Below are 144,179 nucleotides of genomic sequence, written 5' to 3'. Positions count from 1 at the left end.
TCCTACTTTCTGAAGAAGAATTGAATGCTTTGGTTTCCAACAAGGACTCGATACGGACAAAAACTATAATAATCAACGATTTTGGAAAAACTTTTTCTTACTGAACCACTTCAACATATACATCGTAGGCCTACATGCGACAAGTTTTGTGTATAGTACGTTCTTATGCATGGCTACGGATGAGGTGTGTTACAAAACACATATTGACTGGCCATGCGGGCAACAGCATACGTCTTTAACCCCTCGGGCCTGTGAGTCACCCAAAAAAACAGACTGTTTCCCTCGGCCTACGGCCTCGGGAAACAGTCTGTTTTTGGGGGTGACTCACAGTCCCTCGGGGTACAGACGTATGCTGTTGCCCTCATGGCCAGTCAATATGTGTATACTTTTACATTTCACGTGAGTCATGTTTAACCAATGGCAGTCAACGCTGAATGAGTGAGGTGTAATAAAATGATATAAAAGATATCTGCTTGTTCTGTGAAGCGTACTTCTATTGATGAACCTGGTATAAAACACGTGTGCATATTCAGTTCACCCTAATTCCATCTGTTTACCGCAGCATGTTTAAACTTAATCTCAAAAATTTTGAATTCGCACACTGGAATGTAAATCAGGAAGACAAAGCCTGAACCTTTGTGTAGCTTCGCTGCAATGATATTAAAATGTTTCTTCTTTTCTTATATATGAGGCCAATACTCCAGCATTTATCTTTTATATTTTATCATTTGCAGGTCAACAAATATGATAAAAATAGCCTACCATTTAATGTCTTTGGTAAATTGCTTAAGTCTAAATTATGAACCTAAGAAACAGCTGTAACAACTACTTAAAGACCTATCTTACACGGGTCAAGGTAGCTTCGTACGCTATCGTGTACCATTTTTAAAGATGTAAACATACCAATTATTATAATTGAATACATAAACCTTTTACCTTGGTAATAAAGATTTGCCAGTTTAAATAGTCAGCAGCGTGAGCAAAAAATGCTGAAACTCAGAATAGTACTACTGTTAAATTAAAACAGAGTGTTGCCTTTAATCAATAAATACAAACATTGTTCTTACAGCAACACTTGGAGCAGCAGAAATCACGAACATCTCAACAACAAGTCGATCTATTTCTCTTCGTTGGCTGTCACCTCTCACACCCCGCTATTTTTCTAATGGTACTCAAAAGCGCATGTCATTCTTCTACAGTATTTTGTATAGTATAACATACTGCATTCCGTTCGAGCCAAGTTCATGTGTAAGTATTCATATGGGTTCGCAACATACTGTAATATGATGGTATCACACTTAATCGTAATCCCTCGCTTTCCAACATGTGTATGACAATGTAATCGTAAGGCGGGTAAATAATTTATGTATGCCAATCTACGTCTGTCGCAGGTTTAAGTCCCGCTGATATCCCAAAATGACTGAAAAACAGCGCTTTGTTTGATGATATCCACAAGGGAGGTCTCGTTTTAGACACTTAACCTCCCGTGGAATATTTTTTGTAATGGACGCCCTGAGAGTGCAACAAATAATAGTCATACCTGACATTGACTATGCTGTTGACAGCTACAAATGCAATGGTTGCGTGGCATTCAACACACTATTGCATATACAACGCAAGCCGACAGAGGAACACTTTGTTAAACGTTACTTTTATTTTTACCGATACCTGACTCAGGTGTTTCACGCCACCCTGTAATCGAATAATCGATCGGGGTATAGCAATTTGATTATGCAACAGCTCTTAAAATTTCTTTAACATTAGGTTGCGTTCACAAATTACAATGGGGGGTTGGGTTGGAGGAATCGCGATTGAAATCTTTTTTATTCAGATCCTCCTTCAATACGCTAAAAAATTTCAAATGACCCCCCACTCTATATGATCAACATTTTTCAAGTCCCCCCAACTATCACAACGCATATTTGTAAGTGATGTACGCGTGGACAAAATAAAGACTTATTGCTCCATTCCGCTCGCAGATGTTCAACATTACTTTGTAAAGTCATATTCCTAAGGCAAGTTCTTAAATTGATTCATTTTTAAACGCATCAGTGAACTTTTTGAATTTACAGTATCAGTCTAAGCCAACTTGAGTTAATCCAAATCTGGCCAGGTCAATTGCTCCTGCCGAAGAGCACACAAAATGACGATCATGAGAGAGTATGCAAATTGTGAATTCTGGCTAATTGCCTTATTGTAAAAAAACTGAGCACAGTGACACACCAAAAATGTGTTTCAAAGTACAAGACATATATGAATTAGATGCTACTCAAAATTGGGAATATTGGAAGGTTGAAATATTCCATCAAATAAATGTTTTAAATTTGGGTGTAATAATGGCAAATTTGGTTAATAAATAAATAATTCCATTTATTCGCACATTTTTTCATTTAGTCTTTACTGTTCAAACTATTACTTTTGTATTATTTCAAGACGTGAATATGAAAATTAGAAAATTGAACATGGTGACCCAATCTTTTTTCTTTAATATTATTCTCATATGCCAGAAAGTCTCCTGGTCTTCCATGTGTTGCTCTCTGGCCTAATCTTGTGTACAAGTATGTTTCACTGTCATGAGCGTCATTTGACACAAACTCTTCTTCAACTACCATGTACATCAGAGTCAGAGCTATCTCTATCACTGCTCAGGTATGCAGTGACAGTGACACTGCAGTAGCAGGGCAGTATCTGATAGTGACACTGCCCGTAGGCAGTAGCTGTATTAACTTTGATAATTTTGACAATATTTTTGTTCAGTTTATACAACTGCGTTCTTGTTCTACTCCCTTCGGCATGTTGAATTGTCCATTATTCATCTTGCTATCATTGTCTTTGTATGCATACCATGCATTTGTATCACTGACAATTGACTGTCACTGATTATTTGTATATACAGGCTTTGTCGACAAACTAACATTGTGTGTTTGATTATGCTATAGGGAGATAGCAAGAAACTGTAGTTGATATATTGCATAGAAATATTGCAAAAATCATCAACAGTTGCAGCTTCTGCCCTGTTACTAAGCTCGTATGTTTTTTTATGACAAATCACACGTTTAGATTTATTCGAGATAAAAGTCGTGAAATGGGACGAAATGCTTCTAGATTTTGATAAATGATTACTAACATTGCGATAATAGGATGACACGAAATGGTGAATTACCTAAAAAACTTGGATGTATTATGCTTGGAAGCTTACATGTAACCATCGTTACTTCACTAATGTTTCCGTACATTCATTCAGTTGCTATTCACTGAGCTAATAATAATAATAATAATAATGATAATGATAATGATCAGTCAATCAGCGCAGCAGAGCTAAACGCACTCATTACAACCACTGTCCTACCAGGTACCCATTACCCCTGGGTGGGGAAAAGCATTCAGGATTAAAGTGCATTGCTCAAGGAAACAACACCATAGCTATGCCGGAGCTCGAACTCACCATCCTGTGATCGTGCGTCCACTGCTCTAGCCACTGGCCCATGGTGCTTCCAGCTATCGTATGCGCCTGGCAGTAAATTGTGCTGTCGACAACAGACAATAGTTACCCTCGAGCAAGGATGCATGTGGTATAGCCACAAAGTGATGACGTCAAAATGGCCGTACGCTTAACACACACGCTTAGCAATTACGGCATTGAATAACTAATTACCTTAAAATAAAACAAATTTCCGATTTCTTCCAATCAGTTTTACAATTTTCGACTGCTTCGTTTTTGTTTCGGGTGAAGCACAGTGAGGGCCAAGAATAGGGGTTAGCTGACCACATTCTCGTAACAGAGCGAGGTTCCGATAATTTGGTCGGCTAACCCTAATTCATGGCCCCATCGGTGCTTCACCCGTCACAATATCAAACAAATGAAGACCAACACATACATTCTAGGATTAGTAGGTTGGGTTAGTTAATTCATCGCGGCAAGAATTCCGTCTCATTCCGGCAACAATGCCATCTATCTTACATTTTATTCATCAAATTTGTTGTCATTTATAAACTGACCACGGCATGACCATATTGACCCATTTACAAGACATGCAGTAGCCAAAGACAGAACAATCTTACGTAACAGAAGGTAGGGTATATTCAAACGCAAATATTCTGACGGTTAAATAAACTTTGTATGTTTTCATTTGTAATACTTTTTTCCAGACCAAAAATCAAACCTGTACATTAGTTTAAACTTTGTTATTGATTGGTTTAATTTTTGTCCAGAAATTTGTTTCCTTTATCTTCCCGATCATGACTCCCAAGAGATTGGTGGCCCTGCTGTTTTGTGGGAATTTATGAATCCATAGATGTAATAAAACATAAATGATGAAACCAAGTTCGGAAAGTTCAAATATAATAAGGGTCGACACCGTGACAGACATTGAGTAGCCGAAGTCATCAATCGCAATATTTCTTCTCATTTTTGATATCTGTCGACCGGCGTAATGCCATTTGAATAATCGATTTGTTCGTCCAGGTTCCACTATTATTGCTGATGAATGGATGGCTTAATATTTGTCAAAGTCTCACCAGTTCTCTCATTCGACAGTCAATCAAAGTGCTCTTTTCATTATGTTGATCCGTAAAACTTTGCCTACATGAACAGCATGGATGGTATGTGGATGCATGCCAAGCGAATCTTAAAGGTATACTGTCACTAGTTCAAATTTTGCCATAGTTACCATGGAAAGACAAAATCTAACCAATCACAGATTTTAATCGAGGGCCCCCTTTAAAAACAGCGCCTTCACATGGGCATACTGAATACCAAGGAACGCCCCTTTGACAATATATTGACATATTTAGATTACAAGTGACTGTATACCTTTAAGATTTATTAGCCAGTTATCTTTAATAGTTCATGTGGCGGAGCCCCTTCATAGGCATAATAACATATAGTGCCAAATGTTTGGGACGGTCTGACAACTAATAACACTCATATGTCTACTGCTCAGGGGGCCGCCGCCGCGCATGTGTGACACTTGAAATGCGTAAACCAGACGAAAAAAGCTGCTTCGTGCCAACAACAATATATGGACCCTATATAAGATATTGGTAGCAGGATTGAAGTGTGCTTCATATTTAATTCAATGCATCAATTGGTGGAATTTGAATGATGTAATTTTTGTGACATCATCCACGATTGTTGTTAGCATTTTCATTTTCAATAGCACAAAAATGTTTCCTTTTATACGTATTGAGTAACGGACAACTTTCATATAAGCTGTATTAGACGGTGCACAGTGCCGGCGCCGTGCGAACGGCAGAATTTTTCCTAGAACTTGACCAAAAAAATACCATGGGAAAACATTTCAAGACTCAACCTATTTCTGTATTTTGCAACCAGAAATACCCGTGTTCCTCGAAGCCCTTCAAGTTTTTACGTCGGCGACATCGCATCGCAGGCGGGGAGCGGCAGCCATTTTGTTGTTTGCGTTGTTTGCCAGCAAACTGCTAATGTATTTCGGGAAAACTCTAAAACTGGTGACGTTCATCGTGTATATCTCGAGGTTTACCGTGAAATATCATGGCTGATATTTTACGGTGAACGTCACTGGGATGTAGCAATATGGGCATGGGTATATAATAATACTTGTAAAATATTGTTGGGTATAAGACACCGATTGAGTATTTCAGAAACTTTTGTCAGTCATTGCATCATGACATTTAAAGTAAACAACGGATGGCCTGTTCTAATTTTTACGCTCGTTTGATGGAAAGCGAAAATCATCTCACCGCAAAAGCTTTATCTTATGATATAATTCGACACAGCAACTTTTGGCGCTCGATTTTCTCAGACTGTTTTTAAACTTTATGTACTTGTGTTCCAAGTGAAGAGTATGTCTAATTTTTTTGAGTAAGTTTTTTTGTTTTTTCCTCTAGTTTTATGAGCACGTTCTCGAATTAAAGAATACATACATAAAAAATTACCAAAGCCTGAGACATGATACTCAGTCAATAGCTGGCATGTGATTTTACATCACTTTCGAGTAATAAATGCATAACCCTGCTAAAACTCGTTGTCATGGTAACTACCAAAATTTGCACAAAGCTTCTAAGTAAAAAAATATTGAGTGTCACTGTTTTCCATGAGGGTATAGCGTGGCCGGTTTCCATTGGTCAATATATTAATGTCAGGTGACCAGAAAATTCACTTCATAAGAATCATGGACAATAGGACTTTCTTGTCTGGTTTATGAAAGATATCCCTAAACAAATAAATGCTTTGAATACACCAGCCGTTGTCATTGGACTACGAACTTAAGACCAGATGCTAACTGAATGTGCTCACGTGTTTTACAACAGGTTTATTAGTAGTAGTACGTTCGCTTCACAGAACATTCAGATATATATCATTATATGTAGCAGGTTTCATCACCTTTCGCACAGTACATTCGGAGTTAAATCACTAAAAACAAAACTTTATTTAATATGCAAATGAGCTCTTTATTAACTTGACACTGCTCAATGCTTCATGGGAAAATTAGATATCCATAGGATGAACATCTGTAGCACGTGTCATCAAATTGAATGCTGTAATTTCGGAGTAATATCACTAATGACAAAGTTCATTCAATATGCAAATGGACCCTTAATTAACTTGACACTACTCAATGCTTCATAGGACAATATATATCATATCAATATCTGTAGCAGGTTTTACCTAATTTGGTGCCGTAATTTCAGAGTTATATCACTAATTACAAAGTTCATTTAATATGTAAATGAACCCTTAATAACTTCACTCTGCTACATGCTTTATGACACAGTCAGATATCTGTCGGATCAGTATCTGCAGCTGATTTCATCAAATTTGGTGCAGTTATTTCGGAGTTATATTACTAAATACAAAACTTCATTAAATATGCAAATGAGCTATTTATTGACTTGTCACTGCCCTTTGCTTCTCAGTACAATTAGATGTTTATCAGATCAATATTTGTAACCGGCTTCACCAACTTTGGTTCCATAATTTCAGAATAATATGCCTAATTACAAAGTTCATTAAATACGTAAATGAACCATTGATTAAATTCACATCACTAAATGCTTTATAACACAGTCAGATAGCTGTCGGATCAGTATCTGCAGGAGATTTCATAAAATGTGGTGCAATTATTTCAGAGTTATATAAGTAAGTACAAAACTTCATACAATATGCAAATGAGTTATTTATTAACTTGACACTGCCCAATTCTTCTCAGTACAATTAGATATTTATCAGATCAAATCTGTAGCAGGTTTCACCGAATTGTGTGCCATAATTTCAGTGTTACACACCTAATTACAAAGTTCATTCAATATGCAAATGAGCAGACAATCGACATGACACTCACAGTATCAACATAATGTTCTGAGATTGTCATCGGTGAAAAGTTTCATGAAATGTTGTGCAGTATTTATTGATATATGCCGACACTGTCATGACTGTCTCCATAGGAAACCATTATATGAAGAAAGACATTTCATAACTGCGTTAATATGCAAGCCACACTTACCAAAATCTGATCGGTTCTTGCAATTAGCATATGTACCTGTCCACCAAATCTGACTTGCGTCCGTTCAGGCGTTTTTGAGTGATCGTGTAAACAGACAGACAGACAGACAGACAGACAGACAGACAGACAGAAAGACATGCAGACAGACAGACAGACAGACAGACACACGGGCAAACAGACAGACATCGCAATGACATTATGTTACGTGTGAGAACACGTGAGCTAAAAATTGGAGGCCAATAGACTACCGTGGAAAAACGTTAATTTTTATCCTGATTTTACAATAATTGATGTTGGTTAGAATTGTTGCTTTGGCAACGATAATGATAGAGTAGTACGTTCCTTTCATAGCAAATGGTGGGTTATTATCATTGCACAAAAATTGCAATTTATGTCCACCTTTTTGACAAATTAAATCTATACCTGTCCATGACAAAATATATGTAAACTGTGCGCACCATTTATCAGTTTGCGACCTAGTAAATTCAACTGGATGATATAATTTATTGTTTATGCAATGCGTTTAGGTACTACTATGTATACAGCAAGTAACAATTATTTCAGTTTTATTCTTTTGTGTAAGAATCAATACTATAATTGACCGTGTAAGTATCGATTGTGCATCTCCACAGGGAAATGAAATTTCTAATTATAACCTCTGGCGTGACGCCAAGGGCTGAGCCGTATGGGATGGTTTTTGAACCATGTCTTAATTTTAGAATTTAATATAGTCGTGCGTAATATTTGCAGTCACAAATGTTGGGGCATTTTGTTGTTAAACTGCTGTTGACAAAATCCAAAAGATAGCTGAACAGATTAATGCTGCTTTCCCATTTCCCATTATATTTTAATTTTGTTTTAGGAGCTCGACAGTTACTAATCTTTGCTGTTGCTACTTTATAATGATACACATTGGAATAAGAGACATTTTCTTTCTCCGTATAGGTTTATGTTGATACAGGCCCTGCAGAATTTGTGACTCTCAGTGAGAGAATATTCCCATGGACTGAGTATGAAATAACGTTGAAAGGAAAGATTCGTTTCCGTGATGATGGAGATTCTGTAACAGTGACAGTAACAACGGATAAGGAAGGTGAGGAAACAAAATATGAGCTTGGTATGGCATTTACTAGAAGTTTGAAAACATCATTTATAGGTATATTTTATGCTGAATTGAGAAAAAGCTGAATTGTAGGACGATTTTGAATGCATACATATTCAGTTCACAATGAAAGAAACATAATTGTGGTTCTGACAACTTCTCTGTAGTGTTTAATGAACTATTCATTTGAAAACTTTCCATATCACTTCAAAGTTTCGTGCGAAGGTTCCTTGCAACGGCTGTTGCGGATTTCGCAAATTATTAGCAAACAAGAAAAAGTTAATAAAACTGTTTTATCGTTCTTCTATGTTAACGTTTAGTACAGGGGATAGTGATTTTAGAAGCATTGGATTCCACATCCCCCTTACCGTCCGTTGTTAAGTTAAAATTATTTAAAAACAATTGTCAGGGTCTCGTCTACCTTCAAAAACGTTTGCTATATAATTTTCATTCACTGCCCTCTTGGCTTGATATTTAGACGTAAATAGGCCCAGGTTCCTGACGATTCCAAATTAGTGAAGCCGTACACTGTCTGAAAGTAATTTAATTGTACTGAAGTGCATAGAAGATGAATTTGGTGAAGAGATAGAAAATATTACATTTGTCTTTTGGAACAGAACCCTAAAATAAAATATCGGTGCAAAAATGTTTTGCCTTCAAGATTCGTATAGAACTGGCCTCTGTACCGGTTTCGATTGTGTAACTCATTAATAATACAATTCCATTAAACTACCAGTAGTTTGTTTTACCAAAATTTATCAGTTAAAGACCACCATGTATTTTACTTAAACAAAGTTGGTACCAAAGGTCTAACAAACAACTTTATCATTTTAGTTGAAAATTAGCAACTTTCTATTCCTGAAAATCAAATTTGCTTTGAAACCGTTTCGTAAAAAGAAAAAAAAGTACTTATGGCCTTTAAAAGCGATATGCACGGTTCCTAGGACACTATGATGTGCATTTTATCTAAATTATAACAAAGTTGTGTGTACAGGTTGACTGTGCTTTCACAGTTGTTCAAAGCTTTCGAAATAGTATTATACAGGTTGTTTCAATACAGACCCGTATTAGATTTATACAATTGCCACTTTTATATCAATCGATTCTGATCAAACATGAGCAAATTGTCATAGGAACCATTTTACGCCGGTAAAATTTGTTGTTCTATGTGATATTAAAGGTCTTCAAAAATCTATGCGCGTTCAACGTAACTAAATGATGTTCTACACGCTGAATCCTGGTCGCAGGTTAAACACAGCATGTTTTAAAGACAGTACATTAAAAACATACGACTTCAGAGATTATTTAGAAACCGTGATTATATTCCCAGTGCTATAATAATTTTTTTCACTTCCTTTAATAGGAGTGACGCTGAATGAAGATTGGCAAGTCCATGACTGTGATTATTCTCCCAATAAAAGGAACATTAGTATATCATGGGAGGTGAGTTTACCGACCAAGATAGACAATTCTATGACTGTAATTAATTTCCTAATAAAAGGAATGTAAGGATATCATGGGAGGTGAGTTTACCAACCAACCCAAGTTCAAGTCCTACTTCTCCCCACTTGCAGACGACAAACCTAGGGTCAGTGTTGAAGTAAGCCTGTGAATGTGTTTGTCCATGCCTCTCTAAATGGACGAACATTATGGACAAATTTGCAGTCACACTGTCAGTTTTCGGTATAGGGTAAGCAAAATCTCAAGGAACTAAATTTTAAGTATATCATAACTTCTTCCATGACTTGATTGGTAAATCCATAAAAACATTTCCTATAACACTTCAAAATAAGATAATATTTGTAGAGTTTTCATGCAGGTATTTATCAATCTTTAATCGGGAATGTATGAATTATCGACACTGTTTATTTACAAAATGTCAATCTACAACAATTATATTTCAAATGATCATCCTCATTCAAACAGGGTCCAGAGAAACATCGCTTTTATGGTAAACTACAAAGATATGAAATTCATTTCTGGGTCCAAGAAACTAAAAGCGATTTGACAATTATTGAAAGAAATCTTAGTTATACCAATATTGTGCTAGAGGATATGTCGAGATGGAAGTCCCTCAACATTGATGTGTACACATGCGATTCTGTTGGCTGTACAGGGAGCGCAAAACCAATCCGACTAAATGCCGCCAAAGTTGGTATGTATTACAATTTTATAGTAATTATTTATATATTGAGTTAATATAAATGCTAAATAAAAATATGTTTACCCTGTCTTTTCCATTAACAGCGAGGAATAGATTCAGTGCAAGAGCGTAATATACGAGTTAAGCTGATATTTAACAGATATGAAGAACAATAGGAAAATATAAATATATATTTTTACGTGAAATTTGGTATTTTGTCCAATTTATCTTCGTAATTGAAATTTTGTGTCCGACAGATTTCACAATTAGTATGTTGAACTGACTTCAGTTCTTATCATATGGCAGCTCATTTTTCTCGCACATAATATGAAAGATACGCCATGTTCAGAAATTAATTAATCCAGAATTCATGCTACCAATATAACATGCATTGTCTAAAATCTATGCATGTTATCCATATAATATGCATTGTCTATAATCCATATCTCTGCGGCAAACTGTGACAAAAGTTTACCAATATTAATAAGAATCCAAACACATATTTTAATGCTAGGCCATGGGGATGCCAGAAACTGTGAACGTTCAAAGGCTATGTATCTTGCGAGAATGTGAAAACGTCACTTCTTGTACCTATTTTCAGTTCTCGTCACTGTTTCTAACATGGCCCAAGTCTTCATGTAATTTGTTACCATAGCTCAGACAAGGGTGGCATATACGTATGGTTAGATTATTGTTCATATTATCGATAAATGTTTATTTTCTATTCTTTGCATGTCCGCATGATTTAAGAAATCACTTGTAATCCCAACTACTCAAACGAAACATGAATTGGAAGGGTTGTGGAGTGATCTATATTCTTAATATTATGCAAACAAATTGTCTGGTGACCCTAATTTTATTTTTCAATATATTACACAACCTACATATTGTATCTAAATATGAAAAAAACGTAGGTCGAGAAATATGGAGATGTTCAGAATAAGAATCGACGAACTTTAAAGCAAAATCAAAAATCCTAAATTATTTAAAGTATTTCAGTTTTTCAGAACTATCAAATATAGATGACAGAGCATGATTGGTTGATTAATAATGTATAAGGGCGTACAAATAAATTGCTTTTATAAACAAATGCAGTGTTAATGAAATAATTAGATCTTTGGTTCTTTTTTATAGAGTATTGGACTATATTGTGTTAACCCGAATTCTATATAAAGCCGGAAAATATTGCTATTGTTAACAGCATGTCAGAATACTTGTCTCATGACTCTGTCTCCTTTTTCTTTGCACTTATATATCTATCGATCGCAAAAATATTGAAGACATTTTTTGATGAACATATAGCAGCACTTCTCCGCACTTCCAAAATCATGTCACCTTTTTGCTTTCAGAACAAGTCTACGATACACTCTAACAGTGCATCACTGTGCAGTTTAGATGAGACAACAACTATTAATCAAACCACATTTATTTTATGTACATATGTTTTTTTGTTACAGTCGGGGATGCACCACCCAATGTTTCAGCATTTGAGACTTCTTCTTCATCCTTTAGCGTCACGTGGTTAAGACCTGAAAATAATGAATGTATTAAAAGTTACAATGTCAGGTATGCCAGCGAGTTCTACCAAGGTGAAAAAGAGGTGACTGACCATTATGCCCACATAACTAATGTACCTAGTGGCACTGAATACACAGTTTCAGTTTCTGCGAACGTTTATAAAGGATACAATAGCATAGACGAAAGTGAACCAAGGTCAACAACAGTTAGACTCCTGGGTAAGTTGTTTGAAAGTTACCGTGAAAAGAGATGTAGTTTGATATAAATGTTAACCTCTCCTTTGCCTTTTTTAGAGGATACGAAATAGAAAATTATTATTAATTTTTATCAGTGTTGATTGTATTCTAATGATTTTACATTAACAGGTTTAAAAATTGAGTAATTGATAATGTTGTCAGATTTTCTGTGCAAGTACTGTTTTCGATAGCAGTTTTAATCTGCCTATAGCACAGCTTTTTCAAGTTTGCGATTCAGAACTATTAGTTACAACACAGGGGTAATTTTCCTCAACTTTCCAAGCAGACAACACATAATTTTTCTTACATATGATTTTTTTTCTGCAGAGTATAATCCTGCCCCTACAATCTCCTTGAAACTGTGAAAGACAAAAACAACTGCTGTGCTCGCCACTCCTCTTCCTATAATGAACATTCTTCCTTGTCCAGCTGTCTTTGAAAAGTCTAGTGAATCATAAAATTTCAATCGAAGAAACACAGTGATCAACGTACATACTGCAACATGTTACTCTAGTTAACGGCCTTAGCTAGAGGGGTCAGGTGCCCCTCCCATTGAATTAGCCACATTGTCAATATTTCAGTGTTTTGGCAGCAAAGCGTTCATTAATTAATGATTTTTATTCAATCCAACACATACTTGTAGAGTAAAATTGTAACATATAATGCAAGAGTTCACTGTCTTAGATCATCAATTACAGCTTTCATTGTAGAATTTTGTTCACAAACTCTAAAGTATCTATTTGATGTTACTATTTCCTTTTGAGATCTGGAGGTGACGTGTTAGATTGGATCCCTGGAGTGCTGCGAAGAAACATCCCTTTGATGTTGATTTTGCCGTTTCCACTCATGCTTAGTATAAAATAAGATGTTCAACAATTGTTTGAAAGAAACAAATCCCTTAGACTGTTAAACTGTTGTATTATTTTCACGATAAATTTCAGCTATGCTATTAGAAAATGACCGATGTCAAGTACGGATATCTCGAGTATTATGAGCCAAAACTATGGATGATACATATACACAGTTCCAGCCTAGAGGGTTCCCGTTTTAATGATTTGCGTATATTCTGGTCGGAACCAATATTTTATGATTTCTTTTCCCAGCGATTTGCATCAATTCTACGACAATTGCACATTAAGTGTGTATCCTACAAATTGATATCCCGTTTGAAGAAAGTTTCTCATTTTTTTTCCGCAGATGAGAACCGGACTACTATCAAAGTGACCGCAATACTGGTCACTTTGATTATATTGTGTTTCTGCACTGTGTTTTACTGTCGTAAACATCGAGTCATTATCTATGAGCATTGCTTTAAGTCAATAAGGAGGAAGGATTTCAGAGAACACATGGTGAGTAAAAGGCTATACTCTATAGTTAGCGCACGAGAGAAACACTGTAAGAACTTACGACGGATAGCTTGTAATTGAATCAGAATTCATCCAAATGAACCCCTTCTTGTAAAATTGTGTTCCTGCTGTCATATTGTACATTTCACAGGCCAGCGCCTCCTGTACGTCAAATGTTAACACCATAAAACTGACACTGTATTACTCCTGTTTTATTAGCTATCGCTGGAAACTATCAATCTTGGCTTGACTATACAGTGGTGATAATAAAGAAGAACTTTGGTTTTTGTTTGGAATAGCCAAATACTTAAGTTGTCAGGGCAACACCCGCTTTGTAGAAGCGCTAACTTATACTTGTTATTGTGATAAACGTGCTCTACTCACTTGCATCCGTTGCATTCTTGCACTCTAAGCTTCAGAAAGTCTTTGTAGTCCATCCAACGGAGTAGTAAAATAATTATGCAGATGTTTAAGAACGTGCATTATTTCATAGGCTGTGCCTTGAATTTCGATTGTACTAGAGAAACAAATTCGAGTACTGCTTGCTGCTGCGCATAAACTACAGAGTCGAAATGAGTTGATCGACAGTCGGGCCTATCCAAGAGTATAACCGAACATAGAGTGGTCCTTGTTAGTCCCTGAAAAGCTTATAAATTAATTGAGTTCGATCGGATCTCATCCGGATTCTGCAGCATGCGTTGAAATATTTTAATCATGTCTTCACCGCTTTCGTTGAACTCGGCACAATTAAAATGATGTTATTTCAATTGTTTCTATGCCCCAGCTTTGCTTTAAAACATACCTTTTTATTGAAACGTCACAAAGACAAAACATAACAACTGAATTTTCGAATTAGAAGTCAACTCACTGTTAACACACGTGGGCCTTTTTCGTATCGATGTCTGTCTGTCTGTCTGTTTCAGGATATAATTTCTCAAGAACCACGTAGAAGTTAGACCAAAATCTACCACATAATTTTCTACGACATGGAAAGAATTTGTAATTTTGTTTTGGTTGTGGTGCGCTAATTTTATGGTATTTTGCATAATGATTTCAGACGAATAGATATAAATGAAGGGCAACAGCGCAAAATTTGATGAAACTTGCTGCTGATGTTTATCATACCACGATATAATAGTGATGAAAGAGATGAAGCGGTGACAAAAATGTTATCTGCTAATTTGCATTATAGAGCTTTAAATTGAGAACAGCACAATGGATAGGAATAATATCAGGCATAGGGATTTTGTATGTAAATTACAAGAAATTATTTGATATATGTGGATTTCGTTTACATAATTAATGTTTTTAAAAGACATATCAGTGAAAGACATACAGCAGTACTTTGTCGGGCAGTAGACAATGATGTCTCACTAAAGCTGTATATCAAAATTTTGCTTTCCAAATTTGATAAGCATTGATGCAGTCAATCGGTGAATTGAAAAACTTATTGGAGTTTAATGTCGATCGATTTGTGCATATATCACAAACTTTAAAAAATATGCGTTAAAAGTCTGGACGAAATCAACCAAAGCTTATGATACGTTCTCCGTAAATTGAAAGTACTGTGGTATATCAATTGAAAAGGTCATTTCGCATTTTCATATCAGATATAGGAGTGTTCAGAATTTACTTCCAGGGGAGCCTGGAGGATTTTCAGGAGGGGAGGCACCCATTTTTCCCAAGAAAAATAAGGGGGCCAGACAAAAATACCACAGTCATTTAGGGGGCTAAGGTAAAAACATATCAATGAAATTTTTGCCCAGAAGTTCTGATCTATAAAATTATGCTTGGCTGGCAAAAATATCTGCTGAAAAAATTATAAATTTGCTAGTTCCTACGTGGAAAAATGGTTGATTTTCCAATAATTCTGTATGTGCATCCAGAGATCAATTGCACCAATACTATAGTGCCAGATTGTTGAAATATTGACCATAGCAACCTGTGTACACAAGAACTTTGCTGTAGTTCAAGAAGTGATCTCAAAGAAAATTTTTTTACATAGTAATTCTCTAGAATCGCATTTGTTCTGATTTGTATGATTAAAGATTTCTTAGTGACGGCTGGCAGAGAAGGCCAAAAATCAATTATTATGTTTTGTTTTCTGTCATCTGAAAACATGTACATCATGACTATTTTAGGGTTTGTAAGAAAACGTGAAATATGCATGCTCTGTCAACTTTGATAAAAAAGTACTGCTGAAAAACTGTGAACTTTGACATATCCAGGGTTATCAGCATTTATGAACATTGAATTGGGAATGTAACTAGCAGAAATACAATATATACATTTTGTGAATTTATTTTATGGATAAGGTGTTATTCAGCATCATTTGATAAAAATCTATGCTGGACTTGTGCATGTAACACTCACTTTCCATTAATATCTGGATACCTCCAAATTGTGTACCATTAAACTTCAAAGATAGATATCACTTTGCCAATTATGTGCTCCGACAGTTTCTAACTGAATTAAGTGCTTGTCTTTGTTTGTACCATGTGTATCAGTGAGAAAACGTACACTGTAGTCATGTTTATTTACAAAAAATTGCACTGTTAAAGTACAGAGAGGATTTGCAAGGTCCCCCAAAATGAATATATAAAATGACTGGTTTTGCTTTGCAATGAGATAAGTAATTCTAGGTTTGATGCAAATAGCGATTTTTCTTGGTAAAGGTAAAAGACTACCAAGGGGCTATGTAAAATTAGCCATTGCATAGGATTGCGTACATGTAGAATATCAGAAAACATAATAGAAATATTGTCAATTTCATAGAACTTTCACAAATGATTCAATGAAAGGTGCTTTATTGAAAAATATAAAACAAATACCTTATCACCGCGCTTGAATTTTACTGAGACTCATCGTGTATGTTTTTCTTTGGAAAAATCACTGATGCAAAAGTGCTTATTCAGCATTTTTCTCAATTTAAAACATTAATTAAGGTGGCGTTTTTGTTATTGGATGAATAACTTCATACATGATGTTTATATCAGAAAAACTACTTGAAGACGTTTCTTAAGAATCAAAAGTGTAATGAAATAACAATATTGTTATGCATCAAACCTATTGTTTTCTTTTAACTGGTTAAATTTGCAATAAAGTCATGTGGGAGCTCAAAATAATGAGGTAATGGATAATTGAATGAAAATAATCTCAAAAGTAGATTGGGAACAGCGATTTTACAAGCTACAGCATACAAGTATGTGATTTCTAGAACATGACAATATTCTTGGTATTGTATTGGGTAGTCCCCCACCTTTAAAGTCTATACCTGCCACAGTCAAACATTTGCCAAGTTTCATAATTCATTTCCACCCATGTCGGAGTACTTCTGAAAAAAGTGAGACAACTTGTCTACTCAGTGAACACATTCTGCTTTGTATATCATTCGTATATATAATTTCTTCCTCTGAGTACTTGCTATAAGTTATTAAACACAACTTGGCAACATTTACAATCAAAGTGTTTGATATAGATCACAGATATAACAACATCAAGGACAAAGTTATCGTCAAAATAATCAAGAAAAGGGCTATAAAATGAAATGGATCACTTATAATTGACATGAAGAAAGAAGTATTCATGTCTAACACACACACACACACACACACACACACACACACACACACACACATATATATATATATATATATATATATATATATGTATATATATATATATATATATATATATATATATATATATATATATATATATATATTTTTATATATATTGCTCCCTTATAAGATTTCAAGGATTTCAATAACCTTTCCAAATCTACAAAAAATGGACAATTTGTACACACAGGAGGTAATAGTTAGCAATGGTAATGAGGAACAATGTATATATTTAATTGAGATTTATTGATTAAATGCATTGATATTGGATATATACACGTGTAGAAACATTAATTTCTTTACGTTTGTTGAAAGTAGCAGGAAAATCTGTATGTCTGTATTCTTGCACTTTGAGTTTCAAGAGTTGACATTGTTATAGTTTCAAATATTGAATCAGGTTTGCATATAAAATAATTTAGACAGTTTTAAATTAGGTAAGTAAAGAGAATAGATACTTTCTGGGAAAGACTTTTTTATCTTGGGTAGCTGATCACGTGACTGTCACATGATGATCACATGATTACGTAAGTAGAGAGTCTGGCTACTTTCTGGGATAACAAGTCACAGGGTGGGTATGCAAACTGGCTTTTACTACTGCACCGCCAGGGCATCCAAGGGACCATATAATTTGTGATGGTGGAGCATTGGTACTTGCTGGGATAGCTGAACATGTTATGGATACTCAAATGGGCATTGCCTACTGTGATGCCCACAACGCTAGGGGTTATATAACCCTATAATATGACATCAAATCATTTCCAGCAAATATTATCATTCAACGAAAGTAAATCGCTAGAAACAATACAAAAGAAACAAAATAAAAAAGAAACAAACAACAATAACTAAAAAATACCGTCAAGGACACTATGTGCTCACATTCGGTTTGAATTGGTCCATTTGAGAAATATTTAAACCAGGAAAAACAAGAATGACAAAAGCAAATAAGGTCTCCAACTTAGGTACTTGAGGTCATCTTTAGGAACATGCATATCAACTTCTATAGCAATGGGAGAAGTAGATCCTAAACACATAAGCAAATGTCAACAACAAAAAACAGAGAAGGCTTGATAAAAAGAAAAGGTGGGAGTGGGCAAAAAATGCACAAGGGATCTGGTAAAAAAGTAATGCTACATCATCGATCTTCTAGACCCTACCCCCTCCTGAATATCAAATGTTCCACCCCTTGGTATTACATAAGACCAAATGACAGGAAGTACATTTACAACCTTGGAAATTTTTAATTAATGCCATGAGTGTTATCATTCTAATGTAAACAGCACTTAAGTTAGTTACAGATAGTGAAATGCCTTCCACTGTGAGTGGTGATTACAACATCTGGAATTATCCTGGATCCAAATTTCTAATCAGTTCTTGTATGTCTTACATAGAAAAGTTGCAAAGATTGGTCCAAAATGAAAAAAATCACCCCAGCTTTGTTTTCTGGATCAAATTTTCCTACACATTGGTACCAAATATGACAAAATTATGTTCACAGCCTTCAAAATTGTCTCACAACATATCCTGGGTTGGTGTAGGTCATTTAAGGTCACAAACTGAGAAAAGTACCTAAAAGATACAAATTTTGGGGTTTCCCAACACTTTGAGCAGAAAATTTATCTCATAACATCTTTCGGGACTTAATACCAAATTACAAAGCTATCAAACAAGGGACTTTACACCAAATTACAAAGCTATCAAACAAGTAATGCTGAGATAAAGTTTTCTTGACCAAAAATGACAATATTGTCTTAAAAATACAATTTTTTATATTTCAGGACAATTTCCTCATATCTAACTATTGTTATCTCTGTACGTCTGTGTACCAAATATGAAAGCTGTCTGTCCAGGGGTTTTAAAAAGGAAATACTGTCTAAGATTTTTTGACCAAAAATGACAAAATTGCACAAAAATAGTAATTTTCCCAATTTTGTCATAATTTCAACAAATTAGAAGAGTAACACCCTTGCAAGGAGACAACCCAAATTTGAGAGCGATTGGGCTGGCGGTTTCAGAGAAGAAGAATTTTTACTGAAAATGAGAAAAATCACAAAAAAATTCAGCAAAAATACAAAATTAGGGATATCTTCACAATATTCATGAAACTGTATAAGGTTCATCTAAGGTACTTGCACACAAATTTTCAAAGCAATCAAAAAAGCGGTTCTTGAGTTATTAATTCTTAACCATTTCACATTTTGTAAGCTCATTTGCATAATTTTGGCAATGCAGACTTTATTTGAACAAAATCCCATCTACAGCCCAGGATGCATCCACACACCAAATACCAAGCTGAAACGTGCAGCGGTTTGCGTGTTTTTGATGTTGACGGACATACTGTACATACATACATACATACATACATACATACATACACACATACATACAGACGCCATCGACTTCAGCCTATACGATAAACTCACATTGGTAAAACCAAATGTGAGCTAAAAACACTGACAGAAGCAATAGTGCAATCTCGCACCCTGTTAGTGTACATTTTCATATTAATATTCCAAAATTTCTGAAAAATACGCACCAAATATATTTTAGTAGTGAAGCTGTTGATGATCTTCTGGATCAAGAAAAATCTTATGACACCCAGTCTTTTGAAAATGTTGAGAAAAATATGAGAATATAATTGTTGTACAATGTTTCCATCACACTACAGTTGTCCAGGATTTTCCTTAATAACATACCTGTTAGCCCTTCTAAACTTGCATTACTCTTGCTCAACAGAAGAACTAAACACACCTTTTTTTTCATAAACTTTTATAAATTCGTTATACCATCCCTTACCAAATTTTGTGTCCGGAAAGTGCCCGGAAAGCGCCCTGAAAGTGCCCGGTTGCTATTTTCACTGTCTGGAAACTGCCCGTTTTGATGTTGACTCAGATATTTCAGTGAATACATGCGTCCGGTAACTGCCCTTTTTCGTCCGGAAAGTGCCCAGTTTTACTGACTTAGTTTTTTTCACTACAATTTACTGTCCGGTTTTTGCCCGGTTTGCTCATGAAATAGAATTTCTCACACCGGTAGAAGCTGACTTAGTCTCTTTATAATTTTGGGTGTCCGGAAAGCACCCGTTTTAGATTTGACTTAATTTCTGCTCTGACAAGGGTGTCCGGAAAGTGCCCGTTGAATAACAGACTTTAATAATACCACATTCAAAGTGTCCGGAAAGCGCCAAGTGAAGGGACTTTAACTCGGTTGCATTCAAAGTGTCCGGACAGCGCCCGGTGAATATAGGACTTTACATCAGACTGCATTCAAAGTGTCCGGAAAGCGCCCGGTGAATATGGGACTTTAATTCTGCTGCATTCAAAGTGTCCGGAAAGCGCCCAGTGAATATGGGACTTTACTCTATTTAGGGTGTCTGGTAAGTGCACCCAGTGTATAATACTTTATCATACATGTATGTACTTACATTCGTATAATGTCGTGCACAGTGAGAGACAGTGGAGGAATATGACAGCTTGAACCCGATGGCGAGAGTGCAAGTGTGCTGTACCAGGGGTATTTACAAGAGTGTTTGCGGAATCTGGGGGACGTGCTATAAGGAGTGGCAGTGAGTGAAAGGACAACAGGATACAAAGCAAACATGAGTGAAAATACCCCTGGTACAGTGAGCTTGCTCGCTCGCAATTTGGTCCCGTTATTATTACATGTGTTTCGTCCTGTTTATTTTGTCTAGAAAACAAAAGAACTAAAAAACAAATAACTTGTGCGACACTCATTGAACAACTCATTTGCATACAGGTATGGAATAATGTTTTTGGTACTTTGCACAACTATATAAATACCTGTGGTACGTGCGCACACTCTGTACATATGTAAAAATCAACTTTAATTTCTGGTCTGTACCAGATGTGTGATGAGTAAAGCATCATGGGAAAATCAATTCAGACTACTTTATTCCAAGTCGTTTTTGTGTAACAAAAAATCAGAATTTCTCAAACACTTCACTCTGGCAGAAATCAGTGAAGCATAACAGACTATGGAAAAATGTCTGAAATGATTTTTACCACAACAAACTGGCATTTCTTTCCTTTGCGCACACAAACTATCGCATGAAAAGTCATTTGACTCAAAACTACATTAACCATGGCACATGGCACATAATATTTTTCATGTCATTTCTTTCTACTAGAGGTATTTTCAAATTGTGATATTGCATTTTTTTTCATTTGGAAGCTATACCTTTCTGTATAATTACATGAATTAAGAAACTATCATTTTTGTCAATTTAAATAGGTGCTTACACAACCTAAACTTCCCTTACCGAAGATTATTTCTACTGCAAATTTGCCATAAGTGTGCTGCGAAATTATGCAGCAAGCATATACCTTGCAGGAAGGAGTTGCAGAAGTTTGCAGCTACATGTAGCTGTGGCCCTCCTGCAAACCGTTAAATCAGTTTGCAGCAAATTTGCGGTAAACGACTCAGTTGCTGCAAATTTGCAGTAAACAAGGTTATTGCTGCAAATATGCAACAACATGATTGACATATTGCCCAGTATTTCATTACCAGGGAGTACACACTGTGTACCATTGCACTTTGTGACTGGTCATATATAAGCAACACAAAATTGATCTTTCATGTATATTTTATATTCATTTATTTCTATAACAGAAAATAGACTTTTTAAAATTATAATAACTGGTAGATAATGGACAGCTTCAGTTAAGCTGGTGAAAGTTACATAACTCAGCAACATTGCATCTATTGAGTGCATCCATGGTATACCGTTGTGACATTATTTAAGAGTACCCTTTCCAATCTGGTTGGGTAAATCACCGTGGGTAAATTATGGTTGGATCGACAACTGAATTTTTTGGAAAACAATTTTTTAAAACAGAGACTTGTCTGTCTTGCAAGTTAAAACCCAGTATTTTCTACGAATGATACCACAATGCAAGCAGTTTCGAACGAAATGTGCGTCTGATGGTCTGTAAGGACACGTCGTAGACTTTTGTTTACTGCAAATCTGTTCCTTAAAAATATCGACTGATGAGAACTTTTCATTGTAGAAACAGACAAGTAAATGTCAATGCATTCAATGTTTGGTATAAGCAAAGACCTCCAAGCAGATCGAGTAGTGCTATATAGTGGAGTGTATGTATCCCATCATAGTATACAGGGTGCGTACAATGCACTGTACGCTTACAGTCTGTGTCCCATCGATATCGCTAACAAAATCTCGCCCTCTGATGACATGAATTGTGGTAAAGGCTTTTGTCCATGCTTTCAGCGTTAAAGTTATATTGCCGAGCACAAATTTGAGGTTTCAGATTACCTTCCGTCCCGAGCAGCTTTACGAAAATCTAATACGCTACTTCGCCAGCGTCTAACGCGTCCTGCATTGAGCAGTCGCGACATGTTTACACTCTTAGGTCACGGTTCATCAAGTTCAGTTCGCGCATTGATACTAATTCTTCTTTCTGAAAGAATTTTTACTCTCTTTTTAGTCTTTCTATGATAACAATAACCGTTTTCATTAAACTAATAAATTAAATGCTATATTACGTATGAAACATACCGGATTGGTGCAGATGTAGAGTCAATTTAAGCGTTTAAAAACGGGACTACATTATCAATCGCGTAATGATTTATAGATCGCACTTCCGTTACGGTCATGAGGCTTGATCGGCGCGAAGTTAGATTTTGGTACCATCGGCTGCGTACTTGTGATCAGGGAGTTATCTAGTGGACAATTTTGTGATCTTTCTATGGAATCACCATTCAAATGATATCACAGTGTTGCAAAAACGTGTATACAGTACCAGGGACAGACGCACTTCTAAATTTGTGAAAAGCAGTGAAGATGCTGACTATATTTTCAAAGTTTGTGCACACAGCACGGATAGACCTGCAACCGGGAACAGTCCAGCGTACGTCTGTCTGCGAGCCGTTCACAAATGTAAGTCAATGTACCGTTCATCTGTACATCGCTATTATGTTCTATAATCGTCGTATTGCTATTTTTACCTACAGTTAAATTTTCTTTGAGTACTGATTCATACTGAACTCACTTTCGTTTCACAATAGTAAGTGCTGAGATTTTTGCAGATTGTCGCCGCCGTGTATGTAAACAACATACTGCGAGTTCAAGTTGTCCGCTGTCGGACATTTTAATTATTATTAAGTCGATCATAAATATTTATGCATTTGTTTGCTTCAATTTTTCAACTTGATTTTGTCTCGTTTTTAAATAATTATTGATCTCTTTCATGAACTTTACAATGTTTGGTCACACGGTAAAGACTTACACTCTTCCCTGAACGATTTGTATTTTTCAGAATGCATTGCTGGTACTCTAAAGGGACAAGAAATTCAGAGACCAGAAAGCCAAATCGCAGCCTTTGATAGAAATGTAAATGTTACATGAAACTTCTCGAGCTAAAAGAAAATCTCTGGAAGACACTTATGTGGCATGAAATGAACATGGCATATAAAATAAATTGTACTACAATTTGAATTTAACCTTTTTTTCTCAGTTGTCTTTTTATTAAATAATAACTTTATTTGCGCTGACCATTGTTTCTTGTGAAACTGGTATTTCACTGCTTAGTTGGATAAAACACATCTTGTGCTGTCCACAGTCTGCTGTCTGCCTTACGTTGTGAGGTTTTCTTTCTCAACCATGTCACTGACATTGGCCATGTCAACATAAGTGATTTTACAACTTCTGTATACATATCTGAACTGAACTTACTATATTTTTGGAGAAGATAAAAAGTTTTAAACTTGTGGTACAATACAAAAAATTTCGCTGTCACTTAATTGTGTTGCTTCTTTGGTTTTCAGTATCTCTTGTCTATTGTAATGTATGTAGTTTTCTTACTGTTACTGAAATTGGTAAAAGCTTATTCCAGAGCTGACTGTTGTGAAATTATACCAACTTTTGAAGGAAACTCTGCATGTGTAATTTGCAACAAATGTGCAGTAACAACATGCAAAATAATTTGCTGCATGGAGTTGCAGCAAATTTTCAGTAACATTTAAATTTATTTGCCGCAAGTTTGCTGCAAGGAGTGTGCTGCAAATTTGCTGCAAATAGTTTGCCAAGTTTATGTGCTAAAGACATGAGTTTTTGAAAATTACGCCAAAACGGCTGGAGACTGGCACTGGTCAGTTTGTGCCATAAACGAACACTTTCTTGAGAGCACTTCTGTAAACTGGGCAGAAACCGGGCGCCCGTTTTTTGCCTAGTTTGTGTACCATCAATGGGCGCTTTCCAGACACTTCTAGAAACCGGGCGCCCGTTTTTTTGCCTGGTTTGTGTACCATCAACGGGCGCTTTCCGGACACTTCTAGTAACCGGGCAGAAACCGGGTGCCCGTTTTTTGCCTGGTTTGTGTAACATCAACGGGCGCTTTCCGGACACTTCTAGAAACCGGGCACGAACCGAGCGCCCGGTTTGTGCCATAAACTGGCGCTTACCCGACTATTGAGTTACATATCATGATAGATTGAACCGGGCGCTTTCCGGACACTGAACAAGGCGCTTTCCGGGCAATTACCGGGCACTTTCCGGGCGCTTTCCGGGCACTTTCAGGACACAAAATTTGGTAAGGGATACCTTGCATATCTATAATATGGAATATTATAGCATCAAACGTCGGCATTTAGCAAGTCCGTTGGCCATATTAATGAGGTATCGTTCCTTCAGAGACTCTAAAGACGTATAATAATCTGTAAAATTAGTTTTTGCTATTTGTAAATGGTAACAGGACAGTTACCCCCGACATTTAGTCCTCAGACATTTGCCACCTACCATTTACCCTCGGCTATTTATAACCGAACACTTACCACTCGGGTGCTTACCACACAAGTACTCACTTTGGTAGAGTAAAGCAAAATCATCAGTTTTTGCACATTCTTTTCATAATTTTTGATCAGGAAGTTTATTGTTAGAAATTGCCTACGTATAAGTTTTAAATAATGAACAGGTTATCTAGCAAGTTTTCATGTCTGTTTATTGTATGTTAGGACAAAATGCTTCTTTATGTAAGTTGACTTTGCCCTTCATGATATTCAGAGCCTACCTAGGGTAACCTGCGTTCTGTTGAATACTGTATAACATTACGTTTGCTTAATATAGACAAAGACCATGGCTAGATCACTTGATTTTGATCAAAGTGTATGCACAGTCTCAAGATCTCATCGACACAAACTTTATAATGTGTTGAAAATATGTTTTTTTGCTAATTTACAGTGTTAAATATAACTTTTGCATGATTGCCGTCCAACACCCATATTCTATCCGTACATTACTTACAGTGTCCTTCTTCTCAAAGAAGCTGAAATCTTTTGTTGAATACTCTTACAGTAATTTTTTGTGAAGAATTTTGAACAGTTTTTTTTTTTTTTTTCTTTCAACAGATCTCAAATAATTCAGTTTCAGCTAGTCTCAGATAACTTTCATTACCGTTTTCTTTAATTTGAATTTTATTATATTGCCAGCAATTTTTACACACAGTGACAACAGTTCGTATCACATCCGGCGATGAATTTCTAAACATTGTTTCAAAAATGGGCAGTTTTATCACACAGAAAAAACCTTTTAGTTGTGTTTAAGTTTATTACCTTTTTAAGTTTACAGATGTAATTCTCTTTTTTATTTGGTGCAGAATACTTGAACTGAACAATTGGTATTTTCCTTAAAGCATAATACATGATATATTTTTCTTATGAAGTTTATCTACAAGGGTATCTTTATTGTTTTCTCTTTTAGGAGTGTGTACTCAATGACAGACCTGTTGCCCCCTCCTATGACGAATCTTTCCAGTATGACACACTCAACGGAATATTAATATCAACATCAACGTACAACATCAATGCAAATATATCTGTAGCTAGTGTAACAGAATCTTCCCCTTCAACTGATACCTACTGTAAAGCCCGCAAATTTGCTCACTCTTCTGCAACTGTCATAAAGGTGGCATCACAAAATGTTCCCTTGCCATCATTAGATGATATCCTGATATCACCTCCAACTCCTGATGACAACTCTAGCTCTGCAGATATAGAATAGATGGAAGAACACTTTCTATATCGCACTAGTGAAAATGTAAGATCACCAAATGACAGTGCAAATGGACTTAATACCTACGCAAAACTAAGAGTTTTGAGTGCTGGTGGTAGTGATTTAGGTGCAGATACAAAGCAAACTACCAGCACTTAAGATGAAACTCACAGGTCTCAACAGACGTATGCTGAATCTGAGGACGTTTTGAAAGATTATGACTTATATCAAGGGGAAGCGACATGAATGAAAACAATGATATTCTATATGAAGATAGCGACATTACTCGGGCATCTCAAATGGGCTTTTTTCTTTGTTTTGATTGATTTATTGATTTATCGTAAAGTCACTTGTTTTAATTTCTTTGTTAAAATCACCACTTTCAACGTTTCGTATAAACCACTGATTTGATCAACTTGATCTCTGACAATGGTGTTCGATTATTCGAGTGAAGTCAGAAATGTTCATTTTGTGGCAATACATGCCTTTTATAATTTTTAAATAACACTATAGGAGCATGGAGTGCGATCGGCCCACTCGAATCGGTTCATCGAGGCTCCCATCCCCTCAAGAAAGTAATTCCCCCTGAGCGCGTTGTTTCCATGTTTTGAAGCCATGGCTTATGCAAGCAAACATAAGGAGAGCTTTAGGGATGGCCCATTACCCTTGTCAGCCGAGCTGTCCTTATTCAGGCGGGCCACACATCTCTATTAGACTTATACCCTCCTGAGAAATATCTCCACTAAGATGTGCGAGAATTTTGTGGGGCCGAATGAGTTCTGTCACAGGTGCGAGAACTTTCATGTTCACACTCCCTATGCCTCCTAAGGCATGTTGGCCTGCCAGAATAGTGTGGACCATTGTATATGGCTTCTGTTATATCTTCCGGATCACTGCTTATGCAGTAGTTACAAATGGCGCTGTTAGGACTAAAGCAGTCTGATGGCTATGCTGCTTGACAACTGGCTTGTTGTTTTTAAAGACATTTGCTGCAACTTGCTGAATTTGGAATGACTGTCTTCGGCCCACTTGCCACTAACTTGCAGCCAACTTGCTGCTGGACTTATCATATTTCTCTATGTCTCTCATGAGCAAGATACTTGCAGACGATTGTGTGAGATGGCCAGCGTTAGATGGATAAAAATAGATGAAGCATGCTCAGCTTCATCCACCCCTCTGCCAAACACTAATATAGATCTACACACTCTCCCCAGAGGTGGCCACCCCTGCTATAAATATCCTCAGTCTGCTGGCAGAGTACATACACCGCAGAGAACGGGTGGCTCCTTGACTCCGATGCAAATAGGAAGATCATCCATATTTTGATTGCAGAAGTTGGTCGGACAGTACAGACTGATGCAGTGGAGGAGAAGCCTATCTTCTTTGAGAACATGAGCACTGGCAAGGTCTCAATCTTCTTGGACCACATCTCCAGCAGTGTGGTGATCCTCCGGTAAGCAGAGTTACTCAAGACTGCCCAAGGGAGGTGAACGTGACTATTGCTCTATCATGTACCCCATTAGACCGACAAAATAGGCAAAGCCTCCTCAGGGTCTGGCGAACTTTTACGGGTAGCCGCCGGCGCTTGACAGCAAGTTTACCTGCTTGACTATCTCGGAAGTCTCCCAATGGCCGACATAAAGCAGACAGCTAATTTATCTAACATCTACTACACCCTCCGCAGCTACTGGAAAGAGTTTGCAGCCATACAGAAACTGGCTTCAGCCGTTAAGGTCCCGGAAGATGTTGTCCCAGTGTGGTTATTTCAGTAAGCCATCTGACAGATCTATTGGCCAGCTCCATGGTACATTCAACAGCCAAAATTCGATGTTGGCATGCCAAAAAAGGTCCACCAAGCTGACGTCCTGTTTCTGCTGGACGATAAGGGTTGGTCAGGCGCACCTAAAAGTATGCTTTTACAGTCACAAACGTTGCTTCCCACTTCAAGGCCATTCAGCCCAAGACCACCAAAAAGGCCAAAGAGGTTGCCGAGGCCCCCATTGACTTGGTAAAAACTGCTTCAGGTCAACCCTGGCATGAGTTTAATTGTGCAGTGATTCAGCTGCTCACAAAGCATGGTGTCTCGGTCAGGCATTGGTGCGTGCATGTCCACGGGACCAAGGCATCATAAAATGGTTCAATCAGACCTTTACTAAGTGGCTCTTTGGGCACCAGTACGCTCAAGAGATGCAGTTCCTTTCTGGAATGGCATATCCGAGGCACCAGCCACCAGTCTGGACGGCCGCTTCCACAGCCCCTATGCTCACATTTACGATGTCATTCAGAACCAGCTCTTCTCTGTGGTCAGTGCCTTGGATGGTGACCTTTATGTTTTGCTGCCGGCTGTCTTGGGGTGGTACATTAGGGGCACAGCGGTGCCTTGAAAGTGGTCCTTATGGTGCTTGAATAGCACACCTGAGCTCGGGCGTAAACTTCCTGTCTAGAAATCAAGATAAGGTTACCAGGTGTCCCGGCCTCAACAAACTGATCCCAAGCTTGGCAGTAGGGGAGGGCCTTTTGCATCTCTCTGCCCTGGACTTTGTCAGGCTGGAGGCCGATACTCCTTTTGAGGGCCTTGAGGGCCAAGTCCCTTGCTCAATGATTGACCTCGACCTCCTCGCAGTAGTCAGCCTTCCGATGCAGACACTCGTGTTACATCTCACAAGCAATTGGCGACGGTTAACCGTGTTGCTGCAGCAGATTACTTAGACACCCCTGTGTTTAAGCCAGTCCAGGAAATCTCAAGAATTGGCTAGGGCACAGTGCAGATCTCATCCCAGATGATCATGCAGGGGATGTACTTCTGGCCCATCCTTTCTGGGGACCACACAGTCTGACTACTCCCAGCAGAAGAAGCTCTGATAGATCTGGGCCTTAATCCCCTTGGCCCGCATCTCTTTGGCCAGATAATAGGTTGGTATGAAAGAATGGGGGTCTCTCTGGTGGACTAGCTTGGTTGCTCTAGTAGTATTGCCCCTGCCCCTCCTATATCATGTAGCTCAATTGATATCGGCTCAGTGGGTCATCATGGCATGGTGCGGTGCTTCAAAGAAAGTCCTTTTGTTGCCTTTTTATTCGGGCTTGGGGAGGTAGGCCACATGTTCCTGAGGCATGTACAGCTTCTCCACCTTGTCATGCCACTGGGCCGAGGCAATTGGGATACAGATAAATCTTTGCATACAGTAGAACTCACACAATCTCTTTGGTTTACTGCAGACACACTTGTGGGGCATGCTGTATGCTTTGACCTCTTTGAGCTTGTAGAACGGAATTTAATTATATCACGTACATACTATTGATGGCCACATGGACAGCCTCCACGGGTTCACACTTTGAAAGCATAGAGAGGTTGGTGGCATAAGGCAACATAGATGTCATTAGGTGGGCTACTGGGGCTGTGAGTTATCATAGTGCACGAGGATGTGGCCGAGGGGCATCTCGCTGGTGAACCAGGGTGCAGCATTGAAAGGTGTTTCAGACTAGGAAGTTAAACTCTCCTTTTTTGGTCACCAGCCGTTGAATGAGTATTTTTCCACCAATCATGTTGTTCTATGTGAATTTGCCATTGATGCTTAATCCGTGATTACAGCCTTCTGGGAGGTAGACCTCGGCCTTTCTCAAAGGTGAAGATAGTTTCACAGACTTTAAAGATGGTTAGAAGGCAAGACTCTGTCAGGAAGGCAAAAAGCTGTGTCGGGGACCAGCCTTTCTCGGCGAAGTGCTTTTTTATACCATGCAAGGATGACAGGGTGGGCGTTTTTAGTGAACTCCCACTCCAGAACCTCGGCAAAGCCAGCGCCAATGTCTTTGGGAAGAGAGCCATTGATGACTAAATGATTCATGCGGTGGCTTTGGTGTCCGAAATGTTTGAAATAGGGCTTGGCTCCGCTAAGGCCCTGAAAGAAAGCAGGGTCGCAGGTCCTCATGTTGATGCAAGCAACGTCCCTCATGTTGTAGTTCATCGAGTTCCAGATCCCGCTGTGGGCATGCTCCATGTACCCCTTCTAGATATCTGGAAGAAAGCTGGCATGAGTCGGCTTCCAGCTATTTTTTCCTTGGCCACGATGCTGGCTGCATGGATCTTGCCAAAAGCTTTCCTACCAATTGCAGGGTTATCTAGGCCTTCATATACCTCCTTCCGCCTCTCATGGGCTTCCTGTGTCTTGTAGACTCAGCCATATACGAACTGGCTTTGGCGTCATCGTCGGCTTAGAGCTTCACTTGGTGGAGGATCTGGCTGTCAAGGTCGATCCTGCCTTCAAAGAAGAGGGGAATCTAAAAATCCATGTCGATAAATAGCAGGTCCTCTACCCTCTCGATGTGTAGGAGCCTCTTTGAGTGGGGGCTCTAGTACTGCTCTATTAGAATTGGCTGAGGGAGGCATCTTTCAATGCCTTTCAGGATAGGTTCGTGGAGTATGTGGCAAAAGAGATACTCTCCAATAATCTCCTCGATATCCTTGACATGTTGTCGGTCGGGCACCTAGTGAATATAGACCTACCAGTAGAATATATATATACGAAAATGTGGGTAGTGGATATATCCCTCCCAGTGAATATATCATTAGCAGTAAAATGTCTCTAAATGAAATTTTATGTATAAAAATTGAGGGGTATGCGGTTGGAGGCAGTTGCCCATATAGATATATTGAATCAAAGGTGGGTGCAAACATGTAAATATTTTTTGCCAACTGGTTTGATCCGATATGGGAGGGTCTTCTTTTACAAAAGACGCAGCCCAAAAGGGCAACTCGTTTTTCAAGATATTTATATCCTGTTTTCTCTCCTTTGGCATAGTACTTTGATTCCTATACCATACTTTGGCTTTTGCCCTTTCATACCCGCACCCCTACACAAAGAAATCTTATTCCATACTCCACTCGAATCCATGCATGTATGCCATCATGCCACCGCCCTTCCACTACCTGGCGCAGAGAATGTAGCAATACTCGTCCCAACAACTTCAGCTGCACGTAAGCACAGATCCCAATGGTATCCACTTGCACTCGCCTTTAACCTTCATCTTACCGGAGATATTTCTCTTGACGGTAAGAGTCTAGAGGGATGTGTGGCTTGCAAGCATAAGGAGAGCCCGGGTCGGCGAGAGTGATGGGTCGTCCCTTGGGCTTTGCTGTTGCTTGCATGGGCCATTGGGGCTTCAAAATGTTGAAAGAACGCACTCAGGGGAATGCCGTCTTTGAGGTGCCAGTGGAAGCATCCATTTACCAATTCGAGTGGTCTGATCGCCCTCCCTGCTGCTACTTTTATCTAGTTTTGGTTGATTTGTAATTGATTTTGCTATATTGACCGTGTGTGCATACGCAGAAAGTTCTGACCTGAAATAGATAATCAAAAATCATAACCGACTTTTTTCCCGATGATTTTTTAGCCATGAAATACCATCGCCAGCTCTTCAATAGTAGCAATATGCTTTTTAAGTCTCTGGATTTTATGTTATTAACTGATACATAGTGGCGACTTTGTTTAACACTGAACTAATTTGTGACAATAGGTTATTGCAGTATTGCTGGTTTAATCAGCATATTTAAGCTTATCTGCTCTTCTTTTTTTCAATTTACTTATTTCTAATATTGTAACTTTAAGCTATAAGACACCTCAAACTTTCGACTAATTTGAACAATTAAAAGATCTTATTCTTTCAAAGTATTTCCAATCGTGTTTTCTTTACATTTTTAGGATTTGCACCTTTCCTCGATATTTGATAAAGTCAGTACGTTTTCTGACATTGCTGGCAGTGATTTACAAATCAGAGTTAAAGAGGTTGCGCAAGGTGATGCAAATATTTCACTTGCCAACAGGCCGTGGGGCCAACATCTTCCAGATGCAGAAGAGAATCAGCCGATATGTACTCATGAGGACACATGAAATTATAGCAGTACTGTAACAGATGATTGTAAACAATCTTTCAAAGAACAGTAACTCTACACTATTACAAACACGGTGTCAGATGATCCATAATGTTTCACTTCTTAGTATTAATGTACCAAAGCAAGCAAGGGTAAATTACTAATCTGCGGACACTGTCACCAGATTATCAACAGGTTAAACTTTAACAAAGTGAACAACGAATGCAAAAGCAAGGTGTTTCAGAAGAAAGGAGAGAAAATCTGAAAAGCCATGCCCATAGGTGATCCGAAAACCTAGCGGACACTTTTTATTCATGTATTCAGAAACAAACAGAAGGCAGAATAAACTTGAATATTTATTTGTAAACGGACAGGCCAGAAAGGAGGACCTCCCACGAATAAGTGGTATGTGCTTAACGCACCTTGGTTATATATCCGAGGTGTGTTTAAACTCCTTCGGCTGGCCCGGCAAAATGACGTTGGTCGACGTGTCTCTTAGTATCGAATTTAGCCAAACAAGGAGTGGGGTCATCAAGTGCAGCATGCAAAGATTCCGTTTTTGTTTTATTAGTGACGAAGTTACGTAACTGAGGAAGCTTATAGAGTTGGGAGAGGCGAAATTGACGTCATTTCCGTCAACAACTTCCGTAAAACTATTTTGTCACACCACGTGATCAGTGTTATTTAACGACTATAGCATACCTCCATGGCATACCATTCACGTTGCACAACCACTATCAGCGAAAATACCAGATCGTGTTGAATTGACATTATTGAACTTAGAGCGTACGTGTGAGTGTATTGGCTTACATGAAAATGCGATAGACAATGATGCATTTACGTTAGAACGTCCATGCTCGATCATATTGTTTTTGTTCTGTCAGTGTAAATTACGAGATTGATGGATGTTGACGGACATCATGCGTGCGTTTGGTCCTGACATGCATGTCGTTTCGATCTCCTTTTTACTGTGCAGGGGAGAATGAATAACGTTCCTCATGGGTTTCATATATGTCAAAAAAAATACGAAGTTTTGAGTGGATTTACGATTTCGTTTGTAAAATTACGAGCGAAAATTTCAGCTTCCCATTTCATTGGCGCAACCGTGCAAGAAACCTCAGTGTCCTACTACCTCCCTGGCCCTGATCACATGTTGTACCACACGAACATGAAAGGCGTGTGGAAATTTGCGTAGTGTTTTTTCTCATTTAATTTGGCAAATTATCAGCAAAACCTCAATAATTCAAGGTAACCCTTTCTTCTCAATCGCTTCCTGGAGTTTCAAAGTCATACCAACGAAAATGAGTGAAAAATTTCGATGCAAAAATCGTGCATCGACGAGAGTAATATGCGTAAGCTTAAAGAGACTGAGAGTATTCATAGAAAAATAGCCCATGATTCGAGCTTTGTTTTCCTGTTTTTCGTTTGAATTTTGGCCAAATAGTCGCTTTTTAGCGGGTTTTGAAATTTTTAAAGCATCTAAAAATATTAAAATGACTTTTCATTAACAAACGAAATAAAAAAGTAAGAAATTCAATTATTTATCTACAAAATAAAAATATTTTGGCAGGCTGAATCATATAGCTAAAAAGTGAACAATCAATGTTTTGGACGAGTACATACGTGTGAGTGATTTTTCGCGGGGATTCCCCGACCGTTCATCGCTGTGGCGCTCCAATACGCAGTCAGTTTCCGTGAAACGGGATGAAATTTTCTTTCAGGCGAGGCGTTTCAAGTTACTCTTGAGAAAAGTTACTTATTTATCAGTTGTTGTTTTACTGTTTCATGACACATGTTTCTGATTCAATCACTTGTTGACCTGAAAAACAACGATATTTAGTACTCTTTTTCAACAGGCTTTTAGTAAAGTAGCCGCGGTACAGCTGCAGTGTTCGAAATAATCGGTGGCAATGGTGGCATTTGCCACCAAAAACTGTCAATCTGCCACCAAATTTTTTCTGGTGGTATTTTTCTGCCACTAAATTTTGGATCATCATGTATCAATCCAACGGCTTGAATGAAGGAACACTGAAGGAACACGCGTTGTCTGACGGCGGAAAAACTCATTAGCAAAAAAAAACCCCAAACTAATTGCGACATTTTGGCATGAATGAAAACATAGCGTGAATCCAAACTTGTGATTGGCTAATCTCCATATCGATGACAGCAGCTTTTGTACACTTGACATGTTGTTGCCCTATGTGATAGCCGCATATGCAGTCATACGGCACAAGATAAAAGCATGTTGTGACATTTTGAAAACAAAGCCAAACTGCAGCCATCATTAAATAATAATAAATAATTGCAATTCATTAGCCAGTACAGGGCTCAAAAATTCCTATCGCCCGACGATCGTGGCTAGTGAACTTTGCGTTCGGGCAAGTAAAATCAATATGCTTCCCGTCCGACGGGCAAGTGCACCAGCGGTTGAATCAACTAAGCTCTGGCCCTGGACAATTCAAGCTTGAAAACGTATTTCATTAGGTCTGTACACGCCTACAATCATTGTAAGTCCTTCAACTCTCAGAAGTTTTTTCTGAAAACCCTTGAAAATCCGCCCGACATCGCAAAATAATCGTTCTTGCTGTTGTAAAACACAAAAAATCTTAAAAATAGAGTTTTGCGACATGTTCTGTCCGACGACACGGAGTGAACTCACTGTTTTGTATGTGTGCCGTAAAGTGGTATGCTCTTGACAGTTTGGTTGCCATTCTCTTTGTGCAAGTGTTTGACTCGTATGACAATCGATCGGCTTCACGGGATAGTGTCGTTGCACCATGTGCTTGGTTAAAATGGATGTAAACTTATTCGAAGCCATGGATCTCGGCAATGCTTACTGTTCAACGTAATTAAATCAACACCCAGTTGAAAAGTACAAGTTTACATCGTAGTCGAAACGGGCTCAGTCGACCAAGGAGGCCACATATTGCAGCTACGTAGTGTGTGAGATGCAGACAGTTTCAAATTACGTGACCTTGGTTGTTAGGGATCGGCTCTCACTTACAGAAAACAAATCTGCACTGAAGAGTAACGAAAACGAAACTTGAATCTGCTCTCTTGACGAATACATTTATCAAAATAAAACTTTGAAAGACTGCTGTGCTCAGTGAGTAAACATGTAAACAGGTAAAAGGGTTGAAGATGTACATGTGCGTATGCATTGGCAGATAAACACTAGCAGAGCAGTTGTCTGTGATCTCAGCTTGATAATAAAGAGCAGCAGCCAGCCATGCACATTGTAAATCACACAATCTTATTACTCTTATGCAAAGAGTTTAATTTGGATTAGGTTGTGGAAAAATTCCAAATTCAAAGATGTTTTCTGGATGACCAAATCTACAGAAAAGATTTAAGTATTCTCACATTTCTTCCGCGACATTTCAGATTTGGTAATAGTCCTTCATTTTAACAAGATGTAGTTCATGTTTGAATCTGTTTTTTCCCTCTTTGAATTCACTTCATATGGCCAAACTCTTGCTCTCTGTTACAAATTACTGGGACAGCTATTAGAAATTTAGGGCAAGTAATTTTTCCTCTCGGGCAAGTAAAAATGAAATTCACGTGTGCCACGGTTAGTAAGTTTGAAAAAATTTTTCGAGGCCTGCAGTATGGGTTGACTTTTTGTAACGTGTACTCACCATATTTTCAAGAATTTATAAATTAGAATGAGTATGTGGCAATGACAAAATGTTTTATTATACCGATCACATGATGTATTAAACTGCCACCAGATTTTTCATAATTGCCACCTAATTTTACATCCGGTGGCAAACTTTTTCCACAAGAAATAAAAAAGTATTTCTATCCCTGAGCTGTCAAATTTTGACACTCAAAATACTATCGTTTTCAAAGTACATTTTGAGTGAACTTTGTAAATGAACATTCTGAACCATTGTGTAATCTATGCTTCGAATTTGTTGCTTTTGAGGTTTATTCGTGGTTTTTTGTTTCTTTTCATCATCAAACATTGACAAGTAAGCTTGTAAAACTAGCCTTAAAGATTTATGTGTTACTTTCTGGTTTTGTAACATGTAAAGAAATAAATAAGTTGATTTCTTTGATCCTTTCCACTTATTGGTATTTTTTCCTGGTTTAAAGTTACTAATATCCTTAACCTTCAGTCTCTACAATCTTAGAAAAAATGAAACGATTGATTTGATAAAAGAAACTTATTGTGACACAGTTCAGTCATTTTCATAACTCTGGTTCAAAATTCAGTGTGCTATACTCATATCTTGGCAGTGCTGAACTCTTCTATCATAGTATCTGCAATTGAAGAATTACTTCACGTAGAATAATTTGTAAATGTAAATCAGTGCTGTTTCGACGTATTAGCACTTATTTTGTAATTTTTACATGACAGAACAACGTGCTCTTCATTTCAGTGGAAGAAGAGCAGATTATATCGCTAAAATGTGGTGAATATGGCGAAAAAAGTCCCGCGTGTCAATAGCCAATTTTTGTCTATTGACAGGCGCCTGTCAATAGCCGGATTCTGTCTATTGACAGGCGCCTGTCAATAGACACTCCGTTATTTTTATTGTCAGGGTGTTGCCAAATCTTGTGTTTGTATAAGTATGTCCGGTTCTGAGATGAGCTGTAGTGGCATACAAAAGGAATTTGTTGATAACTGACAATTTAATTAATACAGTCATTTTGAAATTTACTCAAAACTTTTGAGACTGAATTTGAAATTTTACTAAGAATTTTCGGTAGCTAGAGGGGAAACAGACATACCAGTGTGATGGGCGGACCAGAAAGTCCATGGAAATCAAGCAGGTTGTTCTTACATGAACATTGCTGTTTGGTGTGTTGTTTGTAACACACTATGCTAACATGTTTCAACACCCAAGGAAACATTGTAACTTTATAGTCAATGCCTATTAATAAAATTATTTTAATTTTGTATCGGAATATCACAAAACAATGTTGTGATCATCGCAGTCCAGCTAGCTGTTATGAGTAAGCATGTGTACTTGGCTGGACCGATCAAATTTCTGCAAAAAATCATTTCACCATCAATGACAAGCTAAAGTGACGTCTTTAATAAATGTGTCCATTCAATATCCAAAGACAATCAAGGCTATCAATGACACGAAGAAAGTTTGTTTAGAATTATGTTTTCGTTTTAATCTACAGTTCTTTGATGCAGTGTGGTCGTCTGGCAATCCATCATCACGGCAGATGTAGTGCATGCAATACACAGTCCACACTGTCCAATCATGCGTGCTTATTTTCCTGTTATAATTCAATTGGGTCAGAATTTTGTAGCAAGGAACATACAAAATCTTGCAGATAAATCAATTTGGATGATCTATGTTGATCTATGCAAATTCCAAGTTTGGTGGACATGTGAAAATTATGTTTTTTGCCTTCATGTACAAGATGGCATGTTTACCAAGCTGGATGCTCACTGCTAAAAAAACAATAGGTTTTATTACAGTTTCACATTTCAACCCTTTCTTTGCATCTTTCTCAGCAACATTCCCCAAACCCCTCTCCTTGCATCCCTACCGCTAAATGCACTGAGGAGCACAGTGTCATATCATTGACGCTATTGTTTTATTAGTGACCACCTGGTTCACAAACACATTTTTAACTTCATGGGTATACTGAACATTTCCATGTAAGCATGAGTGTACAAAGATAAATATATATTTTTGTACATCCACAGCTAAAGGAAGGGACAAACAAGTCTTAGCATTAAACATATTAAACATGACGTATACATGAACGATGCAGTGAACAGAAGTACACACTCTATAAATGCAGTAAAGCATAGTAAATGCATGAAGTGTGAAGCACACAATATGTAAAATGTGTGGGTATAGTACCCGAAAGTTTGAATATGAGATACATCCGGTCATACAAGATTTCATCATGGGAAGTTTTCAACTACCCGTCACATACTTGTTATGAAACTCTGAATCGTAAAATTCCGTTATATCACCGGCATCGGTTAAGAGTTTAAAATTCCTCTTCCTTAGTCTGAAATTTGTGTAATTTCAATGCAATAAATATGACACAAGCCGTGGCTTTATACGTAAATGTAACTTGCAAGGGTTATTTTTAAAGAAAGGCAATTTGGAGGTAAGGAAAGCTGTTGCACCTCCTAACAAAATAAAACCCTAGCAGCTAACAGTTGTTATATCTCGAACTCCCCCTGACTATCGATTTGTTATAATAGCGTCAAACCGCCCTCTCCCAACAGTTGAAAACAATTGTAAAGAACTTATGTCTTCTCCCTGTCGGTCCGCTTGGCAATTTTCACAGCTGCACGGTGAACTACAAAACAAAATGACCCACAAATACCTGTCGGTCTACCTGAAAAATCGATTGCCGATATATACACTACTTTACATGAGTAATTATTTTTCAAAAACAATAAGTCATAGCAAAAGCATATGTCGTGACAAACAATTGCTTTATATGTAAACGAGTTATCGAGAAAGGGCACGGTGATCAAGAATGTACGGGTGTTTAAACCGATAACTATTTGAACTATATTTTTCAAACAGGAATAATTAGTTTTATACAAGCACACATGATGCCATTTCCAATTCCCCCACTATAGAAGAACAATAGCTAAATATGCTTGGGAATAATACCATAGGGAACATTTGTCATGTCCTTCCCCAGTAGAGGGAGTGGGGTTAGGTTGGTCTTGGTCTCAGCACATGTTTCTTGTTGCTGTCGTTTATTTTGCCAATAAAAATTTCTACTATCGACCTTGAAAGCGTTTGGTCTTATCAACAGCTTTTCTGAAGATTTTATTTTGAATTTGTTCTCCTCACTTTATCATAGACCTAGTTTTCTCTACAGGCTGTGCCTGCATGCATAATGTCGTGTATTTTGTCCTGTGATAATCTTACGCTGTTTTATCATGAGTGTTATTGCCCAATGGCCAAAGCTAGCAAGTGTAAGTAAATAACCTGTGGACGCTGTCACCAGATTATCACCGGATTAACTTTGACAAAGTCAACAATGACCTGACCAGCAATTGTATACCCTTTCTACTTAGTTCGTTGTTGACTTCTTTGACGTTACGGGAGATAATCTTGTGACTGCGTCCACAGATTAGTAATTTACCCTTGCTTGATTTCAGCATTAGGCAATCAAACGCATCAGATAATAGACACAACACAGTGATAAAATTTCGCTTTAAGATTATGAAAGGACAAATACATGACCAAGTGAAGGAGAAAAAAATATTTTTTATTTTAAAAACCAATGCTGACAAAAGGCCAAGACACCAAAAGGTGGGTAGTACAAATCTTTAAAATAAAATAAAAATAAACGATAGCAACAAGGAACCTGTGCTGAAACTAAGACACACCTACCCCTACCAGTGTACCTGAGGACAGACATGACAACTGTTCCCCGTGATAATACCTTACATTATACCGTAAGTGTAAGTCGCCCTTTTCACAGTTTTGATAGGGGATTGATAACATGCAGTAAGACCCATGACTATTTTCAGACCGTCGGAAATAACCGATGGCCTAATTAGAGTAGTGTGGATGTGAAACCTTGACCTAGATAACACAGCTCAAACAGGTGACGCAGACGAAAGTACCTGACGCGAGATATTTATGCGCACACACTCAACAAGTCTAAACTTCGCAAGCCAAATCAGTAATACACACAGACTATTCATTACGCCACGTGAGTATGGCATGATTATCATGGAATTAACAGCGCCTGATAGGTTTGTGATATAGTTCTGTCAAATTAAAGGTCGTCATTGACTAGTTCATACGTAACTTCAACTACTATGCTGGAATTGCGGGTACTGTATTACTGTTTATTAGCTATTGGTGACCACCCGCTTGCACAATTTGCGCCTATTTGCATAATCAGCGGATCATAATATTTTTTAGCATTTTTCATGATGATAACCAGAATCTTTGGAAGGTTTGACTTGGTTTGTGACAGTATATACCTTGCCGCCTTTAATATAAAGATCTCTAGACTCGTAATCAGAAGGTACGGAACTGCCGTCTCCACAAACTGTAACTGTGAGCAGGATGAAAGGCACGCTTTGTTCACTACATTGCTACGTCAAAGCGATATTGTAAGGCAACGTGCCAAGAAACTGAAAGCTTTAAAATGTTCGCGCCCTCTCGGTGTTTTCAAGTATACTTTAAAGCATTGATAATCATTCATTTTATTTTTTGTCATTCTACTCTCAGAGAAAGACGTCAGCTAACTTTGCCAGTATTTTAACTTTGAAATGGCCCCTCCCCAAGATGTACCTCTGTACTTTACATAACAATTTAACTGTAGCCTCCGATCGCTTGACCACACACTGCTTTTTGTCCATAGTCACCAGCCAATGAGCTACCGTATTGGCCTTGCCAGGAGATTAACAGTTGGTTAATCTTCTGCCAATGAAAGGGAAAGAGAGAACGGGTAAAAATTATCAAATTCATGACCAGAGAACATCAGTAACGTATATGTTGATGTTTACGTAGCTTATACTGACAAAAGTATATTAAAGCCCCCGAAGTCAAAAGTCTGTAGTCTTCATATATATATCAAAACTTGATATTGCATACACAATTGCAAAGGCATATCTCGACAATTGTAAAGGCATATCTCGAACATGGACTTAAGGTTCCAAGACAAGAAATTGATCTTTTTAGTCTAATAATTCTCTAGTGGCCAATTAGCTAAGGACCCCCGTAAATTGTATATTTTCTGAAAGCCTAGATATAGGGGAACATTTTGGGAACAACCATGTCACCATAGTTTACATTGCTATTACGTGACAGGTAATTCGCATAACCTTTCATAAAAATTGTTTTAGAAGGTTAAGAAAAAAATCTGAGACACACTTTAGAAGATCCTCAGGACAACTTGCACTCACACAAATTTCAGCCTTATAGGGAAAACCGATTTTGAAAGGTTATGGATATTACCTGTCACGTGATAGTTATGTAAATCACGGTGACACTATTGTAACCAAAATGTTCCCCTATATCTAGGCTTTCTCGATAATATATAATTTGTGGGAGTTCCTAGCTTATTATCCACTGGATAATTGTTAGCTTAAAAAGGTTAATTTCTTGTCTTGGAACCTTAACAGGAAGTCATCGTACAAATGCTAAAAAGTTAGAAACTTACTTCTTTAGATAAAAAATCAAATTCCAAATACTCAATTTGGAGAGTGTTTTAAATATTTACATGATTATTTTGATATCATAGGATATCAACCGACGCTTATGAGTATATATGATATTCTTGTAAAGAGAATGCGGACTTCCATTTCATGCAAACACCGCTTGATTGTTAAATGAAAAATAAATGACACTCAAACATTTTCTTCTTATTCGAGTAACATGCAAAATACTAAACACTGAAACAAGACTTCACATCTCCGAAATTAGCCATTATCATCAGGCCATTTCAATGTAGATATCATTATTTTAACTTTTATCCTAAACTGACCCATTTTAACGGGGGATATACATCAATTTAACAATCGACATAGAAGGACAATATATCACTTGCTCCAATTTATTAAGAGTTAGTTAAAGTACATTGATAATGACAGTTTCCAACCTGTCATCTGTGGATCTGTCTCCCACCAGGGTGGCTCTCTCTCTCTCTCTCTCTCTCTCTCTCTCTCTCTCTCTCTCTCTCTCTCTCTCTCTCTCTCTCTCATTTGGCTTAACGGACATCTCAGGCTGCTCGTGATGCTGGGAAGTATTAATATCAAAACCAGTAAACTGTTAAAAATATCATCTTACATCCTCCTCTGAGAAATAATGGTCAGCAATGCCTAATTACGCTACCCGTCATCTTCCGTTTTTGCCAGATGTACTTCAGCCAAGTCGGGTGATGACATGCAGTTGGTTGTCGTATGGCCATGATTCCGTCTTTATTGTTGAATAAGTCATTCTGCAAAAACCGTATTGTTTCTTGATGTTGGTTACCAGAACTTTTTCAGGATTACCCGGATTCTTCACTACGTGTCGCCAACAACTTAATTCAAGGAATTAGCTTGTATAGAGGTCCCAGAGGTATGCAGCTACACAGGAACGCCACAAAGGTGATGTTGATGACTTTTATTGAAACGTATCTGAATATGACCAATGGAAAATGTACCAAGACCTGGGGTCTCTAAGACTGACAAAAGTCTAAGGGCCCCTCGTCAAAATCCCCAGTCTGCTTTTGCACATCAAAACTTGACATTACATACAAAATTTTAAAAGCGTATCAGAACATGTGAAATACGTAATAGGAAGTCATCGTACGCTGACTCAAAAGTATAAAAAACTACTTTAATGGGTAAAAATTGAAATTCCAAATACTCGATGTGGAGGAAATCTTAAGATTTACATAATTGTTTTGATATCAAAGGATATTAATTGACACTTATTAGTATTTATGACACTCTTGAGAAGATAATACTGATTTCGAAAACAATACTAACTAAAGTCGCATCGTCAGGATTGGAGAACCAGAAGTCAGTTGGATGTGCATAAGCTATCATTTCATTCATAGTTGTTCTAAGTGTCGACTTAATTGAAGTACCTATATCGTTGTCAAATTCTTTTGTCTAAATAAAGTGCCCCATTCCTGTAACGGTATCATTGTCAATGTCAGTAAACATCTCTTGTTTCTTATTTAATGAGAGCAAAAGCTGTTGTTCATAAGTGTCCCTTCCTTATAATTTGAATACTAGATAGTTGCTTAGTATTTTAATTAACACACCTGTAATGATACTTGAAATAATCAAACAAACCGCTCTCAAGTTCAAATGACTATGCATCACCCATGTTTGGTTGAATGTTCGTTATAAAATTAACAAAATTACACATATAGTTCATGAAACTTAAGCATTTAAATTTACAGTCGTAACATGTGTGCAAACGGATGTGATACATCCGATCATGCCAGATTTCGTCATGGAAAACTTTTCAACTTCCATTCTTATAAATGTAATTGAAACCTTCATCTTAAAATCCACGATATCTGTAACACCAGTTTACAGTGGTGAAACCCTCTGATGTAATCTAAACCTAGAGTGCAATTCAATGACTTGTCTCAGCTTGTTTTACTTGTAAATATAAATTTCAAATATATTTTAACCAAAACAAAATTGTGTGCGAAAGGAAAGGTGTTGAAACTCTCCTAAGAGATAAATCCCTTCAAACTTGTAGTTATCACCTTTTACATCTCTCAACTGAAAAAAAAACTCTACCTTGGCCCTATCCCCGTTTCATAGCTCTCAACTGCCCTCTCTCAGCCCATTTCTTAAGCGACTTAATCCTCCTCCTTGGCCGCCCACTATTCAAAGTTACTCGCTGAGCAACAGAATAAAACAATATATTACACTAAGGCCAGCCTGGAAATTGTTTGCGGACAAGTACATCTTTAAACACTGGTAAGTTTGTTGACAAATTGTACGGTGGGTTAATCATTTGAAATTTTTCATAATTTTTATTCTGCATATCAACGACAGATATGCCCAGATTTCATTTAGTCGACATAGCATACACATGTAAATGGTGTTGTATTGAAAATCCACATATGCAGGCTTTTTCAACAAGCGTTACACTAGGCATTGCAAAATACCTTTAATCAGCATGGTGGACCCCTAGAAAGTAAAATGGGATGGAAAGTTAAGATAGTACCAGGCAATGTGGTTGATACTACAGAACAAATACACTGGTTTCAACAGGGTTCGAACTCACAACATACGGTACCCAGTCACATAGCGGAGAAGCCACAGACAAAACCGCTCGGCCAAATCCCCAATCTCAAAAAGATATGTTCAATAACCGAGCTAAGTTAACTGTTACAATCTTTCTGACTGCGACCCCTCCATACGCTGTAGAGTTTGTGAAGCACTCACGCTCGTATGCTCACTATCAATTCGCACACACACTTTATCGATGCGAAGCAATGAATACATCGCTTAAACTGGTCGAAAGGCAGCCTCGGGGACAACTCTGTCCGCCAGTAATTCTGTCAACCCAGGGTAGAAAATACGGTGGTTTCAAAAGGGTTCGAACTCACAACATACGATACCCAGTCACCTAGCGGATGTTGTAATAAATTCCCACTACTCTTCTTAAAGGCCGCTGTATGTTAAACATTTCATATCCACGATTATGATTACTGTATTCGCACAAAAGTAATTTATTTTGCCGTGATACTGTCTATTGAGAGTGTTTTCTGACCCGTTCACACGGTGAATGTGTCAGAAATAGAGTTCCTGGTATGCCTTTGAGTATGCTATTCGTTTAATATGTCGATAGAGCTGAGATTAGAATGTTTTTATGGTCACACAACATGTATGTCTACAATTTTTGTCTGCCGAAAAGTTTTTGTCAAAGACCCGGCTCTTAGACTTCTTTCTGATTTCGTTTGCACAGTGAACTGTTTCTCGACGGGACCAAACAGTTCTGAATTATGTTTTTCTGTTAACTCAATTGACTACGGTATCATCACGACTTTCATCTGGTTATACGTGTATCTCTTGCTCTAATATCTCTTTTTAACTATTTGTACTGTTTCCAGATTGTCTTGAGTTGTGCTCTGTTTACTCACTTTCCTATTCTTTTCCTATTACACCACATGCAACTACATTCACTTTTTATCTATTGTGACAGTTCCCTTCGGTCGGTATATTCCAACCATTGCTCTGTTCTGTACAGAATATAACTGCTATTTTTATGCAACACTTTGCAGTTTAATATGAATGCAGTTTCACAGAAAAATGGCATTCTCACTCTTCAAATACCACTAATTTTAGCAAAGTAGGGGTTATGCAAGTTTTCAAGGGGACAGATCTAGGCACAAGCTTATCCTGGATAAGCGAAAGGCAAAGAGAACTAAAAGTCCCTTATAAAAGAATAACACAATTGAAGACACTCTTGGTTTTGCCTCTCCTCCGCCTAAGCACGTAATTTCAGTAAAGTCTAGATCATATTCGAATTCATAACCTACAGTTACTAATTACCTAAGTCAAGATATCAGCGACAGAACAGAAAGGTGATTCTGTAAGCGGGCCAAGCTGTTAACATTTTCTTACAGTGACCCTTCTATACGCGCTGTCAAGTTCTTAGACTCTCACATACCTCCTCACTATCGTACATTGTACACAATCCCAGTCAAAACAAATAGAACATCGCTCAACTGGGCTTCAATACTGTCAAAGTAGCTTCTAGGACAAATATGTCTCACAACTGCCCACCCATGGAAGAATCTCTGCAAATTCATCATGTTCAGACTATAATGGAATGATTTCCGAGAAGAAGAAACGTGCGAGAATAACCTCTCTTATATGAAACATTTTTTTCAACTTGAAGGGCTTCTTATAGGCAGACATGCCGCATAACACAATATGATCCACTTCCGGTCTTCCAATTTCAGAATACCGCGTGTCACATTGTGCATGTAATATTAAAACTGTTCAGCTCTTCACAATCGACAACTTAAGTTGAATGTCTTCCCTAAGTTTTACTGCAGTGAACATAACATAACATTTACTAAAGTTTCTGAGGTGAATGTTGTTTAGCTCAATTATGTTTATAACTGCTTGGCTAAGCAACCGCACGCACCATGGCTGTCAATCCTACTGTTTGCGATTCCATTCTTCTTTCGAGACTGGAATTAGTCAGTTTATCTCATACTGAATTTATTGTCAGTTTCGAATTGGTGGATATTTGCTTACATCATAAATTCAAATAACAAGTATCGGGAACTGGCAGGGATCATTAAATATTTACTTGAGTAGTAAGAGCTGGTGGGTGGCTTTTTTTTTAAGGAGACAAAATTGCCTCAAGGAAGCATAGAATAATTGATAGTTTCTATGATTTTCAGAGTAGTTTCTTGCACATAGTCAAAGTGTAGGGGTGTCTTGGAAGTTTTCTTTTTTTAAACATAACGGCATGTGCGAAAATCTGACGACTATGTTATATGACATTAAACTGGTCCAATAATCCTTCCATTCAAGGTAATGCGTTACCAGGTCAATGGGACGGCTGTGATTTACACATCCTGATCCTCTAGTTAGTGGCGGTAAGTCGGTAAGCGTACCCTGCTAGCATGCAACACCCGTCAGGATTGGTCAAAAATTGTCTAAATTGTATGAAGTGATACAGTATATGAGTCACTGTTAAAGTGAAAGTTGGGAATGCTGTCGCTAATCATTTTTGTGACCGAGATGTCGTATTTGGCGACAAAGTCGTCATATCTACGCAATGTCGTCATGTAACAACCGCCTAACGGTTTTTAGCCATACCATGCCATCGCCAGCTCTACCTCAACTGAATGCGGGTTGAAATTCAGTATTTTTACAGATAATTGATTGGCAGCCGTGACTTTTATTCAAACGCTGTCTGAAAATTCCAAGAGACATTTATTTTTTGATAGTCAATAAGGTTAACACGTTTTATGACACTTCTTGCATCGACATACACATCTCTCGTGAAAACAAGAAGTAAACAGGATGCGAGAACAAGAAACGTAATGCAAATATGTCACTGGCCAACAAGATGAGGAACCCATATCTTGAAAATGCGGAAGAGAATCTAACTATCATCAATCTTGAGGAATGAAGAAATAATCGTGATGTTTACTTGTCGGTAGGGAGACAGAGATCTGTAAATAGTCTTTTAATAAACAGTAATCATTTCACTAAAGTACAAACACGTTGTCAGATGGTCCATGCTGATAAAGTTTCACTTCTTACAGAAGTAAAGTGGAGCGTAGGTTTGGTTCGCGTCAGTGATTTTGTTAAATAAAGTCATCTAGCGAGTTATAACGCATTAACGTTACCTTCTCTGTAAAATGCTCTAACGGAGACGACTGCAATGTGGTCCCACGCCGTCTTCTATGAGTTGTATTGAGCTTGGCATACGGTTTGATGTGAACACTCTTTGGCTTGACTGTATTAGCACATTGAGAAGCGGAGACGAGCGGCTGTAAGTTTCTCCAATAACTTCGTGATAACAGCACTACACCGCGCTCAGGAAAGACAATCGCCATTACTCTTCTACATCGCATGCACTAAATTTATTATTTTCAGCACAAATATATGTTGGCGTCACATTCTGAACAGTTTGAACAGATGATGATAAGTAAAGTGTTTAAAACAAATGTTGGAGTGTTGTACGATGTTGAATGGCAGCGGGTTATTTTTAAAGGCAAATGACAGTTTATGGCTTAGCATGCCAAATGAAAAATAGAAAACGTTACTAGACGCACAGGCGCTTGGTACATTGCTGGGATAATCGCTTTTAATATGTAGAATGTCTATACGGCTTGATTATTCAATAAAAGAATCACCGTACATTATATTAGTGTAGGCCTAGGCCAACAAGTCTATTAGCATTATACCGAGTTGCTTCGGATCCGTAGCCCTACCACTCCCTTTGCTGGTCGTGGAGTGGTAGGGCTACGGATCCGCAGCAATATACCGAGTGGCTATGACTGCCTGGCTCGGGCCTGGCGAATGCACTGCATCACAAATTAATGTGTAGAATGTCTATATGACTTGATTATTCAATAAATAATAACGGTACGTGATATTACTGTACATGTCGGTTAGCTTAACCGAGTGGCAGTAGCTGCCGGGCTTAGGCTCGATGAACGCTGCTGCACAGAAGTAAATCTAAGGTAAGAAAGCTTTTCACCGCCCGATTTCATAAATCAGCGAAATTCACGAACTCTGGACGTTTTCGATGATAAGAACTGGTCAACGGTCAGATGATTGCATAAACAATCGATCGACTAGCCTCTTCTGCCTAAAATTATACCTTACTTCTGTTTGGTTTATTTCTGTGCAGCAGTGTTCATAGGGCCCTAACCCGGTAGCTACTCCGTTATTCTTTATTAAATAATCAAGTCATATAGACATTCTTCACATTGATGATTATGCATTGCATTCGCCGGGCCCGAGCCAGGCAGCCATAGCGACACAGTATAATGCCAGTCAATATGTAGGCCTAGGCCTACACTAATATTACGTACCGTAATTCTTTTATTGAATAATCAAGTCGCATAGACATTCTACATATTAAATACGATTATTATCCCAGCAATGTGTCAAGCGCCTGTGGCTAGACGCAAGTCTTGGAGTATGCTCACGGAGACAAAGTTAGCCTTTGCCTGGATATACATAAAGGTTTATATCGTGTTTCATTTAACATAAACTTAATGCCAATAGTTCCATTGATGTAAGGGAGGTTTCAGTAATTACAGGGGGGTTGGCCGGGGGAATCTCGCGCACACCTGTACCGTAAAATGTGACCCTCCCCTATCCTCCAGTCTAAAATGTTACCCTCCCCCTTGTCCGACATTCTAAAACGTGACCCTCCCCCCAACAACTGCGGTATTCTCCCCAGGAATAACTGAAACAGTATCAGCTAATTTACATAACAATTGGTTCAATTGTTATGTTAAGGACAAGTTACATAGGGGAGGGCTGGTGCTTTTGTAGGAACAGTCGCAATTTATCACGCAAGAAGTTTTGAAGAGATATTCTATTTTATACATTTGAGGGAGGGTCACCATGTTTTGTGCAACTATAAGAAGGCAATATGTGGCTGATTTAGTGCTTCATCCAAAAATATCAAATCACAATACATGAAGTCTATCAGACAAATTATTGACAATTTTCCCCCACAAAACAAGCTAAATCTGTATATTATACATGTTTTATAATGTATTCAAATGTACTTTGCTTAAATAGGGAAGTAAAATGTGCATTCGTGTAGAAGAAATTGATTTCTGAATTTCATTATCCATGGTGTCTATGATGAAACTATGAATAGTTTTTTCCAACACAAAATCAGGTAAATCTTTGCATTTGTGTACTCTTGATTATTAATATTAGTGTTGTTGATTAGACTAGAGTGGTTACAAGTCCATGGTTGTGCAAGAAATTTGATTTTGGATATTTCACCGAAATGTCGATTCACTATGCATGGGGGGTCTATGGTGAAACTATAAATAATTTTTTTTTTTCAGTACAAAATTAGATAAATCTGTGCATTTATGTATGCTTGATTATTTAAATTATTGTTCTTGATTAGACTAGAGTGGTTACAAGTGAATGGTTATGCAAGAAATTTGATTTTGGAATTTCACTGAAAAGTCGATTTACTGTACATGGTAGTCTATGAGAGAACTATGCACGATTTTATCAATATAAAAATTGACAATATCTTAGCATTTATGTACATTTGATAATTGATATACACTTTTCCACCTGTTGCATGTGTTTTTGTCGCTTGTCTTATATCAGTTTTAACTGTTCAAGGTGTTTAATGTAGGATACCATTGCATCTTCTTTGCTTGTGAAACTTGTGGATAATGTGTACGTATTTTGTTGGTGATTTCCGATTCAGGAAATATCACAGGGACAATCAAAGTTTTGGCCATACAATCAGCTTCTGTCAAAAGTGACCTCCCAAGATAGGTTTATAAAATTTGACCCTCCCCCTTGAGCTGTTTTCTAAAAAAGTGACCCCCCATTCCCCCGGCCCCCTTTTTACTGAAAGCTCCCTATTGTCAAGGAGAAATGCCTTGACTTTGAGCATCTTACACGATACACAGTCAGTGCCTGCACTGAAATACGGATTATCCCTATCCATCGAACACATACATCGACCTCAGTCAGCGAGGGGTTATAAAAGTGGAAGTATGAATGGGAACCAGCAACATATAGTTTCTGTACCTATTCTAGCATGGAACAACACATTGGCAACGACAGCAACAGATTTCATCCATTGCGTTCTTTCGCCTTGAGAATTCAGCGCCACCTGCATGCGCATATGCAGAGAAACGGCGCCCAATATCACTTCGGTCATTGCACCCGCAACTAGCCAAACGCAAGCCGAACAAACAAACTGTACACCACTGTCACAATGAAGAACTTATAATTGACATATAGGTACAAGCAAAAGTACTTACGAACATTTTCTGAAAATGTGTGAAGTTCAACCGACGCATGGCTCATACTTGTAAGTTTATTCAATATTATCATGGCAAAAAGGTTGCTCAAATTTGGACTACTGTTTTGGTATTCGTTGTCTTTTATTGAAAACTTGTATAATTGTAATCCTCTTTTACTTCAATATTTATACTCTTGTACATGGCCAGCTGCTTAAAGGACACACTTCTGTACATCAATTTGAAAACTCAATGTCGTCTTTAAGTTATAAGATTCCCATTTGTCCTTATCCGAATGTACCTCATTGCACGGCAGCTATCAGCTATGACTTCCATTTATTACGTTTTGCAGCCAACGACGCAGAGCGGCGCCCTCATAGTGACACTCATAGTGGGTTGGGCTCACATGAATTGTGAACTTGTTAAATACACACTTCGTCGGCAGTTTTGCTTTCAGTAGTATTGATCAGACGAGGCTGGATGCCATGGAGACAGGATCCGAACTAACATGCCACTAACGTGTGTGTGCCATGGCAGGAATTCGTTTGACGAAGTTGGATCTGTTTCTTGCAATTTGCATTCTTGCATCGGATCTGGTTGAAGGTAATTATCATTTAATCTCATCAAGTATTTGAGCACCAAAGAAAGGTATATTATATGGTATGGTAAAGCCAATGTTCAGCGCGTTTCATGTAACACATGAGTAAGACCACACCGTAAACAAATACGTTTAATTTTCCGTAGCAAGACCAAGGGCCTGGATGAACCGTACTTTGTTCATTTGTTACTGTAAGTAATAGCCGTAGAAGTATTCAGGCGCCGTTAGTAATATCATAATGTTGTCCCATAGACATTAACAACGGCCAGTCGTGCAAAAATATTTTGCGTTCATTTAAAAAAATAATTCTTTTATATCGGAACTGGGTAAGAGTCTATTATTTTTAACGACTTCAGACATTCGTGAAGGTGCAGGAACTTTTTGGCATGCATTGCGGAGGGGGGAGATGTCCATTGCATTTTCGCACTGAAGGGAAGCAAACATATGGCCAATATGATCAAAATGATGAAGCTTTCAAAAATAATATTCCATGATTTCCTTTTATTCGGTATGATCTGTACCAGTCCTCTAGTCTTTTGTATCAAAACACTTCGATGTGCTGGTAAGATCAACACTGCAACCGGGTAGGTTCTCTAGGTCACTTGCGTCCAAGCCTTAACTTCTCTAGCTATAGTAAAGTGTGCCGTGGCTTTGTAGATAAATGTTTGTAGATATAGCTACTTTTTAAATCGTCGACAATAAAGACAGATTGCCATCTTGTCAGTTCCTTTGAATCCTATTATCCTGTGTCTACACGTGTCTAATTCTTTCCGACGTGATTCATCTCTAACCAATCAAAGGCAAACACACTTCTGTTGTTTCCCGCCAAAAGGGCTTCATCGCAGCCTGAATAAATTTCTTTACTTTAGCGAATGAATGCACCAAGGCGTATGCATATATACTACGACTCAGAGTGCATCGCTCACTGCTGGAACTGGTCGTCACTCAGCCTCCCACTGATGCACCATATTATTGTAAAAGTAGTACAACGTAGCTGTAGTTTGAAGTTTGAAGAAACAAAGCCGCCGTCTCTTCTCAATCACATGAACTCACACAGATTTTAAGTATTCATCTTGTCAATATAAGTCAGTATATTCGTTGTTATGAATTTTATCGGACTCACAGTGTCACGCCGATTGTATGTAATTGTGTTGGCTGGCAGGCCTATCACAGAAAACAGTACTGACTCGCCGAATATTTGAGTTTTAACATGTTCGCTGAAGATTAACATGGATTTTATAAACACAACATAAATAGACAAAACAATGCCCAAAGTCTTATTAAAGCTGCTTGCTCTCTGCTAAAGATTATTATATTATGTATGTGACTTTTTAAAGGTTAACATTCGACTTCCACAGGAAATCCAATGCCAGCGATAATTTAAGGAATTGTTCTAAATGTTCAAACTTCTGATAGAGTCTCATAAATTACCCACTTGACATTAACAAGCGAAAACTTACTGCTCACCCGGTCTTGTACTTCTGTATTTGCTACCACTGCTTCAGTAAGGACTTGTTTTAAATGGCAAAAATGTTAGGAAGGGCGAAAAGATATCTTGCAGACGTACAAAGTATACCAATTAATCAGTCAGCAAAGTTTACATATCGCCAAAATCCACAAACAGTGTTTTGCCCTGTGACGCTCAATGGGTAAACCATACTAAACATGTACGTGTTCAGTTTTCTTTTTGAAAGTTTCGGGTTTGGGGACACTCTGATTTTAAGTGGTAGTGCGTTCCATAGTTTAAGTACAGCGTATTAAAATGCATGACCACCATAGATGTTGGTTTTGTAGGTTGTTTATGTCGAAAGTACGTGACACCGCTATTAAACTGCCTAAAGCGATTACTAAATGAACTGCACAAACTGTAAAGTATTCAGTTAAAATGATCTCATTCAATTACTACCCTGGGAACTCTAATTTTTCAGCCTGGTCAAACGGGGCAGAATATTACTTAGGATTTCAAAATAGATAACCTAATATTACCCAAGTAGCTGTTTCTATTACGTATTTGATAAAGTCATAATTGATATTCCAGGATGCACCACAATTTTAGTCGGTTTTCTAAAACGACAACAGTCGTGTCTACAAATTTGGCAGAGCTCAGGGAGCGATCAATGATTATTGCCAGAGAAAGCGTTTATTGATTGTGCCAGTGCTTTATATCTAAATGAGTGAAACCCTCGATCCTCTAAAACTACAAATCCATAACCACTCTTCATTTTCTTGAAGATGTTAAAATTCAGCAAGTAACAATGCAGACTAAGAGAATCTCACACCCCGAGGACCTGGGATCAGATTTCTCACACGAATTGAGGATATTTTGTCTCACAAATGCCGCAGGCGAGTGTGAGACAAAATATCCCCAACTCGTGTGAGAAATCTGATCCCATGTCCTTTCTGTCTGGGATTCTTCTATTCTTATGATCACAAAATGCGTTATATTGTAAGGGAAACAATGAATGTTTAAGTGAACCAGTGACTATCCTACTTCGTGGCCCTCTAGTATTCCGTGTCACTACCGCGAACTCCGTAGCACGTTCCACTGCCGATACTTCAACTTCTTCTACGGACGAGATGTCCAACAGAAAAAAATGCAATGTACAAAAGGTGCCCTATGTTCACCAGTTATTTGGAAAATTCGGCCGTTTTTTGTGAGTCTGTCACCAACGACGTACTACTTTTTCCTAAATGGTGACAATGCTGTCGTCTGCCACCGTAGTCTGACCTGCTTACTTCGTAGTTCCGGCCCATGTGTTACTCATTGTGCCATTGGATAATAATTTGCGAGTGGAACAAAAGGCTGTTTATCAACCACTTAAAACTTGTGTTATATACAGTGCAGAATGTGGGATCGATTTTCCCCACACCGTCGATCCAACACTCCAAGTGGCCAGGAATGTGAGATGTTTTCTTCTTACACGATTTACTGGTAGTTTTCCCAGTCACGTATAAGTGCATAATTAACTTGTATCATTGCCTTTCAACGGGTTAAATCTATTAGAGTTCACAAAGCAAAGTATTTCTTTTCTCAATAGTAGGACACTGAAATTTTTTGTGTAGCCGCATTTTCAGGTAAACGAAAACTGCTAAACCTTCAGTATTTCAACTTTGCCTAAAATAAATAAATGAACGAATGAATACATGAACGAATGAAAGAATCGAATGAATGAATATTTTATTGGATGGCAAATGAATCGATTAATTAATGGAACCATCAATCAGCAAATCTATGCTCAGTGAATGAATGAATGAATGAATGAATGAATGAATGAATGGAATGAATGAATGAATGAATGAATGAATAAATGATTGAAAGAATTGATTAACTGAACGATTCATTAGGTTATCGATTAAGTTATTAATTAAGTCATACTTGAAAAGGTGTCAGCTGAGAGGATTATTTCTCATTTCCTCTTAGAAATAATATGGATACACACATAAATCACCAAGAAGGATATAAGTACTGCTGTAAGGTGACTCTTGAAAAGAAATTGCGCAATAGTTCTTGTTTTGTAATTCAATATGATTTTTCGTGGAATGAAAGAAATGTTACATTGTCAAAAAGGTGTAACAGCACAGTTCTCAATCAAGATTTATCATTGATAGTGTCCAAAGTCAGTTAAAAAGATGTATCTCTTACTTGTCTGTTTCAAAAAGTAATTTGGTACTCTTAAGTTGCTATTGTGTATAACGTGTCGCAAATAGGGAGCAAATTATAGTTTCCTTTTATCAATATTAATTGCATAAGGGACCCGTCATTATTTACGGCCTGAGGGGTCGGAGGAATTTCAACCCTGATGATTTTGAGTAACCCCTCTCTAACATAGACATTTTGACTGACCCCCTTAGAAAAGTTAGGTGAAACCAGCAAAATGAAATTGAAAGTCAAAAGAAAATGTAGATATAAAAGCTCACACAATAACCAGTATCTAACCATACAGTATTGTTTACTTTGGACGGGTATCATGACAAGTATTTCACTAAGACGTCTGACAGGGCAGAATTTGAAAGTACAGGGGGAGGACAAGCAGGATGCTGAGGGGCATAGTGTCTGAGGAGATTGTACCCCCTCTTGGGTGGAAAAATGTTGAGAAATTGATGTATGCAATGATGCAGTCTTTTGCAATATGAGAGGCGTTTACAATTTGTACTTTTACTAAGTAAAACTGTTAGAACACCCTAAGGGGGAAAGCGCGAGAGGGGGATGTCCCCCATCTCGCACTGAAAATTTTGATGTATGAAATAGGGCAATCTAACCGACGTGCCTATACACTCATTTTAACAGTCCTCGACATTCAATACTAAACATGAAAGTCAGAATATTGGAAAAAATCTATCATCCTTCCAATAGTTCTAAACTTAGCAGGAGCTACCGCAAGCAACGTGAACACTATTGGATCACTGAACTTGGCACAGCTATGCCCTATGGATGTAACGATAACATTCTTGGGGTGGGTAATTTATCCAGCCCTAGGGGGAGTCGTGTAAATGTGATGGGTTTATTTAACTCTCACACTAGAAGACGACGAAGCCATGGGCATAGACATGGTAATACCAGCAGTCCTCCCAAGTTCAGTGATCTATTGTCTATTCTTAATCAACCGTTAGGAGTTCACAAAATAAGAACTACTTTGTTTGCTTGCTCCTTGCAGAAATTGAGATTTTTACTGTCAAGAGTTCAAACGATGAACATCAACCAAAACAGCCCTGATTATCGTTTAGTTCAAATTATAATCGATATCAGCAATTACCGGCTGTTTAAGCCAGTAAGGACAGAACTCTTGAACAGTGACAAGCGTTTATTTTTTCATGTACAATTTGCAAACAAAGGGATTGACCAAATAAACATCAGCAATATATTGCATGATAAGAAAGTTGTGGAAAAAATACCTCCATATTTTAAATTTCAAGAACCACCTATAGTTTCCTACTCATACACAAAAACCATTGGTAGGAAACTTTTTAACTACACAATGTCTTGAAAAATTTCAACTTTCCTCCAAACAACAGCAGAACTTGCAATTGCTTGTCATCCCCCTTTTGCTATAAACCACTTGGTCACATAATAACTGGTGACCTGTCCATCGTTACCAACAGCAAACTCCGGCAACTCTTTCAATATGGCCCCAAATATCGGGAGCCACAACATATTAATTGGAAATTTAATTTCAAAATTATCATGGATGCCGCTGAAAAATATGCGAGACAGTGGGCTGCAGTTGAGGAAGTTGATGTGGAATGCCTCTCTGACTGGCTGAGCAAAGTCAGAGACAAAATAAAATCACGTATTTCACATCTCCGTTCTCCCACTAAAGGAGTAAATTCTTCCTCAGTATTAGATGACCCATCTGTCAAAGCATGCCTTGATGCTTTACACAACGAATATGTTGTAGTTCCTGCAGACAAAGCTTCGAACAACATTATCTTTGTCTGTAGGAATTATTATATCCAGTGTATAATAGATGAATTAAATCTTCATTCAGATAAGAGTAATACAACCTATACTCTTTCCTCCCTCTCTGATGAAGATATTTTTTCAAACCATTCATCTATGCTCAGTGAATTTGGCATTCCTTTGAAAGAGAAGGACAAAACACCGCCTATGTTGTATTGGATAATTAAACTGCACAAGAACCCTTACAAACATCGGTTTATTGCAGGATCAAGCAAATGCACTACTAAACATCTGTCACAATTATTGACTATAATTTTAACAACCATCAAAATGGTCTTTTTCGATATTTTGACAAAGTGTATGAAACGAGTGGGTTGAATCAAATGTGGATATTAAAAAATTCCAAGGAATTGTTGCTTGATTTAAAAGTCAAGAAAAACAACTATAGGTCAATCCGAACATTTGACTTTTCCACACTATACACCACAATTCCCCACGATAAACTTAAAACAACCTTTCCATGGTAGCAATGGCTAAATTTGAACATGGTCCATGTATACCTTTAAACATTTTTTAACACAGCAGGCCAAGACAAGGGGGAAATATTACAAGTTAAATGTTTCGTGTTTAATACTGCCCAGGGCTCGAAATTAACTTTTTTTCCTGGTATTCCACTTGGGCTACCATTTTCTGAAGTTGGTAGCTCGCGCCCGCCCACTGACAGTGGCTGGTAGCTCATGCATATTATAGATCAGGGGTATCTTTTCCCGTTAACCAGACAAGAAAAGGCTATTTTACAAGATTCTGCCCGTTTAATGAATTTTCTGGTCTTTTGATGAGTATACTTGCACACCTTTAATACCCAAGGAAACAGGTATAATTGACGACAGTGGGACTATAAAGTTTTGTTACCTATGAACAACCCGTTTCACTCTCAGAGTTGTATACAAATTTTAAAAGTCGCCATGACAACACGACAAAAATATGGCCTTTTTGGCACTGAGACATTCTGCATCAGTGCTAAAAATAGAGCATGGCCCTTCTGTTGGGAGGAGGCATAATTTCCATGTCTTTGTGATTGATACATTATTATCAAAATGCAACGAGAATGCGTTTTTATTGGCCATCGTTTCCTGTGCCTGTCAGTCAAGTACGTCCGTTCAGATATTGAAACTTTGTTGCAAAGTTCCGCCGGCGGCCGGTCGTCTCCAGAACAGAGTCATACTATGGCTAATTTCTATGCCCAGCTTGGTTTGACTGCATTTATCTAGCTCGTCCCCCAAAGTGATGGACGCATCTTTCAACCTTTCAGCTTGGTGAAAAACGCATTTATTGTTTGCCAAAGGCCTGTGGATTCGCTTATTTTAGCACAACAGCTACATGGACATAGGAAAAAGTTGTTGAATACTCACAGTTTCAGTGAATTCGCCATGATGAGAGTTCTCGAATCAAAAACTGTTGCCGTGCTCGAATACAAATGTCTTCTCATTAAATTACCTCATTGTTATACAAGAGTTAGCATTCCAAAGTCTGTCACCCTGGTTTTTTTTTCAAAGTTTGGAGAAGGCCGGCATTTCCATCTGAATGAATGAACGACATGAAACGAAAAATTCCATCGCATTATCCGGCAATACGTACCCTGTACAGTAGAAATACTGTATACGCTCCAGGTACGTATAAGCGTATACTCCATAAAATGACCACAGGCGGTGTGAACTTTCTGAAAGGATTTCCTAAACGTCCTACTTGTTACCTTAGAGACTCACATGCGATGTCCTGAAAAGTATTCTCTGCAGTAATTCCAGTTTCTGTCAATATGTAAAGCTCAACGACATGATTATAGCACGAGACGTAGTGTACAGACTACACATTCACGCGCACGTTCACTCAATTGCGCATGCTCATATTGGCAGACTACACTGGCAAAAGAGTGCGCATGCGTAAAGTTATATTTGTAGCACAGATCTCGCGGAAACTCATGCCTTTGCTCTATTTCCATCCCAAAACTTTCTCGATTGCTTACAGTTAATGCACATGAACAAAATAAAACCAACAACGTCAGCATAGGGAGAGGGTTTATGGTTTTCGCCACAACTACAAATGCAACGCAGAAGATACGTTTACGAGGCCAATTACACTGGCATAGACTCTTCACAGTCGCTGTGCCTTGTCTTGTGCACGCCCACGACTGCAACGATGGGCCTGCATTCGAAGGCTACGCTGTGCAGCTCAGCACCTGTGAGCACGCTCTGCCAGACACAGCGACTGTCGGTTTTTGCAAGTATATGAATATTCATAAGGGTAGTGATGTCAAAAGGAACACCTAACTGGGCGGAGAGAATATACGTACGACAATTTGAAGTCACCCCTATTGACAAAATTAAAATAGACAACACCTCTTTTTCAGAATTCCCACAGCTTCGATGAACTGTTATTAGATTTCTATATATTATTTATATCCCCTAAACTTGTAATAATTAATAAAGTATTAAATAGAAATAATAACACGAATAATAATAGGTTCAATTTCCGTGAAAATTTCACCATAAGGGTATTTTGGGTCGAAAAGACCAAATATGATATCGATTTCACTGCCCCATGTTTCCGTGGAAACCAGTTTAGGTGTTGAAAATTTCAGTTTTTCAAATATCCCATGAAAAGTTACTTTGATTGATATTAAAATTGTCTAGTGGGGAAGTCCGGGTCAGAGAACACAAATGCCAGACTTATTTTAATGTTTCGAGTTGCCACTGGTGCCGAGAAATTGCTTACACCTTTCTAAGAAAATTATATCATACAGTTGGGAGATGGAAGTAGTTATTGCAATTTGACGATAATTGTTGGAGTTAGTAACATCACCGTTTTTGTCTTTTACAAGTGGGACTAAAGTAGTGTCTATCACACGAGAGGGTGAATAACCGTGAATATGAATTGCAGAGAATAGGATCGATAACAAGGTAGATAAACGGTAATGCGCGTATTTCATTCGCTCTGAAGTTATATTGTCAGGTCCTGCAGCCTTGCCAACAGTAAGCTTGTGAAGGCCACACATTATTTCAGCAGCTGTAATGATCATATAGTGATCAAAAACTACATTACAAATATTTTCCTGTACAAAAGACTCGTTACTGATGTCACTAACGGATGACAATAACCCTGAGAAGTAGTTGCGCTACATATGTGCAATCTCTGTATGACCATAACGATCCCCAACAGAAGATGATAGAGGTGAATTTTTAGAGCCTCCAAAGATTGAGTAACCCCTTCTTTCTTTCCACATTTTGAGCAACCCACCCTTGTAGCTTTTAATATCTTTTGCGTAAACCCCCAACATTTCTCCGACCCCCAGACCGTAAATAATGACTGCTTCCTAAATGTACTCTTAAGTATGAGATGTTATAAATAACTTGAGCATTTGTGTTCTTCAAAAAGGTGCATAATGAAGCCTAGGTCTAAGAAACAAGAAAAATAGACTCTTTGTATAAATTATAACTCTCGTCAAAGAGGGGTTAGAGTTAACACGAGTAATACCTTCTTTCCTATAAAGGATATGTTTATGTTATGTATTTTACGGCTTCATTTACGCTAAGGCAGATAACCATTTCTCCGTAGTCAAAAAAATTATGGGCTGTAATGTTTTTTATTACGTGCCTCTAGCAAATGTTTTCATATTTCCTGAATATATATCATATTAACATTGTGATTTTGAATCGACAATTTTGTGTTGTTTATAAGAGACGAATACCTGTTTAAATTCAACAGCGCACAAATACATTTGAATGACTGGTATGCGGTTTACAGATTTTGCCAATACTGTTTTGTAAAAACGTCCTCTCCTATAAGTGAGATATATAATTTGATGACCTTAAATCCTGAAGATGTCAAGTTGAATATACCTTTGGGTCATTTCAGTCAAATGATAACTATGCTGCCCAAATGTGTCATTAAAACTAACCATTGAGTCCTCTGCGGCACACGATATTCGACACATGAGGCACGTAATTTATAACATATTAAAAGTAGGTTATTCTCTGTTTGCTGTCTGTCATAGTGTTATACGTTGATTTAAATTGAATAAAGTACATAGTACTGTAAGTAGACGAATTCTGTCATTAAGCAGTAATATAATAGTAGATTTCATGAATGCCGCCTTGCTTTACGTTAATATTAAAATATAACTGCATACTAACAAATTTTGTGTGAACAATTTCTGAAGATCATTTTGCCTTCCGTAAGAATTTTGCTGGATGTATGCAAATAAGATAAGATAAGATAAGATAAGATAATACTTTATTGAGTCCCATTATGGGTAATTAAGATGTCTGCTGACATACAAACACAGAACACTACAACAATAACAACAAACATCTCATCGAGATCTGTTAAAAGCCCTATTAAAATTCACAATTGCACGGGGAATGAACGAATTTGAATAACGGTGGGTTCTAGAAGCCGGCAGTCTCAATCTGCCGCTTCTGTCAATACGTAAAGTGTCAAATTCCTGTCGAAGTGGATGTGAACTGTCTGCCAGAATACGCGACAGTTTATCCTGAATTCGCCCTTGATAATGGGAGTCTACCGACCGTTGTTTCTTACCGATAATCATCTCTACCTTCTTGATCATTTTATCCAGCTTCCCTTTCTCATGTTGTGGAATGTTCCCATCCCAGCAAACAATACAGTAGTTGAAAACACTGGTTATCACAGCTCCGTAAAAAGACGAGAGAATGTCATTGTTGACGTTAAAAGAGCGCAATTTTCTTAAACAATATAACCTGGAATTAAGTTTCTTAATGATAAAATCAATGTGATGTAGCCATTTAAGCTTATTATCGATAACAAGACCTAGATACTGATAAGTATCAACTCTTGCTACTAGTTCACCCTTGATTGTAACTGGCGCAGGATCACTTTGTTTTCTTCGAAAATCAATTATCAATTCCTTTGTCTTAGCAACATTTAAAATTAAATAATTTATATCGCAATAGTTGACAAAACGGTCTATCTCATGGAGGTAATCAGTATCGTCATCACGGTCAATTAATCCAATCATGCCAGAATCATCAGCAAATTTGATTAAAGGACATGTCGCTTTGGAAGATCTACAATCAGCTGTGTAAAGGGTAAAAAGAAACGGTGCTAATACTGTTCCTTGTGGAGCTCCCGTATTCGAGAAAATTACATCTGATAATAATGAGTTGAACCTAACACACTGTGCCCTACTTGTAAGATAATCAATGATCCATGCAATCATTGGCGCTGGTATGTTCATTTGCATTAATTTCCGACCCAACAGATGAGGCTGAATAGTGTTGAAAGCACTAGAAAAGTCGAAAAACATAACACGAACAGAGCTGTCAAGCTTATCTAAAAGAGAATAGATCTTGTGTAATGCATACAGGATAGTATCATCTGTACTTCTGTTTCGCCTGTATGCAAATTGTAATGGATCAATAAACTGTGAAACCAGGGTGTTCAGTTGCTTGAGAACAATGCGTTCACAAACTTTCATAACAGCTGATGTTAACGCAACAGGACGGAGATCATTCATACAGGTGATAGTGTTCTTTTTTGGAACCGGGACAATGAATGATTTCTTCCAGATCGATGGAACAGATTTCCCCGTGAAACACAAATTAAAAATCATAGAATACACGTAAGCTATCTGATTCGCACATAATTTCAAAATACGAGGAGAGATTGAATCAGGACCGGCAGCTTTATTGGGGTTTACTTTTGAGAATAACTGCCTAACTTCTTCTTCAGTAGTACTAAAAACAAGTTCGCCATCAGAGTTACATGATTTTTTCAAATCATCCAGTTCTCGACTGAAATCATGATTGTCAAACCTATTATAGAATAAGTTCAGATCGTTCACATAATTAAGTGATGCATTGGGTAAAGATGTGTTCGAGTTATTGTTTCTTCCGGCATAACCACTCATGAGTTTCATTGAGGCCCAAACGCGTTTCATATTATTTACTTTGAAATTTTCTTCTAATTTCCGCTTGTACTTAGCCTTCTCAATCCGAATAATGTACTTGATTTTCCTCTGCACTTCTTTCAATTGATCTTTATCCTTCTTCGCGTAGATACGCCTTTTCCAGTTGATAACTTCCTTAACCTCTTTCGTTATCCAAGGTTTGTTGTTTGGAAATAATTTAACCTTTTTGTTTGGCACAACAGACTCAACGCAGAATGTGATATATGCCCCAACAGTTTCAACCAATTCATTTAATGAAGTGGCAGTATTAATGAACAGCTCCCAGCTTGTACATTGCAGTGAGGCGCGTAAAGTCTCAATTGCGTCAGGTGACCACTGTTTTATGGTAATTGTTTTGACAGGTTCTCTTTGAACAATGGGACGGTATTTGGGGACAAGGCGTATCAGGTTATGATCTGAATAACCAAGTGGAGCAAGCTGACGGGATGAATAAGCATCGTGAACATTAGTATAACATAAATCAATAGTTTTGTCGTTTCGTGTTGGACAATGCACATGTTGACAGAAACTATTTGTAGACTTTTTCAATGTGCAATGATTAAAATCGCCATTTATTATGTGGAGCGCATCGGGCGCATTTTTCTCCATATCTTGAATGGTATTGCTGATAGCATCCACAGCAGAATTAGCATTGGCACCGGGTGGTATGTAGACAGTAGTCAAAATCACATGGGAAAATTCTCTTGGTAAATAATATGGTCTTAAAGCAATGGTTAATATCTCAGCAGTAGGAGTACAAGTCCGTACCTTCACGTGGACGTTATTAGGGTGGCACCACTTTTCATTGATGTAAACACATACTCCGCCTCCTTTCTTCTTACCAGACGATTTAGTTCTATCTCCACGTATTAACTGGAAACCATCGATACGTACTTGTGTGTCGTTAATGGAATCATTGAGCCAGGTTTCAGTAAAACACATGATACTGCTAGTCCGAAAGTCATGCAGAAATTTAACGTTAGCTGCTAGTTCGTCAACCTTATTATTCAGCAATCGCACATTTCCAATAACTAGAGTTGGGAGAAATGGTTTATACTTTCTTTTGCGAGTTCTCTGTCTCATGCCGCCTCTTTTACCTCTCCTTCTCACTTTCATTTCTTTCAGTAGGTCATTAGGTAGAAAGCAACGGTAGTTTGACGGAAGGTGTTTTCTTATGGTAATCAGCTCGGCCATGTTGTATTGTAGCCTGCCGTTGTGTGGTTGTGATAAAAACTCTCCATTTGCTAAGACGGCATCTGATATAACAAGCAGCAGCATACATAGTACTATTAACTTACGCTTTGTATCCATCCTTGGTAGCATAAAACACAAAACAGCATCCACTAAATAACGAAATACACCAAAAACGTGAGACAGCAGCAGACCGTGTCGCTACACAGAGCAGCGCCACCGAAATTTCTTGGTGGCGAACTAAAAATGAACTTGAAGTGCCTAAAGCTAATGTTCGGGAAAGGTACCAAAACAAACCCTGTAATTTGACCCAAAGTACTAATTAGACATTGTCGCCTATTAAAGAACGTAAACTCTCATCAAATTATTTTTATGGCCAAATTTTTCCGAAGTGTCAGAAGATACATTCGAAAAATTCACATAGAACCTGTTTGTAGTTTTGGATTCGGCTTCAAACGAAATGCCATTATATATAAATTTTAGATTTTCTATCCGGCAAGTTAATGGTAATGCATTATTTTGCCTAATCTTGTACAGGGATGGTAAGTGTTGGGAGAGAATTTACGAACTACCCGACTACGTGAGGTGTGATTAATTGAAACGGTCAAGATGGGTTATAGAAAGACATCGTAAACATTACATCAAACCAAAGATTTGCTGATGTCACATCAGACAAAATTTACCCAGACGATGCAATGAATTAATGCCTCTTGTATTGTGACCTTGTCACTCTGCTGCCAGTATTGCAAGGGTGAATTTCTTCAGCTTTGCTGTGCTTTTAACTGTGCTACATATAAATGTTGACATTTGTAAAATCAAGACACCGGAGTATAAGTTTACTATTGATTTTAAGCAATTTTAAATTAATTTGAAAAAATGACTAGCGAAGCAAACTATTCTTTAACGCAGTCTTTGAAATTTCAAGGAGGAATTTATAACCTGCAAGTTTTGTTCACAGACTGGAAAAAAACATCATTTTGGAACGAGTTATTTCAGATATTTCACGTTAATGCATGTATACATAGTACACAATCCAAGCTACATGAATAATGTCAATCATTAATGACTTATTATCAATAGATATATATAGAGCCCCGTAATGTAAATAATGTATAATCTGTAATGCTTTTATCTTCCATTCTTAATAAGTCAGGTCTAATCTAATATACTTGTTTTGAAAAGGGCGAGGGCCTATTTTCAGTATTGTACCGTGCTGCAAAAGGTTTTCATATACTAGTCTTCCTGTCAAATAATTATATGTTTATCATGTTGCGAATAAATTGTATTTATCAGTCCTTACACTACAAAGGTACCGTACATCTCAAAATATTGTATTTTGCTTCTTTTATAGGTGCTGTTCCAAGAAACGTAGAATATGATTGCCTCAATTTGAATTGCACTGTGACCTGGGATCCACCTGCTAACAACAGTGACAATGACATCGTGTTTTACACGATATTATATCAGGAGTAAGTTTTTTGCTGTTTTTTCGAAATGAAATTGTTAGAATGATATAAATACTCCATATAGTGAACATTTTGTGGTCATTAAGTGTCAGTAAGTGTCAAAAAAGTTTTGATAAATGTTTTCTTGGTGGCAAAGAACGATTGAGCATAGTTTAAATATGTCAACTTCTGGGCTTAAACCGGTATGAGCAGTAGAAAGGAGCTGAAGCTCAATCTTGATGCTGAATGAATAGATTTGCTTCCTTTTGAATTAACGCTGCATATCTATTGGAGTAATAGACACATGCACTGACTTGTAGCGTCAGCATTTAAAAACATACTGCTCTTTAAATATAGCCGGGTATAGTTTCTGAACTCTAACTCGATAGCAGCAAGTTGATAAACAATGAAAAATCCAAATCTCGAAACTGCTACTATAGCGCAAGTATGGCACAACACTTATTATACACAAAATCTTTGACATATCTTTAGCCTTCCCAAAATTTTCTAAAATAGAATATGGTTGCTATCATCATGTTTCAGGATCTATGACTTAACACATGTACTTCTTAATTAAGTGAAGTATAATTGTCATGTTGTTACTTGCGCTTGTTCAATATGATTTCCTTTTTTAAAAATAATGTTGTTCGTTAGTGTGCTTGATGTTGTATGTTTCTTACTTTTGTAAAATTTACCAGTATAATATAATGTAAATTTACCAAACTCGCATAGCGAATGTGCAACCTGAGTAGTGTTATAACTCATTCACATAACACTTGGTGTGTAAAAATACGAAGTCAAAGCAAATAATTTAAATAATCATAGAAAATTATCAGGCCTTCAAACTGGTTTCATATTTCAAATTCGGGTGCGCTGGTTCCAAACTATTTTCAAATGTTTGCTTTTTATCTGGCTTTCAGATATTCGAAGTTAGATAATGGTAACTGGATACAAAAAACAGAATGTACCAACACATCACTCACATTCTGCCACTTAGGAGCAGACATTGATAACCTTATTGGCACTTGGTATGTTAGAGTTAAGGCTATCAGGGAGGGTCTACATTACAATGACTCATTCACAGAAGTCAGCTTTAATCCATATTACGGTGGTAAGATGTATCTCTTTTTATATTCTGTATTTATTGCTGTTCTACTATTCATATAAGGAGTCCTAATAGTTCATCACAGATCTGGATAAATATTCCTGACCAAAAGTTTGCCGAGAGGAACTTCTTGTATGGTTACGTAGGAGGAAATCCAAATACTGTCCAACAATACACTAGTTAGTTGCTTCTGGACCCTGAACACCAAATTCGTACTGTATGTCGGCAGGTTAACTCTGATTTTACCGGCAGTATGTCGTCATGATATTGACACATGTCAATCAAAATGCCGCTAATGAAGACCTAGTGTATTGGTTGAAATATTCGAGGTACTTATTTTGTATTCTTAGTCCACAATTGAATTAGGAAAAAAATAACAAAAACGAATTCGCTTTTAGATTTGTATCAGCTGAATTTGTCTACATGGTAATGATTTCATAAAGGATACAATCTACAGATTCTTCTGACGGTTTCTCAATCAAAGAATCTCCCTGGTCCAATTAAGAAACAAATACAGGAAAAAAAGCTACAAGTGCTGAATTAAATTCAAGTAATACTGTGTCACACATGAACTAAATTATGTTTAATTTTACCTATCACTTGTGTGAAAGTTGCTCTTTTGTTCACTTTTTAAAAGGTTGAGTACTGCATGAACCTCTCGGTGGATAAATACACTCGTTTTTGTTCTTTCTATGAAAAGGACTTGACTATGGTACATGTTTTGTGTACAGCGTAGTCTGGTTGAGTGTAGTCGTATTGACCTTGACATTTGTTTACCTTGCGCATAGTTTTGTGTAAGGGTTTTGAGACTTAATTTGTAACTATTAAAAGTCTGAGATGAAATCTGTACTAAGTATACCAAATATCTACATATTTCCGGTGAAGAGAAAGCTACCCTGTACTATCTATGCAAAATAAAAATGAAATGAAATATTTCGACATTAGCAGGTCAACAAATATGATAGAATATAGCCTACAATTTAATTATTTTTGGTAGTTTGCTGTCTACAAATCTAAATTTGAACTTCAGAAATAGATGTTTATACATGTGAAGTGCTTAAAGCAATATTTTACGTGGGTCAAAGTAGCTTCATACGCTGTAGGTTACCATTTATTTATATAAACATACCAATTATTATATATGAATACATGAACTTTAACTAAGGTAATGAAGATTTGCCCCGTCAAAACATACATCAACATAAGTGAAAAACGTTGGAACTTAAAACAGTACCGTTGAAATAATACTAAATGTTGTCTTTAATTATTAAAACATTGTTCTTGCAGCCACACTTGGAGCAGCAGAGATCACAAATATCTCTACAACACATCGATCTATTTATCTTCGTTGGCTGTCACCTCACATACCCTATTATCATTCTAATGGAATTCAAAAGCGCATGACAGATTACTTCACTATTGAGTATTATATAACGTACTGCATTCCTTCTGAGCCAAGTTCATGTGTAAGTATTCATATGAGTCCGCTACAAACTGTATCATGATACTATCGCACTTAATCGTTATCTCTCGTTTTGCAATATGTGTATGACAAAGTAATCGTACGGCCGGGAAAATAATTGATGCATGCCAATTGCCGCCGGCGCAGAGTGTCGTAGATTCACGGCCTGCTTAGATCCCAAAATGTCTGAAAATTAGCGTTTTGTTGGATTAGGCAAAAAAAATAAATTGTGGTTTTCCGATAACATGGTTTCATGAATAGGGTAGGTAGGTCGGAAGGAAGTTTTTTTTTGCAAAATATTTTTATTTTTAAATATGCAGGTAAAATATAGGTAGGTCGGGTTTTGGGAACAGCAGATTTTTTCTGTTCGGCCTTATATGCAATATATAAGAACGCCATGTTTAAGGCACTAAACCTCCGGTGGAGTATTTTTTGTAATTGACATCCTTATAATGCAACAAAAGATAGACACATTTGATCAAGCCATTCTTCTTTCCAGGCTTTTTGCGTTATTCTGCCAGGATTCACCCGTTCATTTTAGCAATAAGTTACCGTATCACAGTTTGGTACACAACGAGTCAAATATATGGTCATTTTTATTGAATTTCTTAAAGCCGCACTTTTCAATCCCAGGTTCTCGCATTAGTGGAGTCTCCTCCCAGTCAAACACTTGGCCAGTACGATGTTTGATTTCTATAACATTGATTACACAAACTGATCTCAACCTTTTGTCACATTTTGCTAATCCTGCAAACAGAGTTTATGCAAGCTTTTGATTGACGGTCTGTTCAAATCGCTAACGGTCATTGATTCCCCACCACAGACGCTCAATTTCCTAAAAAATTGTCTTCCAGTCGTGCTAGACTTTGAATATAACCACAGAGTTCGATCGACATCAACTTCGCGCTGACCACTTGGCAGTCTGTCTGCGTTTTTGCGCCGGGGAAAACTAAAAAGTTGCATTTTCTGGAGCGTGTGCCCGCGTGTTGCCTGTTTGGTATCCACTTACACAATAAACGCCGCCATACCTTGGCGTCTTTCTAAAGGGAGGCTCCGCCTTTAAGTTTGACTGATATTGCTTGTGTAGTTATGATATGCAACCAGATGTTAACTGAATGTGCTCACGTGTTTTACAACAGGTTCATTAAAGGTAGCACGCTTCACAGAACAATCAGATATCTGTTATATCATAATATGTTGCAGGTTTCATCAACATTCGCACAGTACTCTCAAATCACTAATTACAAAAGTTTATTTAATATAACACAATTGGAACTATTTTGTGATTATAAGATATTGAGCATTTTGTTATAATCTATTTAAAAATCATCAATGTAACAGTGCTTTTGTGTGAAGGCGGGGACAAATTTCATAAATTATTGATAATTGCACAATTATCAAATACATCTCGAAAAATTTTACATTTTTGTGTAGCTTTTCACATTCTTAGGAAAGGAGAACCCATTAAACGTTACTGATTTGTCAATTTTGTTTAGTTCCAAGGTTGATTTGTAGGCATTTACTGTTCTCACCAAACGATGCATGATAAAATTTTAAATTTTCGATGGGAAAATGGCCTTCTATCTCTACCCCATTCTGCTGTAGTGTATGTTTTTTGGTGATCTCTTTTTCAAATGATTTGGTAGATGTTAAGAAAATGTCTTGTACATTTATTTATTTCATATACAGGGAAATGAGACCTGGTAAATTTGATTAAACTGCCCTTTTCTTGTAAGTGTGCTAATTAATGCCGGAAAATTTTACATAATCACTGAATTATTTCAGCCCTTCTATTAAAAATGAACTTTTTTGGTAGATGCTAAGAAATGTAATCAATATAATCTGCCTGTTAAAACCTTAAAATATTAACGGCGGAAACCAACAGTTTTTGTCTGGAATTTTTAGGGACTGTGCAGAGATGTCTTTGCAGCTTTCAGGGACCACTCTGAGGAGACCCTAAATCTTTTAGAGACCACACTGACTTGACCTTAAAACTTTAAGGGACCACCCAGATGAGTCCTTAAAACTTTCAGGGATCTGCCACATGTGACCCTAAATCTTTCAAGGACTATCCTGGTGTGACCTTGAAACTTTCAGGGACCACCCAGATGTGTCCTTGAAACTTTCAAGGACAACCCAGATGTGACCCTAAATCTTTCAAGAGGACTATCCTGGTGTGACCTTGAAACTTTAAGGGACCACCTGGATGAATCCTTGAAACTTTCAGGGACCACCCAGATGAGACCCTGAATCTTTCAAGGACTATCCTGATGTGACCTTCGCTCATCAGCTTGTGCATTCACAAGCATTACTTGGTAAAGCTGACAGGCAAGGAAAGATTTGGTCCAACTTCCTGCACATAAGCGTCAATGTTCAGCACCTCGAAGTTAAGATTATGTAATGGCTTAACCCGGCGTCCTCATGGCTCCAATGTGTGACTGCTCGGCCTGCGCTGAAACACGTCTTTGCGTATTAATCACGCGACTAGATCTACAAGGCATGTTCTCCCTGGCATAAATGTGATGAACTGGGCAGTGGCTGAACCTTCAGTCGATATAAGCGAGCCTCTTGACGATTAATGACAATGTACTCCTTTGTTGAATATGCTCTCCGAGCCGACGCGACGCTGGTAAACAATTTGCATGATGGCATATTCCATTTTAATCTACAGGGACACCTAGGGCGCATCGCGCGATTGTGTAAGGTCCCGGGTAAGGTACATGTTGCTCTTTTATGCTGTAAAGTTTTCCAACCGTTTAAAATACTGTGGTTGTATGTTACAGTCTTAATGATTAATTTGGAGATGTAGTCAATGATGCTTTTCTCGTTAAGCGAGACACCGAATCGTACACCAAATAATATGGTCCTTGCTAATTAACATAATAAAGGTCACGGGTCACATTGTTGTGAGACTCTGCATTGTTTCAAGTCGATTGTGTAAACGACGCGACGTTTGAATGAATTTTGTCCACTGCACTAATTCCTTCGTCGGGAAAGGTTACCGATTCTGAATGTAGGACGTCCATTACCTCAATTATTTAATGACAGGACTACATGGAAGGCAATGGAATACTGGATATCGCCGATGAATTTGATGTATGTTACCAAGGTCCTTTGTGGAATGACAGTGCTGTTCCCGATCTCGACAATGATGTCAGCAACTGTGATCGTAGCGTGAACATGACTAAGTCTATGAGTCCTTGAATCTTTCAGGGACCAATTGAGGTGTCCCTGAATCTTTCGAGGACTATCCTAATGTGACCGTGAAACTTTCAAAGACCGCCAAGACGAGTCCTTGAAGCATTCAGGGACCACCCTGATATGTCCCTGGATCTTTTAGAGGCCACACTGATGAGTCCTTGAAACTTTCAAGGACCACCCGGATGAGTCCTTGAAACATTCAGGGACCACCCAGATGAGTCCTTGAAACTTTCAGGGACCAACCTGAGGTGTCCCTGAATCTTCCAAGGACTACCCTCATGTGACTTTGAAACATTGAGGGACCACCCACATGAGTCCTTGAAACTTTCGGGGACCACCCTGATATGTCCCTTAATCTTTTTTAAGGGACCACTTAGATGTGACCCCTAATCATTGTTTGAAATAGTATAAGAATCAATCAGATATGATCCCGAAACCTTCAAATGCATCCAGGTCCTCTAAACAATACAGCAATCATCAAGTTTTGACCTTTAATCTTGACATTTTCAAGAATGTGTATCAATGAGATGAAATATCCTTAAAAATTGTCAAAAAGGATAAATTTACAATTTTTGAATAGCAGATGGCTTTAAATACTACAATTTTTTTTATACTACTTTCAGTTCGATAATTGCAGTTTTGATATCTTCACTAGAAAAATTGATAATTTCTAAATGCTTTGAGTAAACCCTCTCTTAGAGAGCATATTCTCTGACTTTTACTGTTCATCTTATAATCACAAAATAGTTCCAGTTATGTTATATGTAAATGAGTTGTTCATTAACTTGACACTTCTCAATGTTTCATGGACAATTAAAATCTATCAGATCAATATGTGTAGCACGTTTCATTAAATTTAATGCTGTAATTTTAGAGTAATATAACTAATTACAAGGTTCATTAAATATTCAAATCAACCCTTAATTGACACTTCTCAATGTTTCATAGCACAATTAGATATTTATCAGGTCAATATCTGTAGCAGGTTTCACCAAATTTGGTGCCATAATTTAAGAGTTATATACCTAATTACAAAATTTATAATATATGTAAATGAACCCTTCACGCTACTAAAAGCTCTATAACACAGTCAGATATTTGTCGGATCAGTATCTGCAGCAGATTTCATCAAATGTGGTGCATTTATTTCGGAGTAATATCACTAATTACAAAACTTCATTAAATATGCAAATGAGCTAATCATTAACCTGACACTGCCCAATGCTTCTCAGAACAATTAGATATTTATCAGATCATGTCGGTAGCATGTTTTACCGAATTGGGTGCCGTAATTTCAGAGTTATATACCTAATCACAAGTTCATTAAATATGTAAATGAACCCTTAATTAACTTCACATTACTAAATGCTTTACACCTCCGTTAGATTTCTCTCAGATCAGTATCTGCAGCAGATTTCATCAAATTTGGTGCAGTTATTTCGGAGTTATATGACTAATTACAAAACTTCATAAATATGCAAATGAACTATTTGCTAACTTGACACTGCCCAATGCTTTTAAGTACAATTCGATATATATCAGATCAATATTTGTTGCATGTATCATCAAATTTGGGGCAGGAATTTCAGAATTAGATCACTAATTCATATAGTTCATTAAATATATACTGGCACTGTAGCCGCTTGCACAATGGACGTCATATTCTGTTCAATCAACGACGGGATGTAGCAGCACTTTCTCTGAATTGTGGAATACAATATATGTATATTTTTTTACAACGCATGCGTTCATTTATCTAAATGTTTAAGATTGTTATTTGAACAATATTTTATACAATTTGAAATAGTACATTGGATTGTAATTGATTCCCTTCGACCCTTATACCGATTTTGCAGCTCTCGGTCACCAGTTGTATTTGTAATGCGCTCCCAAAGGTTATATAGGCTTTCTGCCGTATTACCGATGCAGACAAAAATTATAGTGATGGGTTAACAAATTAATGCTGCTTTCCATGATCCATGATAGCGAAAATATATATTTGCATTATATTGTCTTTTAAGGTGTTCGATAGTTACAAATCTTTTGCTATGGCTAATTTATAATGATGCACACTAGATTGAGAGACATTTTCTTTGTCCTTATAGGTTGATGTTGAAACAGGCTATTCCGAATTTGTGACTCTCCTTGAGGGAATATTCCCGTGGACTACGTATGAAATAACGTTGGAGGGAAACATTAAATACCGGGATTACGGCGATCCTATAAGAGTGACAGTAACAACCGATGAAGAAGGTGAGCAAACAAATCATCCTTGATATGACATTGAAGTAGGAAACGTCCTTTGTAGCTGTATATTTTGTGCTGAATTTGAAAAAAAAGCAGAATCATGAATAGATTTTAATGGATCATTTCTATAAGCCTCCTCTGAAGAAATCACGAAAGAATTACTTGTAAATCTGTGTAAAAAGGTGTATAGCCCCTTTTAATCCTGCTTTTGTATATATGTACTTGCACTATTTTTCATCACATCGAAATAATTAGCTCATAATCTAGTAGCTGCAATACTTGTAGCCTTGGTTGGCCGTGGGGATTGGGCTTCTGTCGTATGGCTCGCGCCTTGCCCCAACCAAGGCTACAACGCAATACTCATACTTCGAAGTTAAACGCCACTGTGGATCTACAGTGGACGCTCAAGGGCCGCATTATCAGAGAATCTCACCTTACCGCATGCAAAGTTCACCATAATCCTGCTCCCGGATAATGTTAGAATCCTTGTAACAACGAATCGATGGTCAACTGTGCTCCTTGCAGCAGAAAAAATGACAGTTTAATTACTCGGGCACGAGGTATGTTCAAAGTAGACTGCCATCGTTGAACTCCGTACCCAGCCGACTAGTACCATTACATTTTAGAGATGGACGACGGGTGTGAGGGGCTGAATGAGCGCTAATGAAAACAGTGGCACCAGCATAACGCTCTAGTATGAAAGCCCATAAGGGACCTTTTTTGTGAGATAAAAAATTATTATCTCGTGCGCACGAGATACTATCTTGTGCGCACCTGAAAGTATCTGGTGCGCACCAGATACTTTCTCGTGCGCACCAGATACTTTCTCGTGGCCACGAGATAGTTTCTCGTGCACTGTGATATTATCTGGTGCGCACGTGAAAGTATCTCGTGGCCACGAGATAGTATCTGGTGCGCACGTGATAGGAAATTTCTCGTGCCCACGTGATAGTATCTGGTGCGCACGTGACAGTTATTGAACCTTCTAAATCCTAGCTAAGGTGTCCAAATTTCTGATTGGTCATTCGTTAGCCATATTGGTTTTCTTCTATGTTTTCTTAAGGTGAAGTAATCACGAATTACGTCAAAATTAAGTTGTGGTGTCATTTTCTTGAAACTTTGCACAAAAATTCTTGGAAGTTGTGCAAGTGCAAAAATGAAATAAAAAATGGGGGTCACCACGCTCGTTTCCATGGAAACGGACGTTAAAATGGCGCCGTTAGAAATGAATAAAAATGATATAATTCACTTAAACTAAAGAAAGCAATTGTAAAACGCTTAGCAAATGAGTTAATTTTAATAAATCCAAGACTTAAGATCCATATCTATCGAATGTATAGTTTTCATGATGTTTGTGAAGAAATTTTAACAAAAGTATCGATTACAAAATGACGATATCGAAATTATATCACTACATAATTTTCGAACTTTCTTCCTGTCGCTTTGAATGGTGTCATTTTGACTAAACTTGGCGAATAAACTCCTGACATAATACCATTTAGTTTACACTTTTAATAAAACGGTGTTACCACGCTACCTTTTACAATATCTCCAGGTGAATGGGTAATTTGCGCCATATAAATGGGAGAGAAATGTTAATTTTTCGCTCATATTGAATAAAACCAGCTTCCTAGGGGGTCAAAATATGGCAAGGTTATAGGTCACATGTATTTCTAAGAGACTGGGTCAAAACATTAGGTAAAAGCGCAATTTCAACAATGACAGTGATTTTAAATACATGCACTACAAAATAAACCCAAAGATTTGCGGCAGGCTGGAGTTAAATCTGGCGCATAAACGTTCTAAAGCGTGTGCGCGTCCGAATTCGTCGCCCTTCACCTTAAGCATTGGCAGCAAATTTTGAAGCAAATATTGAACTTTGTTCTACCACTCGTTTATCATCTCACTGAACGGTTTGCTCTGCCTTTATGCTAAACAAAGTAAGAAAGTAAAGACGGTAAACAATCGGAACTTTAGAGTTTGTATTAGTTTATTTTTGCCAGAGCAAATCGGATGTAGATAATTGCATCTCATTAAGCTTGCATCTCTTTGACAGTTCAATTTATTCACCTAGTCACACTTTGCCGATTTGAAGGTTAAACCTCTTTCTTTTCCTCCTTTTGCAATTTGTTCATGAGTAGCAATCACGCTTAGCGCTCAAGAATAATTGTAATGAAGGAATATCATCTCCTCAATCATTTTTTAAAGAAAATTTGGTTGTAAAGTCTTTTTATCAGTGTATTTAATTCAAAACAAAGCTATTCAATTTACGTCTGGTTTCTGAATATTTATCGATGTGGTGCATGTTTTATTTCATGTTGAAACTATCCTTTCTGACTCAGTTGACATTGTATGAGCAATCCTCATTAAACGACACTTTGCCGATGTCGGATTTTTAAATGAAAGTAGACTTCCTCTTTCCCCTATGACAATATTTTATTCATATCGAATGTTTGACACTGAGATAAATAACCGATGTCATATTTTATTCAGAAAAACGTACCTTTCGATCATATCATACCGTAGGAAGATGTGCAAATTTCAATAAGTGTTTTATGAGCTTTTGAATCTGTTGATAAGAAAATGTCAGTCTGAGGAATCATCGGTAGACTTGACTAACTCAAAGGACTAGTGTTCTGGCTCTAATAAATGTTTTCTCACTGGTTTCATCAAACTTGCCCAGCAACATGATCTCAAAGTTCACAAGACAATTTTAAGAATAGTTAAAAGGCATGTCTGTCAATCAAATTCAGATATTACATGGAAAGGAAAGAGTTGTGAAAGCTACAGTGACAGTTTCCGTACTGATGTAGGAACCACAAAAGAAAGTATCTGGTGCGCACAAGATAGTATTAATTAAACATTTGGAATCAAGCAAGGCTCTGTACTTTCTACTCTTTTGTTTAATCGTTTTGTTGTTGACATTGAAGTAACCCTGAATAGTGGTCTCTATACAGTGAAGTGTATGTTGGAATATTAATTTAAAGCTATTGTACTGATTATTTGCTGAATATTTAATTATTTTTCCCGTAAGGTAATTGGGTTGAAACGACAACTAGATAAACTTAGCAATTACTGTAAGAAATTGAACTTCAAAATTAATGCAAGCAAGACAAAAATTATGGTTTTTAGAAATGGAGGGAGGTTGAAAAATTATGAAAAATGGTATTTGGAAGGAACACAGGTGGAAGTTACTAGTTTCTTATTTTAATTACCTTGGTTTAATATTGCCCGCTCAGATATCTGGACAAGTGCCCAAGAAAACTTGGCCATAGAGGGTAAAAAAGCAGTGTATAATATTAAATAACAGTTGCATATATACAATTATCTTGATATTAATATAACTTTAAGAATATGACTGTAAAGTAATACTAATTCTCATGTACTGATGTGAAGTGTGGGGTTTCATAAGGGCTTTTATATTGAAAATGTTCATGACTAATTTTGTAAGTATGTCCTTAAAGAGGCACTCCCACTAGGTAACATTTTTAAAACACATTTTTTTAATGCCAACGGTCGATATTTGACGTGGCGACTGCGCGCCGATCGCGAGATATCAATAAAAACATGTCATTTCCCGAGCGTATTTTTCACATTTGGAAGTTTTACGATCGTTTCTGATTTTGACCCGAAATCCCCCGAAGGTTTGTTGTTGTGCTGATTGATGATATTCTAGGGAGTCTATAATAAGTTCGAACGACGTAATGAATTTTACTTCCCACTGCAAAGACTTTATGTACAGCATTATGCCTTTACCTCAGGTAAGTTTTTTTTAAATTCTCCTTAGTTTTTGTCGTTTTCATTATTCTAATTCAGTTGTATTATATTTTTAACCAACACCACATAAACATCAGTTTTTACGTGTTAAATATTAGCCGCCTCCGATGACTACATTTTGTCGTCTGCCACACAGTACGCGTGGTTCGCCGCGCGCATAGTATGCGGCTATGCATACAACGCAGCAGCTGCAATGTATCAACCGCACCCACGTGACTGTGCTAGTCACCTATGCGAATTCTGGTGGAATCAGCAAAAATTGTTTTTCGTTTTTTTCGCCAAGTCAGTAAGACTCAGCTTTCTCCCACGGGGCATAACCGATCACCGACGCGAGTGGTACTGTGGCGTACAGCAGCGTCAGCATAGACTCGTACTCCATAGCTTAATTGACAATGGCACCAGTGCCGAACGTTCGATGTTCGGAAGCTGAATTTAGGTGGGCCACCGGAATTCAAACTTTTACTTTTTTGAGGACATGTTTTTATCGATATCTCGAGATCCGCGCGCAGTCGCCACGTCAATATCGACGGTTGGCATTAAAAATGTGCTTTAAAAATGTTACCAAGTGGGAGTGCCTCTTTAAAGTTAGTACAAGAACATGTAACTCAGCTATTTGGGGATGAGCTTGCCTCGTATTACTAAATACTGGCTTAAATTGTTACGTAGTTACAATGCTACATAATATTAAACAATGTTATAATTATCCATTTGATTTGGCAGAAAAGGGGTACTGTTGCTGGGCTAAAAACGTTAGAGACCTTTTATTTCGTTTCTGTTTAGTGTTGTTTTGGTAATGCAAACCGTAGGTTATGAGGTCACTTTTCTTTCTGTTTTCAAACAAAGATCCTCTGATATTGGTTCCTAGCGATGGAAAATGAATCTTGATACTGTCTCCAGGCTGTATACTTATCGAATGTATAAAAATAACGTTGTTGTCGAGAAATATTTATGTGTTGTAAATATTGATATATTTAGGAGAGCACTTTGTAAACTCAGAGTTTTAAACCATTATCTCCGCATAGAAAGTCGTCGATTTAAGAACTTGCCAAGGGAAGACAGACTATGCCTGTTATGTGATATGCATCAAGTTGAAAATCAGTTTCACTTCTGTTTGGTGTGTCCTGTTTACACTGATTTGAGAAAACTTTTTCTTACACCTTATTATTATTAAATACCAACTCTCGGGAAATTTATTAATCTGATAAATTTTCCACATCATCGTACAATATTGAATATATCAAGGTATATTTTGTACAGTTTTGTACATGGAGAAAATTTACTGTAAATATACCTTTCCACCAATACTTACAATGTTGTTTTATTGTCAAACAAGTCCATGTGTAAGCCCAAAGTTTGCTCTTTTTTTTTTTTTCTGTATTGTAAAAAAGGCCCGTGGCCTACATTACCGAATAATACGTTAAATCCTGTGCTCATTAGAAAATATCTTATCTGGGGCACTAGCTATACTAACATTTTCGTAAGTCTTACTATCAGGTGCGCGTGAGATGGTATCTGGTGCTATCTGCTGCGCACCAGATAGTACCTGCGCGCACCAGATAGTATCTCGTGCGCACCAGATAGTATCAGGTGCGCACCTGATAGTATCATGATTTTGATTGAAAAGTGAAATGATCGTCACACAAGGTCTTTGAACTTCACGCGTACCAATATTCCATAGAAAGACTACAGTCGTCTGCTGCAGCATTGATGGAAATGAGAGCTTTGAAGTTGTTGTATCAGCATACACAGAGGATTTAATTAACACTGTAGATATTACGTTTCCAAACGAATCCAACATCTCCGCGCACCGCCCAGTACGGACTGGTAGACAAAAAAAATAATGTTTGAAATCTTTGAAAACTATTCATACACACAAGATGAGGGACAATTTACCTTATTGCCTATTGAGATATCAAGTGCAAAGATGCTGAGCTCAACCAGTTGAGGTTGCAGATCCAAAATTAATGTTTGAGTAGGTTTTAACTCATGATGATCGGAAACGGTAGAATTTTTCCAAATGTGTTTCCGCAGTTTATACGTGAGGAGTATTACTCATGACAATCTACATCTTGTAAACAGAGTAGGATGGTTTATTTTCATCATAATAGCCTCGCATCAGTAACTATTCGTCCCCTCGAACATACAAGTAATAATGAGACAAAGTTGTATCAATAAAATACATTATACCGAAAGTGGTGAGGTGTATTTTCATCATGAAAATGAAACAGGCCATCATATGGCTATATTCGGCCTGACATCAAACAAAGAGGGATGGATGAGAATAAAATCATTTTGCAACCATCGCTGAAATGAAGCGGTATGCGTTCCCAATATCAATACTGCTGTATTACATTGACCATGGAACATCAGCGTTCTCAGAATGTATAGCTTTATAAAAATGAAGATTACGCCCATTAAGAAGATATATTTTCTTCGTTAAGAGGACAGAATATCGGCTAAATGGAAAGTCTTGATATGCATAAAATAAATCGAAAGGTATTAGCAAGAAAGGACGTCAAATTGGCAAATTTATTCCGGCATCGTACATTTACGCAAACATGATGGTTGTGTCAACCATGTCGGAACTGAGGTATAATTTTTGGTTTGCAATTAATAATTCGATTTGTTCAAACAAAAAATGAAACAATACAAATCTAAATTTTAACCATAAATTGATTACACATTATCAAGGCGTATTGTGCAACAAGTCAGCCAAATGATAAACGAGAGGTAGAATTAAGTTCAATATTTGCTTCATAATTTATTTTCAATTTGCACACGAACACAAAAGAGAACTGATATGACCAATGAATGACTAATTAGAAATGTGGGCACCTTAGCAAGGCAATAAAAGATTCGATAACTATCTGGTGCGCACGTGTTAGTATCTAGTGCGCACGAGATACTATCTTGTGCGCACGTGAAAGTATCTGGTGCGCACCAGATAGTATCAGGTGCGCACCAGATACTTTCTCGTGGCCACGAGATAGTTTCTCATGGCCACGAGATACTATCTGGTGCGCACCAGATAGTATCTCGTGCGCACCAGATAGTATCTCGTGCGCACCAGATACTATCTCGTGCGCACGAGAAACTATCTCGTGGCCACGAGAAAGTATCTGGTGCGCACGAGATACTATCTGGTCCGCACCTGATACTTTCACGTGCGCAGAAGATAGTATCTCGTGCGCACGACAAATAATAAGTTTTTTTCCTCACAAAAAATGTCCCTTACGGGCTTTCTTACTAGTGGCAGTAGTCGTTATTTTAACGTTATCTTTTCGGGGAGATTGAAAAACAGCGCCAATGGTACTTGATCACAACTGGCACATTGTGAAACTACTCATAATTAATGAGGTACAATATGTGGCGTCATGCGGTGTCCCATCATACCATATATGAAGGGTGTAGCACTTGTGGTTACTGAGTTATGGACAAATATGTATATTTCAGGTCAAATGTCACTGAGGTCATGTGACATTTTGTCAAAAAATTGAATTGCTTAGTCATCCCTATATACCAAAAATCAGACCTAGCTCTATTGGCTCGCTCAAAATAGATATGCACATAATTAATGAGGTACAATATGTGGCATCATAAGGTGTCCCATCATACCATATATGAAGGGTGTAGCACTTGTGGTTACTGAGTTATGGACAAATATGTATATTTGAGGTCAAAGGTAACCGAGGTCACGGGAGATTTTGTCAAAATATTTTATATATCTGCGTGAACGGAGGGACATGACCCAATCTATAAGGCCCTGGACTTCATCCATGGGGACTAAAAACTGTGTCACTGAATCCTTTTTGCAATATGAATATGATGACAAACTAAATTTTTATTTTACTTGGCCTTATACATGGGATTCTATAGACAGCTGACTTATACATGGTAGTATATGGTGGTGTAAACTAAAAAGTCCTCTAACATGGCCAAATCGACGTGCATCTGTATGGGGTAGGGTACATCCTTGTGCAAAGTTTGATAGAAATTGACCAGGCATGTCTGAGATATCTGTGTGAACAGACGGACGGATGCACACACGGACGCAGGCACGCACACACGGACATGACCAAACCTATAAGTCCCCCGGACGGTGTCCGTGGAGACTAATTAGACAGACCATGAAGTCAATGAGCAACATACAGCTGAAAGACTATTTTCACATTGCGATTAAGCCCATTTTTATGAGAAAAGGGACAATCATGTATATGTATATGGAGAAAACAGCAGAAGACATATTTGTAAATTGTTTGTTAAGTGACAATCATATATGCATCTCTTGAAATTTTGTGGTTATAAGGTATAACAGTAGTGTAAGAATAATGAGGTTAGAATAAGTTAGTAAAGCTAACTTAACAGTAATTAAGATTACAAAATTTATACACTAAGCTGAGGAAATCTGAATGAAATAAATGTTGAAAAGTAGCAAAGTCATGGTCATCTTTTGTCTAATACCTTGTGTAAGTTCATGAACTTTACATAAATCTTGCTCTAGATTTGTTGCTAATGGGCAATAACTGTGTTTCAGATCATTTGAGAGCAATCCATCCATGACAGGTTTAAATTGTAATATACTTCTATTTAAAGGAGAGAAACTTCTCAAATAATTTTTTCCCTGTAATTTCCTGTGAGAACACATGGACATGCGTAGGACTCTATGCTGGTGCTACCTTGCAACTTGTCATGGCATTGTCTAACCTGTTCACCCCAATTTCCTGTAGACAGGTCCACACTCACCATTGATAACAATGGGTTTGGGCCATACCATGGTAGTGAAAGACTGTAACATGTGAGGTCATGGATACTTAATCTCAGGAATGTCAAAGTCTGTATATTGACTCAAGGATGTTTACATAACAAATGCTTAGGGTCATCTCAAAAGTGAGAATCTAAACTATGAAATATGTTTTTTTTTTATTGCTTTTGATACCCAAAAGAGCATAGAAATCTCTTATACTTTGAATCAGCCATCCTGCATATTTCTAACATTCATCAAAACCTCATTTCTGTTCCACAACTCATAAAACAGTCCACAATGCAGGATTGGTGTACATTCCAAAGCTACATATATGAAAGACCCCTAAAATCAATTAGTTAAAAAGGGGGTTAGAAATTTCCCAAAACTATATAACCTCCGCTCCGTTTGGCTCAATTTTTTCGGAATTGGAACCTTGGAACCAGTCTATGTATCGGTACCAAATATCAACGCAGTCTGTTCAGCAGTTTTTTGACTTTTTGTCGTTACGGAAATGGACGACATCAAACACCGGTTGAAACCACCTCTATATCACAACTTCCAGTTGTGATAAAAATGGTCGTAGGACCGTTTGTTCCTTTTAAATTACTGCAAGAATACCACTATCGCTGAAAGCCAAGAGCCAGTGACCATTGAAGAACTTGCCATAAGCATTTTTGAAGATGTGAAAGAGATATTCACGCCATGGAAAGTCTGCCGTCTGGTAATGTCTTTGCTGTATTACAGTTACTCGGACAACAAGAGAACACCGCGATATTAACCCTTTTCCTGCCAAGTCCATATTTCACCACCAGGTCAAGATGGTTAAAATTAATGAAACACAACATATTCCATACGATGTATTTTAACATAATACTGTACATTTGAAGGCTGTTGAAAACATAATACTGTAAAGTTGATTTTTTTTGGACAAAAGATGCTATAACATACCAAGCCAAGTGGGTGAAAATACGTCATGTTTTGGTTCAATACCGCTTTTTACTGACTTGGCTGATGGGGAAGTGATACAGTTATTACTGTCTGGCAGGAAAAGGGTAAAAAATATCCTATCGATACTTACTGCAACTAGACTATATGATATAGACGTAAGATTGTATGGTTTGGCCACAGTGGGTGGAGGGACTTGCGATTTGGCCGGATCTGTAAGACGGTAAAATCTTCGATATAGCTTGTATCGGATATTTACCCGCAATATTCGTAGTTCTAGTAATGGTAACGTTTATACCAGCCAATGTTAAATACTCTCATAGGTCATTTGTGTATCGAGCTACTAAAATTTGGAATTCCATTCCCCCATTTATCCGTCACTGTGAAGCGTTGTTGATGTTTAAATCAGAACTACATGGTTGTCTTGTAATGAAATATTGTAATGAAGGCTCTGACTTAGCCTAAACTGTTTTTCTTTTGTCTTCGACATCTGCTGTTCGCCCATTCCATATGTTGTTTGTTTTTTCGACGATTTGTTTGTGTACGTTTGCCTCTTTACTCAGGAGAGCTGTAATGGAAATTACTGCATTGTGATCAGATTACGCTCTTTAATAAAGTGTATTACTACTACTACTATAGACCCGGCGAGCGATGGCACAAAGCAATTTATTCTAGTAGTCCCGAAATGGTCGATATGTCAAACTTCGATACTAGATGCTAAATATCAGGGGCTGTTTTGTCTTTCAACAAGCAGAGTTTCTGTCTGTATCAAGTAGCCTTGATCAACACTAAAGTGGCTACGGGTATATATATATATAAATCATATATATATATATATATATATATATATATATATATATATATATATATATATATATATATATATATATATATATATATATATATATATATATATATATATATACACACAAAAATGTATACAATGTGCCCTCCCAGTTATCACCATAATGGCTTTATGGCAACCTCTGAACTTGGGCACAGAGAGTACGGTATATATATATATATATATATATATATATATATATATATATATATATATATATATATATATATATATATATATATATATATAATATATATATATATAATATATATATTTCGGCAGCTGGACCTCATCTGAACTTTAACAACGCCCTCCTCCTCCCCTTTCCACCACATTTTACCAAGTATGGATGAGGACAAGATTAAATGAGTTTCCTATGTAGGTGAATTCCCTGTTAGACTGTTAATTGGTCACCCATTTTGTGGCCAACTTTATGTATTACACAGTTATGAGCATCTTAATAATTGGTTACTAAGGAAATTTGTTTGTGTATAGTTTATTGGACACCAATTTTGTGGCCTAATTGATGTATCACACCTCTAAAACTTTATCACATGTATAAGTAGGTTAGTTATTGTAAGGTCGCGTTTTGTACTATGTTTGTGTGTCATCAATCAGTGGCCTGTTTGGTGTATTTTACAGTTACAGTTTTTCATTAAATGGTCACCCATTTAGTGGCTCATTTCACCCACAAAGACGTGGGTTGGGTATTCCTAAATTTGCCAGTGTTGTTGCTGGCCGGGGCACAGCATCACTACCAGTGATGTAGGGCCTTGTCCAGCATTGACAGCGTTTGCGGGGTATATATATATATATATATATTATATATATATATATATATATATATATATATATATATATATATATATATAATATATATATATATATATATATATATATATATATATATATATATATATATATATATATATATATATATATATATATATATATATATATATATTGTCAGTTATGTGGTAGCGTGTCGGGGCCGGCAAGGCTGGTATTCCAATGATGAAGGGATGTAAAGAAGACTGGAAACAGCGAGTACTATATAATAAAATGCTACTTTATCACACTAAGCTCTAAGCTACGTACGTAGAGTGATGGTAAGCTGGACTCTTTTTAATTTCTCATGAAATATCCTTGAAATAGCCGTTGTGTATATCTGATTATGAGCTAAGCAACTTTGTAGTTGTTTTTCTACTGAAACGTTTCGTAGAAAGGATGGCACTTTTAGAAGATTTTATTTAGTACCTCGATTTACTATCCATATTCACTTAAAGGTCGATAAAAAACAATGCTCAAGGTATCGTCCCTTCACACTGACGTTCACAATTTTGCTAGATAGTTTTCATTTTCTTCCATCTGCACTGTAAAGTTAAGTGTTAAAGGATAGAACACCAATTAAACGCCTTTTTGTGACACTTTTTGAACACCTCTAGACGTTCAGAAATTTAACACTACGTGTTCAACCAACGTTCAATTTTTGAACTCACGTGTGCAGAATTTGAACACTATGTGTTCATCAGACATTATATTGAACACATGGTGTTCCATATCTGAACACACGTAGCACATGAAATGTGTTCAAAAATTTGAACGCATTTACGCGTTCAAAGGGCTGTAACACTTTTTGAACGCATGGACGCCGTTCAACGATAAGTGTCTTAAAGGATTGAACACATGATATGCACTTGTTGAACACATTAGCTTTTGGCGTTCAGGGGGTGTTCAAGCCTGGATATAACATAACGGACCACTGATATTCAGTAAAATTATTTTATTCTAAAAATTTACAAAAATTACTTGACTAAAATACAATTATTTAGTGTAAAATTGGAAAATAAACATGGCCCTTTGTAAAGTTTGTCAGAGAAAACACTGCAAAAATACACAATTGAAGATTTCACGATGATTTGGACATGTCAAATTGAGATCATCCCAAAACACATGTGTAGTAAATATCAAAGCTACCAGACGGGTAATTTTAAGATACAATTTTTTTGTCCAAAAATGGTAAAAATTGACCCCAAAATAAAACTTACAGATTTCATCATAACTTGAATATATCACATTCTGATAATTCCCTATGTCTTAAAAATATCTGAAATGTCTTTTATGTCTCAAAAATACAAATTTGCATATATTTCTGCATAATTTGAACAATCTGAAAAAGCTATCCGCAGAGATTTGTGTCAAAAATATCAAAGCTGTTCATTAGGTAGTTTTGAAGAAGATTTTTAAAGATTTTTTGACCAAAAACGAAAAAAAAATTGCCATGAAAAATAAAGGTTTGAATTTTTCATCACAACTAGCACAAATTTTACGAAGGTCATTCTCAGGGACATATTTACCAAATATTGAAGACGTCGAACCACCAGTAAGAGAGAAGAAGATTTTTGCCAAAAAAAGCAAAATTCGCCTCAAAAATACAAATTTTCGTATTTCACCATAATTTGAACATATATGATTAGGGTAATCTCTGAAATCCTGTACTCCAAATATTAAAGGAATCGTACTGGCCGTTTTGAAGAAAAGCTTGGGATGTAAAAATTTGAGGACGATGTCTCACATTCACCTATTAGATAAGCTCTGCGTCGCTGAAAGCAAAGCTAAAAAACAGAAACAAATCGAGAACAAAAGACGTGTTGATCTACAATACAAAATAATCTAAGATTTGGTAGCAGGCTATGATCAACTAAATGCTACTGGAGCATAAGCCTTCAAAGACGTGAAGTCTCCTTCATCAGATGCAAGGGTGCAATGAAGAATTGAAGCAGAAAGCGACAGAAAATTCAGAGTGAAAATTTCAGAAAATTAAGAAATTCAGAGTGTACATTTTTCACGCTGAATTTTCAGTCGCTTTCTGCTTTAATTCTTCATTCCACCATTGCATCTGATAAGGGAGACTACACGTATTTGAAAGCTTATTCTCCAGTAACATTTAGTTGATCATAGCGTTCTACCAAAGCTTAGATAAATTCAGAACAAAGATACAGAAACTTATCAAATTTCAGTTACTGACCCTCTGAAGTTTAAATCTACATTAGAGATGAACTGAGATTTCAAGCTTGTTCCCAGACAGCTACCTCTACACTCGTCTTCTTCAATTTCTATACCATCAGCTTCTGTAATAACTCTTCGATTACCAGGTAAATCCAACTTTTCACATCCTGAAAATAATGCAACAATAGGTAATATGGCGACATGAGACTTTAAATGAAAGACAAGGTGGCCTTATTAGGTTAAGGAAAAGGGGTGACTTTGGCATACAGTGCCTCTTTTCGATACTGTTACAAAATATTGGCTTCTTCTTGTCATCAACTGATGAAAAGTAAAAGAAAGGCCAACTCTCATATGCTGAAACAATAGAGTGTACACTCTGCGATGTTTAACTAATGTTTTATATGCGATTGTGTTAGCTGTGATTACGAGGCGGTGTGTGGCATATCGATCGCGCTCGGGTCAAGGGTCATCGCCACAGTTTTGCGGTGATGACCCTTGACCCGACTGCGATCGATACGCCACGGCCCAAAACACCGCTGCGTATTTACAACTAGTGTATGGTATACAAGCCACTGAAAAAAAAGGTTTCTTCACGTATTTTAGCTATTCCAAAGTACTACACAAATAATTTCAAAGGATAATAATACAGATGCTTCAAAATTCAACACCTTTTACTATTTTGGAGAGAAAACTTACCCTTTCTGGTCTTGCTTCCGCACGATCACGACTTCAGCGTGCGTTTACAAGAAAAATGTCGCAACTTCCGTTTTGATGCATGACGGGATAAGAATAGGCACCAAACTTGAACACCAAGTGTTAAGGAGTAGAACGCCTCTTGCACGCCGATGTTAAAATTAAAACGTTCATGGTGGTTATCTGATTTTCTTTTCCAAATTTCCAAATTTCAACCCGTAATAAACGTGTAAAATTATTTTGTATACTTTCTTTTTTAGAAAAAACATGCTTTCAGTAGTTTTAGACCGGAGATAATTTTCACTTAGTGTGAAATTCGTTACATCAAAATCCGTGTACGTTTGCCTAACAGCGATGCAATAGTAAATTTAATATAGCCATAGTAGAGTAAAAAACAGTAAAGATTGTTAATTGTTTTACAGTATTGCAAAATTTCTGTCATGCTGAGTTTTTGAACACTTGAAGGAGATGGTTGTTAACACTACGTGTTCAGGTTTAGAACATCATTGTTAATAATATGAACACTAGTGTTAACAATATGAACACTAGCCGTTCAAATTTGAACACCGACATCTACATTTTGAACGCGTAAAGACGCGTCTGGCGTCCGCTATTTTTACAGTGTGGCCTTGATATTTCTTGGCGTAATTGGCCCACGTTCCCGTGGAATCCTATCAGAGAAGCCATACATTGTCTGAAAGCCATTACTTTCTACACATATCCGACAATTTAATAAAACTTAAGTATATAACAATGAATTGGATCAACGGATGGAAAATATGCACTTGTCTTTTGAAAGAGAACCCTACAATAAGACATCGGTGCTCATGCTTTGCCTTCTAGATTTCGATAGAACTGCAGCCTAATGTAATACAAACGGGGATGAAGTTTCATCCAAAATAACATTTTACAATTGTTACAATATTACTTTGAAGTGTGGGTGTAGACACATCATGTTACCTGTATTTAAGTAGGTCTTAGACTGAAAAAAACCTTCACCGTTGTCTCATGTTTTCTGGTATTCTATTTGAAAATACGTTTTTGCGATGGTCACGTTTCGTTCTAGTGAGTAAAATAGTCCCCTTAGTGCATGTGGGCTGAAAACTGAAGAAATGGCCAGACTTAAAAATAACTCTAGAACAAATTGTCAAGAGGTTTTTATATCTACTTTGCAATACCTTATGGAGATTTAATGTAGAGTTTTCGTTTTAAAGCAATAATTTAATTTTGTGTATCAGCGATTTTCCTCTTCACTGTTGTTCACAAAATGTCTTCTGACCTCGACACCCGATTCCTTTAAAGTTTAGTTGCATGTTCCTACGGACTTTAATTTCATTCTCATAAATTTCTCGCTAAAGGGCTACAGAACATGATTTTCAAGTTCTCACAGGTGTTAGATACATCTTAAAATGAAAACGAAATGACTTACATAGATGTTATGAGGATGGTAAATTGTAATTTTGAGAATAATGAATGCCTGAATATTATTGATATAATTCATTATCTTGGTGATGCTGTACACAGTCGGGGGACGTCGGCATACAGAACCCCTGTACTGATTTGTCAAACGTGTTTTTGTTTTATTGCAATGCAATTCCATTACCTTTAGCTTATTTTATAAGAATATTTTATCAGTGAGAGAACACGATTTGCACTTTATTTTCATATTTGCACTTTATTTTATTCTCCTAAAGAGAATTTTATAGTTTTTGTTTGAAATTAGCAAGTTAAATCCCTGAAAATCAATTCTAATTTGAAAACTTTCCTCTTTACTAAGCTTGTTATGGCCTTATAATGTAGGTAGTGAATTGTAATTTTGAGAATAATGAATACCTGAATATTATTGTCCAATATTGATATAATTCATTGTTTTAGTGAAGCTTTACACAGTCGACATACAGAAACCTGTTCTATTTTGTCCAATGTGCTTTTATTTAGATGCAATGCGACTCAATTACCTTTAGCTTATTCTATAAGAATATTTTATCAGTGAGAGACCACGATTTGTACTTTATTTTCAGTGAAACAAAGTTAGTATCATAATAGTCCTACAGAGAATTTTATAGTTTTAGTTTGAAATTAGCAACGTCAAATCCCTGAAAATCAATTCTAATTTAAAAACTTCCCTTTTTACTAAGCTTGTTAGGCCTTCAAATGAGATATGCACGTTTCCTTTGATACTATCAACTTTTGTTTAGTCTTACATGTTAAGTATGGTCTTGACCGTTATTCAATCTCTCCACCTGTATAATAGCAGATTGTCGAAATATAGACCACTATGTGTAACAATGGTCACTTCTATATCAATCAATTGTGATCAAATGGGAGCGCATTTTTATTGGCACCATTTTATGCCGGTAAAATTTTGTTGTACGATGTTATATTAAAGATCTTCAAAAGTATTCAAAAAGCTATGCATGTGCAACATAACTATGACTCACTGAGCCCGAACAAAGGGTAAACAACATATTTTAAAGACTGATGAAAAAAGACATACGACTTCAAAGAAAATTTTAAAACCATGATTATAATCCCAGTGTTATGATGAATTTTTCAGCTCCCGTAAAAGGAGTGACGCTGAGTGAAGATTGGCAATTTCATGACTGTGATTATTCTCCCAATAAACGGAATGTAAGCATATCATGGGAGGTGAGCTAACCAAACAAACTAAGTCCAATACCTAATTATCTCCCTTTCCAAACGACAAACCAAGATCAGTGTGGAATCAACTGTGACCATTTTTATTAATTCAAATGTTTTGCTGGTAATTGAAAGTAAGGTTTTTGTACCCATTGCTTCCATAACTAGAAGAAAGTATCGCCTGTCTTTCTTCATAAGGAAAATAAATTGTGTAATGATAAATAAGATAAACTGAATATGCTAATGAGCTCAATAATGCTTGAATGGTAAAACATTAGCGCAATGCCTTTAACATTCGATGCATATATTCCCATGGATACCCTGATTCTGGTTTGTTCTAACTAGGAAATACTGCTTGTATAGAAATCCTGTTTTTGTATTTTCTTGTTGTTTGCCGTCAAAGTCACAACCAAAGTCACAGCTAATAGCTTTGAAATATATTTCTTAGTTCTCATTTGTAAATTAAAGCGGCAAAATCTCTTACATTTGGACATAATGATTTTTCTTATCTGACGAGATTAGATCTTGATATCAGACATGTGTATTTTTCCGTTGCACATTAAAAAGATAACTGTCGTTATGTAGAATCTATATACAGGTATGTATCAATATTTCATGGGGAATAAATGTAATGGCTACTGTTACTTAACAAAGTTGTCAAACTACCCCAATCCGAATGCCGAAATATTTCAAATGCTCATCCTGATTTGAACAGGTTCCAGAGAGTCAGTACTGGCATGGTAAACTACTTAGATATGAAACTAAAGTCTGGTATCAAGACACTGAAAGCAATGTGACTGTTATCGAAAGAAATACAAGTGATACCTCGATGGTGCTAGAGGATATGTCGAGATGGAAGTCCCTCAACATTGATGTGTACACCTGCAATTCTGCTGGCTGCACAGGGAGCGCAAAACCAATCCGACTTGATGCTGTCAAAGTTGGTATGTTTGACAATTTTCCAATTATTCTTTATATACCTGATAATATAAATATTAGATAACAATTACAGATATGAAAATTTGTATATATACCTTTTCAGATGAAATTTGGTATTTTTTTTGCCAATCTCTCATCACCATTGAACTTTTGTGGGCGTCACCTTTTACACTTTATGTTGGAACTTACTTCGGTTCAGATAACATTGGAGCTTTGTTTCTAATGTGCAATTTTTAATAACAGGGACTCCCTGTTGAAAGATTCGTTACGCCAGAATGCATGCTATTCAAATATGCATTGTTTTATAATCCGTGTCTAGTATTATGGAGAGTCTAACCCACATATTTTAACCCTGAACCATGAACATACCAAAAAATGTAAAGGTTCAGAAGCTAAGTATCTTGCGAGCTATTTGAAAGATCACATCTTGCACCATGTTCCGTATCGTCGCTGTTCTGAACCTGACCTTACCCTTCATCTAAACTTTGCTATGGCTTTGTACTGACTAGGATTGCATATCCCTATAATAAGTTTATCGTTAATGTTATTCATTGTTGAAGATCGTTTGCATATCCATATGATTGAAAAATCAATGAAAATCCCTTTTGCTGAAACGAAACATCAACGGGACGGTTGGAGAGTTAGGACTTTTCTCCATATTAACAAAATATAGTCTGGCGACCACAGGGACAATCTATTACTCAATGTAGAAAATTGATATCCAATATCCAAATAGCCAAATATAAAAAATGTTTTGCAAATATGAACATTTTCACTTTGTCAGAATTGAATTTTAGCATGCAAAATCAAAATGTTAAATATAAAAAATATTTGAGTTTTTGTACCTTTAAAGATTTTAGACAGAGGATGATTGGTTGATTGTTTGCCCCCGTAAGCAAATACAATGATGAATGAAATCATAGCATCATTTTGGTTTTCATTTCAATCAACTTTTATAGAGCATATGGGAGTCGGACTCAATTGAGTTAACCCGAAGAACACACAAAACCCGAAAAAATGCTTATTGTTAACAGCTTATAAGCAAAAACTAGCCTGATGACCCATGTGTTCTTGTTTTTCTTCGCCCTAATTTTCCTATCCATAGAAGAAATTGTTTGATCAACACTAAGCAGTACGAATACCATTAAGAAACACCAAGCGTGCTTCTGTTGATGTTGAATATTTTCTCACGGATTGACAAAAATTACAAGTACTAAATCATATTCATGCAATCAAGTTATGCCTTTTAACTGAGAGAAACGATGGTATCATTGTAAATTAATTATATTGGTCCTTGGTGTGGCCATCGCCATTATAGGGTGTGGATTTTTTAAAGAGGCCAACGGCAAACACCTTATTAGTCCCTGCGGATGAAGTCCAGGGGACTTATGTTTTGAATCTGTGCATCCGTGCGTCCATGCATCCTTGCGTTTGTCCACTCAGATATCTCAGATATACCTGAGCCAATTCATTTCCAACTTGGCACAAGGATTCATTGCGCTAATTTGCAAAATTATTTTGCATAATTATTTTTTTAAAAAGGGCTCTGTTTCTTGAGAGACTACACCAAATTTAATGAAACTTTGGACAGATTTTGGTCACACAAAGCTCTAATAGCACACAAAGACATTTGTGAGTTTTTTCTGTCAACTAATTGCTAATTTGTATATTTAACGAATTTTCATAATAACTGGCTCATATTTGATGAGACTTGGAAAAGATGTTGATAAACCAGAGCTCTAACTGCGTGCAGTATTAAGCAGGATCATGTCCATACATTCGTACTTTGCATATTTGTTAAAATTTTGTAACAGGGGTTATATGTGTAGAAATTCCGCAGCAAATTTCACGACACCTTTTACAGATGTTGATCTGTCACTGCTCTAATAGTGTGCAAATACGTTAAAATGGGGGCTTGTTAATTAATTGGTAATTTGCATATTCGACGAATTTCTCTTATTAGGGTCATATGTCTAGAAATACTACAGCAATTTCGATGACACTCAGTACGGATGTTTAGCAGACAGCATTGTAATTGTAAAGACATTAAGCAGTATCATGCCAATTATTTGCTTATTTGCATATATTAATGCACTTTCCTAAATAGTGTGCTATGTCAATAAATACTGCACCAAATTTGATGAAACATGGTACAGATATTAATATGTTAGTACCCTAATACTGTGCGACGACATTAAGCAGTATTATGTCAATTAATGATAATGCATATTAAATTAATTAATTACTGCACATTAATGCATATTAAATTACATTTCATAATAAGTGTGCTATGTCAAGAAATACTGCCGCAAAGTTGATGAAACTTGGTACAGATGTTTATCACAAAGTGTTGCATTAGCAACACTTTGTGTTAAACAATTTATTTCTGATTTAAATATTTTATGAATTTTCGTAATTAGGCTGATATGTCAAGAAATACTTGATCAAATAGTACTCCATTTTTTGTCGGAGAATGCATATGTTTCACAATGTGTTCCCTGTACGACCATATACCACGAAAGTGCCCATTACGGTTATTCAAATTTCTCACAAGGTCAAAGCGATGCTATGAGAATCCAAAACTCACTCCTAGTGTATGAAAATGGCTACGTCATCAGTAATTCATCTATTGTACGCCCACAGTAAAGACGTTTATCCGTATCATGATAATCATTTTCTTATTTGCATATTTAATGAACTTTACTAATTAGTATGACATGTCCTGAAATACTGCTTGATGAAACACGGTACAGATGTTGATTTTACAGTAGTCCCAAAGCGGTTAGCGACATCCTGTCGATTATTATTAATTGATTTATTCAATTAACATTTGCAATTACGGCGGCAGACCAGATTGGCTTTACATTTTACCACCATGGTATGAAACAACTCCATTGTTTTCTGTAGTAATTTTGAGAATCTAAACAGGGAAACAATGTTTGTAGTTTAGTGACTTTTATACTTGATGACTGCATTTAATCTCATGACACTTGCAGCAGAAGTGATCAACAAAGATTGAATATTCAAGAAAGGAATTTAGCAGAATATATAGCTGATTATATATAGTCTCTTCTGTACTGAACATGGGGATGGAGAATGTTTGGTCCCCATCTGGCGTTCTGACTTTTTTTGTCAAGAGCCATTACTCTGACATGCCTGTTTCTTGCAGATTAATTGAATTTTGAAATTTCAAGAACCAGGGCAGGACATACCTAATTCTCTCTCACTTGGTAAAAGAGCATATCCCCTTGCCATTCATTCTATAATAACAACTTGTTTACGATACAATTAATTCAATCCAGTATGGGCTTATGTCACAGACAGGGCCTTATATCAGCATTATTTTTTCATGCGCATCATATCGACTATAATTTAGTCATTTCCCGTGACAAATCCCAAATTACAAGAGGGACCTTGTCAATGACTTATAGCATACTGGAGGGAGAGGGTCCAGAGTTATTTTGTTACTCTTGTGTTAAATGCACACCTAACCATTACCTATGGTTCCACCATGGCACTGTTATATATATTACATTTGTTTACTGTTGATTCTGGTACGAAATATGTTTATCAAGAACGTATCATTAGTTGATACTTCAATTACCCATTTAAGCAATTAATTTCCTGGCATCTCCGTACTTTCCTAATCATGCCCCCATGATTATTTACTATGTTTTTTTCTGTTACCTATTTCCCTTTCGGCATTTATTTTATGAAAGTGACATAATATGTACATTGACCATGTAATTACAACGCCTATTTTCAAAAGATTATATTTACGTTTGAACAGCAAATAATATTGATATAAATTCAAAAGATAGTCTTTTAAGTGCAATATACAAGCGAGGGATGCCCTTCATTCTTACTTGCATTTCGCTTTTTCCTCCAGTCTATTTTTCCTCCAGTCCATCCGTATTGAGAACAAGTGTACAATACTCCCTAATAATGCATCACAGTTTAGATAAGACAACGACAATTAGTCAAACGTCATTTATTGTATGTATATATGTTTTATTTTACAGGCAGGGATGCACCACTCAATGTTTCGGCATTTGAAACTTCTTCTTCATCCTTCAATGTCACATGGGCAAGACCTGATAATGATGAATGTATCAAGAGTTACAATGTCAGGTACACTAGCGACCTCCATCAAGGTGAAACAGAAGTGACTGACCAGCATGCACACATTACTAATGTCCCTAGTGGCGCTGAATATACAGTGTCACTTTCTGCTAATATTTACAAAGGATACGATAGCACAGACGAAAGTGAACCAAGGTCAACAACGGTTAGACTCCTTGGTAAGTGGTTTGAAAGTTACTTTTTGAATAACGAGAAATAAAAGATGCAGTTTAATATGAATTTTTCACATCCACTTTCACTGTTGTAATTTTTATCAGTATTGATTGTATTTTTAATATTTTAAATGAACAGTTTTAAACAAATAAGTATTTCAATTTAGTGTCACATTTTCTGAGCAACTGTTTTTCTATAGCAGCTTACTCACTTACGTTAACCTGCATTTAGCACTGCCCTTTTCAAGTTTCCCATTGAGAATTATATTCAATATTCACGCCACAGCGGTTGCATCCCTCAACTTTTCAACCGAACGACACGTAATTTTCTTACAAACGTGCATTGATTTATTTTCTGTAGAATATAATTCTACCCTTACAAAGTCCTTGAAAGACAAAAGCATAATACTATGTATGTATGTATGTATGTATGTATGTATGTATGTATGTATGCATGTATGTATGTATGTATGTGTGTATGTACGTACGTACGTACGTACGTACGTACTTAGATACATATATATATAAATGGTTACCATTTGGTGGCCCATTCGCCCACAAAGACATGAGTTGGGTATTCCTTAATTTTGCCGGTGTTGTAGCTGGCCAGGGCACAGCATCATTACCAGTGATGTGGGGCCTTGTCCAGCATTGACAGCGTTTGCAGAGAATAAATAAATAAATATATATATATATATATATATATATATATATATATATATATATATATATATATATATATTATATATATATATATGAGACTTAAAAGACAACATTTCTGTTTTTGAAGAGAACCCTACAATAAGACAGCGCTGCACATGTTTTGCCTTGTAGATTCCTATAGAATTGCAGCCTAATGTTATAAAAATTAGGAGTGTCATCCAAAGTAGCGTATGGCCAAAGCGCCTGTTTTACTATGTCACTCTAAAGTGTAGGTGTAGACACAGCGTGTCTCTTGTGTTTATGTATGTCTTACCACTGAACAAATACTTCACCATTATCCCATGTGTATTGGTGGTATATGGTTTGAAGACACATTATCAATGATTGACGGGTTTTGTTGCGAGAGTAAATTGGTCCAAAATGTGCATGTTGACTTGTTTCAGCGGTTTTTACTGTTTACTTTTTGATCAAAAATTGTCTTCTGAACTAGAAACCCGACTAAAAGTTTGTTTGCACGCTCTAACAGACTTTAATTTCACTCTCACAAATTTCTCGATGAATTGCCATTGTTCTTGGTTTGCGAGTTCTCAGAGGTGTTAACATCTTTAAATGAAAATCAAATTACTGACATTGATGTTATGAGGGTGGTGAATTATAACTTTGAGAATAATGAGTGTCTGAGTATTGTCCATATAATTCATTACCTTGGTGTAGGTGAGCACAGTCGACATACAGAACCTCTGCACTGATGTTTCAAATGTGTTTTATTAATAATACAATTCGTTTCAATTACCACTACCTCGTTCAACCAGAACATTTTTTCAGTTAGATTTTAGCAAAAGAAAGTTAGTATCATTTTCCTCACGATTACTTTATCAGTGTAGGTCGAAATTAGCCACGTTATTTTACTGAAAATAAATTTTGATTTTAAATCGTCGTTTTATAATAGATAAGCTAAATCTAGCCTTCAAAGGTGATATGCACAATTCGTAGGACAATATTATTCGTTTAATTATTGTTTGTTTAAGTGGGCGCTGCACCCATATTTTGCTCACAAATCACCTTTTGGCAAATATTCATTCAATTTTAATTAATTTGTTAACCCAAGATAAAAATATCGATTGATTGGTATCACCTTTTTAGCTTGTCAAGCAGTCGTAAGTTGCGTAACAAAGAAGTGTTAGTTTTTGCAAATGTACACAAATCACCCGATTTCCTGGCTTTTTTTTCTCCCATTTCAAAATTTCCAAAGAATTAACTCCACTCTGGCCGGGTCAAATTTTCTGAAATTTTCACAGTAGGTTCTTTAAATTTTATATAACAAAACGTCTATTTTGTTTGGCATTTAAATTCTTACATTTTGAATAAGAGGCATTTTAATTTTGGAACCATGATTTTAATCACTTTTTGAGTGTTGGTCTTTCAACCCTTGCCATTTTAGAATGAGGCTAGATAATGCAAAATAAAATAGTCATTTATTATAACATATACTGTTCTTTTAAGTGAAAGATACATTTATTAAAATAACGTCAAGTTTTTGACTTAAATTAATTTTAATCATTAATACCAAATTTGAGGTTTTTTATCCCAAATATACACCAACTTCATCTTCGAGTAAACAACTGCTACCATACTGAACTTTAGAGTCTCTGCTTTTTGAAAATATACAGTATGAGGGGGTTGGTCATCTTTGATGAGAAATATTGCTTTGACAAAACTCTGTTGGCAACATGCAGCTCCACCTTAACAATTATGACAAATTTATATACATGACTGTACTCAAAGCTTTCCATATGGTATTATACGTGTTGCTACAATACAGGCAGTATAGGATTTATAAATGGTAACTTTATATCAATCGATTGTGATCAAATAGGTGAAATTGTCATTGGCACCATTCTATGCCAAAAAAAATTGTTGTACTATATACTTTATTAAAAATCTTCAAAAAGTTGTGCGTGTACATGATGACTATGTTATGTACAGCACATTATTGACAAAACATTATTACAATCCAAGTGCTATAATGATTTTTTTCAGCTCCAGTAAAAGGAGTGACGCTGAGTAAAGATTGGCAATTCCATGACTGTGATTATTCTCCCCATAAAAAGAACATTAGCATATCATGGGAGGTGAGTTTATCAACGAATCAAGTCCTACGTCTCTCCTTTTGCAGACGACAAAGCTCCGGTCAGGGTAGAAGAAAGTGTCTGTGAATGTGTTCGTCCATGCATCTCTATGTAGACGAAATCAATGTAGTTCATGCTTCAAAATGCTGTCGTCACAGTATTTGTATATACAAAAAAGGGTTACCAATCTCTCCAAGAATACTGTTAACTTGGATATCTTCTTTCGCTTACGTGATTTGTAATACCTTAAACATTTTTCTGTTGCACTTCAATATAAGATTACTGCTGTCGAGTCTACATACAGGTATTATAAATTTTTCATAGGGAACATGTATGATGGATACAGTTAATTTTTAAAATATCAAACTACCACAATCAGAATGACAAAATATCTCAAACTCATCCTGATTAAATTATGTTCCACAGAAACAGCACAGGCAAGGAAAATACTAAGGTATGAAATTCAATTCTGGTATGAAGATACTCAAAGCAATGTTACTGTTATCGAAAGAAATACAAGTGATACCTCGATGGTGATCGAGGATATGTCGAGATGAAGTCCCTCAACATTGACGTGTACACCTGCAATTCTGTTGGCTGCACAGGGAGCAAAAAATCAATCCGACTTGATGCTGCCAGAGTTGGTATGTGAGACAATTTTCGAATAATTTTTCATATAATTTAATACAAATATTAAATAGCAATTTGTACAACCCATCCATTTTACTGAAAAAGGATGAATTGACCTAAATGTGTTTGCGTAACAAACTAAAGTGATATTTACAAGATATGAACGAACAATTTTGCATATATACATTTTAGTTCAAATTTGGTATTTTGGCCAATCTGTCTTCAGCATTGACATTCCATGTCCAACGGCTTTCAAAGTTAGTATTTTGTACTTACTGTGATCATATGGGAGCACAGTGTTTCACATCCCTGGCCACTAGGAGTGTGGGGTCGCCCGTGTGGGAAAAATTGATCCCACACTCTAAGAAACCGTCCCACACTCTGCAGTATATATTACACAAGCTCTGATTGGATGATAAACAGCCTTTTGTTCCACGCGCAAAATACTTTCAATGGCACGATGAGTAACACACGGACCGATACTAAAAGTAAGCAGGTCAGAGTACGGGGTAGACGACAGCATTGTTGGTGACGGACTCACAAAAGACGGCCGAATTTTCCAAATAAACGGTGAACATAGGCCACTTGGAACATAATATATCTATTTTATCAATCATTGACTAAAATATAGAAGAAATTGTCCGATGAACAGTAAGCAGTATGAATACTTATGAGTAGCACCGTGCATGCTTCTGTTCGTGTTGAAAATTTTCTCGGATTAACAAAAATGAAAATTGCTAAATCATATTCTTGCAATCGTGGTATGCCTATTAAATGAGAGAAACGACGGTGACATTGTAAATCACTGATTTTGGTCCCCGATGTAACGATTACCACTTAGGGACAAACGAAACTTATTGCATACTAGAGGGAGAGGGTCCAGAGTTATTTTAATTACTTTACTGTTAAAGGTCGCACCAAATCATTACCTAACTATAATCCCGCCATGGCATTGTTATGTATTACATTTGTTTGCCGTGTTGATTCTTGTATGAAATATGTTTATCTAGTACGTATCAGTAGTTGAAACTTCAAATTACCCATTTAAGCAATTAATTCCCTGCCGTCTACGTACTTATCAAATCACGCCCCGTCTTGTTTTTCATTGGTCCTACTAATTATTGACTGTTTTTTTTCTCTTACACACACACACAACAAACACACACACACGGACAGACAGACAGACATCGCTACGACATAAGCTCACGTGTGTGAACACATGAGCTAAAAATGCATCATCGTTTAAGTAAGACAACGACTATTAATCAAACCACATTTATTTTATGTATATATGTCTCATTTACAGCCAGGGATGCACCACTCAATGTTTCAGCATTTGAAACTTCTTCTTCATCCTTCAATGTCACATGGGCAAGACCTGACAATGATGAATGTATTAAGAGTTACAATGTCAGGTACACAAGCGAACTCCATCAAGGTGAAACAGACGTGACTGACCAGTATGCCCACATTACTCATTTACCTAGTGGCACTGAATATACAGTTTCACTTTCGGCTAACATTTACAAAGGATACGATAGCACAGACGAAAGTGAACCAAGGTCAACAACAGTTAGACTCTATGGTAAGTGGTTTAAAAGTGACTCTGAATAACGAGGAAAAAGATGTAGTTTGATATGAATGTAACCTTTTCCACTTTTGTAGGATGAGAAATGGAAAATTACTGTTATTTTTTATCAGTATTGATTGCAGTTTTAATATTTTGAAATGAACAATTTAAACAAATAAATATTGATTATATAGTGTCACATATTCTGTATAACTATTTTTCTATAGCAGTTTTACTCACTTATGATACTGTAGCACGGCCCTTTTCAAGTTCCCAAATCAGAACTATATTCACACCAAGTGTTTGCGTTTTCCTTATTTTCCAAACGGACAACACATGCTCTTCATACAAACGTATGTTGATTTATTTTCTGTTGACTACCCCTAGAACATCCTTGAACATGTTAAAGACAAAGCGTATGTATGTATGTATGTATGTATGTATGTATGTATGTATGTATGTATGTATGTATGTATGTATGTATGTATGTATGTTATGTATGTATGTATGTATGTATGTATGTGTGTGTGTGTGTGTGTGTGTGTGTATGTATGTATGTATGTATGTATGTATGTATGTATGTATGTATGTATGTATGTATGTGTATGTGTGTGTGTGTGTGTGTACGTACACGTACGTACAACACCATTGGAACTATTTGTGATTATAAGATGAACAGTAAAAGTCACAGAATATGCTCTCTAAGAGAGGGTTTACTCAAAACATTTAGTAATTTCAATTTTTCTAGTGAAAATATCAAAACTGCAATTATCGAATTAAATGTTAAAGTAGTATAAAAAATTGTAGTATTTAAAACCATCTGCTTTTCAAAAATTGTACATTTATCCTTTTTGACAATTTTAAGGATATTTCATCTCATTGATACACATTCTTCAAATGTCAAGATTAAAGGTCAAAACTTGATCATTGCTGTATTATTTAGAGGACCTGGATGCATTTGAAGGTTTTGGATCATATCTGATTGGTTCTTTACTATTTCAAAGTGCCTCTCTAAGCCATTCCTTAAAACAATGTTTAGGGGTCATATCTAAGTGGTCCCTTAGAAAGATAAAGGACTCATCCGGGTGGTCCCTGAAAGTTTCAAGGTCACATCAGAGTGGTCTCTAAAAGATCAAGGGACATATCAGGGTGTTTCCTGAATGTTTCAAGGACTCGTCTTGGCGGTCTTTAAAGTTTCACAGTCACATTAGGATAGTCCTCGAAAGATTCAGGGACACCTCTATTGGCCCTTAAAGATTCAAGGACTCATAGACTTAGTCATGTTCACGCCATGATCACAGTTGCTGACATCATTGTCGAGATCGGGAACAGCACTGTCACTTCACAAAGGACCTTTGTAACAGACATTAAATTCATCGGCAATGTCCAGTATTCCATTGCTTTCCATGTAGTCCTGTCATTAAATAATTGGGGTAATGGACGTCCTACATTCAGAATCGGTAACCTTTCCCGACGAAGGAATTAGTGCAGTGGACAAAATTCATTCGAACGTCGTTTACACACTCGACTTGAAACAATGCAGAGTCTAACAACAATGTGACCCGTGACGTTTATTATGTTAATTAGCAGGGACCATATTATTTGGTGTACGATTCGGTGTCTCGCTTAATGAGAAAAGCATCATTGACTACATCTCGAAATTAATCATGAAGACTGTAACATACAACCACAGTTTTTAAACGGTGGGTAAACTTTACAGCATAAAAGAGCAACATGTACCTTACCCGGGACCTTACACAATCGCGCGATGCGCCCTCGGTGTCTCTGTAGGCTAAAATGGAATATACCATCATGAAATGATTGTTTGCAAATTGTTTACTGTTAAGACCAGCGTCGCATCGGCCAGCTACAGCATACTTCAACAAGCGAGTACATTACCATTAATCGTCAAGACTGAAGGTTCAGCCACTGCCCAGTTATCACATTTATGCCCGGAAGAACATGCCTTGTAGATCTCGTCGCGTGATAAATACGCAAAGACGTGTTTCAGCGCCGGCCGACGAGTCACACATCGGAGCCATGAGGACGCCGGGTTAAGCCATTACATAATCTTAATTTTGAGGTGCTGAATATTGACGCTTATGTGCAGGAAGTTGGACAAAATCTTTCCAGTGATTCTTCTGCCTGTCAGCTTTACCAAAACATGCTTGTGAATGCACAAGCTGATGAGCGAAGGTCCCATCAGGATAGTCCTTGAAAGATTCAGGATCTCATCGGGGTGGTCCCTGATAGTTTCAAGGTCACACCAGGATAGTCCTTGAAAGATTCAGGGTCACATCTGGGTGGTCCCTAAAAGTTTCAAGGACTCATCTGGGTGGTCCCTGAAAGTTTCAAGGTCAAGTCAGTGTGGTCTCTAAAAGATTTAGGGTCTCCTCGGAGTGGTCCCTGAAAGCTGCAAAGACATCTCTGTACAGTCCCTAAAAATTCCAGACAAAAACTGTTGGTTCCTGCCGTTAATATTTTAAGGTTTCAACAGACAGATGATATTGATTACATTTCTTTGCATCTACCAAAAATAGTTCATTTTTAATAGAAGGGCTGAAATAGTTCAGCGATTTTGTAAAATTTTCCAGCATTAATTAGCACACTCACAAGAAAAGGGTAGTTTAATCAAATTTACCAGGTCTCATTTCCTTGTATATGAAATAAACAAATGTACAAGACATTTTCTTAACATCTACCAAATCATTTGAAAGAGAGATCACCAAAAAAACATACACTACAGCAGAACTGATTTGGGTAGAGGTAGAAGGCCATTTTCCCATCGAAAATTTAAAATTTTATCATGCATCGTTTGTTTAGAATAGTAAATGCCTACAAATCAAACTTTGAAAGGGAATTTGTATTTTGACTGAAACCTAAACAAAATTGACAAATCAGTTACATTATTGGGTTCTCCTTTCCTAAGAATGTGAGAAGCTAGACAAAAATGTAAATTTTTTTCGAGATGTATTTGATGATTGTGCAATTATCAATAATTTATGAAATTTGCCCCCGCCTTCACACAAAAAACTGTTAGATTGATGATTTATAATAGATTACAACAAAATGCTCAAGATCTTATAATCACAAAATAGTTCCAATTGTGTTGTACGTACATACATACATACGTACTTAAACGTACGTATGTATGTATGCATGCATGTATGTCTAGCTATGTATGTATGTCGGAAGAGCTGGCTGCAACGATATGCAAATGAGCCACCAAACATGAAAAAGTAACACCTACTACGAAACATACAGACTAAGGCAAAAAACAAATCTGGTCATCGCGCACATCATTTAAGAACAAGCGCGTCATGATTTTTGTTCATTTTCTGTTGAAGTAATTCTACCCCTTGAAACTTCTTGAGCGTGTGAAGACAAAAGCGACCTCATGCTGCTGTACTCACCGCTCTTCTTCTTATTATTAAGATTCTTCGTTGTCTAGATGTCTATGAAAGATGTAGTGGATTAATGATAACTTCTATTATAGTAGAATAATTTGGCTAAAAACTCTAAAGTATCTATTTAACTCCAATTAATGTTACTATGTTCGTGCTTGAGTTCTTGAGACCTGGAAGTGACGTGAGACATTGAAAACATGATGTTGAGCGGTGAAGCAATCCTTTTTCGTTGAACTTGCTGTTTCCACTCACGTACTGTATATGATATAGTCAATACTTGTAAAGAAAACCTTACTTCTTATATGTTATACCGTTGTAGTAGTTTCAAACTTTTTAATAAAAAGTTTCAGCTTCGCCATTAGATGATGACCGATGTCATGTAAGGATATTTCGTATATGATAAGCCAAAACTACTGATAATACATATACACAATTACCGTCTAGAGGGTTTCCTTTTTAATAAGTTAAGTAATTTCTTTTCCCAAAGACTTATATCACATTCTACAATTAACAACGACTTTTTTAATGTGAATCCTACGAATTGATGACCTGTTGGAATTACATTTCTCATTGTTTTCGCAGATGAGAACCGGGCTATCATAGTGACCTCAGTATTGGTTCCTTTGATGATATTGTGTTTATGCACTTTGTTTTACTGTCGTAAGCACCGAGTTTTTATTTATGAGCATTGCTTCAAGTCAATAAGGAGGCAGGATTTCAGAGAACACATGGTGAGAAAAGACTATATTGTATGGTTAGTGCATGACAGAAACACTGTAAAAAACGACTGACAGATACCTTTTATTTGAAATAGAATAAATGTAAATGGACCTTTTGGGTATATTGTGTTCTTGTTGTCATACTATACATTTGCCAGGCTACTGCCTCTTTTAGTTCCCATGTAAACAGCTTAAACTAATAATGTATTACTGAGTGTTTGGCGGCTGTCACTGGGGATTATCCAAATTGATACCCTAACGTGATGTACAGGGTTGATAAAGAAGAATTTTAGTTTTTACTAGGAATAACTTGGATAATTAAGTTAGCAGGGCCAAACCCTCTCTAAACTGCTCTCAGCAGAAGAACTAACTTATCATTGTTATTGCAAAAACCATGCTTAGTTTCTTTTTTCGGGAGGTCTCCACTAATTTAGTTTCAGCTTGACTCAGATAAGTTTCAGAAGCATTTTCTTTAATTGGATTCCGGATGTGTTTAACACATAGTTTGCAATATTTGTTCACTATGAAAACAGTTTGTATCACAACCTGCAATGACATAATTTGAACTGCTTGGCAGCTCCATCAAACAGAGAAACATTATAGTTATGTTCAAGTGTATTACTCCTTCGAATTTACAGACGTGTCTCTTATATTTGATTTGGTGCGGAATACTTGCACTGATAATATGACTATCATATTTAATGTATTTTTCCTATGGAGTGTATCTAGAAGTTAAGGGTATCTTTATTATTTTCTCTTTAGGATGGTGTGCTCAATGACAGACCTGTTGCCCCCTCCTATGACGAATCGTTCCAGTATGACACACTCAACGGTACATTAATATCAACCTCAACATACCACATCAATGCAAGCATTTCTGTAGCTAGTGTAACAGATTCTTCCCCTTCAACTGATACCAACGGTAAAACCCATAACTTTGATCGCTCTTCTGCAAATATCATAAAAGGGGTGTCACAAAATGTTCCCTTACCATCATTGGAAGATATCCTGATATCACCACCAACTCCTGATGACAACTCTAGCACTACAGATATAGAACTGATAGAAGGAAACTTTCTAGATCGCACTAGTGAAAATTTAAGATCACCAAATGACAGTTCAAATGGAGTGAATACCTATGCAACACTTAGATTTGTGAGTGCTGGTGGTGGTGATGTTGGTGCGGATACACAACAAGCCAGTAGCAGTTCAGATGAGACTCGCAGCATGTCTCAACAGATGTGTGGTGAAGCTGAGGAGAGTGAAAGATTACAACATATGCCAGCGGGAAGTGACAACAGTGGTGTTCAATATGAAGATGGAAACATTACTTCTCTTCAAGATATCATTTTAATGGAAGACAGAGTAGGAATGATTGATACATTCGAAAATAAATTTAGCGTGATTCCTCATCTCAAAGAATCCATTGGTGTAAATTCCTGCAAGTTTGATACCAACCAATCGCCAAAAGTCAAAGATGAGGGGAATGAGTCTTTAAACAGTGAGGTCGAAATAAACCCAATTCAGTGTATCGGCCCACTAATGGGCTTAGATGTTGAAAACCTACTTGGTGTACAAGATTTCTCTTCCGGTAGTTGGGAAAATGATAATCCGACTTTTGAACCTGATCAGCCCAACGATGTTGGTAATGGCAAATCAAATACAGCGTCTAACAATGGAACGGATATTTCTGATTATGTTCAATCTCAGTTGCATAAAAAGCTTGCAATGGATTCAAACCAGAATGACAGTTATTTTCCAACCAGAGCGATCAACAATAATAATCCACCCAGTGACAATATAATTGATCTTCATTCTATCCTAGACATTCCTAAAGAAGGTAATACATCTGAAGAAAAGCAGATGGAAGCTCAAAGAATTGAGACATCAACTAACCTAACCGTACCGACTTTGAAGGAATCTCTGGATATTGACCCACAGGACAGTGACAACATGGTTAACATGGGAGCTCCTACCTGTTGTCAACCAAACCAAACCTCAAATTTAGACTATGTTGCCCAAAGAGAAACAATCAACTTGAGTTCCACAGAGTCAAACTATGGTGATCATGCACAACAAGGAATTGAAATGTCTTAAACATCTGTACAATCCCATAGTGTTCCCCTACCATTAACAAAGTATAAACAATGCAATATTCCGCGATAGGGCAGGGTTCGAATCCGATTGAAAACTAGCCGTATTCCTGTCTCCGACGAGAAAACACTTTGGGGGTTATGTGTCTAACCATGAAACTTGTCCTACAGAAAAGGTATTCTGTTTCTAATTTGTATGACAAGCACTTATTAATGCGGATAACTCTTGTACAAACAGCTCTTGTTTAGAGAATGAATGATATTCGGACAAATGACTCTTTCACATCACCATGACTTTTTGACGTACCTTCAAGGAATATTAGTGCGGCAAGGATAATTAAGTAATCATTAAAATAGTCACTTATATAAAATCCATGTTGCATGAATATGCTTCACAGTCTTACTGAAAGTTGTGGAATAATATTTATCAATGTAATGTTGCTTACGAATAGAAACACCCAGCACATAGTAACTCAACACCTAGTCTCTTGACCATTTAAGTAGAGTAATGTTAGAGAAATCATATGTTGACCCTGTAACATAGTCAACCAAGCGCTTTGCTTGAAAATTTTCTGAAATTATTCTCTATATGTATTATTCTTGTCCGTAATTAAAGATAGCATGGATGTGTATTTATTGCCCTGGTTGCAGTGTCTACAAGACAACTACTGCCTTTAATCTTCACCAACGCGGAGATTAAAATGGCGATTCCCTGTTCAGAAGAAAGTAGACCTTTCGAGGCTGAATTTCTCTTAGGAGTACCTCACTTTTTCCCCGCGTTCTACTTTTGTACCATTTTTTTCTTCAACAAGGCTACCAAACACTTAGTGTGAAACTATTGATTATTTAGAAAACTAGAGACCAAATGTGTTGTACATTTTTACCTTTGGACAACAACTTTACTCCTGTTTTCACTGAGAGATTTACGTTGAAAAGAATACTATTATTAATTATATTACCATGCCCTGTCCATTGCGTTTTAATTGGTCGAGCTGAACCACGTGACTGCCCACAAATACACAGTAATGATTTGTTTTCATGCCCGTGAATATGAATAATATCGTAAATACAGTAACTTTACGGCTAAAACGAAAATTGTGATTTGTACAAAGATCATAATCTACCACATAATAAAATGGAGCATTTGTTGGCCAATTTTTGCAGCGCGCGCACTACTCATTGACGGTTTCGGGGCCCCGTTGTCGTTCGCACGGGAAATTTTCGTAAATTTTGACGGTTTTTTGGGGTTTGTTGATAATATAATTGAAATAACAGCCGACGTGCTGACCATTAACGTTTATTTATGGGCGTGGGAGATGAGGAAAGCCAAATTAACGGGCTCGGCAAGCCTCGCCCATTAATTTTTGGCTTTCCTCTCGCCCTTGCCCATAAATAAACGTAAATGGTCAGCGCGTCGTCCGTTATTCCTATATTAACTGATAGGTTTGATCTATGAAGAAAACACTGTCTCTGCTGAAGCAAAGGAAACTAAGTTTAGAGAACAGCCGCAATGGTTCACTCCGGCCATTCTTGATCCTATCCATGTCGAAATTATCATCTCGTAAATGCTACCTTATCCAAATCCCCAAGTGATTGGTTGCTGTAAAGAAACAGAGTTGTACACACGATATCTCATGTAAAACAATAGTACTATCGTGATATTTTCAGAAAAAATACTAATTCTTCTATTATTTGGCATTCTATTAACGATATTCTGTCTTATAATAATTCTCGTTCACAAAGTCCTTGCAATCTGTAAGAGGGTGAGAAGCCAACTTATCATAAAAATGTTACCAAGGTTTTTACTGCTCATTTAACAGCTTTCTGGCTTTCTGGTTTTTCACTGAGAAGCGGTTTCAATATCTTACGGGAAGAAATCAATTTGTTAGCTCTTTAGGTGTACATTCCACTATTTTGTCGGTTACGTGCGGTGCACTTAAGGGATCCGATTTTGATCTTATTAACGGGAAGCTTATATCTTTGCCGATGTCCATACTTTTCGTGTCTCCGGAGTGTTAACAATAGCATGATAATGAACACCAAAAACGAAGTATATCATTGTTGCCTCTCGTCCAGAACTGTCTCGCTTAGACGACTCTGATATTTCATTTCACATTCATATCAATGATACTCTAATTGACAGTGGTGCTGCTTACAGACTACTAGGTGTTCAAATAGATGATCAAATAGATAATTTATGCAATAACTTGTCTGCCATTCTAAGAATTGGTGTTTTAAGACGACTACGCCCGTTTTCTCAAAATAATGTTTTTTTGTTAGTATATAACGCTTTGTTCTTGTCTCTAATTGACTACTGTTGCATTGTTTTGGCCAATACATCTCTTAACAGATCTCAAAAGATTATAAAAATACAAGATAAGGGCCGGTAGAGTAATTCTTTAAGTTGACTCGACTTTTCCTTCTCGAAAAGTTTTTGTAAGTTTGAATTGGTTGCCAATTGATTAATATTTCGCGGCTGTTTTGAGGCCCAGAGCTTTAAATGACCTCGCATCAAGCTAGATAAGTGCATTGAGCCGACCTATCTCAGAAATGAATTTTTTTAATACTCGTTGCACTAGTAGTGGTAACCTTTACCCACCAGGGTTCTGGACAACCATGAGTTAAAGATATGTTGATCGACCTACAAAAAAATGAATTCTATTCCCCTATTTATCCGAGACTATGAAGCCTTGTGGACGTTTAAATCAGAATTATTTGGTTATCTTTCCATAAATATCGAAGTGAAGACTCTGATCTAGATAAGCATGTTATTGTCTGCGACATTTTCTTCTCACCCATTTCAAATATTTTTTGGTATATGTGATGATTTGGTTATATATTTTTTGCTTCTAAGCTCTGGCACAGTAGTTGTATTGTAATCGGATTACCGTCTTGAAATAAATAAATAAATAATTATAAAGTTAATAATATAATATAAGTATTATATAGAAATAATAACACGAATAATAATAGGTTCATTTTCCGTGAAAATTTCACCATAAGGGTATTTTGGGTCGAAAAGACCAAATATGATATCGATTTCACTGCCCCATGTTTCCATGGTAACCATTTTAGGGGTTGAAAATTTCAGTTTTTCTAATATCTCATGAAAAATTACTTTGATTGATATGAAAATTATTTACTTGGGGAGTTCGGGTAAGAGAACACAAAAACCAGACTAATTTTAATGTTTCAAGTTGCCATGGTAACAATTTTGGGATTGAAAATGTGACTTTTCCCTAATTCATATTAAATAAATATTGATTGATGTAAAAAAAATTGATCATAGGGGTTTTTCTGATAAGCACACCAAAAAAAATCACACGATTTAAAGGTGAGATGTTTCCATGGCAACCATTCAGGAGTAAAAATTAATAGTTTTTCAAAGATTCCACCTAAAATCCAGTAATCAACAGAAAGTGTTATATCAAAGGGATATTTTGGGTTAGAAAGACTAAATATCCAGTGTAAAAATCCAGTAATCAAAAGAAATATTATAACAAATGTTATTTTGGGTTAGAAAGATATAACCTATTTATGTTTTAAAATTTCAATTTTTTTCCCAAAGTCCATTAAATGTTATCCTAGTTACTATGCAAATGCTCTCCTAAGTGTATTTATCAAAGCATGAACTCCATGTTCATTTTTGTTTTATGTTGCCATGGTAACAATATTTTTATTTAAACCATAATTCACTGTTTTTTATTTATTTCATTGATTTCTAAGTAACAACTTTTAACATTTGTTTATTTATTTCATTGATTTCTAAGTAACAACTTTTAACATTTGTTCTATAATAATAATAATTGTAATTTCTTTGCCTTCAGCTAGGAAGAATAATAAAGATAATGTATACTGGGGCCATTCTGGTCAAAATTATGCTTTTCGTTAATTTTAGTGTGTGAGAATTAATTTTATATAGACCAGAAATAATTTTTCAAGCATTTTTAATTTTGTTTCATGCAGTCAACCCAAATAAGTGTTATATAGTATAGTACTAACTTATTATGCATTCATTGAATTAAGTTTATGCCTTCAAATTAATTTTACATGCTAAAATTAATTCTACTAGTATCTCAAATTAATTTTATGAACCCAATTCCCCTTAGCACCCAATGTACCATTATTTATCACAAGCAGTAACAGTAGCGCCATTTTTTTAAATTTAAAACATGATTCACTGGTACATATTTATTTTATGGATTCATAATTAACGACGTATGAATATTCATTTTAAAATAATTTATTATGATTTCTTTGCCCCATTCCAGGAAGAATAATGAAGACAAATTATTTCTGATTGTTTAACTAAAGTAAAATTATGACCATGTAGTGGACTGTGGTGCATTATTTTTTGTGTGGCCTGGCGTGACCCCATATACTCTATGATTAGCTAGATCTCCTCTTTCCATGGTAGCAAGGGCTAAATTTGAACATAGTACCTGTTTACCTTTAAACACTTTTTTAAACCCAGCAGGCCAAGACAAGGGGGAAATATTACAAGTTAAGCTTAAATGTTTCGTGTTTAATACTGCCTTGGTTGTAAAGAAAATTAAACTAACACCAACTCTCAATGAATTTTGCTCTATTTTTCACTTGTGCGAACGTCGTAGGAAACACTTATTGCAACAATTTGCCCTAATAGAAAGAATCGGCTGTCAATTAAACTGCGGTTGCTAACCAACCGGAGGTAAACAGTGAGACTAAACGTGCCCAGAAATACTAGCGCAATAGACTGATCGTTTTGGCGTGTGCCAACTCACTTATAGAAAACCGCAAAGACTAGTCGTTTTGGCGTGTGCCGGCTAATCGGCTAACAAAAAACAGGAAACTGCAAAACCGCAAAAAGCGATAAAGAAATGTAAATAGCTACGGAATAGTTTCTATAAAAATCTCTACACATGTGTGTCAACCTGGGGCCTATAGCACAATGGAATAGCCAGTATTATTGTAAAAGGCGATAGTCATATCAAACTATTGACATGCGGCAAAAATAATTAATCTTTCCACCTTTCAGCTTGGTGAAAAACGCATTTATTGATTCGCCAAAGGCCTGTGGATTCGCTTATTTTTGCACAACTGCTACATGGACATAGGAAAAAGTTCGACTCACCCTAGCCTCTCGATTGTTGAATATAACCACGGTCCATGATGAGAGTTCTCGAATCAAAAACTGTAGCCGTGCTCGAATACAAATGTCTTCTCATTAAATTACGTCATTGTTATACAAGAGTTAGCATTCAAAAGTCTATCACCGTGTTTTTTTTTAAAGTTTGGAGAAGGGCGGCGTTTCCATCTGAATGATTGAACGACGTGAAACGCAAAGTTCCATCGCATATTATCCGGCAATATGTACAGTAGAAATACAGTAACGCTTGGTGAAAAACGTATTTATTGATTCGCCAAAGGCCTGTGGATTCGCTTATTTTTGCACAACTGCTACATGGACATAGGAAAAAGTTCGACTCACCTCTCGATTGTTGAATATAACCACGGTCCATGATGAGAGTTCTCGAATCAAAAACTGTAGCCGTGCTCGAATACAAATGTCTTCTCATTAAATTACGTCATTGTTATACAAGAGTTAGCATTCAAAAGTCTATCACCGTGTTTTTTTTTCAAAGTTTGGAGAAGGGCGGCGTTTCCATCTGAATGATTGAACGACGTGAAACGCAAAATTCCATCGCATATTATCCGGCAATATGTACAGTAGAAATACTGTAAACGCTCCAGGTACGGTATAAGCTTATACTCCACAAAATGGCTACAGGCGGCATGTGTGCGTGCGTGCGTCCGTTCACAAAGATATCTCAGAGATGCCTAGAGCGATTTTATTCAAACTTAATACAATGATTACTCATTATGTCATAGATATGCACGTTAAATTGTTTTGTAATCCGATCCAAAAATAGCCATGTGACGACAATTTTATCAAAAAGCGGGACTATGTCATTGACAATGACTTTTTGAAAGAGAACTCTTTCTGTAGAGCAACTGCACTAAATGTCATTACACTTTGTAAAGATGTTTGTTGCACAGATCTCTGATAACACACAACGAGATATGCCAGTATTGCATCAGTTAGTCACTAATTTGCATATTTGATGAATTTTTGTAATTGGGGTGATATGTCCAGAAATACTGCAGCAAAATTTGATAAAACTTGTTACAGATCTTTAAAGACTGTCTCATAATGGTGTACAAAGACAATTAGCAGTGTCATGCGAAATAATTGCTAATTTGCATATTTAATGAACTTTCCTAATTGGTGGGCTATCTCCAGAACCACTGTGTCAAAGTTGATGAAACATGGTACAGATGTTGATCTATCAGTACTGTAATACCATGTGAAGACATTAAGCAGTATCATGTCGATTAATTGCTAATTTGCATATTTGATAAACTTTCATAATTTGTATGATATGTCTAGAAATACTGCATCAAATTTGATGAAATGTGGCACAGATGTTGATCTTTTGGTGATGCAATAGTGTGCATAGATATGTAGAAGATTCGTGTTAATTAACTGCTGATTTCATATTTGATGAATGTTTGTAATTAGGCTAATATGTCGAAAAAATGTTCATCAAATTCCATTAAACATTGTACAGATGTTGAGCTCACATTGCTTTTACATTGAACAAAGACTCTATGCACTTTCCTAATTAGAGTGATAATTCCAGAAACACACCATCAAATTTGATGAAACTTTGTACAGATATTAATCTCATAGGGTTGTGATACAATCCATTGACACTTTGCGGTATTTTGTATGAAATGTGGCATACATGATAATCTGCCGCTGTCAGAGTCATAATAGAATGCAGCTGTGTTTGGCAATATCCAGTGATTTATTTTTAGTTGACTTATTTAATGGCCTTTTGTAATTAGGGTGGCAGCCCTTAATTGTTTTAACGTTTTCACCACCATGGATCTCATCTTTAACCAAGGACCCAATTAATGAACAGGACTCTATTCTCTCCAAAGACTTGTAATCAAAGTACCTATTAAACAAATGGGAACTGTGTCATCAACGATGGCTTGCTGAGTTTAACTGTTATAGGCTGGCCTGGGTGCGTTGTACAAAAGCCGAGTTACCAACATGAGGACCATAATAAATTATGCCCAAGCCTTTGATTACATTTTGTCTTCACATGCAGTTACTCCTTCAAACACTTAAATGTCACTATCATACAATAAAACTCAATCTACGCTATGGATACATCACTAACTGAGCTCCAGATAGCCTTTGGTACGAATCTGTCACCAGCAAATTACCTCCTTTTGGCGCAAAAACAGGTCATTTCTTTGTAGTCAGAATATAAAGGAATGATTCAGAAAAAAAAACTCTCAAAGAATCTTCTGCACCTCAAGAAATATTCTCGTGAACGGGAAGTGCTCCTTGACAGTTTTCCAATTTCATATGACTAATTGTGCTACGTACATAACATAGATGTAAACTGCTGAGTTGGAACAATCGCAAATCAAAATATTTGTGTGTACAATTTCACGGTAGTGAACACAACATAAGCTCAATTTTATAAGTATTTGCGTATTTGTACCATCTTTACTGACTGTTCGGCTATGCGACCGATAAGGTCATATCTAATAAACATGGCTATCAATTGCATTGCTTGCGCTTTCTTTCTTCTTCTAGACTGGAATTTATCCTTTTACGTCATACTGAATTTATTGTTACTTTCGAGAGGGTGGAAATTTGCTTATATAATAAAATTCAAATAACATGTATCAGTAACTGTCAGGGGGAACGTTAAATGTTAACTGGACTAGTAATGGGTCACCCTGATTACTATTTTTGTATATGGTCTTCCTGGAAGCAAGGTTCACGAGATACAATCACCTTGTATCACGCTCGTCCTTTTGTATCATTTGTATCATTGCAACTTTCAGCAATAGGAAACTTAACATTTTTGATCAATTTGAACAGATAAAAGATCATATTCTCTTAAATTAGTTCCAATCGTTTTGTCCAGAAATTTTCGGGATTTTCATCTTTCATTGATATTTGATATATAACACTACTTGCGACGACTTACAAATGAGAGGTAAAGACGTTGCGCGGTAGAGATAGCACGGTAATGCAAATATGTCACTGGCCAACAGGATCTGACTAACCAATATCTTCCAGATGTGGGAGAGAATCAGCCAATGTTTACTCAGGAGGACACATGAAGTACTCGCAGATGTTTTATGTATGGGTTGTGTTACATATGTTTGTAACCAGTCTTTCAATGAACACTAACTCTTCACAACTACAAACGCCTTGTCGGATGACCAATGCTGATTAATTATAAGTTTCACTTCCTACCAAGAATTACAGAAGTGAGTTAGGGTGATAAATATGCACAAACGTGCGCCACATCATGCAACCCAGCAGACCATGGATAGAAAAATGTTTCAGAACAGGCCATTTGACGTAGTTTAATGTTGAATAAGATTGGAGACCTTTCACCATCAAATGACCAGTTTACGCTTTTGATGGAAACAAGAGGACGATGCTAGACGTTAGTCTTCGGTTATCTTACCGAAAACAATAGAGAGGGTTCTTGACAAAGTAAGCCTTGTCCTGAATAGATACGATGATCGCAAACGTGCTTCATAAAGGTCATATTTATAGCTCTATGGATATGATGCTGAGGACAAATATCTTGACTCGTCACATCCGAAATGGTGTACTGTTTGATACACACTCAGCGCGTGCACTCACATACGCGCACAAAGACAAACGGGGCCAGTCCGTTTTGTCACTGCACTCGCAACCGTCTACATATTCATATGTACAATGCAATCACTATAAAGTACTTTGTAATGACATAGAGTAGAACTAATGCACTTTATTTCGATTTCTACCTTACAATGTATGAAGTGCATTTATCGGCTGGTACTTTCTTGTATGGTTAGCTAAATATAGCAAGGACTGATATTGCTCAAATGCGGTTGGATGCGCGGATGTTTTGTCTGTAATGGGTTGTTCGTTATTTTGTTTCTCCTCATTTTCTCCACTATTATGCAATATTTATTATTGTTGCCTGCTGAAAGAACGTGATTCTCTGCATCAATGCTCAAATTCAATTTGTAATGAGGTCGGAAAGAGTTTCATTTGCCAAAATCCGTGTTAAACTCCCTGCACTGAAGCTGTTATTTTAATTGGTTGAACTTTGCAGCTCAAGAACGCACAGTGGCGCTTCTATCACAACACTGTCGGGGGTTGGGTTCCAATAAATTAAAACTTCGTCACCGCGTTGGCTTCAGCAGATCTGATCACACAAGGCTGGCGGTCATGAAGAGAAGAGCGTTGGACTCCGAACTAGCATGATACTACCACGTGTGTGACATGGCGAGGGTTCGTTCGGAGATGTTGAATCTATTTGTGGGAAATTGTGTCCTTGCATTTGTTTTTGTCAGAGGTAATTATGACATAGTTTCATCAAGTAGTTAAATGGGTATAACAAGTAGCCATTATTAAGCACCAGTTTTCAAGAGAGGTTTATTTGCATCTGGCTTATGCTCTTGTATGTAAATTCGCAGATTCCTTGATATACAGGTGAAATCAGTATTGCAACTCGGCTGGCGCTTCAGGCTACTGCGTCCAAGCCTTATCTTCTCTTTAACCGTGTCATTGTGTCATTTATTTGAGTATTCACCTTGTTCGTTTAGTCTGTGAATTGTTAACACAAATGTTAATGGGCATAAAGTGGCACGCTGAATGTTATTAATAATGCTGGCTTGCAGTCTTATTATAGAAAGCCGTACCGACAAGCGGAATATCTTTGAATTTCAGCATGCTCTTTGAAGATCAACAGGACTTTTTTTTAATAAACTGAACTAAAAGGGACATACCACAGGTACAGCTGCTCGCTATCCAATGCTAATTAAGAACATTTTATAGCTTTTGACAAAGTCAGCTAAATTACTAACTATGACATTAACTGGTGACAAATCAATGATGAGCTGCTCTAAGACTTCTGTATTGGCTACCCTCGCTTACGAAGTATGGAATCTCTTTGAAAATGACGAAATATTAAAAAAATGTGACGAGAGACTTTTGATGATTTTTAATTAATGTGACACTTCTGGCTGAACTAATTAGTGACTAAATGAATAGTACACATTGTTTACCGTAAAATGATCTTATTCAATAGCTTCAAAGCTTAGAACTTGAAATTTAAGGTTGAGTCACTAACGGGGTGTTGATTGTGTCATCTTAATCGCTCTATGACAATTCATCAGTTTTTGTTTTCTTTTCATTAGCTCCAGCAATAAAATATGCCCTTACTCACTTTTTGTGCCTTGAATGGCAGAAAATATTCTAAGGAGGCTATAAAAATGAACTTATCCCTATCATATCAAAATATTTGTTTAAATTTTATGTGTCAAATAAGTTCAGAATCGAAACTTTTGCAAAGAGTACAGTTAGCAGTCGACTTTGGAAAAAGGTAAGAGCCATGACTGAAATGTAAGAAGCGTTAAATGGTTATGGCCTGGGAGGAGGTTAGCAGATTATATATCACATATTGTAATAAAAATATTGCATTTCACAGTTTGGCAGTTCTATGCCGACAACCGTACAATATAACACTAGGAAGACATTCGTATGTTGCTTTATTAGGTGATGTTCCAACCAATGTGACATATGCTTGCCCTAATTTGAATTGCACTGTGACCTGGGATCCGCCTGTTGGCACAAGTGACAGTGACACGGTGTTATACACCACATTCTATCAAGAGTAAGTAAATCATGAATCATTTCTAGCTCACGCGTTCACACGTTGGCTAATGTCATAGCAATGTCTGTCTGTCTGTCTGTCTGTCTGTCTGTGTGTTAGTGTGTGTCGGTCTGTCTGTCTGTCTGTTAACACGATAACTCAAAAACGCCAGAACAGATTCAAGTCAGATTCGGTACACAGGTACCATATGCTACTTGCAAGAACTGATTAGATTTTGCTTTACGTTGCTTGCATATTAATGAAGTTATGCAATATCATTTTTTCCGTACAGTGGTTTCCCTATGGAGACGGTTATGACAGTGTAGGCATATATCGAGAAATACTGTACAAAATTTCATGAAACTTTTCACAGATGACAATCTCAGAACATAATGATGATACTGTGAGTGTCATGTCAATTATCTGCTCATTTGCATATTTAACGACTTTTGTTATTAGTGACATAACTCTGAAATTCCTCCACCAAACTTGATGATACGTGCAACAAATATTGATCTGATATATATCTAATCATACTTAGAAGCATTGGGCTGTGTCAAGTTATTGAATAGCTTATTTGCATATTATATGAAGTTTTATAATTAGTCATATAACTCTGATATAAGTGCACCAAATTTGCTGAATTCTTCTGCAGATAATGATCTGACTGATATCTAACTGTGGTGTAAAGCACTTAGTAGTGTCAAGTTAATTAAGGGTTCATTTGCATATTTAATAAACTTTGTAATTAGGTATATAACTCTGAAATTACGGCACCCAAGTCAGTGAAATCTGGTACAGATATTGATCTGATAAATATCGAATTGTACTGACAAGCATTTGGCTTTGTCAAGTTAACAAACAGCTCATTTGCATATTTTATGAAATTTTGTTATTAGTCATATAACTCCAAAATAACTGCACAAAATTTGATGAATCTGCTGCAGATACTAATCCGATGGATATCTAATTGTGATGTAAAGCATTTAGTTGTGTGGAGTTAATTGAGGGTTCATTTGCATATTTAGCGAGCTTTGCAATTAGTGATATTACTCCGAAATTACAGCATTACATTTGATGAAACTTGCTACAGATATTGATCTGATAAATGTTCAATTGTACTGAGAAGCATTGGGCGTGTCAAGTTAATAATTAGCTCATTTACATATTAAATAAAGTTTTGTAATTAGTGATTTAACTCTGAGAGTACTGTGCGAAAGTTGATGAAACCTGCTACATATAATGATATAACAGATATCTGATGGTTCATATTACACGCCTCACACGGGTGTCCATTATATTGGTATGAAGTGGGTTTATTGACAGGAATATTGAAAACATAATACAATAAACGCTCGTCAGAGATATTTACTCTGGCAGTAGACCGTTTATACGTCTAGTCTTATCAGAAGTCTGTCTTCCACTCCGCGTCGTGTGCTCAATTGAACTGCTGTCAGAATATACACTGTCTGACTTTGTTTTTGTGTTTTGGTAGTGATTAATCTGAGGTCTGCAAATGTTGCGTAACATCTCCTTGCTCGTCGTCGTTTTAGACAGGTCAAAGGTACAATTGTTTTTACACAATTTCATAACAGTCAAAAAGTATGCAGTAATTTACGTCATACTGTATTATTTCATGCATCCAGTAGTGTCTGATAAATGTCAATACATGTCGAGTCATCAGCAGTCAATTTCAGTGCTTGATAACTAAGTTTGTAATTTTGTCAAACTCAAAATCTGTCATTCATATAACACGTCATTCCTTCCATTCAGGGGTCACATTAGCACACGTTGTTCTGTTGACTAAATGCTAAAATTTTCTAGTCTGTTCACCGGATATCAACACATGAGCACATTCAGTTCATATCTGGTTCTCCATTAAACAGGCTAGAATGCTTTGAACGTATGTGCCATGGTACTCTGTATGTAGGCAGCATTACTAGGGCAAAAGCAAGGCGGAATTTTGCAATATAAACAATTTAATCCAATTTGTTAGATGAGAATCGTTGGTCTATACTGCTCCATATGACAGCAGAACAAAGTGCCTAGCCCACTTTGCCAACGTTTAATAAGGTCTGCACATAATTAATAGGTATAACTATTGTGAAAGTGATCGGCAGCTCGAGTAGGTACCATATGTAAATTAATACCATACCTGTACCTGTAGCAGTTTCAGAGAAATAGGAAAGTAGGTCAGACTCGGAGGTCGGCCGAAAATTTAAGGAGAGAAGTAGCCACATACGTAAAATTACGAAAGATACCAAAATTCTACCCTTTGTAGTTCCTGGGGTACATAAGATTATGTCAGAGGTCATTATAGCTCATCCCAAGGTTTGGTGAAAAACAAGTCTCTTATTGGTCATCATCTAAGAAAAATCAAACTCTAGCCCTTGCACTTACTGATACGCGTGAAACCACCAACGGTCAACCAACATGTTTTGATAATGCTTTCTTTGCATAGTGCTCAAGAGACAAATGAAACGAAACTTTTAGCCCATGTAGTTGCCGATTTAAACGAAATTAGACGAACGGTTATCTATAACATGTTAAAAATGTACTGAAACAGAATGTATATGATATTACTACACTTCAGATTCTATAGTCAGACACATGTACCGGGGGTCGTATTATGGGAAGGATAATTGCCATTCTCTGACCAGTTCTAGTTAAATATAATAGCCATTTGAAAACAAAATTGCACGCAAGAGTGCATGAATTCCATGTTTCGTACAGCTTTGAAAAATTGGCCAGTCACCCCACTAAAATATTCATTGTACTGACAACATGCAGTGAGAGTACAACCTGGATAATGTTATACAATTGTTTCTCATAACTCTAGGTGTATGCAGCATGTAGGAAGCCGTAGGTGTATAATCAAACAAATTCTCAAACCACGAAACTGGTTTCAGGGCTCCAAATTCTGCTAAGATACTTAATTTCAGAACTGTATTTCTACACGTGCACGCTTGGTTTCAATTTTGCTTTCAGATTCTCTGATTGGATGCATTCTCCTCAAAAGTGGATACAGAAAGACGAATGTACCAGCACATCACTCACGTTTTGCCACTTGGGAGCAGACTTTGATGCGTTATTGGCACTTGGGGTGTGAGAGTAAAGGCTGTCAGGGAGGGCTACCATGATAATGACTCATGCACAGAAGTCAGCATTAGCCCATATTTCGATGGTAAGCTGTATCTCGAGTTTTAATACTTCGTCACAAAATCGGGTAGCACTTTTTTGACAAACAATATGCCAGGTCAAACTTGTTATGCGTTATACGACATTCATACATTACGGAAGTTCGTCAACATACAGTCGATGAAGACCTAGTGAAAAATTTTAAATATTCAAGCTAATATTTGGTTCTGTGTGTCCAGAAACATATTAGTAAGAAACATTAATAAAAAAACCATATCGTCTCCATTTTTTCCTATCAGGAAGGTTTGTATCAGTAAATATTGTCTGTAGGGATATTATTTTATTAATGACACAGTCAAAACTCTGGCTGGTTTCTCTTTGTTTCACAAAGAATCTGCCTAGTCTAGTCTAGTTAATAACAAGAGAAAAAGTTAATAATAATTCGCTCATACCTGTATATCTTTACTTATCACTAAACTTGTTCTTGTGTTTACTGTGTTTTAAAGATTAAGTATTGCACGAAACCTTTAATGGATAAACACACTTCTTGCTTTGGTCTTTCCTTACAAAGAACAGTGAATTTATTCAATATTCTGTGTGAGGTGTAGCATGATGTTGCATTATCTTTACTGCCTCTGCCTAAAAAACCTTACTTTTGTCAACATCATCCGTTTTTGTCAAACTTTTGACAGTAAATTTTTTATTGTACAAGAAGGGAAGAAATATGTGGTTAATGTACAAAATATCAAGATATGATCAATCTAAGTAAATATACGTTCGACAATCTTACCTAAAAGTCAAGTTCAGTTTTATTCTTCTCGGTATTTATGCAAAGAGGCAGGTACATTTGCTCAAGTCAGTGTATCAAAATAATCGTTGTTAATTGCTGTAGAACACATTTGTCTAATTAATGTGTTTTAATTTCACATATCCAATTACACAGAACTGAGTTTGCAACAATTACTGAAAACATATCAACTACTTTGACAAATACATGATTCGCTGTTATGTTGTTCAATTTATGGATTGTGTGAAGCCACTACTCTAACATGCATCACCCTCTTTCATCATCATATTTCTTGATCAACAGCAATTCAATAAAATATGAAAGGAATAGCCTATATTTTTACGTTTTTTTAATATTTCCTGAGTCTAAACTTCAAATTTTGAACTTCAAACACAAATATTACGCCTGGGAACTGCATACAAAACTGTCATACATTGTTCAAGAAAGCGTCATTCGCTGTTCTAACACACCTCATCCGCAGTCTGTATTCTAATTCGCCAGTTGATAGTCACGTGGGATGCATTCTTTTTGTGCTGATCCACGTAAACGACGTCATCAGGCATCATTTGTTGGAACTGTTGCCTGCCAGGCATCAGTTCCGAAAAATGATGCCCGCTGACGTCAAAAACGACATTGACGCGTGCGCGGACCGTCGACCGGAATGTAAACAAAGATGTCGTCTGCGGCCGATCGAAACGATAGTCGAGATTTTTTTGGTTTATCCTACTTTCTGAAGAAGAATTGAATGCTTTGGTTTCCAACAAGGACTCGAAACGGACGAAAATTGACGGTGTATTGAACCGTTTTGCAGAAGTATTGCGATCCTGTTGGAAAAACGTTTTATTACTGAAACCACTCAACATATTACATCGTAGGCCTACATGAGACAAGTTTTGTGTATAGTACGTTCTTATGCATGGCTGCGGATGAGATGTGTTACAAAACACATATCTTGGCCATGAGGGCAACAGCATACGTCTTTAACCCCTCGGGCCTGTGAGTCACCCCCAAAAACAGACTGTTTCCCTCGGCCTACGGTATCGGGAAACAGACTGTTTTTGGGGTGACTCACAGTCCCTCGGGGTACAGACGTATGCTGTTGCCCTCATGGCCAGTCAATATGTGTATATTGGGTACCATTTCTAGGTATACCAATTTTGATTCTCGTGTCAAGATTGAATCTCATTTAAACTTGTCTCTGCGTTGTGTCATCGTGCTCAATTACATTTGAAACAGCTTTACTTTGCTTGTAACATCGACACAGTAATAATGTGATATTTCGTTTAAATGGACGGGAAATTGTCATTGCGTGCTTATTGACTGCTGTCGTTTTACCGTCTTTACCTGCTTTAAACTACAAAAGACCGATAGGACGAACCCGGCCTACTTTATAAATAACCTTTGAACTTCTCGATATCGACAACTTCTGTCCGCTTCCTGTCCTGCTTTTATCAACGGGTCCTTGGCGAATTACAAACATATTCCTTGTTCATAACATGCTACTCTTTTAGTGTTTGAATATATCCAGAATGGATTGTATTGTTCCAGAAATAATTCGCCATAATAACGAAACAAACAATAATGTATACCTGTAGCTTCTAATCATTTCAGTTATGTGGTAGTGTTGGTACTGTCGTGGAAATGAAAACTAAAAACATTTGTGTATGTCAAATTTGGATCGGCCTTATCGGAAGCCAATGACACACAGAACAGTATTGACAAATACTGTGTATTGCCTTTAATGGTACAAACATTGTTCTTGCAGCAACGCTTGAAGCAGCAGAGATCACAAACATCTCTACAACAACTCGATCTATTTTCCTTCGTTGGCTATCACCTCACACACCCTATATTCATTCTAGTGGGAATCGAATGCTCATGACAGATTATTATACTATTTTTTATAATATTACGTACTGCATTCCTTTCGATCCAAGTTCATGCGTAAGTATTACGTATTCTTATGAGTAAAACAGTATAATAAATATTCTGTCTTTTTATCTCAATACATGTATGACAATTACATCTTATACAGGGTAGGGAAAGAATTTCTGTCCATGGAAAGTCGTGAGAACACTGCACATATAACCTCGATATTTATTGCGTATATGCACCCGTTCTGTAGTATACATTTTTATTCAGCAATGTGATACTCTTGAAATATGAAAATGCTCAAAAAACGTTGACAATGTCAAACATCAAAAACTATTGATCAAATTATATCGACATCAGGTATAAAAGGTCCAGGGATGTGCTAACAAGGTTGGTGCAAATTAGAACGAAAATGTATCTACATTTTTCAGATTTTGTCCTGGTTTTCCTTGAGGTAATTGTCATATGGCTTGCATTCTTTGCTTGGCTGCTTGGAAGATTTTCCCTATCGTTCTTGGTTTTATCCATGGACAGAGCGTAGCAAGGCCAAGTGTTCCAAAGCAGAAAAGAAAATTAACCGAGTTGCTACAAGCAACTGATTGGCTTAGAGATAATCTAGAATGTCTGGCACGCTCTGAGATGTGCCAATTTGACATCAGGGATAAACGTTAGCACGTCAGTCAAACATTTCTCACAACAATTTAGCAGTGTTATATTGAATGTTAAATTGGTGCAAATTTGTCGGCAGAACAAACAATTCATTCATGGTAGAATTTGGCATTGTAAAAATTACCTGTATATTTTCTTCGAGCAATAAAATTTTGCGGAATTCTGTTCGTAAAATGCCTACTCATTTAATTCATTACGTTTTGATTACGCCGTGGCAACTAAACTAGCATTTATGTGCATATCTGAATTACTTTACCTTTTGTTGTCACCCATGTTGCTCCCCTAAATTCTATGCGTGAACATACAGGTCTGGCTAATTTTCCAATTCCGCTACAGGTTGTGCTGTGGTCATGGAAGCACATGTGATTAGTTAGCCGAGTAACTTTACTTAAATACGCACTCAATGTCCCAAGCACCATTAATGGAAAGGGTCTTGCGTGCAGCAGAGCAGCTATTTGTAGGGGTTCTTGTCATATCACGTTTAAGGCACATCGTCTATTCATTTTTGTGCTATGTCGAACATGGGTAAGGAGAAAGCTAAGGTGTGCTGCGTTGACAGTCTTGACAGCTCTCTCTCTCTCTCTCTCTCTCTCTCTCTCTCTCTCTCTCTCTCTCTCTCTCTCTCTCTCTCTACCAGTATACAAATATCCCATTGCGACATCTGTATACTTCGATATATATATACATTATATATATAGATATATATATATATATAGATAGATAGATAGATAGATAGATAGATAGATAGATAGATAGATAGATAGATAGATAGATAGATGCGGCAAATTCAGATCAATGTACTACTGTACCTAAGGATTAGAGATGATTTTTTTTTTTGCCTTACAGGTTGCTGTTGATACCGGCTCGTCTGAGTTTGTGACTATCAACGAGAAAATTATCCCGTCGACTACATATGAAATAATGTTGCGGGGAAGAATTTTGGGCTATCTTGATGGAGATCCTGTAAAAGTGACAGTAACAACAGATAAAGAGGGTAAGGAATAAATGTCCTTGGATGGACTTGCATTTGAACAAATCTTATATATATATATATATATATATATATATATATATATATATATATATATATATATATATATATATATATACATATATATACAATTATTGGTTGTCATCTCTGCCAAGGAAGGTGTCAATTGCAAATGTCTCATATAAGGTATGCCTAAGATGTAGATAAACATAACGTATGTAAACAGCCTAAATGCTTATTTAAGTTTTTTCTGTTTAGTATCACAAGGAAGTATTAATTTCTTATCTACGAAACTTGCATGATTTTTTTTTATAAAATCAAATTTTCAATGCTAGTCGTGCAAATACAAAATCTGTTTTGAATCTCTTCCTCATTTTGGTTTGCAGGTAACAAGACGATTATGACAGTGGTCGCAGTACTTGTTCCTTTGATGGCATTGTGTTTCTGTACCCTGTATTATTGCTATAAACATCGAGTCTTTATCCGCGAGTATTGCTTCAGGTCAACTGGAAAAAACGATTTCAGTGAACACATGGTAAGACAGCTCTATTCTATGTAGTTTGCGGATTACAGAAACGCCGATGAGCGGGAAATCACTTATATGAAATAAATCATTGCAGATGGTATATTTGAGGACAAAATTGACCTTGTGGCCTATACATTGTGTTCTTGTTAATATATCGTACATATACCAGAATGGTGTCCTTTTATTTCCTCTGTTTGACAATGGAGTTGATGTTGAATTACTACTGCCTGGCTACTTGATGAAAGGATGATCTCTTAAACAGGTGTACACGTGTAATTACTGCGTATAAAAACTGATTATTTTTTCTGTACAAATTGCACAAACTATTACCATTTTTAAAAGTCATTTCCCCCACTATCACTGTCTTTGGCAGCTCTGGCTGATAATTGTAATAGTGCGAGACATACTCGAGTCAAGAGCATGCGGTGCATTTTTGTATTTTAGTTTTAAGAAGGCAATAAGGAGTGAAAAGCTCACGTATCCGGGTAAAGTAATTTCTATGATATCCGAGATGGTTAGGAATTATACATTTGTGACTGTCAGTCAATTTCGTTTCTCTAAAAAGAGTAATCCGCTCTTTGGCGCTATTTGTCAAAGGCACACAAGACAGGCGGCAAAGCTATTTATTAGTTAGTTACTTATTGGAATTATGATTTCATGTTCAAGTTTACAGTTTTTGAGCAAATTCTGACCTGTTTTGGTCTAAATGTCTTGTTTTCTGAAGTTGTTTCTCTGATATGTTTCCTACTTGTTTCGAAATCTTATAGTGTCATCACTTTAATTCCATCTAAAGGCATCTATTTTCGGTTAGTGTTGAACATTCTTCTTTGCCAATTTTTATGGGAAAAACACCTTGAAAAAAACATGAGCAGAGTTTTGCTCATTTGTTTTCTAATGTGTTATTTAGAGAGGTAATGCACTTATTTTTTTATTTCTAGCGAAGGTGGGATTACTTTCAGTAGCAGTTTCTCTAATTTGAAAATATTATAGATTGGATCGTATTTGATTTCTGTTTACTGTGACACTTACTCTTAAGCTTTGTGTCATATCGGGCAATGAAAGTCTGCATGTCAATTCAACAGTGTGGTTTCATAAAACAATAAACCATTTTAGTTGTATTCAAGTTAAATACACTTTTCAGTTTCAAGATACATGTCCCATATTTTTGATCTATCGCAAAATACTTTCACTGACAAAAGTTGAGTTTGTCATTTAAGTGATAATAGAATATATATAGTGTGTTTTCCGTATAGGGTGTAACTTAAAGGTATCTCTATTTATTTCTCTTTTAGGATGATGTGCTTAGTGATAGACCCACTTCCCCGTCTTTTGACGAATCTTTCCAGTATGACACATCAGTATCGTCATCAACGTACCACGTTCGTGAACGCATGCCTGATGATGTAACAGAGACTTCCCCTTCACTTGATACCGATCATATAAACAAAGACCTTGCTCACCCTAACGAGAATATCATGAATGGAGAGTGTTAAAATGATCCCTTACCATCTTTGGAAGATATCCCGATATCAGCCCCAACATCCGATGCCAGCCCTGGCTCAACAGATATACACCAGATGGCAAAATACTATGTGCCTATTAGTGGAAATCTGAGATCAACCGTAGACAATTCAAATGCAGTGGATAGCTATGAAAGGTTTAGAGTCGCGAGTACTGATGGTAGTTATGTTGGTGCGGAAGGAGAGCAAGCTAGCAGCAGTTCAGTTGAAACCCACAGCAGATGTCCGGGGACGTTTTGTGAATCTGAGGGCTGGGAAGATAGAGGTCAGAGGACAAGATTGGAAGTGACATGAATAACATCAGTGATGCGTAATGTGAAGAAAACACCAGGACGTAGCGTCAAAATATAATTCTTTTGCAGCTCACCAACCCTAATTTTTCGATAATACCAGCTCAAAAGGCAACGCAAAATCCAGCAATGGAACAGACATATCTAAGTTTATTCAATCTCAGTTGGTGACAAACACATGTAATTGATACAAACCTCTATGAGAGATCTTTCACGTCAGAGATCAACAAAGAGAAGCCGTCAAATGATAATATGATTGTTCTTAGTTCCTTTCTTGACATTCCTGCAGAAGTTTATAAATCTGAAGAAAATCAGGGGAAACTCAGAATCCTGTGTCTAAGATCTCATTTCTCTCAAAGACTTAATTCAGATGACACTTCGGACATTTACCTGCTGATTAGTGACAACACGGCTAACACGGGAGCTCTTAAATGGTGCCAATCAAATCTAATATCATATTAAAATCATCCTCCCGAAAGATTAACGCAAATAAATTGTGAAATTCAGTAAGCCAAACAATGGTGATCCTGTTCAATGGGAAAATACATTCCTTACATTGTTTTACCATCCGAGTTTTTCTGACTTAGGGCGTCGTTTGCCAGTGATACGCAGGGTAGTATTCCGCAGCGGAGTATGAATAAAAGTCGGACACACGAACGGATTGCAAGGTGATCATTTTGACTGTCTTTAAGGAACATTCATGTAGCAGGACAAGTAAGGAATCATGAAAATAGAGACTTAAATGAATCAATTTAATGTCTTATATCAATTCTCAGCAGATATACTTACTGAAACTTGTCTAATAATGTTTACCAGTCTCTGTTATTTTACTCAAGAGTTAATCCTAGCACATTATAATCAGCTACCTGATATTTCAAACATCCAACAGCAAGCACATTTTCAATCTGAACCCCCTTAAACGTAATCGACCAAACGGTTTGCTTGAAAATGTTCAGAAACCTAGCCGTAGCGTAAACGCATTGCTGGCTATAATGTTTAGTTTGATGCAAGAACACTTTGATTGGCTTATTACATAATAAAGAGGTGTAAAACTGTGAGTTGAAAGTGTTTGAATAAATCTTTCTATTGTCTAAAATAGTATTTCCCCCTTCATCTTCTTGATCTTCTTGTTTTTTGTCATACAGTTCATCATATGAGGCCTTTACACTTATGCCATTTTCCACACTTTCTTGAAAGTACCCCTGTAGTTTGTTATTCACACCCTTCCATCAAAGCTGAGTTTTCAAGCCATGCTAGCCATTTCATGACCGTAATGTGTTTCAAATGTATGATGGTTATTGCAATGAAATGGTTAAAACAACAAAGTAAAGGAGTATTTTCAAGAAAATGATAATGAAGGGATGGCGAAGGAGAGAGAAACACAAGTACCTCTATATTTCTTACACATACGTATTAACGCGGATTAATGTGGTAGACGTCTCCGCCGATGGTGTAAAGGCTGAAAGAGAAACCTTAAAGAACATATTTCAACAAGATATTGAAATGCGAAAGCAGGAAGGATGTAGTATACAGATAGCATGATACGTATTGAATGGGTACAATGATGAAGTATAAGCAGAGCAAGCGGTCATCACGCTTCCTGTGCCAAAATGTGGATGACATTCTTAACCCCATCTCCATTACATCGATATTAACAGGATGAAATCTGGGTTCAGCGCCCCTCTGAGGGAGGTAGCTTTCAAATCTGAGATGTTTTTTTAATTGTCTGGGATGCACTGGTTTCCTGTCAGGGCAGAAATTTACATGCTTAAGTGTTATAGCGTTCGTCCAAATACCATTTACTAAAATTGACTTCAGCACGGAAATACCAAATATTTTGAACAAATAAGCTCATGGACGCTATGGACTTGCATAAACCATAGTTGCATCGAGGAACAGATTAATCTGTCACAGGTTTGCCAGATATGCTGAAATTCTAGATTTTGCTTGTATATCGCAACCAACTCCAAACATTTAAGTGATATTTATTTGGCAAGTACGGTATTTGTCTCTGTGTGACCAGTGATATTAGAATATGAAGAGCAGCCTTGCTGGTTGCCACGGAATTTCTTTAGCGACTGGAACGGAGCGTACAGATATTGTGAATATTGTATGGCTAAATATCGACAAGGAAACACAAACGTAAATTCGAAAATTGTTCAGTCTTTAGTATTGACATTTGACACTGACTTTCTCTCCCATCTTCTGAAATCATTTTCTAGCAAGGCTCAACAGGAGTTAAAATGTGAGCGTCAAGCAAAGGTTGGGATACGTTTCGTCTAAGATTACACTGCTACACACCATAATATGTGTGTTAAAAACTAAAAATAGAGTTAGCTTACATTAGTGGGGAGATTCATGAGATCCACGCGCAACCAATAAGGAAACATTTTGATTCATAACCGTCCAACAAGACAGCAAAGACGGGTGGTCGGATTGATTCCAGATTGGGTGTTTTTCGGCATTGCTATTCACTATCAGGTGTTATTGACGTCAAAAGGTGTTAAAATATTTCCTTTTGAAACGCCTAAAATCATATCATCTTTGGTTTTAAGAACATAGCTTTGAAAGTTTGAAATTTAAAATTGTCATCACCGGTAGTTCAGAGATAAGACATCATTTTGCAGTAGTAAAGCTATGTTTTTGTTCTTCGATTAGAGCTTATAGTTGCCAGCAATATAATCACGGGCACATTCTTTTAGGATGGCAAACTTTCGTTTACGGCTAACAGCTGCCAGCAAAGTACAATATCATCACGCACGCGTTGTTTTCGGGTCAGAAAATGTACATAGTCTTGTTAATAAACATTTAGATGATATTGTCGACATACAATAACAAGGCGATAAATAAGTTGGGGTAAGCGAATGAAGCTAAAGTGTAGAATCATTTTCATCACAGTAACTTTATTTGAACTTTCAGTTCTGTAATTTTCCGAACCCGTGTCACTTCGCACGTTTAACGTAAGTCTGACGGTTGTTGTAAACAATGGTGAGCCAACCAATGGGAATTACAGAGGCATATCGACCTCTTTGTAATGTCAATTGACAGATCGGCTTCATATTACTGGGATGTCCTGGCTAATAGATGAATGTATATCCTATGTATGCCCCGTTTCCTTCTGTGACATGTGACCTGACACATTGTGAAATCGTTAAGCGCAGCTGCCTTTACTCGATGTTTGATTAAATCTCTCTACACAGACATTTCTCTCAGAACGGCTTGTCTTCCGTGTTTGTAGGTTCACGTCGCTCTCTATCACCTACGATGCATTACTGTCATTTTGTTCACACATTCTATTCACAAGTAGCACTGTAACAATTGACTGCATTGACATCCGACGAACTATGAGAGGGATTAACCAGGGAGTACAGGGCAACGCCCGTGATGTACATATTCCTACTGATAGTAGAAAACGTTTCTAATCGATATGCTTATGTAAATATTTTTCACAGACAAAACGACTATGATTCATTATAAAGACGTTGCGTATTTAGGAAATGGCTCTGTCTCTTTGTCTGTCTGTCTCTGTCTCTGTGTCTGTCTGTCTGTCTGTCTGTCTGTCTGTCTGTCTGTCTCTCTCTCTCTCTCTCTCTCTCTCTCTCTCTCTCTCTCTCTCTCTCTCTCTCTCTCTCTCTCTCTCTCTCTCTCTCTCTCTCTCTCTCTCTCTCTCTCTCTCTCTCTCTCTGAGAGTTGTCTTCTGCAATAGCCATCATAAAATAATGACACTAAGTTTTCGATGGCAATTATTCATCCCATACTTCATTTCACTTCAAGAGGGGCATAAATACTTCAGCAAAGTCACGCTCGGGAAGACATAAATTGCAAAAGCTATCGAGGTAAAAGTTGTTGATATGTTCTGCAACTTCTTCATTAGGAAGTGTCCCACGGCATTAAGGAATTCTATGGGAAATTTCATTAATCTATTAATATTCACGAAGGTTTCAGTTTGTATTTCCAAGTGGGCAAAAGTTACCATGCACCGTCTAAACAGGTCCTGGTTTGTGTTCATTCCCGTGGGCGTTGACTTGTATGTCCACGTTGGATCCCAATCGGATCTCCCGCATCTTTGAGAGAAGGATTTGCAGAATGAAATCACCCTTTCCCCGCCCAGACTCAGCACTTTCCCCTCCCTGATTTCTTCAGTAGACATTAAAAACAAACCAGTGAATGGATGATAATCCACGCACAAACTTTGAGGAAACGCACATTACTTTAAAAGGAATGCAGGGCACGTGAACGAGGTCTAAGAACCCATGTGAGTGGGTGGAAATGGGAAATATATGTACATCAGATATACTTCTGTTGTGATTCCGATTTACGGAGCCTTTTTATAGACACATCATAGAAGTGTTAATTTGGCAAATCAAATATTATCGTTAACAGAAATTATTTCTACGAAGTCGTATAGTGCAACAGAAAATTTGATTTTAGATATTTCGCCTTAAATACAAGTAAATACAATATTTAGTGTTTAGAAGGATCAGCATTCATCCACATTTTATCCAAGTCAACTTATTTTAGACGATGTCCGGTGCGTGTGGAAGGGAATGTATCTTCCTGTGCGTAATTTTGTCAAAGCATTCAATATAAATTCTGTGGTAAAAAACATGGCGCTCACACACAATTAAGCTTCAACAGGTGTTGGAAACTGGAACTGAAAGAAGAGGTTTCGATGAAACAATCAAAGTCAAATTATCTTGCCAGACTAAGTCTCACCAGTAAATTTTTAGCTTTTGCCCCTTGCCCAGTGGAACAAAGACAAGTATAAAATATAAAGTACACTGACATGCATTCACATAGGCAGCATTTCCCTTAATTTTTTACAAAAGAGTTACGATTCAAGCGCCCTTTCTGATATTTCAACTTGAATACAACCTAATGATCTAATCTTGCCTCGCCTTTGCTCATAAAACAGACGTTTGTTGGTAAACGCATTGTCCTTTATCTAAATACCTCTCACTTCATAATTGTTCTTCTCAGGGGTGTAAGTCTTCAGTGATTTGTGTCATGTGAGTTGACAAATGACGAACTTCGGGCAATCGCCAGGAAAGAAAGAAAGAAAGAACAAAAACACGGTACATAATGGCCCATTACATGCTCTGGCACTGGTGCTGCTATTTCATGCAATTATTCAGAGGGACAAAATCTGTAACTTTTGATGATAAAACAAATGCATTTTCTCATTGCTCTTTGTAAAGTATTATGGAATAGAAGTCATCAGCCTGCCAACACGTCAGGTATGATTTGATACGATGTTCAGTATAATATGGCCCAATGGATTCTATTCCTGATCAAAATTAAGCAGGCAATAAAAAGGAGGTATGCTTATAATCAATCTTGAATAAAAGGAACAAATATTTTACTTCCTGCTTCGGGCCCAGAATTACAATTTTCGATTTTCCCAGCCAACGTCTTTCAAAGTAAGAATATGCCTAACAGATGATAAAATGAAATAGGTGCCAAATAAGGGAAGTATTTACAAGCGTACAAATCATAACAGGCGCATTTCACTTCCTCCATCGAGCAGCTCTTCATTCACTCTGTTTCTGCCTTTGGTATTTTTAACAAGGCCTTGCCAAGTAATGTGGTGGTCAGGTCAAGCATTGCAGAGAAATTTGGTCAATGCGTGGTATGTCATGTGCAGTATACATCATATCACGTGTGCAGGTTTATGAGCTTGATTGACCATGGGTGGTGAGATATCCGGTCACACATTTTCGTCATGGAAAAGTTTTGATTGTATACTTCAACCATTAGCCGCCATGTTAATGTAATAGAACACAACATCGTAAATTATGTTGTACCATTGACAGCCGTTTAGTAAACAGTTTGGATTCCTCCTACTCAGTCTGGACCTCATGTCATTCCAAATAAATAAATTGTTACTGGTCGTGCTTCTAAACGTAAATGTAATTTTTAATGTGTTTTAGCAAGGTTAAATTTGGAGTGGAAAACGAAAGCTGTTGCAACTCTTTGTAAAAATATCCTCTCCATCTTTTCATTTTCGCATCTCCAACCCCCCTGACTCTCTTCGAACTGCCCTCTCCTCAAAGCGCTCCCCACTGTCCTCTCTCATACATAATACACAACCCTTGCAACTCCCGCAATCGACTTGATCGTATACTCCCTACAACTTGCATTGAGCTGGGCCTTTTCAAACTGTTAGCTGAGCAACAGAACAGTATATGTCGCACATGATTAAAACTGTCTGTTCACGCCCTCTCCAAACAACAATATTTACTATCGTCCCGCGAGAAACCTCATGCAGACCGGTTTTTATACTATTAGCTTGACTATTGCATTGCTAAAAATCAGGCGGCACCCACTCAGATTTGCCTAGAAAGTTCAAACGACAAGCACAAACTCTACAAGCGGATTTCAAGTTCTAGATGTAGGGATAAATACATATGTCAAACGCTCCCTTTCTACAAAATCATTGCTCTAAAGCGCTCATTTTCAGTTAAAAGTTGTGCTAGCTTCAATATGAATGGAAAGTCCACATTTGATCACATTTTATCGCTCAATTATGACGAGAGAGAGAGAGAGAGAGAGAGAGAGAGAGAGAGAGAGAGAAGAGTGGCGACGGGGAGAGATTAGGAGTGAGTAGGGTGAGGAACTTAATAGTAAGAATAGTATAGAACCATTGAGTAGAATTTTAATTGAATAGAGTAAAACAGAACAGAGATGGGGGTTAATTACTCTTGATGCATATGGAGTCAGAAATATCACACAGTCGATGACATAATTTTATCGATAGTGTTCTTATTTACTCTAAAATTAGATCTTGTTTAGTCTTTGTTGGTGACATTAATCAACACAGACTGATATTTTGCACGCGTGCTTGTCGCTGATAACTATGCTTAATTTCGAACACCTCACAATTCTCTTTAACAATTTATAGAATATAAGAAGGAAGTTTCTGCTGGAGACTTGCGCCGTAATTATCACGTAAGCGTAAACCCTCTTAAAAGTTTTCTTATGAATTATTATGAAATGAGAAGCATAGTTATTTTCGGACCGTTGGAAAAACCGATGACTTGATTACAGCGGTGTGTGGGCGTGAAAGTTTTTCGACCTCGAGAATATAGGTTATGAGAATAGTCTCCAACCGGACCTATTGACAAAATCTCGATTGGGCCACATTTACAAAACACCTCTGGAGGGGAAGGAGCAGGTGCATCCAAAAAGGTAGTCTGATTTTTATAGTGCTCCCGTAACAAACTTAAAGTGCGTTAATATCGCCCTTCTTACTCTACAATTTTGAAATATTCCCTCCGAGGGACTGCACAGAAATTACAGTTTTGGGTTGGGTCGCAAATTTTCGCCAAAGCCTTTTTGAAGGGTCGTGAAATTTCACGCATGCTTTTTGGGGAGGGTCATATTTTTGCGCAATTATTAGAACGCAAGATGTGGCCGATATAGAGCTTCATCCAAAAACATCAAGTCATCATTCATGGGAGTCCATTTGGCAAACTATTAACAAAGTTCCCCTAAAACAAGCTATATCTGTATATTTGTATATGTTTGATAATTCATGTGAATGAACTTTGCCTGAAGTTGGACTTAAAAAGTATATGTGTGCACAAGAAATTTGATTTTTAATTTCTTCGAAAATGTTGATTCATTGTACTTGGTAGTCTATAAGAAAACTATGGACAATATTATTCCAATATAAAACTAGTTATATCTGTACATTTATAGATGTTTGTTAATCTATATCAATGTACTTGATTAGAATAGGATGGTTACAAATGAAGTGCATGTGTGTACAAGAAATTTGATTTTGGAATTTCACCATAAATCTGGATCCACTATACATAGCAATCTATGAGAAAACCAAATCTATGAACAGCATTTTTCCTTCAGAAAACTAGCAATATATGTGCTTTTGTAAGTGTTTGACAACTGATATAAATGTACTTCATTAGAATAGGGTATTTGAAAGTGAAGATGGGGACAAAGATATGATATTTGAATTTCACCCAAAATATTAATTCACCTCTCACATGATGGTAGTCTACGTGTAAATTATAATTCAGTGACAAAACTTACCATATCTGTACATTTGTATGTAAATGTTGTTAAATATTGACGTTTCGACTGCAATAAGTTTCTTGATAAACAATTATAGAGCTATCTGTACAATTACAAGCTAAACTATATATGAAGGTAAACTTTACAGCTCTTGTCCCTTTTGATTTTGAATAGCCAATTGTATTTCATGTAGTTGATAGAATTATTTATTGTGAAATGTTATCTTTTTCCATCTACTTGGAACCTTGCATAAAAGTGATTGTTTGTAAAGGTTAAAACGTATTTCCTGAAAGTTTAAAAGTCAAATATATTGACTATGACATGCAAGGGGAGGGTCACTGTTTTTTGTGCATGAAAATTGGGAAGGGTCACTTGTTTTCTCCAAAGCGCAAACGCTTTTGAAAGGTTACTATTTTTTCGTGCGGCGTCATTTTGACAAACACCTCCGTCGTGTAAAACTGGCCTTATTTTAAAATTGACAGATTATTGCGATGTGTGACTGTGTGTATATATATATATGTATGTGTGTCTGTGAATGTGTGTCTGTGAGTGTATCCGTGTGAGTGTCTGTGTTTTCTTCCAGGGAAGGAGGGCGCTGTTTATACATATTTTCTCTTACAGGAAAACCTCTTCTTGCAAAACAGAAAAAACAGCGATCTCATGAAAAGATTTGGAAACAGGATGACTTCCCTCACCTGTCAGGAAAACTGAACATAACTAACACAATTGCATATAAAGGGACTTTGCTGTACCTTTATGACAATGTTCAAGTACATCCTGTTCTATGTATCGCCTGCAGTTTCTTGTTCTACTCCCGCAGAATTTTAGAATTATAATAAATATTTTCTTTGGCAAAATACTCTGTACATGTTTAAAGAACCGTAATCATTGTTATTGAGGACAGATGAATACTAGTCCGAACTTAAATTAATTTAAAACAATGATAATGCTAAATGTACAAATTTGGCCATCTTGATAAGCTTAAAATTGGACTTTTCATAATGCTTTCGGAGTAGCACAAGACACTGCAATAAAAACACACAAAATAATCACCAAAAATTAGCCAAACGGTACAGCTATAAATGGACAACCAAGCACATATTTCGAATCAATCAAAGACAGTTTCCTTTCGAGTCCCCTTTAAGTCCAAAAATCCTTTCAAATGTCCCAACATACCCTTGATATTTTCAAATCCACTCCGGAGGTGTTTGTGAATGCAGCCTTATAAAGTTGGTTAAGCACGGTGGTAATGTTAGCGGACTCTTCATTATGCCGTGTGATTATGTCTTGAGGGTCATTGATCTAACAGTGTCTGTTTATGATACTGCGACTTTTTCTGACCCGAGTGTTGAGAATAGGGTTCAAACAGATCTTTACACAGCGTGTGTTTAGATTTGGTAGTAAAATGTACACTGCTGTAGGGCCCTGTAAGGAATTCTACAGCAACTTAAAGGTCTGGTGAAATGCCCATGTTGCAAAATCACAGAAATACAGTTGATGGTCTATAAAACAGTTACATTCATTTCTTTTTTTGTTTAGCGCGCGTGATTATGAAATATGGCAAAAAGAAAAATGCAATGTGGGCGTGTCCGCCGAGCCTCTCCAGTCGACTTTTTTCGGCTTTCCGAAGTTTGCCCGACGCCGTATCTCATAACGGGAGTAAAGTATTTCACACCTCCGTAAGCTCCCCACGGGGGGTAACTTCTAGGTTTTCCGCTTACATGATCAGGACAGTGTCCTCCTTCAATTTCACTATGGGAAGACGTTGTGCTTTTGGTGGCTGTGACAGCGGCAAGAACGTAACGGCTCAACTGTAAACTTTTTCAAGTTCCATCCCGTCAAATGTTGAGTGTTTGAACCATGTGCTTGTCGCTTCTGGTTCGTACGATCGGCCACGGTCCCTGGGCTGAGCCTGCCTCGCTCTGCTCGCTACACGCTATACAGTTGGGACCACGATGCAAATAAACTGCATGAACACCAACACTGAACGTTGTGACTGCCATTAAAACGAACAACAACACGGAACGTAGAGATCGCGATACAAATCCCCGGTACAAATCATGGAGCACAGTCCCTCTTGACTGTGCGCATGGAGGCCATTAAAATGAAGAACAATAGGGAATACCGGGCCACGACGACCGCGATGCAAATCGACCGCAACATGGATTAAAATGCACAACACGGAACAGCCAGACCGCAATGCAAATCAACTGCAACACCGAACCTTGTGGCCTCGATTAAAATTCGTATGTCTGCTATGTAGGCCTATGGCAAAAGTTTCAATTCTCGCAAGCGGGCGTTCCTATGCCTGCTGTACAGTAGACAAAGTGTTACGTTAAATTTGTCGCGAGGGCTCGATTGCGTGCAACTAAGTTTCAATTCTCGCGAGAGCATTTATGCATGCTGTGGACCAGACTAAATAACATCAAATCTCTCGCGAGACTTTGCTCGATTGCAAATACGTACGACGGAAAGAACGCAATAATACGGAAGTAGATACAGTTTTGCGAATCGCCGAGAGAGAAGCACAGATCAACAAAAGACTAAAAACAGCAACGTTTTTTCTTTATATTTTGCCATATCTTTTAAACAAAAATCAGTTTCGCCACTGTGGCAAATTAGAATCAATTTTTTTTTCGCCACTTCGGATTTCGATTCGCATTGACCATGGATGTAAAAAATTACATCCATGCATTGACCAACGTTGCGAATGGGCAACGCGAACACCGGTGTTTTGTTAGCGGATACCGGGCAGAGATAAGGCGGCGTGGGACCGCTATTCGATGTAAATGAACACACCTGTGACGTCACAGACGGCCAACCTTGACTCCCGCTGAGGGCGTGACCTGGGTGTCGCAAAATGACCCGATGAAAGCCGCGCATAGAAATATCAAAAAAATAACACTTGCGCGTACTTGTAGGTTGCAATTCTGTTGCGAGTGTAATAGTATTGACCCCCTGGAAGATATTCAGTCACACGAACGGGACCATTTCACCAGACCTTTAAGGTTCCAAGACAAGAAATTTGACCTTTTTAATCTAACAATTCTCTAACGGTTAATAAGCTCAGAACCCCTGTAAAGTATACATTTTCTGAAAGCCTAGATATACGGGAACATTTTGGTAACCACAGTGTCTCCATTGTTTGCATAACTATCACGTGACACGGTAATTTGCATAACATTTCAAAAAAATGTTTTCCCTATGTTTGTCTCAATACTTCAAAATATCTGACTCAAACTTGCTGGAATGCAAGCTGTCACAACGCTCTTCCAAAGTGTGTCTCAGATTTTTTATATCTTGCTTAGTTTTTTTGGAGCACAATTTTAAAGAAATCAACTATGCTTAAATTCACTGCTCTGGAAGTTTTTCTGGCATAAAAACTGTTGTAGAAGGTTTAAAAAAATTCTGAGACATACTTTTGAAGACCCTTTAGAAAGCTTGCACTCACACAAATTTCAGCCACATATCTCAAAGCATTGAAACAAAACATAGGGAAAACCGATTTTGAAAGGTTATGCAAATTACCTGTCACGTGATAGTTATGTAAACAATGGTGACACTATGGTAACCAAACTGTTCCCCTATATCTAGGCTTTCCGAAAATATACAATTTACGGGGGTTCTGAGCTAATTAAACACTAGAGAATTGTTGGTTTAAAATGGTCAATTTCTTGTCTTGGAACCTTAATGGTACTGCCGGCGAAGTTCTACAGGGGTGAGGCCAATAATACACTGAGAGACGCGCATTATAGGTCTCCCTGCCGTTCGGCTCAGATTATTTACTGGCTAAATACATTATCGTCTTACTACTAAACGCTATGCCCTAGATCTCTTACTTCACCGAAACATTATCTCTGTACCAAGTATTGCCCATTGGAAGGTCGGTACAATTTTCCTTGGAAGTGAGGCTCTGTAAAAATGAATGACACACAGTTTTCAATCAACCTGGTACACTTATATTAACAGAAATACCAGGATGTGTGGTCCAAAAAGGAATAATCGAAAAGGCCATGTAGTTTTGGTTCAGTGGCTGTTGAGAAGTACATGACAAGTTACATTTAAATAGGAAAATTATATTTAAATTACATACAGATGACTTGCATAGAATGGAATAGAAAGTAGAATAAAACACTCATACATTTTACACATAAAAAATTCTTTATAACTGAATGGACGATATGCTAAGATTACACCAATTAGAGAGTGATTTGACATCAACGTTTCAGTCCGTTAATCTGCAGCACAAATACTTCACTCATCACAATCTGCCAACCAAAGGGAACGAAGTAGACAAAATCAAAGCAGGTACTACCTGTCATGTACTCAGGAGAGAACAAAACACATGGAAACTCGGAGAAAGAGATATCATTTAGAAACAGTTCAAAATACAGATTGCGACAGTGACAGTGACATATAAGACTCAGAGTTTTTTGCTGGAGAAGGAGATGACGGTGTTGTAATCCATGAAATGGGCACCAGCGCACAAGTGATGAAGAAGCTTTGAATCTTCCGAGACACAGTACAGTGTATACGAGATCTGGAAGAAGAGCAGCATCTTGGAAAAATCTCTTTTCCTTGATGTTATATTGCATCTATGCACCGGTAATGACCAATGTTATCATTCAAATTTTGATCAATACTTACTCAAGCAACCGGGGGGGGGGGGGGTCAGAATATCTTTTATCTAAAAAGGAGGTCATCAATTTTCGGGGGCAATGGGTGAGAGGTTCACTTATTTTTACTGATGCACAAGAAGAATTCGCCGGCCCACTCCTGAACGGTCACTTACATTCTTCGTCGAGAGGATAATCCACATGCTCTCATGGGTTGGGTAGTCTACTTGATCGATCGATCGTCTGCTCTATCTATCGATCGCGTACTCATTGCTCTCAGTCTGCACGATAACCCGGCTTTTGAGGTGTGGCCGGTACCAGCGATTTGATTGGGTATTGTAGGGTGATTGGCATGTAAGACATTATGTTAGAAACCATTTTCTTTAATGGGTGGGTTCAATCGCTAAGGTATAAATAACAATTAATATTTGTTATCATATGAAGATCTTTACAATAATTTGATATCGTTTGTAATTTATTCACTTAAAATAATTATTTTGTTGATGATTTGAAGACGTTGACAACCTCAGTATGCACGTGTTCTATGACAGTTCAATTTCCCACCCTCCGCATAAATGGTTGACACTTCGACGAGAGTTGACCGCTGTCGATGCTACAACATCAAAACATTAGAACAAGAAACTCACATGGTTCTTAAAGATACGGATCAAATTTAAAGCTAATGATGTTTCTAGAGTAGAAATAAAGATAGGTACAAACCGTAACAAAAATGGCTTTGTTGGAACGAACCTACATTGAAAGGTCTAAATGTAGCGATCACATGAACATCCCGACCGGTCCAACTACCCGTCGACTGCCGTACTGTCAAGATTCGATGTCTAAAACACCAAAGAGCTGCTGTTTAGCCCCTGCTGATGTGACCAGCCCCCAAAGAGTACTACCACATTTATAGAAAGCTACAAAATATGCGTCTGTTTTTACTCACAATTACTGAATCCTGTCTCAAAATATAATTTCCTGACGGGCAGTGTCACTGAGTGTGTGGATACCGGATACGATCATCTTTGCATAGACATACCACAGATGATCGTTGACACTCGCTGGGAAAACGACGGCTGGGACTATTATTTTGTTTGCTTTTACAGAGTGTAATGGGCTCAGGTACAGAGATATCGACTGATTACAGATATTGGAAGGTAAATTGCCTGTAGGGCAGTGACGGGCAGCAGTATGACCCTTTGATCGAACACTTGCAACACTGCCCGCGATCGCAGACCAGTTGTGAGATCGACAGAAATTTTAGTTGTTGGGATTTTTTCAACAAATACGGGCTACCACAAGTTTACCTCTGAATGCTGTTGTAATTAGCAACCTCTACTACATTACATTGATACAGAAAATGTGCTCATACGCCGACGAGTTATTCCGTATTGTGCAAGATTTGTGCATTTCGAGTGGCTCGCCGATCTGCCGATGATGAATGAGCACCCACGAGTGAGTGAGTGATACACGATAGCTCATTATGCATGACCTCATTATGTCTAGCCTCTAAACCATAGGCGCAGCTTTGAGATGTCATGTGATACTATTCATGAGCATTTGTTTACAACATATGCGATTTTCCCGCCACGTCTTTAGCCTGTGTTTTCTTGATTATCTACGCCTATTTTACCTTATTAAGGCATAGCTGATGAGTCATACTTTGAGGGCAATAATAATCAGCTAAGCTGCATTCAAGAAAGTGGTAAGGGATTGGCTAGTACCGCGCTTTGCGCCCTTAGGACTGGGATTTGACATGTGTCAATCAGTGGTTAATGCAAACCTCTCCAATCGGCAATGGTTTACTCCTGGCAACATACAGCTTCATATTACTCATCGGGGGCTTGCCCCTTCGTCGGTAATTGCTCTGATTGACACGATTTCGAGTAACTTGCAGTGAAAAACCAGTCTGATGGTACCTGAGGTGGAATATAATCGGCTTGAAAATTTTAGGGTTTTTCATTGTTTCGCTCAAAAGTTAACTGTGCTGAGAACACATTTTAATGAACCACAGAAACGATGAATCATTTTTAAACAATTAGTAATACCTATTGGCCTTATTTTTCATACTAAATTGTCTACATGATTTTTAGACCAAAAATTACAAAGTTTCAAGAGAGGTCCTGTCAACCCCATAGAAAATGTACCCTCCATTTCTTCGTGCAGTGAGGTCACCAGCCGAGCGGGCGGGACTTTAGCACACGTTTACCGTATTGTGGAAGCTATGCCAAAAGTGACACTTGCAGCCTTTTTCAAGCAGCGTCGTGCTCAACAGCAGGATTATGACACAAAATTGACAAAATTTTCGTATTTTGCCCTATATTCACACATGCGTGAATTCGCTCCATTTCTGCCAACGATCGCGTGTCTAGTGACCCAGATGACTTTATTTTACATTTACATTGACAATGGGATACGTTTAATCGGCATAGTTTGGCGATTGTCTCTTTAGACCAAAAATTACAAGTTTTGAAAGTTGAGTTCGTTCAAAATCGAGTAATTTTAGCTACCCAATTGAAAATTGATAAAATTATATTTTAAAATATGTATATTGCCAAAACATTTGTCGACAATATTCTTCAGACCTATAGCCGACACTTACCATCTCAAAAACAGTGAAATATACCTTAGTTTATGAGAAAACCGCGTCTTTATTTTGGCGATATTGCTTGCTTTTGTTTACTTTCAATGACGCTACTGAAAGACGCCATTCTTGCCTATATTACCCGTCATGCAATGGTACCGGAAAAGCCGGTCATCGTGCAGACTGTCTGCTCTCCACCACAACAAATGTAATTTGTCGGTTAAGTGCCATCAACGTTAGTGATAAGAATTTCTTTCGTTAGTCGAGCACTCTTTAAAGTCACCGAACGACCGTTGATGACGCTCTTTGATTACGATGCGGAAAGAATACGACCCCGGCATACTTATTGTGTACCAATTGGTGGAAACTATTCTAACGTTTCAATTGTAATCACAGCAATTACATGTACTTCATGGCAAGATGGTTTACATAGTGACTTGTAAAGGCAAGGTATGTGCCTTTGTTTTAGTACTGGCTTGGAGTTTAATCCTCACAACCAAGGGAGGTACATGAAGCCGTGTAACTGTTTTCTTGTTATTTTGAAGATTGAATTGCACGACTGCGAATTGGAAATTCGTTATATCATGCTTGTGAAGAATGTTTCTTTATTCATGCTGTTTGGGCGAATTTCGCTATTCAGTTCACAGACGTTCTAACAATCCGACATTCCTTCAAAACACTCTACTCTATCTTGCTAACAGTTAAAATGATGTTTTTTTTTCTACTTTTAAAATATAAGAGATATTGACCATATTGACCACAAGAATATTGACCATATGTTTGATACTATTTTTAGAGTTTTCAAAGGATTAGAATGATCAAACCTAGGCACAATGTATGATTGACAAAATATTTGACTATATAGTCCAAAAACTGAAGTTCTATATAATTAATAATTGATGCATCGATAAGGAAGCGAGAGCTCAACTGTAAATATCTATTAACTCCTACCCCATACCATGCTCTGATGGAGAGCAGGCGTTCACTTCTCCATAATAATGCAACGGTATGTAGACAAATGATGACCAAACACCATAATAAGACAAAATTTTCATGTACGGTTAACACTGTGTTTGCACCGTATCTACATCTTTCGTCTTCTCACAATGAAAACCAGCACTGAGAAATTCTTTTTTCCTGTTTTGCGTTGTCGTTTACAGAAATCCCTCTGTACCTATAGAATATCCTCTTTCATGCAAGTGGTTTATTCCGTTATTTACAGTACTTCAACCCTGTGAAGAGCCTCCGGTCCCCGCACAGTTTGATATATCTGAATAAGAGCGCCTAGTGTGACAGGTATCAATGGAAATATGCATGCTTACCCAAATAAAAAACAATCAGTATACAAAGAGCGGGGGAGGTATTCATTAGTACGTTAACCGTCCTCTAAGTAATAACCATTGCTATACATTTGTCACAGTTTACTTGTACCAGGGCGATTCGTACCACTGGTATTTGAAGTGCACTTCAAATGAAAAAACAGCATGCCATTACCTCATGTTCATGAGCATAGGTTACCCGGACTACGTTTTTGTTGGCAAGCAACTATTAGTATTATTTTCTAAACAATTCCAAATGGTCGTCTACAAGCTCGAGAAATAATTTTTTGGCATATCCCCGCAAAATGAGAAGCTGTTTTGTATCGTTCTTTCCAAATTCGATTACTGCAAAAGACTTGAGCGAGAACTGTACCGCATTGTCTTTGACACGCAAAAAAAATAAGCAACACACTTCTCAACCATAACCGAAATTTCCGGTTTTTTTAATTGCGCCAACAACTAGAAAATGCTAAGACTGCAAGAGTGTGACCGCAAACTTTTAGGTATGATATGATAGAGGCTATTCTTACCTAACAGTTCGCACCGCCGGCCGCCAGCGGCTTTCTGCTATCAGTGCATGCGTCACTGCAGTACGATGAGCATAACATTCTTGACGGCATAGTCGCCGCCATTGCAATGGCATTCTTGTGAATGTGACGTCTTACGTCACGACCCAGCTTCAATAGTTTTTATTTTGAGCAACGTTTGTAAACGATAATTAATATAACTATAAATTAACTGAAAAGTTAAATCATAAACCATTGGGCACCATTTTACAAGAGGTATAGCCACAAACTGCTGACGTCAAAATCACCAAACACAAGACATATACGCCTTGTAATTACGGCACGGATTAACTAATAACGCTAAAATAAAATAAATTTTCAATTCCAATCACTTTCACAACTTTCGACTGCCTTGTTTAAGCACAGTGGGAGTCAGGAATTCGTCGGAACTTTGCTGAAGCGCTTTGTGTCAAGCGGTGGCAGCCGTTTGTGTCAAGATTCAACGCCGTGGCACAAAGTACCCTGAAGCGTGCTGAGCAGTCGGTCGGCCTCTAAGATGCCACACAGCCAGCGAGTCTGAAAGGCGATCATTAAACACCTGTGACGAAGAGGGGTATCTTCAA

The 144,179-nt window shown here is 37.1% G+C and overlaps 2 protein-coding genes and 1 long non-coding RNA gene across 3 annotated transcripts; all 3 read left to right on the top strand.

Moving 5' to 3' along the window:
* The first annotated feature begins 23,308 nt into the window (after positions 1-23,308).
* LOC139137959 (uncharacterized) lies at positions 23,309-23,929 on the top strand. The gene is made up of 2 exons (XR_011553515.1): positions 23,309-23,366; positions 23,746-23,929. It is a non-coding gene; the product is annotated as an uncharacterized lncRNA (long non-coding RNA).
* Positions 23,930-50,656: 26,727 nt separating this feature from the next.
* On the top strand, positions 50,657-105,981 carry LOC139138076 (uncharacterized). The gene is made up of 10 exons (XM_070706300.1): positions 50,657-50,853; positions 64,772-64,889; positions 65,786-65,976; positions 67,258-67,436; positions 72,739-72,886; positions 89,450-89,541; positions 90,248-90,476; positions 94,494-94,772; positions 97,470-97,561; positions 104,647-105,981. Exons 1-10 carry the CDS (start codon positions 50,781-50,783, stop codon positions 105,979-105,981), a joined length of 2,736 nt encoding a protein of 911 aa, XP_070562401.1. The 5' UTR covers positions 50,657-50,780.
* A 9,237-nt stretch (positions 105,982-115,218) lies between these two features.
* On the top strand, positions 115,219-127,609 carry LOC139139109 (uncharacterized). Its single transcript, XM_070707889.1, has 7 exons — positions 115,219-115,405; positions 116,608-116,725; positions 119,693-119,888; positions 122,395-122,573; positions 124,017-124,164; positions 124,548-124,696; positions 125,980-127,609. The coding sequence occupies exons 4-7, from the start codon at positions 122,502-122,504 to the stop codon at positions 126,178-126,180; spliced, it is 570 nt and encodes a 189-aa protein (XP_070563990.1). The 5' UTR covers positions 115,219-115,405; positions 116,608-116,725; positions 119,693-119,888; positions 122,395-122,501; the 3' UTR covers positions 126,181-127,609.
* Positions 127,610-144,179: the final 16,570 nt, after the last annotated feature.

The sequence above is a fragment of the Ptychodera flava genome, chromosome 8 (assembly GCF_041260155.1).
Source record: "Ptychodera flava strain L36383 chromosome 8, AS_Pfla_20210202, whole genome shotgun sequence".
Classification (NCBI taxonomy): Eukaryota; Metazoa; Hemichordata; class Enteropneusta; family Ptychoderidae; genus Ptychodera; species Ptychodera flava.
Note: the sequence above shows the minus strand (reverse complement) of the source record. Positions and strands in the feature narration are given on the sequence as shown.

Excerpts from the sequence above, each read along its gene's own strand:
- LOC139138076 (XM_070706300.1), top strand. The coding sequence starts at position 50,781 with ATGGCAGGAATTCGTTTGACGAAGTTGGATCTGTTTCTTGCAATTTGC. Across the intron at positions 64,890-65,785 it reads TACACGATATTATATCAGGA|ATATTCGAAGTTAGATAATG; the intron begins GTAAGTTTTTTG and ends TCTGGCTTTCAG. Across the intron at positions 72,887-89,449 it reads AGTAACAACCGATGAAGAAG|CTCCCGTAAAAGGAGTGACG; the intron begins GTGAGCAAACAA and ends TGAATTTTTCAG.
- LOC139139109 (XM_070707889.1), top strand. The coding sequence starts at position 122,502 with ATGCTCATGACAGATTATTATACTATTTTTTATAATATTACGTACTGC. Across the intron at positions 124,165-124,547 it reads AGTAACAACAGATAAAGAGG|GTAACAAGACGATTATGACA; the intron begins GTAAGGAATAAA and ends TTTGGTTTGCAG. Across the intron at positions 124,697-125,979 it reads ACGATTTCAGTGAACACATG|GATGATGTGCTTAGTGATAG; the intron begins GTAAGACAGCTC and ends TTTCTCTTTTAG.